The 144,179-nt window shown below is 36.5% G+C and overlaps 1 protein-coding gene across 1 annotated transcript; it reads right to left on the reverse strand.

Moving 5' to 3' along the window:
- Positions 1 to 19,874: 19,874 nt before the first annotated feature.
- Positions 19,875 to 91,142, reverse strand: LOC131857666 (uncharacterized). The gene is made up of 6 exons (XM_059210366.1): positions 91,092 to 91,142; positions 90,876 to 90,966; positions 85,402 to 86,000; positions 47,005 to 47,055; positions 46,841 to 46,897; positions 19,875 to 20,246 (listed from the first exon to the last, which is right to left on the reverse strand). Exons 1-6 carry the CDS (start codon positions 91,140 to 91,142, stop codon positions 19,875 to 19,877), a joined length of 1,221 nt encoding a protein of 406 aa, XP_059066349.1.
- Between the last annotated feature and the right edge of the window lie 53,037 nt (positions 91,143 to 144,179).

The following is a 144,179-nucleotide window of genomic DNA, read 5'->3' on the forward strand; positions in this document are numbered from 1 at the left end:
GAATCAGTTACTGATATATATAAAATTAGTGGTTTACCCTAAATTGGTGGCATCAATATCGGTGGATTTGATAGGTACTCTTTGATTTGTTGAAGATGTTGTTCGCACTGCTGATCACAATTGTATATTATTCCTTTTCTCAATACCTTTGTGAAAGGTTGAGCTTTGTCTGCTAGCTAAGAAATGAATCGTCTAATGGATTGGAGATGTACTTGCAAACTTCTCATTTGACTAATGTCCTTTGGAGGCGGCATTTCCATTATAGCTTGAACCTTCTTAGGATCAACCTCAATTTCCTTCTTTGAAATGATGTAGCCAAGTAGTTTACCAGATGTCACTCTGAATGCACACTTCTTTGGATTTAATCAGAGTTGGAACTTTTCCATTCTGTCTAGTATAGGACCTAACTCTAAAATATGCATTGATCTTTTAATAGTCTTCACTAAGGTGTCATCAACATAGTCTTCCATATTCTTATGCATCATATCATGAAAAATAGTTGTAACTGCTCTTTGATAGGTTGCTCCTACGTTCTTTAGCCCAAACGGCATGACATTCCAGCAAAAGGTTCCCCATGCACAGGTGAAAGTTGTCTTTTCTTGATCTCCCAGAGCTATTTTGATTTGATTGTATCTAGAGAATCCATCCATTAGTGAGTACATTTCATACCCAACAGTCATGTCGACTATCATATCAATATTTGGTAATGGAAAGTCATCCTTTGGACATGCTTTGTTAAGATCTCTGAAGTCTGTGCAAACTCTGATAGACTTGTCTGCCTTTGACACAGGTACTATGTCTGAAATCCATTCGGCATAATCTATAGCTCTGATGAATCTAGCTTTGAGCAGTTTTTCTAGTTCAGCCTTGACTAATAGTGCTACATGTGGGTGCATCTTACAAAGTTTTTGCTTAACTAGTTTTACTCCTGGTGTAATTAAAAGATGGTGCATAATGAGATCTGGATCCAAGCTTGGTATATCAGAGTATGTCCATGTAAATTTTATTTTCTTTTCTAAGAATAGCTGAGTGAACTCCTTCAATTCTTCTACTGATAGTGATTGAGCTACATGAATGATGTGTGGTGTCTCTTGACTCCCAATGTTCACTGACTGAGTTGGCTTGATCAATATGGAGGACCTTTCTTGGAAATGACTTGGCAATATATCATGTATCTCACCTTCAGGTGCCTTAGAGAGGTTTTCACCTTTAGGTACATCCTTTATTTTCTCTCTTTTAGATTCTGACACTGCCACAATGTGGTTTTCGCCATCAGATCTTTTATTTTTATTTTTCTTGTTTTTGTGACTAAGATACTTGATATATTCTTTAGTCATATTTTCACTTTGTTCATTGGTGGAAGAGTCTATAGGTTTGACTGCATTGAGATAATAGGCTAACGTATAGTCATTGGCAAAAGTAGGTATACTCATGGGTTGGTTTTGTAACGTGTAGTCAATCAACTCGGAATGTACTAAGGATATATTTTGGATAGGTTAAGGAGCGTTCATGGTATTGTTATCACAGTTGCAGATCGAAAATTTGAGTTCTAGAATGATACCTTGCACGAGTGTCTCGAGACCAGGAAGAGTTGGATCATGATTATTAAAGTTCACGTTAATATTTAATTGATCTAATCTGATAGACATACTTGTAACTTTGTTCAATACGCCAGACTGGACGTCATATCATGGTTTAACAGTGATAAGACCAATAGACAAATTTTCATTGTTTTTATCAGCTGATTCAGAATTTGAGGCTAAGTAGATATTGTCCTGAATAAGATTGTCATCAGGGTCATTAGAGTCATCGGATGAAGTTTCCGAGCCTTCTTCAGGTGATTTAGTAAGAATATGTATGGTATCAATACCAACATCTTTAATACTGCAAGTTCCTTCATGTTGTGGCTCATTTGTCACTTGTATCTGACACACCTATTGACATGATCTTGATGTTTTTGTGATTTGTTGTCGTCTACTCCATTCAACTTCTTCTGGACTGATAACTGGTTCTTGTTTTGTAGCTTCCAACTCTTCTTGTGTAGTGCTATACCTGATTTGTTTTGTTTTAGGATAGGGCTACATAGATGAGAAGCTTTCTGGTATTCTTCCTTCTTTTAGTCCTTGTTCATAATTTGCTTGTCTCTTTTGTCTAATTTACCATATTTCTTTCTCTAGTTTTATGCGCATCATCTCTTGACTATTATCTATGACACCGCTAGAATCTTCTAGAGTTTTTGTAGTGGATGTGTCTGAGAGGTGGTCAGAACCCCATTCATACTCCTTTGAATCAGTCTCTGAATCGTCTATGTTGGTTCCTTTTTATGCTAAACAACAAAATCAGCAACCAGTGTAATCTACAACCAAATTATTGAAAGGTAGCCAACCTCAACTATGATTTCCAAGGATTAACTGGACCAACTAACAAGGATGTTTTAAATCCTTCTACTCTTTAGGCTCTACAAAACCTAGGCGGGTATACCTCTTGATGCTTAAGATTTAGACCTATGACACACCTTATGACAACATCAATAGAAAGCAGATAAACCATTCCACAAGCTTACCAATTTAAGTAATACGTACAAATGGGCTAGACCTTGTACAAATAGTAGATGAGATAGAGCTTTAGAAGGATAGGACACTAACCCCTAAAACATAAAGGGAAATAGATTTATCTTTTAAAGTATATTGCTCTGAGAACATCCCTAAAACTTGTGAGACCAGTGCCTTATCTAAGGGTAACAGAGTCATATATCAAACTGTAAATGATAACATGTACTGCAAATCCATCCCCATTATTAATATCCCTGCATTAATGCCTTACAAAAATGCATTGCTCAGCTCATTCACAAAACCATCAGATCTGCAAAACTGTATATCCCATTATCTATGATGTATTACAGAATTTAAATTCCTCCTTGAAGAATGCCTGCAAGCAATCACTACAACCTCCTTGAAATTGACAAACTTCAAACCTCCTCAAGGCCTTCAATTTGTAACAACAAGAAATACATCTAGAGACGAATTCTGTGTGAATTTGTGCATGTCTTACATACACAAGAACCTGCAGCAAAACATCTATAGCAAGAAAGAACTCTATTACTCAAAAGGAAAACCCTGCCCTATACAATATTGAAGAGAACTCAGAAATGGAAGCCATCAAATCTGGAGCATTTCTCCAAATTTCTGGAACCCTTACAACTGAGAAGAATTGGGAATAAGAAAGAGAGGGAAAAAAGAAAAGTCTACATCAAAACATGCCAAGTGTCCCTCTTTCTAACTGAATTTCATTCCCGACCAAACTGCTCTCAAAATATCTGATCTTTGTCAAAATTGACTAAATAATTGGATTTCTCACTTCGAGAGCTTTTCGGAAACATATACTACTTCATATTTTGGCCAAAAATTGAGCCCTAAGCGAATTAATTCCTCACATGTGCACATCATTTAAATTTTTCATTTTTTTATATAGTCTACACTATATAATAAACTTATTTTAATTTTGATTTTTGTCCCTTCTGTGCCCTGATGCCTTGCCACGTGGTGGTTTCTGATTGGTTCGCAGGGTCCACTGGGCACCATCTCAACTGACACCTCATCACCTGATGTTATGATCCAAACAAAGGCACCTTCCAATAACAACTGAGCATAACTTTTATAATCAAATCTTACCATCATACTACTAAAATAGCTGGTGTGCATGCCTTTTGTCTAATTCTGAATTTTGTAACCACACAGTAATTCAACAAAAGTAAAATCATGAGACAAAGCACAATAAAGGCTTTCCCACAAGCTACCATAGCTTTCACTATCCCAATCAATTCTACCATTTGCAAAGGCATCATCATGTTGAACTTGAAAAATAAAACACTCATTTTCAACATTGCAATTCCTATCAGCACTCACCTTGCTATCATTTAAATTCATAGAATGAGGGGCATTACTAATCAACTGATGCAAACAAGGAACATGAACATTGCAATCCGGATGTGATACTTCACTATGCTGATCACACCTCATACTATCCTTGCTTATCAAACTGAAAACCTCTGCATTCTCAACATCCCATTCATGGAAAAGAATGCATACCTCTGGCTGAAGCAAATCCTCATCTAATTCTTTCTCTTTCAGGCTTACATCCACCTGAAACACTTTCATTTGTGGTCTGAAGAAGTAATCACATAACCCATGCCCCTTACCTTCATCATGAAGTAATTTTTTACAACCCATGCTATTGCTGTTCGGAATTTCATCAGCATTATGGACTGGTTTACCATTTACAACATCTGGCTGATCAATTATTTCTTCATACAAAGGGTTACAAACAAAATGAAGAATCCCCTTATGAACATTATGACACTGAAGTGATTGGTCCGTATCTGTATCAGCATTGAATAGAACATTAGTAAAATTGCTAAAGACACCATCCATTTGATCATCATAATCATCTTCATCAGACAAAGAAGAAATTGAAACTTGGCTCGAACAATCCTTAGTGTTCCATGTTTCACATCCATAAGATTTCATCCTATGACCATCATTCTGAAAATCAAGATAATCATACTTATCTTGGCACAACTGATCTTCTTCACCAATAGATCACTCGTCATCAGCCAAAGAACAAAGATGGATATCACTGCCATTTACTTCATCTGATGAGTTTTCAGCATGTTCACTAAAATTTTCTATCATAAAACCATCTGTTAGATCATCATGTTGATCAAGTATACAAGCATTCAGTTCACAGTCCTTTTCTGAAGAATCCTCTTCACTATATCGCAAAAGGTCTTCATTAACGGCTCGAAGGCTCTCCAATATTTGAACCTTCTTGTCCACAACCTCAAGAGCTTTTCTAAGTTCTACAATCTTCTGGGCTTGCATTGCACTTTGCTGTTCCATGTGAGATTCCATAAAAAGTTGTTCATCAATGCATGCCATATTTTCATTGCAATCATGTGTACCATTGAAATTTTCTGAATTAACTTTGTGCATAACTTTCAAATTAGAAAGATCATCAACATGATTATAAGAAGTGAAATCTGAAAATAGATTTACTTCATCCTCAACACAATTGAGATTATCAATATCTAAGTGAGGATCAACTATTGTTTGCACTAAACAATTCTGGTTTTCATCATATTGCACATTTTCACTTGCACAAATAGCAACACTTGGTAATCCCTCTGTATTTGGTATTTCAACATCAAATACATCAGCAACATATAAAAATCGATGGTCAGCACCATCATTGTTTTCATCATCATTATCCATGAGAGATGCATGATTCACTTGGTAATTGGCAATCACATAATCAACATAACCAGCATACAAATCAAATGGTACATATCCCTTGTATATATCTACCTCTGTATCAACATTTTCACAACACTTCCCACTGATCATTCTATCATTACTGTGAGAGACAACCGACATTGACAGCAGAGGTTCTTGACTCTCATTTAAATCTGAAACACATGCATCAACAAAACCATTCGGAACTGCAGAGCTTGATGCACCTAGACACAGAATGATTTGTTCAACTTCACATGGTATTTCACCATTGAAGGTGCTTTGACAAGAAACTACAGCAGACACAAATTTCTTGGCTATCCCAAATTTCAAATTATTTTCAATGTCCCTAGTTGTGTTAAAAGCTTCATATGAAGTCTTGGGTTCTTTGTTTCTCAATAAGAAGCTCATCTTCTCATCAAATGCAGTCATGTAAACATCCAGACATACTTTATCATCAAACTTATACTTTCTGGAAATTTTAGACAAAGCTTGTGAAAATCTGATATTAAATGTTGGTACCAATTCATCTTCCCTGATTTGTATATAAGTGAGCTCTTTCATCATATCATAATCACTCATTTTTTCATCAAATTGATCCATGAAATCTGAAATCAATTCGTCCCATGAGGTAATAGAATTCACTGGAAAAAAAGAGAACCAATCCCTTGCATCCTCTTTCAATTACTGGACAAGCAACTTCATGCACACATCTTCTTGACAAATTTCAAACTCTCCTATCAAATTTGAAACTCTTTTCACGTGTTGACATGCTAATTTTGATTTCTTCCCACTGAATATTGGCAAATACTTTCTAATTTCCGTGGGTATGGGATTTGGGTAACTCAGAATATCTCTGAAATTTAGAGCAGCATAGTGCTTCATACTGAAACTCTTCCTATTACATGGTTGTGACACTTCACCAGGCATAGCTCTATGTGGAAATACACAAGGCTGAAAAACTTAACTATTCATTTCTTCTTACTCCCACAAATGATTATTTAACCTTGGATAAAAAACTTCAAGCACACATCCTTATTCAAATCTATTCATTAACATTGCTTGACATAAATTTCTTCCACATTTGCATACTACGGAAGATCATATACACTGGATATTTTAGCATCATAGATATGCAAATTAATTTTGTGAGTCCTCTATTTTCCCTCTTTACTAGTGATGTTCACTTAATGGGAAAACTATTTTACTCATTCAAATTTTCAAAACAAACATCTTGCATTGAAACCTCTGAAAAATAACTGGGTTTTTGCAGTTGTAAACTCTTGTAGATCTGAAGATTAACTTCCACTTTTAGCACTATCTTTTACCTCAGAGTCGCCACCTCTTGCACAAAGGATATTTTGAACAGCAGGATACCATTCAGCACTTATTTAATTCTTTGTTTCCTCCTTCAATCTCGCTGCAATAAACACTCTTTTGGGCTATTTAACACATATGGATTTGGGAAATCAACACAAACTCTATGTGTATCTTTATACTACACCTTATATCAAGTTTTTATGATGAAGAATCCATGTCTGAGCATACAACTGATTTAATCATCAACTAATCCCTCAACCATAAAAGAGACTTTCAACTCTGTGCAATCTCAATAGGTAGACTGACTGTATGAAATTAGGCAATTTCTATTTCAGCTTCCCCAGCAGAGTCGCCATTTTGTTGGTTCCTTTTTATGCTGAACAACAAAATCAGCAACCAGTGTAATCTACAACCAAATTATTGAAAGGTAGCCAACCTCAACTATGATTTCCAAGGATTAATTGAACCAACTAACAAGGATGTTTTAAATCCTTCTACTCTTTAGGCTCTGCAAAACCTAGGCGGGTATACCTCTTGATGCTTAAGATTTAGACCTATGACATACCTTATGACAACATCAATAGAAAGCAGATAAACCATTCCATAAGCTCACCAATTTAAGTAATACATATAGATGGGCTAGACCTTGTACAAATAGTAGATGAGATAGAGCTTTGGAAGGATAGGACACTAACCCCTAAAACATAAAGGGAAATAGATTTATCTTTTAAAGTATATTGCTCTGAGAACATCCCCAGAACTTGTGAGACCAATGCCTTATCTAAGGGCAACAAAGTCATATATCAAACTGTAAATGATAGCATGTACTGCAAATCCATCTTCATTATTAATATCCTTGGATTAATGGCTTACAAAAATGCATTACTCAGCTCATTCACAAAACCATCAGATCTGCAAAAATGTATATCCCATTATCTTTGATGTATTACAGAATTTAAATTCCTCCTTGAAGAATGCCTACAAACAATCACTACAACCTCCTTGAAATTGACAAACTTCAAACCTGCTTAAGGCCTTCAATTTATAACAACAAGAAATACATCCAGAGACGAATTCTGTGTGAATTTGTGCATGCCTTACATACACAAGAACCTATAGCAAAACACCTACAACAAGAAAGAACTCTATTACTCAAACAGAAAACCCTGCCCTATACAATATTAAAGAGAACTTAGAAATGGAAACCATGAAAAATATGGAGCCACTCCCCAAATTTCTGGAACCCTTACAACTGAGAAGAGTTGGGAATAAGAACGAGAGGGAAAAAAGAAAAGTCTGCATCTGAACATGCCAAGTGTCCCTCTTTCTAACTGAATTTCATTCCCAACCAAACTGCTCCCAAAATATCCAATCTTTGTCAAAATGACTGCATAATTGGATTCCTCACTCCGAGAGCTTTCCAGAAACATATAATGCTTCATATTTTGGCAAAAAATTGAGCCCTGAGCGAATTAATTCCTCATGTGTGCACATCATTTAATTTTTTCATTTTTTATATAGTCTGCACTATATAATAAACTGATTTTAATTTTGATTTTTGTCTCTTTTGTGCCCTGACGCCTTGCCACATGGCGGTCTCTAATTGGTTTGCAGGGTCCACTGGGTGCCACCTCAACTGACACCTCATCACCGCCACATGTCCACTTGCTTTTTTGTCCGCATATACACCACGTGTGCACCACATCACTGCCACTTGGCTTTCACCATTTTGCCTTTCGCCATTTCGCAGCCTCTAACCGGTGAGCATCTCCACCCTGCGAAGTCGTGCTGACTGTCAGATCATCTTGAACCTGCTCACTGATTAAGCCGTCCGTTTCTTGCAAAACTTCATCCGTATGCCTCAGGAAGTGTGCCTGTGTGGGGTCCACCTATCGCCATCTATCACCTCCTCCGGTCGCCTTGGGATCTGCACCCACGCATGTGGGGTCTACTTTGGGTGCCAACGGGCACCGTCCATCAAAAGCCTTGATGGCTTTGACATATTAATTGTGTAAGGTTTTGCTTATAAACATTAAAAACGTCCCTTCCACAGAGAATGTGGGATAATGTCATTTAATCTGGGACTACATTTTGCTAGAGGGTTTCAACGTGCTTCCAACATAGGGAGAGAACTGCCACTCCAATTCATTCAAAAAACTTCTCTAGCCTCTCCGTCCACCTTACATTCATTCTACAATAAAGAGCTACTGGTTTTACACTTGTTATAGTGTGCATTCACTGGGAATTCAATCAATGCCCTTCCAACACCATGCAGAGAATCACGACAAAGGGAGGAGAGGAACGAGTTGTTTGAGGTCTCTGCAACTACAAATCTCAACACTCATCCATAGCAAGGAGGATCATGGCCAAGGGGGTTTTCAGATTGCACCAAATGCAAAGTGCGTGGTGAGGAAGGCATGAGTAAATTTTTGGAAAAGGTTTTTAAACAAAGCAACATGAAATCGATGGCAATGTTGGTAGTCTTCAATGCCATTTTCCCCCTCATGTGATACCTCTGGTAAAGCCTTGAAAACTCACAGCCAATGCAAACTTTTGCTTGTCCCTTCCATTGCATGGTTTTTTGGGCATTGAATGCAAATTCTCTTCCTCCTTGCATGGTCAAAGGTGCTGGTGGAGGAATTTTAGATTTTCAATCAAATTTACAACCAAAAATCACCATGAGGAGTCTCAGACAAAATTTCAAAAATGCACTCTCAAGAAAAGGCTTTAATCCCACATTCACTGTGGAGGGGAATGTTTTGATATTTAAGTATAGGGCTCCACACATCTAATATGTCAAAGCCTTTGGGCTTTTGACAGACAGTGGCTATGGGCGCCCAAGGTGGGCCCACGTGTGGGTGTGGATCCCAAGGCAATTGGAGGAGGTGACTGAGCGGTGACTAGGTGGACCCCACGTAGCCACACTTATCAAGGCAAATAGGCAAATTTTGCAGAGAAGGGTCGGCTTAACCAGTGAGCAGGTTGCAGAGGATCTAACGGAGCGCGTGATTTCGGAGCCTGAAGATGCCCGCCAGTTAAACCTTGCGAAATAGAGAAAAGAGGTAAAGATCGTGCATGTTTCAGGAGATCGGATGATCCACGCTGCTTCGTGAAGGAAATTTGCTCGCTGGTTAAGGTCCGTGAAACAGCGAAAACCACATGCGAAAATTGAGATGGTTAAAGACTTTTCATTACACCAGCCACATTGCATCTGTCAAAGCCTCTGCAGTCTTCTCCAACTTCAATGCCATCTGCCAGCACCGTGAGGGAGGATGTTGGGGTTTTGCATGGTTTCTAAAAAAACTTCCAAAATAGCCCTCCACACTCCACATCATCATTTCGAACTGCAGGCTGCCATTAAAATTGTAGAAAGTTAACATGGTAACTGTTGTTCACCAAAAGTGCTAACCCAAGAACTCATGCAAATCTATCTATGAGATAGCCAATCTCAATCAATGAAACACTTCAGGGCTTGGACAACATAACATAGGATCCTAATGATCCTCCTACACTTTAGGTTCTGCTAGACCTAGGGGGGACACCCTTTTGATGCATTGAATACAACAATCACAAACATAAGACTGCATCAACAATGAGCAGACAAACCATTCCACAAGCTCACCAAATTAGGTAACACGTACAGATGGGTTGGATCTTATACAAATAATAGGTGAAATAGAGCTTTGGAAGGATAGAACATTAACCCCTAAACATAAAGGGAAATAGATTTTCTTTTAAAATGTATATCTGATACCATCCCCAAATCTATCAAAGATCGTGCCTTGTTCATTGGGCAACAGAGTCACACACACAAAACTACAAAATGTCAATCATAGCTACAAATTTGTTTTCCTTACAAAATATCCCTGCATTAATACCTTATACTAATGCATTACTCAATCCATTCACAAAATTATCAGATTTGGGACACATTCCATTGTTTATGACTGATTATAAAATTTAAACTCTTCATTGAAGAATGCCTACAAACAATCATACAATCTCCTTGAGATGACAAATTATAATCCTCCTTGAGGATTCAATTCATAACAATGAAATACATACACAGACAATATCATGGGAAATTTACTCATGCCTGACACAAGTAAGACCTGCAATTTAGAAAACAATCTGTCATCCTGTAATGTAGCCTCTATACCTTGAACAGATCCATAGAACTTTACAAGTTTGGGTCAAGAAATTCAGAAAATGGAAGCCATGAACACTAGAGCACTCCTCACAAAATTCTGGAACCCCCACAAAATGAGAAGAATTGGGAATAAGGAGAGGGAAGAAAATCAAATCTATAACTGAAATTGCCAAGTATCTCCTCTCTAACTGAATTTCACTCTCGTGGAAACTGCTCTCGAAATATCCCACATTTGTCAAAATTAACTACCTGATCGGATTCCTCATTCCGAGAGCTTTCCGACAATATATAACACTTTATATTTTGGCCAAAAATACAACCCTGGGCGAATTAATCCTTCCAGTGTGCACATCATTTAAATTTTTCATTTTTAATATAGTTTAAACTATATCATTAATCTGCATTTAACTTTGATTTTTGGCTCCTTTTGTGCCTTGATGCCCTGCCATGTGGCAGTCCTTATTGGTTGATGGGGTCCACTGGGCACCACCTCGAATGACACCTCATCACTCTGCCACGTGTCCAATTGCTTGTCGGCCACATCATCGCCATGTCATCAACACCTAAGCTCCACCTACACACCACCGGACAACCACCTCACTGGGGCCCGCCTACTGGACCGCTAACTGGACCTGCCATCTATGCCCCACCTGGCTTTCGCCATTTCACAATGCTTATCCGGCGAGCATCTTCCTTTTGTGAAGTCGCGTGAGTCGTTGGATCTTTCAAACTTGCAGGGTCTTTAACCATCTCAATTTTCGCATGTGGTTTTCGCTGTTTCACGAACCTTAACTAGCGAGCAACTTTCCTTCACAAAGCAGCGCGGATCATCCGATCTCCTGAAACATGCACGATCTTTACCTCTTTTCTCTATTTCGCAAGGTTTAACTGGCGGGCATCTTCAGGCTCCGAAATCACGCGCTTCGTTAGATCCTCTGCAACCTGCTCATTGGTTAAGCCGACCCTTCTCTGCAAAATTTGCCTATTTGCCTTGATAAGTGTGACTACGTGGGGTCCACCTAGTCACCGCTCAGTCACCTCCTCCAATTGCCTTGGGATCCACACCCACACGTGGGCCCACCTTGGGCGCCCATAGCCACCGTCTGTCAAAAGCCCAAAGGCTTTGACATATTAGATGTGTGGAGCCCTATACTTAAATATCAAAACATTCCCCTCCACAGTGAATGTGGGATTAAAGCCTTTTCTTGAGAGTGCATTTTTGAAATTTTGTCTGAGACTCCTCATGGTGATTTTTGGTTGTAAATCTGATTGAAAATCTAAAATTCCTCCACCAGCACCTTTGACCACGCAAGGAGGAAGAGAATTTGCATTCAATGCCCAAAAAACCAAGCAATGGAAGAGACAAGCAAAAGTTTGCATTGGCTGTGAGTTTTCAAGGCTTTACCAGAGGAATCACATGAGGGGGAAAATGGCATTGAAGACTGCCAACATTGCCATCGATTTCATGTTGCTTTGTTTAAAAACCTTTTCCAAAAATTTACTCATGCCTTCCTCACCACGCACTTTGCATTTGGTGCAATCTGAAAACCCCCACGCAGAGGAGTCGCTAGTTTTGACTTACCAAATTTGCATTGTATTTGTTTGAATGTTTTTGCTGGTCTTTTTTACATGCCATGTGAGACTTTGGCTCTTAACTGCAGGCTCCCTCAAACACTACGTAGGAGGCATGGACCATATAGAGAGGAAAACAAATGCTATTTTCTTAATTTTTAAACATGGCTTCCCAACAACCACTACGCAGGGAGGACACTGGCATTTTACACCTGCCATGATGCATTTACTGATGGTTTCTATGCATAAGGTAAAGATCAATACCTTCCTTCCTCCTCAGAATGTTGTCATTCACACAGCCCTTAGAAATTTCATTTGCTAATTTTTTGTTGCAGCCAACTTCAACGCCTATGTCCAGGTTGGAGGGACATGGGGGCATGTGAGGGAGAATTAACTGGTTTCAATCACCTACTGGAGCTTCGCGTGGGAGGAGGAAGATGTTGTAGTTTCAATGCATTAATGGTTTTTGATTGCTGTTGTTGTCTCCAATTGCCCCTTTCCAGCTACCACGTGCCATAAACAGAGAGGAGTTGTTTCATTTGTTTGATGGTTTTAATTGCTGTTGCTACCAGAAGGAGACCGCGGAGGGGATGGCATTACACTTGCTGCATTTCGTATTTGCCTGAAGGTTTCTGTGCCTCCCTTCACAAACACCACGTCCAATATTGGAAGGATGAAGGAAAAAAAAACATGAGAGAAAGAGGATGCTTTGGGACACCCACGCCACATTCCAAACTTCATGTGGAAAAAGGAATCAACAAAGCCCATGCTGAACATCACTTTGTATTGGCACACTGGCATATAAATCCTTGTGAAGACCGTCATCTACCTTCTCACTTGTTACCAATGGGTTAATATTAAGACCACTCCAATATACCGCTATACTTTTAAAATCAACAACTTCTTTAGAGAGGGACTTCAGTGAACAACATAACTACATGACTAGTTACAAGAGGGGCCATGAAAGAAACAAATCTCTGATCAAGATCGCTTATTGGACTTTGGCAATCACCATCTTTACTTTGTCCAAGTCTAGCCATGGAAAAACATCCTATTACAACAAATCCTCCAGTATCCCGCAACCACTTTTTATGGTGTTTCTTTATACCAAGGAGCCTGATTTGCACCACCCATAAATGAAAATATACACCAAGTTTTACGCTGAATGAATGATCATATACTCCCCAAACACTCATTAACTGTCCTTTTCCTAACTTTCAACTTGGTGATTTGCATCATTATTTGAATATTCTAAAATTCCCCCAGTAAGCAAAAATCGCCAATAAAAACAATGCATGGGCACAGGCTAGGTCAGGCCCCAAAGTGGGTCCGACTAAATTTTTTTTTCGTTTTCATGCCACTGACCTTTGAAAAAGATTCAGGAACTTTACCCATACCTCTGGAAACAATTGGCATCGTTTTTGGATCATAAAATTGAATTTTACAACTTTCAGGCACTTACGCCACATTTTCGCATTTAATCGCGAAGACGTATTTTTCAAACCTGTCAAAACACCTTTCTGGAGCTCACCATCTGGAAGGTGTGTACTCTGATATACAAGCATGAACATTACGAAGCGGTTTCTCAAGACGAGTCTCGAGCGAAGAGATATTAATCGGCGAAAATGGCCAACTGACTTTGTCGACACTGCGGACTTGATGAAGTCAATGTTCTGGCAACACATGACGCCTTTCTCAAAAATATCAAACGACCTCTATAGGCCCTCAAATTTGAAACATAGGTACCTTGAAGTACATATTAAAACTTGGGAATCTCAGTTCAATCACAATACTGACAGGATGCAAATGGTGCACTCACAAAAATGGCTACATTAACTGATACGGCACTGAAAGTACGGATAACTAAAAACGATGGCTAAATGAACCCTTTTGAAAACTAATCAAACGGATTGACAGAGGCTTAAAATTTGAAACCTATCTCATCATTTATACCATTAATAACCTGGAGCAAACATTATGTCATAACACCTACTGAGGCAACTTTTACACTTGTGCAAAACAAGGCTCCGACTAGCTGTTGAAACAGGGACTACTCAAACCACACAAACTGCAAACGGATTTGGCTTTGAAAAATGAGAAAATGGATTCGTTAGGACTTTAAATTTTGCAGAATGACTCAAATTTATTCCTATAATTGAATCCATTTTGAATTTATCCATGACGATCAACAGGGAAAAAGATATAATCGCTCAAAGTAGGCTACTCAATAAAATCTGCATTTGTGCCTAAAATGCACTTTTAGCTCACCCCTCGAAATGGGTACCTGGTAAACTTCTCTAAACTAAATTTTGAAAGTTGCACATCACTGAATAGGCCAAATGAAAGGTGTAGGACATGACTCTCGAACCTTACCCTCTGAAAATCAACTGGCTCCACTTTCCCTCTCTCCAACTAGGCCATTCAAACTGACTTATTTGGAAATGCAAGGCAAAAATTTGAATTGGGCCTCAAATCTTTGACTCAAATTTAATGAGTCCCAATAGTGGCTCTGACTGGGGATGGTTGATTGCAAGATCAACACAGGAACATAGAATCTTTGGTTAAGCAGACCACCCAAAAATGGATCATTGTTCTCTTTTCATCTCATTTCAAAAAATAGGGCTTCCTTATTCTACCCAAACAATAGGGCAATTTATTGAAAACCACACAACTGAAGCAAAGCAACTATACAAGATACACAAACATTCTTAAAACTGAATATAAGCTGCTCAATCAATGCTAGCATTTACCTCTGTCAAAAATCTGATTCTCATCACTTGATACCATGATCCAAACAAAGGCACCTTTCAATAACAACTGAGTATAATTCTTATAATCAACCTCTGTTGTCTCATTACTGTAACAGCTGGTGTGCATTCCTTTGGTTTGATTCTGAACTTTGTAATCACACGCTACTTCAACACAAGTAAAATCATGAGACAAATCACAATAGAGGCCTTCCCACAAGTTGCCATACCTTTCACTATCCCACTCAACTCTATCATTTGCAAGGGCATCATCATGCTGAACTTGAAAAACAAAACACTCATTTTCAACATTACAATTCCTATCAGCACATACCTTATTATCATTTAAATCAATAGAATAAGGGACATTACTAACGGACTGATGTAAACAAGGAACATACATGTTACAATCTGGATGTGACATTTCACTATGCTGATCACACCTCATACTATCCTTTCTTATCAAACCGAAAACCTCTGCATTCTCAACATCCCATTCATGGAAAAGAATGCATACCTCTGGTTGAAGCAAATCCTCAGCTAACTCTTTTTCTTCCAAGCTTACATCCACCTGAAACACTTTCATTTGTGGTTTTAAATGATCATCACATAACCCATGCCTCTTGTCTTTATCATGAAATAAATTTTTACAACCCATGCTATTGCTGTTCAGAATTTCATCAGTATTATGGATTGGTTCATCATTTACAACATTTGGTTGATCATTTATTTCTTCATACAAAGGGTTAGAAACAAAATGAAGAATCCCCTTATGAACATTATGACACTGAAGTGGTTGGTCCGTATCTATATCAACATTGAATAAAGCATTAGTAAAATTGCTAAAGACACCATCCATCCGATCATCATGATCCTCTTCATCAGACAAAGAAGAAAATGAAACTTGGTTGGAACAATCCTCAGTGTTCCATGTTTCACATCCATAAGATTTCATCCTTTGACCATCATTCTAAAAATCAAGATAATCATACTTATCTTGCCACAACTGATCTTCTTCAGCAATAGAACACTCATCATCAGCCAAAGAACAAGATGAATATCGTTGCTATTTACTTCATCTAATAAGTTTTCAGCATGTTCACTAAAATTTTCTGTCATAAAACCATCTGTTAGATCAGCATGTTGTTCATCAAGTGTACAAGCATTCAATTCATAGTCCTTTTCCGAAGAATCCTCTTCACTATACTTCAGAAGGTCTTCATCAATAGCTCGAAGGCTCTCCAATATTTGAACCTTCTTATCCACAACCTCAAGAGCTTTCTTAAGTTCTACAATCTCTGGACTTGCATTGCACTTTGCTGTTCCATGTGAGATTTTGTAGAAATTTGTCCATCTGTGTGTGCTATATTTTCATTGCAATCATGTGCACCCTTGAAATTTTCTGAATTAACATTGTGCATAACTTCCAAAATAGAAAGATCATCATCATGATTACAAGAAGTGAAATCTGAAAATACTTTTACTTCATCCTCAACACAAGTGGCATTATCAGCGTTTAAGTGAGGATCAACTATTGTTTGCACTAAACAATTCTGATTTTCATCATATTGCACATTTTCACTTGCACAAACAACAACACTCGGTAATCCCTCTGTATTTGGTATTTCAACATCAAACACATCATCAACATGTAAAGATTGATGGTCAGCACCATCATTATTTTCATTAATATTATCCTGGAGAGATGCATGATTCACTTGGTAGTTGGCAGCCACATAATCAACATAACCAGCATACAAATCAAATGGTACATATCCCTTGTATATATCTATCTCTGTATCAACATTTTCACAACACTTCCCACTAATCATTTCATCATTACTGCGAGAGACAACCGACATTAACAGCAAAGGTTCTTGACTCTCATTTAAATATGAAACACATGCATCAACAAAAAATTTCGGAACTGCAGAGCTTGATGCACCTAGACAAGGAATGATTTGCTTAGCTTCACATGGTATTTCACCATTGAAGGTATTTTGGCATGAAACAACAATAGACATAAACCTCTTGGCTATCCCAAATTTCAAATTATTTTCCATCTCCCTAGCTGTGTTAAAAGCTTCATGCAAAGTCTTAGGTTCTTTGTTTCTCAGTAAGAAGCTCATCTTCTCATCAAATGCACTCAAATAAACATCCAGACATACTTTATCATCAAGTTTATACTTTCTGGAAATTTTAGACAAAGCTTGTGAAAATCTGATATTGAATGTTGGTACCAATTCATCTTCCCTAATTTGTATATAAGTGAATTCTTTCAACAAGTCATAATCACTCACCTTCTCATCGAATTGGTCTATGAAATATGAAACTAATTCTTCCCATGTGGTAACAAAATTCACTGGCAAAAAAGAGAACCAATCCCTTGCATCCTCTTTTAATGACTGAACAAACAATTTCATGCATACATCTTCTTGACAAATTTTGAATTCTCCTATCAAATCTGAAAATCTTTTCAAATGTTGACATGCTGATTCTGATTTCTTCCCACAAAAAATTGGCAAATACTTTCTAATTTCTGTGGGTGTGGGATTTGGGTAACCCAGAATACCTTCAAAGTTTAGAGCAGCATAATACTTCATACTAAAACTCTTCCTATTACATGGTTGTTCTGGTTTACTAGACATGGTCATATGTGGATAAGATTGGGGCTGAAAAAATTCACTACTCATTTCTTCCTTACTTCCACAAATGATTATGCAACCTTGTATAAAAAACTGAAACTCTTCAAGCACATATCATCATCCAAATCTATTCATAACATTGCTTGACACAAAGTTTTTTCCAAATTTGCATACTACAACAGAATATATATGCTGGACATTTCAGCAGAATGGATATGCAAATTAATTTGTGATTCCTCTATTTTCCCTCTTTATTAGTGCTGCTCACTTAATGGGAAAACTATTTTGCACATTCAAAATTTCAGAACAAACATCTTTGCATTTGAAACCTCTGAAAAATACCTAGAGATTTGTAGTTGTAAAACTTGTAGATCTGAAGATTTACTTCACATTTTAGCACTGTGTTTTACATCTCAGAGTTGCCACCTCTTGCATAGAGGACATTTTGAACAGCAGGATACCATTCAACACTTATTTAATTCTTTGTTTCTCTTTCAATCTTGCTGCAATCAACACTCTTCCAAGCTATTTAACACTGGTATGAACCATAGAGTCGCCACCCAATAAGGAATTGGGGAAAAATTTGCATACATCTGAAAGAATTTCTTACAACTTTCAACCATGCATTCACTGTTACTCTTTCATAAAATATGACATGAAACTCATATCATTCTTGCAGATCAAGAATAAGGAACACTTTCTAACTCATAAAATCACTTTCACACTCTGTGCATACACAATGGACAGACTAACTGGATGAATTTTGACAATTTCCATTCTCATTTCCCCAGCAGAGTCGCCATTTTTGTTGTTCACCAGAAGTGATAACCCAAGAACTCATGCAAATCTATCTATGAGATAGCCAATCTCAATCAATGAAACACTTCAGAGCTTTGACAACATAACATAGGATCCTAATGATCCTCCTACACTTTATGTTCTGCTAGACCTAGGGGGGACACCCTTTTGATGCATTGAATACAACAATCACAAACATAAAATTGCATCAACAATGAGCAAACAAACCATTCCACAAGCTCACCAAATTAGGTAACACGTACAGATGGGTTGGATCTTATACAAATAATAGGTGAAATAGAGCTTTGGAAGGATAGAACATTAACCCCTAAACATAAAGGGAAATAGATTTTCTTTTAAAATGTATATCTGATACCATCCCCAAATCTATCAAAGACCAGTGCCTTGTTCATTGGGCAACATAGTCACACACACAAAACTACAAAATGTCAATCACAGCTGCAAATTTGTTTTCCTTACAAAATATCCCTGCATTAATACCTTATACTAATGCATTACTCAATCCATTCACAAAATTATCAGATCTGGGACACATTCCATTGTTTATGACTGATTATAAAATTTAAACTCTTCATTGAAGAATGCCTACAAACAATCATGCAATCTCCTTGAGATGACAAATTATAAGCCTCCTTGAGGATTCAATTCATAACAATGAAATACATACACAGAGACAATATCATGGGAAATTTACTCATGCCTGACACAAGTAAGACCTGCAATTTAGAAAACAATCTGTCATCCTGTAATGTAGCCTCTATACCTTGAACAGATCCATAGAACTTTACAAGTTTGGGTCAAGAAATTCAGAAAATGGAAGCCATGAACACTGGAGCACTCCTCATAGAATTCTAGAACCCCCACAAAATGAGAAGAATTGGGAATAAGAAGGAGAGGGAAGAAAATCAAATCTGCAACTGAAATTGCCAAGTATCTCCTCTCTAACTGAATTTCACTCCCATGGAAACTGCTCTCGAAATATCCCACGTTTGTAAAAATTAACTACTTGACCAGATTCCTCATTCCGAGAGCTTTCCGATGATATATAACACTTTATATTTTGGCCAAAAATACAGCCCTGGGCGAATTAATCCTTCCAATGTGCACATCATTTAAATTTTTCATTTTTAATATAGTTTAAACTATATCATTAATTTGCATTTAACTTTGATTTTTGGCTCCTTTTGTGCCCTGATGCCCTGCCACATGGCGGTCTCTGATTGGTCGATGGGGTCCACTGGGTGCCACCTCGGATGACACCTCATCACTCCCCCACGTGTCCACTTGCTTGTCGATCACCTCATCGCCACGTCATCGCCACCAGACAACCACCTCACTGGGGCCTGCCTATTGGACTGCTAACTTGACTTGCCACCTGTGCACCACCTGGCTTTCGCCATTTCGCAATGCTTATCTGGCAAGCATCTTCCTTTCGTGAAGTCGAGCGAGCCATTGGATCTTTCAAACTTGCAGAGTCTTTAACCATCTCAATTTTCACATGTGTTTTTCGCTGTTTCACGGACCTTAACCAGCGAGCAACTTTCCTTCGCGAAGTAGTGCAGATCGTCCGATCTCCCAAAACATGCACAATCTTTACCTCTTTTCGGTGTTTCGCAGGGTTTAACTGGCGGGCATCTTCGGGCTCCAAAATCACTCGCTTCGTCGGATCCTCTACAACCTGCTCACTGGTTAAGCCGACCCTTCTCTGCAAAATTTGTCTATTTTCCTCGAGAAGCGTGCATGCGTGGGGTCCACCTAGATGCTGCTCAGTCACCTCCTCCGATCACCTTGGGATCCATGCCCACACGTGGGCCCACCTTGGGCGCCCATAGGCACCGTCCGTCAAAAGCCTAGAGGCTTTGACGTATTAGATGTGTGGAGCCCTATACTTAAATATCAAAACATTCCCCTCTATAGTGAATGTGGGATTAAAGCCTTTTCCTGAGAGTGCATTTTTGAAACTTTGTCTAAGACTCCTCATGGTGATTTTTGGTTGCAGATTTGATTGAAAATCTAAAATGCCTCCACCAGCACCTTTGACCACGCAAGGAGGAAAAAAATTTGCATTCAATGCCCAAAAAACCACGCAATGGAAGAGACCAACAAAAGTTTGCATTGGCTGTGAGTTTTCAACGCTTTACCAAAGGTATCACGTGAGGGGGAAAATGGCATTAAAGACTGCCAACATTGCCATCGATTTCATGTTGCTTTATTTAAAAACCTTTTCCAAAAATTTACTCATGCCTTCCTCACCACGCACTTTGCATTTGGTGCAATTTGAAAACCCCCACGCAAAGGGGTCGCTAGTTTTGACTTACCAAATTAGCATTGCATTTGTTTGAATGTTTTTGCTAGTCTTTTTTACATGCCATGTGAGACTTTGGCTCTTGACTACAGGCTCCCTCAAACACTACGCAGGAGGCATGGACCATACAAAGAGGAAAACAAATGCTATTTTCTTAATTTTTAAACATGGCTTCCCAACAGCCACTATGCAGGGAGGACACTGGCATTTTACACCTACCATGATGCATTTACTGATGGTTTCTATGCATAAGGTAAAGATCAATACCTTCCTTCCTCCTCAGAATATTGTCATTCACACAACCCTTAGCAATTTCATTTGCTAATTTTCTGTTGCAGCCAACTTCAACGCCTATGTCTAGGTTGGAGGGACATGGGGGCACGTGAGGGAGAATTAACTGGTTTCAATCACCTACTAGAGCTTCACGTGGGAGTTGGAAGATGTTGCAGTTTCAATGCATTAATGGTTTTTGATTGCCACTGTTGTCTCCAATTGCCCCTTTCCAGCTACCATGTGCCATAAACAGAGGAGCTGTTTCATTTGTTTGATGGTTTCAATTGTTGTTGCTACCAGAAGGAGACCACGGAGGGGATGGCATTACACTTGCTGCATTTTGTATTTGCTTGAAGGTTTTTGTGCCTCCCTTCACAAACACCACGTCCAACATTGGACGGATGAAGGAAAAAAAAATGTGAGAGAAAGAGGATGCTTTGGGACACCCACACAACATTCCAAACTTCATGTGGAAAAAGGAATCAACAAAGCCCATGTTGAACAACACTTTGTATTGGCACATTGGCATATAAATCCTTGTGAAGACCGTCATCTACCTTCTCACTTGTTACCAATGGGTTAATATTAAGACCACTCCAATATACCGCTATACTTTTAAAATCAACAACTTCTTTAGAGAGGGACTTCAGTGAACACCATTACTACATGGCTAGTTACAAGAGGGGCCATGAAAGAAACAAATCTCTGATCAAGATCACTTATTGGACTTTGGCAATCACCATCTTTATTCTATCCAAGTCTGGCCATGGCAAAATATCCTATTACAACAAATCCTCCAGTATCCTGCAACCACTTTTTATGGTGTTTCTTTATACTAAGGAGCCTGATTTGCACCACCCATAAATGAAAATATACACCAAGTTTTACGCCAAATGAATGATCATATACTCCCCAAACACTCATTAACTGTCCTTTTCCTGACTTTTGACTTGGTGATTTGCATCATTATTTAAATATTCCGAAATTCCCCCAGTAAGCAAAAATCGCCAATAAAAACAATGCACGGGCACAGGCTAGGTCGGGCCCCAAAGTGGGTCCGACTAAAATTTTTTTTTGTTTTTATGCCACTGACCTTTGAAAAAGCTTCAGGAACTTTACCCATACCTCTGGAAACAATCGACATCGTTTTCGGATCATAAAATTGAATTTTACAACTTTTAGGCACTTACGCCACATTTTCGCATTTAATCGCGAAGAAGTATTTTTTAAACTTGTTAAAACACCTTTCTGGAGCTTGCCATCTGACAGACGTGTACTTTGATATACAAGCATGAGCACTGTGAATAATTTTCTCAAGACGAGTCCCGAGTGAAGAGATATTAATCGGCGAAAATGGCCAGCTGGCTTTGTCGACATTGCGGACTTGATGAAGTCAATGTTCTGGCAACACATGACGCCTTTCTCAAAAATATCAAATGACCTCCGTAGGCCCTCAAATTTGAAACATAGGTACCTTGAAGTACATATTAAAACTTGGAAATCTCAGTTCAATCACAAGACTGACAGGATGCAAATGGTACACTCACAAAAATGGCTACATTAACTGATACGACACTGAAAGTACGGATAACTGAAAACGATGGTTAAATGAACCCTTTTGAAAACCAATCAAACAGATTGACAGAGGCTTAAAATTTGAAACATAGCTCATCATTTATATTAGTAATAACCTAGAGCAAACATTATGTCATAACACCTACTGAGGCAACTTTTACACTTGTGCAAAACAGGGCTCTGACTAGCTGTTGAAACAGGGACTAGTCAAACCACACAAACTGCAAATGGATTTGGCTTTGAAAACTGAGCAAATGGAATTTTTAGGGCTTGAAATTTTGCAGACTGACTCACATTTATGCATATAATTGAATCCATTTTTAATTTCTCCATGATGATCAACAAGGAAAAAGATATAATCGCTCAAAGTAGGATACTCAATAAAATCTGCATTTGTGCCTAAAATGCACTTTCAGCTCACCCCTCGAAATGGGTACCTGGTAAACTTCTCTAAACTAAATTCTGAAAGTTTCACATCACTGAATAGGCCAAATGAAAGGTGTAGGACATGACTCCCGAGCCTTACCCTCTGAAAATCAACTGGCTCCACTTTCCCTCTCTCCAACTATGCCATTCAAACTGACTTATTTGGAAATGCAAGGCAAAAATTTGAATTGGGCCTCAAATATTTGACTCAAATTTAATGAGTCCCAACATTAACCACGCCACACACCATTTTCTGCATTTGCTAAAGGAGGGAGCTAGCTTTGGAATGGCCTGAAGGTTCTCATGGCCCACGATTGGATTTGATAGATGTTTTATATGCGATTTCCATCATCCACATTGCATTCTGTGAAGTTTTCATTTGCCAAACACCAGCTATTCCATTGAAATCAAAGAAATCAATAAAAGTCCCATTCATTTGCTATTCTATCTCAAAAAGAAAAGATAGATTGAAGTACTGGAGCCTAGTTAACAAATTTTCATCCTTGTTTACAAATGCCCAGCAGGCCTGGACCAAACCGAGTTCTGGATTGTCTTTGAAATGTGGAATGGTTCTCTTAAGGAAATCAAGATTTGGCTGAAAGTCAGCATCAAAAATTTTCAAAAAACTCATAATCTTAAACAAAATGGCAATTCATTGTAGAATTCAAATTCCCAACTTTATATCCAGTTCGAAGCACTCAGTATCTATACACTATGCCTATTCCTTTTGACCAATAGAATGGTATCTTACTTTCTTGGCAACAACAAATATTTGATTGAAAGAAAGATCTTTATTTTAATCAGTCATCGCTCTATGCTAGGCCCATGATATCCACCTTTTAATAGTCATAAGACTTCTTTAGAGCTTTAGCATTCTTACTTAATAATATATTGGTCAATTCGACATTCTATTTGAATTATTTGAGGTTTGAAACTAGAATGCAAGACACACACTCATCAATCCATAAACAACTACACTGAAATCATCTCTCACCATCCCACTGGCGCATTGCAGTTGAGCTAGGTCAGGCCCCAAAGTGGGTCTGACTAAATTTTTTTTTGTTTTCATACAAATGACCTCTGAAATTCTTCATGGACCTCAAACATACCTCTGGAAACGATCAGCATTGTTTTTGGATCTTCAGACTGCATTTTACAACTTTCAGGTACTTACGAATCGCGAAGACATATTTTTCAAGGTGGTCAAAACACCTTTCTGGACCTCGCCATTTGACAGGCATGTACTCTGAAATACAAGGATGAAATCTACCAAACGGTTTCTCAAGATGAGTTCCGAGTGAAGAGATATTAATCAGCGAAAATGGCCAACTGGCTTTGTCGACACTGCGGACCTGATGAAGTCAATGTTCAGGCAACACATGATGCCTTTCTCAAAAATATCAAACGACCTTCGTAGACCCTCAAATTTGAAACAAAGGTACCTTGAAGTACATATTAAATCTATGAATTCTCATTTTGACCAAAATCCTGACTGGGTACAAATGGTGCGCTCATGAAAATGGCTACATTAACTGATATAACACTGAAAGTGCAGAAGATTGAAAATGATAGTTCAATGAACCCTTTTGCAAACCGACTAAACAGATTGGTAGGAGCCTGAAACTAGAAACATAGCTCATCATTTACACCAACATTAGCCCAGAACAAACATTGTGTCATAACACTTACTGAGGCAACTTTTACACTTATGCGAAACAGGGCTCCGACTAGCTGTCGAAACAGGAACTTGTCAAAACATGCAAACTGCAAACGGATTGATCTTCAAAAACTAAGCAAATGGATTTGTTAAGACTTGAAATTTTGCAAAATAACTCACATTTATGCATAGAATCCAATCCATTTTTAAATTCTTCATGAAAATCAACAGGGAAAAAGATGTAAACACTCAAATTAGGCTATTCAATAAAATCTGCATTTGTGCCTAAAATGTACTTTCAGCTCACCCCTCGAAATGGGTACCTTGTAAACTTATCCAAATTGAATTCTGAAAGTTGCACATCACTGCATAGGCCAAATGAAAGGTGTGTAACAAGTTTCCCAAGCCTTACCCCTTGAAAATCAACTGGCTCCATTTTGCCCTCTCTCTAACTAGGCCATTCAAACTGACTCATTTGAAAATGCAAAGCAAAAATTTGAATTGGGCCTCAAAACTTGACTCAATTTTAATGAGTCCCAACAATCTACTTGTTGCCTGCTAGTATATGTGACCAGAACTTTTATTGGTGCAAACAATTCTCTGATTCTTACTACTTCATCTCTTATATCTTTTGGGACCTCAACTTCTTGTATTATTGTAGCTAATTCCATCAAAGCTTGAGCACTAACAGTTTCTTCTTTCTTGATTGTTGATTCCTCTTTCTCTTTTCTACACTATGCTTTTGTTTGTTGAGTGTCTACTTCCTGTAATATTAAAGACGATATTCTTTTCTGCCACTTAGAGTTAGAAACATGTTTTTGGTCTGATGTTTTTTTCGGATCGTAACCTAGTCCAGCCTTATCATTTGTGGATTTGGTTTGTAGCTGAATTGGTTCAGTAATACCTTCCTTTTGTTTGCCCAGAGGACTAGTACCTAAGTACCCCATGCCTTGAATAATTTTGTAGCTAGGACCATATTGGTTTGAGGAAATCTCACAATGTCGTACCTCCTCATTTTGGCTATCTTCCTTAAAGAGCCAGTTAAGAGTAGCATCTTCTTCGATTTCATCTACCAATGAGGTAGAAGACTATACAAAGAGACCATCATATATGGTATTCAGAGCTGAAGTTTGTGTTCTCATAGCCTCTGATGGCTTTCTCAACTATTTTGGTGATAGAGGGAGAGAAACTAATGAAAGTACCGGTTCTATCTTGTAGCCATCCATGTTGGTATTTGTAATCTTCAATCTCTTTTCTAAGTCTTTCATTAGTTCTTCTGGATCTGCATTTGGAGAGGCTACCCTATTATGAGGCACAAAAGTATCTAAACCTTTTGTTAGTGCATTACAGACGACATTTCTATCAGCGAGAATACTGACTTCAGCTCCGTTATAAGGAAACTTTAAGCATTGATGGTATGTTGACGGTATTGCCTTCATTTCATGAATCCACGGCCTACCCAGTAATATATTATATGACAATGGAATATCAAGAACCTGGAAAAGAACATCTATTTCTACCAGTCCCACTCTAATTGGTAATGACACCAGACCTTTAGAAGTCCTTTCTTCTTCATCATAGGCTTTTATTGTTAGTTTCTTTCCAGGATCAACAACATTTTCAGAGAATCCTAGTTGTGTAAGGAGACTGTAAGTACATATATTCAACCCTGCGCCTCCATCTATCAAAACACATTTGACTCTATGTTTGTGGATCATGGCTTCAATATGCAATGGCTGGTTATGTGGATGATTTAGTGAGTTATCATCTTCTTCAGAGAAGGTCAAATAGTGAGGTGAAGTTAGATGACCCACCATAGACTGAAACCGATTAATGTTTTAGCAATTCAAAGATTGAGATTTGAGCATTTGTCTGTTTCAACTGTTCAATGGCACTATATCCAGAAGATGATGATGAGGTTAGCCTTTTAAATTTATCCAAGGTTGATTCTTTTTGTTTGTTTGGCAAGGCTGATGGGTTTGATGTTGCTTGAGCCGGATTGGAAGAACTAGCTCCTTGGAGAGTGACTTTCTTCTGAGAACGTGTTAGAGCTCTTGCATATCGTGATTCATTTGGTTTATCTTGGACTATAATCACATTGCAATATTCTGAGTGGGAAGGCTCAATCATGTTGATAATGTTGTCTTGACTGACATAAGTATAATTTACCTTGGCACCTCCTTTGGTCTTTGAAGAATCACCTTGTTCATAAATAGGCAAAGGGTCTTTAAATTCTTTATGATCTATATTAGTCAGATGATTCCCAACAACAACTTTACCAGCGTCTATGAGATCTTGAATCTCATGTTTTAGCTTCATACAATTGTTTATGTTATGACCTTTATTCCAATGGAAGTCATAGTATTCATTTTCTCTCCACCATCTTGGTTTAACTTCTGGATCATATGGTCTGGAGTTATCTGGCAGTGTTATCAAGTTGTTTACCAATAGAGTTTTGAAAGCTGATTCATACGATTCTTCGAGAGGAGTAAAATCATGCTTAGGTTTGGAAAGCCAAGGCTTTTCTTTGAACCATTCCTTTATTTTCTTTGGCGGATTTTCTGCTACAACCTCAGCGGCTTTAAGTGCTTGTGTACCACTAGCCAAGTTGAATATTGTGGATTTTGAGTTGGTTTTGATAGTGTCTACTACTCCATCATTAACAACATTCTTGTTATTATCTTTGCCAAAATTCCAATACTTGTTCTTCTCTTTAGAGCTAGATCCTAGTTGTGTTTCTTTCCAAGGTGTGATATCCCCCTTCTTTATGAGCACATCTTCCATTCAAATGGCATTATCTACCATTTTGTTAAATGATGGGTGTACTTGCATTTGTATACTATATTTCAGTTTGGGGACCAAGTTATTGACAAATATATCCATTTTCTCAGAGTCTGGGATAGGTCGTAGATACCTAGAGAACATCTTTCTCCAGCATTGGAGGAAAGTAAGAAGAGGTTTCCCTATTTTATATTGAGTATTACAAAGATCGACCATAGTCATAGGATGTCGAATGTTGTATGAGTACTATTGTAAAAATAGTTGGATTAGTTCTTTAAACGTTTTTATTCCTTTGGGTAGACTTGAGAACCATTCCATTTCTTGACCCCCTAAACTCCTTGGGAAGAGGCGCATGAGGTAAGTTTGATCATGCATGAAATCCATACAGGCAACACAAAAATCTCTGACATGATCTTGAGGATCTGAGGTACCATCATACTTATCAAATTTTGGGATCTCCACTCGTGAAGGAAATGGAGGCATGTATAGATTCTTGTCAAATGGAAAGAGACATATTGTTTCTAGAGAATATTGTTTTGGGGACTTGTCCTTATTCTTTAGTTCTATGACTTCCATCCGTAAGGCTAGTAATTGTTTGTGTACCATGAGTATAGGTGATTCTTTCTTTTTAGTAATGAGCATCTGAACATCATATCCAGTAGGAAGTTTAGCACCTTGTTTTGCTAGTTCTAAGAAATAGTCTTCCTTCTCTCGGGTCATGATAGCTTTCATCATTTTTCTAAAGTCTTTGTCCTTTTGACAGTCAAGGATTTCTTTTTCTGGAGGTTCAATGTCTTCGTCAGCCTCACTTGATGATGAGGAATCATTATCATTTTTTGGAATGTTATTATCGTCCTTGTTTCTGTCATTGTGTTCTGTCTCATATATAGTGGGAGATTTAGGCTCATCAAAAATTGGTTCGCCTGATGACGACGATATGTTAGTGAGTGGATCCTTTTCATAAATTGGATTATCGATGTATGAAAAGGGTATTCCTTTGCCTTTGGCTTCTTTCTTACGAGAAATCTTGGTTTGTGAAGGCATTTTTATGGATTAGTGCGACCTAAAGTTGTTTGTGATGCAGAGGTCAAGATCAATTTTAGAGCTAGTTGTTTGGTTAATGTATTGTTTGGGAGAAACAACTGAGATTCTGTCTGGTTTCAGGAACGATCTATCTTGTATAAGATGTTTATGTAAGTTGATTCTAAGCGTAGCGTAAGATTCAGTCTAGTTTCAAGAATGATCTATCCTATATAAGACGTTATCTAAGTGACTAATATTTGATAGGTAGTTGATTGAACTAGTTGAAAGATGATCGACCAAATCGTGCAACGCAAATGGCAGAGGTACACTGTCTTGATCTATTTATGCTCAGGAAAATTGATAACCAGTATTATGTTCATTGTAAGCTGTTTTTAGGCAAGTTTGACTGTTCTATTCTGATAAAACCAGAGACTCATACGACAGGATTTTTTGAACCAGACGACAATTTAACAGTTACAGGACAAAAAAAGTTTTGTTTCATACGAGTTGCTGCCTCGTACCATATGATAGATGGATATGTTTAGGATGACAAAAGACTCAGAGCAGTTATGTTTTGTACAACATAGGATACAAAACCAGACGACAGATTAAAATGACTCGTACAACACAGGATCAGGTCTAGGATGACAAATCAAAAGACTCGTACAAGACAGGATCAAGTGCAACACGATAAATTATCAGATGCGTATGACTATTCATAGGACAGAGCCTAGAAATTCTATTTTTTTTCGATTGCTGAGTATGACCAATTCTGAGATGGACTGATTTTAGACTAGGATACAGAATTTTGACTTAAGATGGACAAGTTTCTAACACGGACAAAGTTTCGACTTAAGATGGACAAGTTTCTGACATGGACAGAGTTTTGACTTAGGACGGAATAATTTCTGACACGGACAAAGTTTCAACTTAGGATGGAGTAGTTTCTGACATGGACATAGTTTCGACTTAGGATGGACTAGTTTCTGACATGGATAGAGTTTTGACTTAAGAAGGACTAGTTTCTGATACAGATAGAGTTTCAAATCACTGAGTTGTTTCTTATCTTCTCCAATTTTGGTATTTCAATTTTTGTTTCAGGGATGAAAACATAGAAACAAGTAGTATGTATAGTGACTCCAATCACAGCATGCAAACCCTAAGGAATTTGGTGAGGAAAGAAAACCTTTGCTTGTAGACTCAGGTACACACCCAATAGCTAATCAGAATATGGCCGCTGAGTCTCATGCAATGGATTCTCAACACCATATTATCTAACTCCAAATGCTAATGGGGGCACGAAATAACAAGTATCTTGGGAGAGTTACTATCTCTCTTACATAAAGATTATCTCCCTTTCGGAGGTGAACCGGGTAGCTTCTAATTTTGAATTGGATTTAGTCAGGGATCCGTTTGGCACGTCGAGGTATAAACTCAATTAAGAGGTCTCCCAGCCTTGAAAACCAAGGTTTAATATACCTAAAGGTACGAAGGAGAGGTATTCTCGAGCACTGCCATTGACTTGATTTTCATCAAATCACGTTTATTTTATAGTGGGTTGGAGTACTTGGCATCTAGCCGTTCCCACCTAGGTTGATCCCCTCACACCGGCCATAACGGCTTTAAGAGTTTTTCAACCCCTTGGGAGGGCAGACTTGCTAAAGATGTACAAATCTCAAATAGAGAAAAAGCCTCAAGGGTCTAGATTTTTTATTGTTTAGAAAAAGACAAGAGTATACTCTCCTACCTCTCAGAATCTTCTAAAAACACAAAAGATGGATTTGTTCTTTAACCAGATAGCAAGTTAGGTTCCTAAAAATGAATTTAAAGAATGCACGATGTTTATTCGATTCTCCTTAGGCAACCTGCAAAGACAATGAATCAGTAGTCATATCATCTTTGTGCGACAAGCATATTCTTTGACAAGCATTCTACAAAAACTAATTAGGCTATGAAAAATTCTGAGATAGACAGATAAACAGTCAGGGTCAGTCGTCAGAATAATCAAAAAATCATGAAAATTTGCCTCTTTTTTTTTCAAATTTGTTTTTTACCAAAAAATATAGAGTTGTACGACAGTATAAAAACTCATACGAGACATCGTACAACACTTGCAATTTGTCATTTCAGCCTGTTGTAATTGTCGTACAAAATGTACGGACAAAAAATCAAAAAAATTCGAAATCTGGAAAATACCAAAAAAAAAAAAAAAAAGCAGTCTGTCTTGGAGGCCGAAAAATGTAGTCTTCGGCCCCACGGTGGGCACCAGATATGTGTGTGTGAAAAAGTGGTCTATAAGCTGCAAGCACAACACTTCAATTAAGTCATTATATGCATGGTTAATAATCAATAATTAATAAGTAAAAAACCATAACAAAGCGACTAATTGCCTTCTAAAAGATGCGAGTATAAGATTGCTCTCAGATTGTTATAAGCAATACCAATGACTAGACTACACCAAGACGAAGGATTTAATCTATATGATATTTAACTATATGGATGGAAGATTGATGAATAATTCAAGCAATAATGGATGTAAGCAATAATGGATGAGTAAAATGGATGCAAATAATCTAAAAAAGCACAATAATCTTCAATGACTCTAGAGCGAAATTAGCGTGATAATAATCTCCAAGCGTGTTCTCAAAAATCTCTGGGGTAAATTGGAATGAGAGCTAAAGACTGAATTTATAGAGAATTACCAAGGGAAAAGCTCAATTTAGGATTAATTGAAAATAATTGAGAAATCAAGTTTAGTTAACCTTGAGATAGATTCCAATTATAGTTTAATTGAAATGCATTCAAAGTAGAAGTCCAAGTTGCATTGGAAATAATAATAAATTAATTCCATGCATTTGTGATAAAAATAGATAATTCTTTTATTTATTCAAGAAAAGAGTCTTTTCAATGCAACTGAACTTCTTTTTCTGAAAAGCTTTGAGTTCCAATTTTAGAGAATAATTCAATAATTCAATTTAATTGCTTTTTTTATTTCAAGTTCTAAATTTAGAAAAAGAAATAATATCTCAAGTTTGATTTCTTTCTCAATTCAATTCTTTTTGTTTAATTTTCAATTCAACTCTTGTTTAGTAATTAATTCCTTTTGCATGATTAAATGACAATTTATTAATTAATTAAATATGTAAGGATATTTAATAAATTAAAATGGGATAATTGATCAAAATGATATTCTTGGAAATGATTCAATTAATTAAATGAATATTTAATTAATATTGAGTAATTGATTTTCCATGTGATATTTGATGATTAAAGAACTAATAATGTGCTCAAGGTTGATTTAATTGCCTTTGGTTAGGACCCTGGTGATGTTTGTCAAGATTAGGGGCCCATGGTTTAGATGACCATTTTTAGGGTATTACACTTGTTGACTTTGGAGAAAGTGACACTTGGAGAAAAAGACAAAATATCGATTCCTTTTGCTTCTCATCGATTCGAGCACGTTCGGAGGTATCGGAGGCCCGCCATGTATGGACCATTGATAAGTCATCCTTTTTGACCCCTTTTGAGTTTTTGTTTTATCATTTTAGATCATGTTTTTGAATTTTTCCACATGAATTTAACGGTTTAGTGCGTCGGGGTTGAACCGTAGCGCATACGATAGGCTGCATAGCGCATAGAGTTTAATGAAGTAGGGTAGCGTCTGGGTAGATTAGGATAGCGCAGCGGTAGGTTAGGGTAGCGCATAGATATAAATTAGCACATCGGGGGCACAGGGTAGCGCGTAGGGGAAAAGGGATAGCATGTAGGAAAGACCTAGCGCATAGGGTTAGCAGGGCCTCACAAGGGTAGTGTAGGATAGCGCATAGGTCTGACCTAGCATGTAGGGTTATGTTTGCAGCACAGGGACCAAGTAGGATAGCACATATGATAGAAGTGGTGTAAAGGGTAGTTTAGGTGGCATGTTAGGGAAAAGGGATAACGTGTAGGGTTAATGGGGTAGTGCATTGATAGGATAGAGTAGCGCATAGGTAGTAGCTTAGTGCATAGATAAGATTTTTTAGTGCATGAGCGGAAAAATCTGGGTAGTATTATTTTGGATGAAGAAAAATAGGTAGGTTTTTGCCAGTTTTGTTGGGATGGGTGCGAATTGTCATTCTACGTGTCTATTGTCATTGTTTTGATAAGTTGTCCAATATGAGTTTTGATATAACTTGATTTGATTTGCAATATTTCAAGTTGATTTTGATTTGATGTTGATTTGATATGATGTGGATTTTGATATGGATGTTTTGATATGAACTTGATTTGATATGCATTGTTTCAAGTTGATATATATGTGGAACTTGAGTTGTTTTACAAGCTGATATGATTATGGAACTTGAGTTATTTTACAAGCTGATATGATTGTGAAACTTGAGTTGTGTTACTAGTTGATGTAATTGTGGAACTTGAGTTGTGTTACAAGTTGATATGATTGTGGAGCTTGAGTTGTGTTACAAGTTGATATGATTTGATATGGAAATGGATTTGATATGATGTGGAACTTGATTAGATTTTCAAAGTTTCAAGTTGATATGAATTTGACTTTTATATGAATTGATCTAATGAGGAAACTGATATTGGACTTGTTTTGCTTTGTGACAGGAGTGCATTGGATTTGTTCAGTCATGAGAGCGATTTCTAAGACTGTGGTCATTGATACCACAATTGACACAGGCTAATAGGGATATCATTGAGAGGTGTGGCCTCTCCTCTTTGTTAGAGATGCCCTGGTTTATCATTAACCAGGGTTTATTGACAGCGTTGGCCGAGAGGTGGTATAGTGACACTAACACCTTCCATTTGGCGATAGGTGAGATCATAGTGACACCTGAGGATTTCTACTAGATTCTGCGGATTTCTGTAGTAGGTGCACTGTTACCATATGAGTAGATAGAGGAGGGTGAGACAAAGGTACTTCGCTGGATTCTACAGGATGATACGGTTTGCGGATATGAGATCCCCTGGCAAGAGTTCATTGATTTGGATTACGCTCCTCTACCATCAGTGCTGGCAGGATTCATAGGTGGTTTCTTATGTCCCAACCATAGGTCGAAGGGACTGGCAGTAGGATGAGGGTTGGTCCTGGAGGACATGGTGACATAGGGTCACCGATTTGCATGGGGGTCGGCTATGCTGGCCCACTTATACAGGGATCTTCATCAGGTGGTTTACTTGGGGTACAACAGTCTATCTACTGGAGTTACACTGTTACAGGTATGGGTGTGGGAGCATATTCCCACAGCCAGGCCACTAGCGGACAGAGATAGGCCTGCTAGGTGTGCTTATGCATACGGATATCAAGGGATAGTTGTCTAGTGTAAGCTGGGCAAACTAGATCATTGGAGGAGAGTGTTAAATGATATTGATACAATCATCTGGAGACCATACATGGAGTGCGAGGTATGGGAAGAGGATGGGATGGAGATTCCCTATGTCTACATGTCCTGATTCTTGATAGGGTGGATGCCCTTTGTTATTGAGAGATTCTTGCATAGCCGGGTGTTGCGGCAGTATGGTCATCAACAAGGAGTTCCACAGGGAGCATGCTTGTATGCTTGATGGAGATAGGATATACCAGAGTGGGGACCCACTATTGATAGAACAGTGGCAGTTGAGGAGTTCTTTCACTTAGCCGGCCAGATATGGGACTATGCCCATGGGGAAGTGGATGTAGGGATGATAAAGGAGTTCGCCACACTATTTACGGCACATGCAGTGGCCAGGATATTAGATCCAACGAAGATGATTCCTGCTTTTGATGATGATGAGGATGATGAGCAGTCTGAGAGGCTAGGGAGATGGAGAGAGGATGGAGAGGAGCTGGATGTGGGAGGTGGGGATGGTGGAGGAGATGATGGTGTTGATAGTAGAGGAGGTAGCCACGGTCAGCGAGGGGATAGAGGGAGGAGAGGAGATAGGGGTAGTGATGGTGGTGACATAGGGATGTGGGTGGAGAGAGCAGTGCGGTGAGCTATGGTGGATTGAGGGAGAGGAGGTTTAGCTATCAAAGTTGGGGGAGAGGAGCGAGTGGGAGAGGTAATAGCAAAGATGGGAGGGACTGATGAGTTTAGATGACCAGCTCAGAGGAGGAGGTCTGATGTGTTACCCCCACCAGCACTGAGGATAGGGAGAGGGATAGGGGGTACCACTTCACAGGTACCCATCCAGATGCAGACTTTGACGCACCAGGAGGACATGCAGATTAGGTCACTGCAATTATCAGTGCAACACCTACAGACACAGCTACTAGCACATCGGCGATAGATTACACAGCTGACCACTGAGCGGGATACAATTCTAGAGCGGTTGGGTTGATCTGAGGCTCAAGTAGAGGCTTTGGAGAGAGTGACGGTGGGTGGATCGATGAGAGATACCCTGAGGGAGCTAGCTTTGAGAGACAAGGAGGTGGAGTATTACCAGAGGAATTATGAGGATGCGATACCCAGGGAGTGTCGAGTACTGAGTTTTACAGCTTCGAGATCCAGTCGATCCCGAGAGACTAGGTTGAGGACAGAGAGTAGAGGTGTGATAGGACCTCCTAGACAAGATCCACCTGGAGATCCAAGTGCTGGGACATTTGCTGTGAGACCGTCACCCTCGGGAGATAGTCATACCCAAGAGACGTTGTCTCCATTGTATTTTGATCAGTTTGTTGTATTTGGCACAGACATGACATATTTTGTACATTGATCATTTTTTAGATATATATGACATCATTTTCCTTGATCCTCATGTGATGTGTTATGGATGATGCTTTCTATATGATTTTGATGCTTCTATGATGATGATGCAATGCTTAGATGTATGTGATTTGATATGAATATGATGTGTTAATGCATGGTGTGATGAGATGTATCTTTAAAATGAGATGTATGATAATGATATGTTGTGAGATGTATTTTGCAAATGAGATGTATGATAATGATATGCTGTGAGATGTATCTTGAAAATGTATGATAATGATATGTTGTGAGATGTATCTTGAAAATGTATGATAATGATATGCTACTAATTGTAAAATGATAGGCAACTAATTATAAAATAATATGCAACTAATTGTAAAATGATATGCAACTAATTTGAGCATCCTCATTCGGCGTTTGTCATCCCTGTATAGTCACATATTTTTTCTTTCTTTGTAGGTATCATCATTGAGCATTGATTTGTTGGGATATGTTGAAAATTTATACAAGCATAATGGTATAATTGAACCATAATGACCTGAGAAAAATTTACATAATTTTCGATATTGCAAGATAGCACAAGCATCAAGGTATAATTGAACCAGAATGACCTGAGTGCGGATTGCGTATAAACAGACAAGATTAAATCATTTGTATGCACAAAGTGGAATCATGTCTTCAATGATATGCTTTGAGTCACGTCTCGAGACAAGTATTTGCACAGTACAAGTGATTGCCTCACAAACAGAAAACTAAAAAATATTGGAGTCCCCATGACTTTCTCTAGCTTGATGCATTGTTGAGAAAATATAGAGGATCCAATAGTCAAAACTTCATGCAAGATTCAAACATTTGATACTTCAGAAAATCATCCATCATATTTTGTGAATCCTTTTAAGTGATCAATGTTTGCTTTTTTGATTGTTGATTTGTTTGTTGGGTATGATTGTCTGAGTTTGTTGCAAGTTTTTGATGTGCTGAATGTACTGTAAGTTATGATCAATGCTGCCCCTAGCTGAGTTTTCCTCTTAATGCGGATTTGTACAGTGATTATCAAGCCATTGTGAGATGTGGTGAAAGGATATGTGGATAAACCAGGGTAGTGACTACGCTAAGTATGTCTTGGATAATGTGATAAAAATGTCGGGCGGTGGCCGATAGTGCTTGACTGTGGATATAATGGCTTGGTAGTAAAGATAGATAGATAGAGGAGCTGTCCTCTCATAGTAGCACCTGTTGCTAGGTTTTCACCAGTTGCTTTTATTGTACCTTTTTATTTTCTTTTTCTTAATTTTTGATATTTTTTGATTTTTTGATATTTTTGACTTTTTCGTGCATTAGACTGCTCAAGTGTAGTATTTCTTCAGATGGATGTTGTTAGTTGGTTTGTCAAGCACATCTCCCTCTGAAGTTGTTAGCTGATAAGAACCTAATCCATAGGTTGATATGATGACATAGGGACCTAACCAGTTAGGTTCAAATTTCCCTTTCTTTTCCCGATCTTGTTGATTTCTAGGATTTTCCTTGAGTACTAGGTCACCAATTTTAAATTTTTTGGGAATGACCTTATGGTTGTAGCTTCTACACATGCATTGCTGATATGCTTTGAGGTGAGTATAGGCATGTTGGTGTCTTTCATCTAAAAGTTCTAGCTCTTGCAGTCGGTTAACTCGATACTCTTCATCTGGAATTAGGCCTTTCAAAGAGACTCTGAGAGATGGAATTTCTACCTCTAGGGGTAAAATTGCTTCTGATCCATATACCAATGAATATGGTGTAGCTCTCATAAGTGTGCGGATGCTAGTTCTGTATGCCCAAAGTGCTGGATTCAGTTGTATATGACAATCTTTGCCTGCATCATTCACTATTTTCTTTAGGATTTTCAATATTGTCTTATTGGATGCTTCTGCCTGACCATTCCCCTATGGGTAGTAAGGTGTAGAGAAACGATGTTGGATCTTGAATTTTTCACATAGTTCTCACACATCTTGGTTCTTGAAAGTTCATCCATTATCTTTGATGATGGAACTTGGAATGCCATATCTGCAGATTAGATAATTAAGGATAAAAGAGGCTATTTGTTTCTCAGTCACTATGGTCATGGGGATTGCTTCAATCCATTTGGTAAAATATTTTGTTGCAGTTATAATGAACTTGTGTCCATTTGAAGATGAAGGATGAATTTTGCCGACTAAGTCTAGTCCCCATTGGCAAAAGGGCCAGGATGTTGTGAATGGTTGCAATTCCTATGTTGGTGCATGTATAAGATTGCCATGAATTTGGCATTTAGGACACTTCTTTGCAAAATGATAAGAGTCTTTTTCCATTGTCACTAGTAATATCCCATTCTTAGAAGTTTTTTAGCAAGAGTAGGACCACTTGAATGTATGCCACAGATACCTTCGTGAAGCTCTTGTAAAGTGGATTCAGATTCATGATGATCAAGGCAATGAAGAAGAGTACCATCTAGACCTCGATGATACAAAGTATCAGCAGTGAGAGTATAACGAGTGACTTGCCAGATAAAGTTGCATTTTTGGTTTCAGGATAGGTCAATGGGTAGGATATTGCTTTTAAGATAGTCATATATCGGTCTGTATAATGGAGAGTCTGAACCGGTCAAGGCATAGATAACATGGGAATCAGAATGGTCATAGGCTAAGGAGAACAGTTGGTCTACCAGAAACTCGTAACGATTATATTGCTCTGGAATTTGTAGTACTAAAGCGATAGTAACCATTGCATCAGCTACTCTATTGTCCAACCTTGGTATTTGTTTGAAGGTGATGTGTACAAAATATTGTTTGAAATCATCCACCATTCATTTGTAGGGTAGCAGCTTGTCGTCCTTTGTCTGATAATCATTGTTGATTTGATTGATGACTAGTTGTGAATCTCCATAGACTTTTAATTTTGTGATTCTCCATTCCATGGCCATTCTGATGCTTATAACTAGTGCCTCATATTCAACAACGTTATTTATGTATGGAAACATGAGCCTATATGATCTTGGTATGGTGTGCCCGTCAGGAGTGATGAACAGAATGTCAGCACCTGAGCCATGTTGAGTATAGGATCCATCAAAGTATAGTGTCCATTGTTTGGTGGAAATAGCAAGAACATCCCTATCTGGAAATTCAATCTCCATTAGTTGTTTTCTCGGTAGTGGTGCTTCAGCTAGTTGATCTACAATTGCTTTCCCTTTGATAGCTCATCGCTCTGTGTAGTGGCTATCAAATTCATTGAGAATCATGACCCATTTATCCAATCTTCCTGTAAGAGCTGCTTTGCTGAGTAAATATTTGAGAGGATCAATTTTTGCGACTAGCTTAATTGTGTGAGCTAGCATGTAATGTCGAAACTTTTGAGAAGCAAAAACCACTCTTAGACAGGCCTTCTCAATGAATGTATAGTTGAGTTCATATCCATTTAATGTTCTACTGATGTAATATATAGATCGTTCCTTGCCTTGTTGATCTTCTTGTGCCAATAATGCCCCCAGTGATATATTTGTTGTTGAAATGTAGAGAATGAGTGTATTTCCAGCTATTGGTGGTACTAGAATTAGTGGGTTCATTAGATATTGCTTGATTTTATAGAATGATTCTGCACATTTGGCTTCCCATCTGAATGGTACATTTTTATGTAGCAAATGATTGAATGGTAGACTTTTATCTACTAGTTGAGTGATAAATCGTCTGATTGACTAGATTCGTCCTTGTAGAGATCTGAGCTGGCTTATGTTCTTTGGTAGTGGCATCTCCATTATGGCTTGTACCTTTGCTGGATCCACTTCAATGCCCTTTGCTAAAACTATGTAGCCTAGTAACTTGTCTGATGTAACCCTGAAGACACAGTTCTTAGGGTTGAGTATGACTTGGAATTTCTCCAATCTATTAAAAATCTTTTCTAAGATGCTTAGATGTTCTGCCTGGGTAAATGATTTAGCTAGTAAATCATCCACATAGTCCTCCATGAAGGTATGCATCATGTCATGAAAGATTGTTGTCATTTCTCATTGATAAGTTGCCCCTGCATTCTTTAGGCCAAAAGACATGACATTCCAACAATACGTTCCCCAAGAACAGGTAAACGATGTTCTATCTTGATCCTCTAGGGCTATCTTGATTTTTTTATAGCCCAAAAAACCATCCATTAGTGATAGCATTGCATGGCCTGCTCTGAGGTCTACAATTATGTTGATACTGGGCAAAGGAAAGTCATCCTTTGGATAGACTTTGTTGACATTGCAAAAATCGATGCAAATCCTGATACTGCCATCTAGTTTAGATACTGGTACGATGTTGGAAGTCCATTCAGCATAGTTGATAGGTCAAATAAATCCGACATCTAATAGTTTCTTCAGCTTAGCTTTGACCATGAGTGCTACATGTGGATTCATCTTTCTCAATTTTTGCTTGACTGGCTTAGCTCTTGGAGCAATGGACAAGTGATGCATGATTAATTGTGGATCAATCCTGGGCATATCTGCATATGACCAAGTAAAGTTGATTTGCTTTTCTCTAAAAAATTGGATAAACCATGATTTTTCTTCCTCTGTCAAAGACTCTGCAAGGTGTATGTTTTTGGTTGCTTCTGTTGTACCAATGTTGATTGATTGAGTGGGCTCAATCAATATGGGTGATTGCTCCTGATAATGTTCAGGAAGAGTGTCAAGTCTCCCATCTTTAGGTGCCTTAAAAAGGTTTTCACCCTCAGATGCATCCTTTATTTTTACTTTTTTGTGATCTATTGCTGCCATTAACTGGTTTTCAGTAGTAGATCTTTTACTTTGTTCATTTTTGTGACTGAGAGACTTGGCACTCCCCTGATTGCAGATGTCATTACTTTGTTCACTGGTAGAGTCTGTTTCTGGGTTAACAGTACACAAGTAATGGATAATGGATTCATCATTTGGGAAAATTGGTATGTAATGATTTTTCAGGTTCATCCTAGTCTATGAGGTCAGGAAAGATAAGTGGTAAGGAGTCACTAGGTGGATCAAGTTCAGCTGTTGTAAGTGTCAGGATGGAGGTATCATCGTGGTTGGTTGGGTGTTAAAAAAGTTAAGGATTTCGTCGAGGTCTTCGATGGTATCATCTTCTGTGTAGACTTTCTCGTAATGTCGCTGCTCATTTTCTTTGGTGCCATAGATATTTTGTAGACCAAATTCAAGTGGTCTAGGTTCTGTGTCGTGTTCTTCTTGAGAGATGGGTGTATGACTATCAATTGTAGCAATATCTTCAGTAACATTGGAACAGCTACCCCATTCATATTCATTGGAATCAGTTTCAGAGGTATTATCCCAGATTCTAGAAGTGTTGTGGATGGGTATGTTGTAGGGTGAAAATAAGTCTTTGATGATTGATACAAGTCTAATAGTTTTCTCTAATTATGTGTCAAATCCTGCTTCCACTCTTTGCATTTGTTCATATAGTGTCTCTTCTTGGGGAGGAATGATGTTATCAGGAGGTGATTCCTTTTTGTCGCACACTAGTTCTTGAATATGATGTGCTTCTGTAGTAGATGTTTCCTTCTTTTGTTTGATGGGCTTCTCTTGATGTTGCTTTCGTTCTTGATATTCACGTTCTTTGCGTATTGTCTCTGCTGACTCAAATAGTGCCTCCTGCCAGGAGTCCTCTTTGTATTTCTTCTTTGCTTTCCACTGAGGTTTTTGGTATTTAGAGTGTGTTCATATCCCAATCCTGTTTTGTCTTTACTGAATTGTGAAGGAGGATCTAATGGTTCTGTGACGCCTTCCTATCGTTTGTCGATAGGTCCTTTGCCACTGTATCCCATTTGTTGCATGATCAAGTAACCTTTTCCATACAGGTGTGTTGATATAGCTACTTCCATAGTAGTCACTTTGTCTTCTTCATCATCCTTGTATAGCCAACTAAGGATGTCTTTCTCCTCTGATTCATGTGCTAGAGTGCTTAGTTGGATAAATTTGCCATCAAACTTGGTGATGGGATGTGTTGCTTGATGTGTTGATGTTGTAGGTAATCCATGAGATTTAGGCGATGCTGGTAAGTTGGCTAAACACAAAGGTTCCAAAGAGTATTCTCCCATGCCTTGCTCTTTGATTTTCATTTCTGCTTGAAATCTATAGATAGTGATTTAGACTTTTCTTGCTGACGATATGGTTTTGAGGAACTTTGTTTTTCTCTATTATGTGGAACCAAGCTGTCTTGGGCTGCCTCCATAGCATTACAATGATGAAAAGGTTTATGATCTGCTGATATAGAAATCTCCTGTCCATTGTAGGGAAACTTAACACACTGATGATAAGTAGAAGTTACTGCTTGCATTTCATGTATACAAGGTCGACCCAATAAGATATTATATGTGAGATCTATGTCTAAGACTTAGCACATACTATCATTTTGTATTGGTCCTACTTGAAATGACAACGTTACTATTCCTTTGGATGATCTTTCTTCATCATCATATGCTTTGATAGTGATCTTTTTGTGTGGATCAATAGATTGCTCAGAGAAGCCTAATGCACGGATAAGTTTCAAGGTACAGATATTGAGTCCAACTCCTCCATCTATTAATACTCTTTTGACTCGATGCCTATAGATCAAGACTTGAATGTGGAGTGGAGTATTGTGTAGATGGCTCAATGAGATATTATCATGCTTAGAAAAGGTAAGGTTATGAGGCCCTGTCATATGAGCCACCATGATTTGGAATTTGTCATCATCCAGATCTTGAGGTACATTCGTTTCCAATAGTGCTTGTTCCAAGATGTATTTGTATTTTGGTGAAAGTTTTAGCAACTCCAGTATAGATATTTGAGCAGGAGTTTTGCACAGTTGAATGACTAGATCATATTGAATTTTGGGTATGGTGTTTGTTGTTGACGTATGCCCCTTCAAGACATATTTTTGAGCTCTGTTGGTTACATTGACAGAATCATGTTCACGCTTGTCTTTGATTGTGATAATGTTTACTTGATTATCCTCGACTGATATATGATTGATGGTGTTATTGTATATATGATTGATACAAGCTCCACGTGTATCATTTGAGGTTGAAGCTCCATCCTTGTTGTAGTTTGGAAGAGGATTCTTAAAGGCTCCATGGTCACCGTTTGTCTTGAGACCATCAACTGTTAAATCGCCTCTATCAATCATGTCTTGAACAATGTTTTTCAGTCTCATGCAATCATTTGTTTGATGACCTTTGTTTCTATGAAAATCACAAAAGTGTGAGTCATTCCACCAGGGTGGTTTGATTTGTGGTTCAAAGTTATTGATCACTGGTAAGGAGATAATTTTGTTTGCCAAGAGTTCTCTGAATGCTGACTCCAAGGATTTCCCTAGTGGTTTGTAAATGCATTTTGGAAAGTTGTTGGTGTTACCTTGTGAGTTTGTATTAGGTCCTCAATTGGTGTTATTGCTTTGGGCATTGTTGGCGTTGTTTGTGTTGAGTTGATCTTGATTGGTATTTGGTGCATAAGTGTTAGTGCCTTGGTTAGCATCTTTTGGATTTTTTGTAGCTTGAGTATTACCTGATAACACTAGCACTGGTTGCTTGGATTTTGCATCATTTGATTTGTTTCCTCCGTCATTTCCATTATTTTTTTTTCTGGTCCAGAATCTAGATTTGTCTAAGTTGTTGTTGTTTTGGTTCTTGTAGTTGGATGAACTTGTTTCTTCTTTGAAGAATTTCAATGTTCCTTTCTTGACACATGCTTCCTCTACTTGGATGCCATTTTCAATAAATTTGGCAAAAGATGGTATGCATTGAAGCTTGAGTATGTAACTCATCTCACTATTCAAGTTGTCGATGAAAATTTCTATCTTTTCCTTTTCGGGCATATCTCGAGGATATCTCAAAACCATACGTCACCAACGTTGAAGGAATACCATGAATGTTTCATTGTTTTTCTTCTTGGTATTACAAACATCTACCATAGTGATAGCATGTTGAATGTTATAGGAATATTGAGTTATGAATTTGTTGACTAATTCATCGAATGATTTGACATGAGGTGTGATTTTGGATAACCATTCCATTGTTTGTCCTCCCAAGCTTCTTGGGAACAACCTCATCAAATAGGTGTCATCATGGGCAAATTCAAGACTCATGGTACAAAATTCCCGAACATGATCATGAGGATCGCTTTTCCCATCATATTTGTCAAATTTTGGAAAATCTGAGTTTGGGGGAAAAGGCACCATGTTTAACTGTCTATCAAATGGATAAGGACAAATTTCAGTCAAGGAGTACCGTATTGTTGTCCCTTGTTGCATGTCTTGCATTTGTCTCTGCAACATTTGCATTTGCTGAGTGAGAGCAATCGAAGGTGCATTTGCCTGCCGAGGGAAGAGTTCTTCCCTTGCATTATTTCTAAGCTCAAATGGTGTGTGGTGGGGTATGTTTTTCTTAGGGATGTTTTGCTTAGGCAAATTTTGTTCTGGTAGATTTTGTTCAAGTATGTTTTGTTCAGGGTCACGTGCTTCCTCCTCTCTTTGTCATTATTGATAGTCATAATGTCAAGATCCTGTTCTAAATATGTCAGTGTCAAAGTCTTCAAGGAGTTTAAATCCTTTGCTTGTGAGCATGAGTAGATATTTTTCTTTGTTGTTTTCCATGAGTCTTTCCACAAGTTTTTGAAATGAAGCGCTTTCTTGGCACTCTTGGAGGAGTTCCTCAGAAATTTTGGTGTCCTCTAGATTTGGACACTCGAAAGGATTTGGTAATCTTCAATTCATGCTGGACTCTGGTTGCATTTTGCTTTTTTTGTTTCGTTGAGAGTGAGTAACAGCAGACATCTAGTAGAAGCTTTCTATGACAAAAAGAATGAACTCCTCTTTGATGTTTTGTTCAGGGGTTGGTGGTTCAAATCGGGGTATGTTGTAAGTGATGCACTCTTCGAGGAATAAGGTTAGATTGATTTTTCCTCCTTGATTTAGGCGTTGACTGAATGCTGATTTTTGGTAGAATGCTCTACTCCTCAATTTTTCCTTGTCAAATTCGTTGGTTTTGTCTTGAAGATACAAGGGGATATGATGAAGGAATGTTCGATGAGATTTGAAGAGCTGGAGATTGATGTATAAAAATTTATTTCATTTGGCAAGTTTCAGAGAACTAGGTTATTATTTCCTCAACTTAGTGTTATGATAAATACTCTTTCTTCTTAGAATATGAGGATTAGTCATACACAAGCGATCAATGGTTTCCTTTGATTTGTTTTGGATTTAGTTAGCTTCTTTTGGAAATTCAAGTTTTACTTTATCAAATGAAGGTTTAGATGCCCCCTCATGATGAAGTGTGTCAAATGATATGGAATATGAGTTTTTCCGATATGGAAACTCGATTTGACAACTTGGAGTGTTAAAAACAAGTTTGTTTTTGGATAGAAATCCTTTTGATTGAAGGACCTGTTGATACTTGTGATGATGTTTCCTAATTTTGATAGGAGAGATGTGTTTTATCTTGCGACTAGTTTTCAGATTTTGACAAATTTGTTTTACGGAGAACTTGCTTTGGGAATAGTTTTTGATACTCTATTTTGATTTTCTATTTGATGAAGTTCAAGCTGAGGAAGGAAGGCTTCCTGAATTGTTTACAGATTTTTCAAAAATAACCTCTGTTTTGCCCCTTGTTTTCTTTGTTTTTGCTACGTGCTAAGACAGAAACATACTGCGCTACAGAATTTCTTTAATGTGCTAGAAAACAGACTCCATGCATTAAGCTGCCCTCTGTGACGCGCTAATTGGTTTGCTTTGAATTTTTCTTGGTCTAAAAATTTATGCGCTAATATGGGTTGTTAATGCGCTAGCTGCTGGTCTCTACACGCTAAACTCTTGATCCCCACGCACTAAGCTATTGCTTCAAAGCGCTAGAATGTTTTAAAAAAATGCTACTTTTAAATTGCTAGTTTTGGATTTTGATGAAGCGCTAAAGTTCAGACTTAATGCGCTAAGGAAGGTCGAGTGCGCTAAAGGATTGTTTCCGCGCACTAAGAAGTTGCTCTTACATGCTAAACTGCCCTGATAGTTTGACTTGGTTGTTTTTCTGTAATTTTTGAACTTTATTTTCAATGATGATGGATGATTTTTTGAAGTAATAAATGAAAGCATGGCATAAAAGACACAACCATTTTTCTTAGTCTAAACAATGAGTGTATGTTCTATGAGGATGTGTTCAAATCCCCAATTTTTTTACAGGTTTATATACAATAACATACAATTTAGTCAGACTCTTTATTCAAGGGTCATAAGTAATATCATAGCCCACTAGTCTCAATACTCTGTTAACTTAAACAGCCTTGTCACCCCCTAGGGGGTGCCCATTTTTTTGCCTTTTGCCAGAAATTAACCCAAAGTGAATTGCTTCACAATTGAGTAGCTATCTTGGGAGATATATGGTGAGCGATCTTGGGGGAAAATTTTTCCCCACCCTTGCACTATGATATTACAAATGTCTGGATACTGACTCGGCTCAAAGTTTTAATGCTAAAGTTCATAATCAAGCTTCCCGTTCGACCGTCAGTGATGAACTCCCCCAGGAGGCTTCCCAACCTTTAGAACAAAGGCTTTACATATCTCAAGGATACTAGGGGAAGGCTAGTCGTTGTGCACAACCGTTGAAAAGGACTTTCGTCACTTTCCACTTTTGATTATAGTGGGTTGGAACACTTAGCATCAAAGTCATTTCCCACTTAGGTCATTCCCTTCACACCGGCCAAAGAATGGCTTTAAGAGTTTTTCAACCCCTTAGGAAGGTAGGCTTGCTAAAGGATTTAATGCAATAAACACTGAAAGCATAAGAGTGGTCTGGTTTTTTTATCACCTAGTTAAGGGGAGAGCATATTCTTTCTACTTTCGTAGCAAAGCAAACAAGTGTTCTTTGTAACTTTTATTGCAATGATTTGGTAAAATGTATATGAAGATGTTGCTCCACAAAAACATGGTGTTTATTTTATCCCTTCAAAGCAATGATTTTCTGATCTAGGAAAATAGCTTGGTCAACAAAGCAACTTCGATTTTTGGTCAACAAAAGAAATTGATCAAAAGGGGAAGATCTTCCCTCTCTAATTGTGAATGGACTTGGACATGAGTGATTCTTTTACTTTGAAAAAATTGAAGTGGATCCTTTTATGCACCAAAGGATGGTGAAGTTATTTTTAAAGCCCTTTGTTTGCAACAATAAAAAAGATTTGTCTTGTTCTTTTTATAGCCCAAAGTGAAAAAATTTCTCCTACAAAAAGCAAGAAAAATGTTTTTTTGTGGTTCTTTTTATTTGCCCAAAATAAGGTGAGTTCAATTTTATCCAACAAGAATTAAAAGACTTTAAATTTTTACCCAACTTTAACTAAGTTAGTAAAAATTTAAACTGTTGTAATTCTTAGACTAAAACTAAGCTCCACTTGTAAGAAATTGTCAAAAATCCTGCAAAATACCAATCAAAACAGTTAGAAAAACATTTGTTCTTGTGGACTTCTACAAGTCTAGATTTAATCTCGGTTACAAATTAATTTTTGCTTTCTGTCTGTGATGCGCTACAGAAAAGACTATATGCACTATAGGATAACCGGGATGCGCTATCAGACAGACCTGATGTGCTAAAATGTTTTCTGAATGCGCTACTTTGTTAAGTTCCCATGTTGAGACCTACAGCAAAAAATGTTAAAAAGTCTATGTGCTAAGCGATGTTCTGCACACGCAAGGAAATGAGTCCCATGTGCTAAACAATGAGTCAGATGCGTTGGAATGTTAACCAGATGCGCTAAGGGATATTCCCCACACATCGATTCATGTTTCCCACGTACCTGCAAAAGTGATTAAATTTAAAAACTGATTTGATTAATGGGGTTGAGCCCCACGGTGGGTGCCAGAAATGTATGCGGGAAAAGCGGGGCTATGAAACTCAAAATGTGAAAAATGATGTTCAAAGAGCTTTGTCTACACACCCACGGGACTTCTTGGTGCAAGTTATGGAGTCATGAAGAATGACTCAACTTACCAAGGTAGGTTCCATGGTTCTTTATCTCACAAGGTCCCTCAAGCCAATGTCTTTGCTCTCAGATCATTGAGCAAAGTGACTTAGGGATGATGAATGCAAGAACAAGGGATGCTTTAGATTGATATTAATATGAAATGCATCCTATTTATGCATGATTCTACAAATGAGTTTAAACTAGATTATAAGATGACAAGGTTAGTAGCAATACTATCCTAACATGATATATTAGTTAATGATTTAAGCTAATGATAACAGAAATATCCTAAAATGCTTATTAGATTAATTCCTATTATAAAGAGAGATTAGATGTATTGATAAAATTGAGCATAAATGAGATACTAAAACCTTGGATGATGTTTGAAATGGAGGAATGATACCTCTATTTATAGTGAAAATGGGGCAATGGAAGGTCAAGATTGAAGGAATTAATCACGGGCCAGGATTGAAAGTTATCAATCCATGTTTACAATTTCCACTAATGAAATGGTGACAATTGTCAACATAAGACTGCTTGAGAGGAGAGGTAAGAAGCATTAAATGCTTGAGAAGACCTCATGGTTACCTTAGAAGGTAAGGGTTAAGGTTAGGTTAGGGTTATCCAATGGATAAAGCTTTTACCCAAGGGGTAAACTCTTGTGCAAAGGTTAAAGGGATAACCATGGTCAGAGCAATGAATGCTTGATGAGACCCCTGGGTTAGATGAGGGTTAAGTTAGGCAAAAATTCTCTAACCATGCCACTAAGGGTTAGTTAACCATTAATGGTTTGAAGACTTTGGGGACAAATTTGTAAGAGTCCTTCCAAATTTGGGGGTATTCAACAAGTTAGCTTGTTGAAGGCACAAAGGCTTTAATGCCTTTTGAAGACTTTACTCCAAATTTGAGAAGTGACCTCCTCAAATTTAGGGAAAAGGGATAATGGATGGGTTTAGGCTAATTGATTAGGATTAGATGGATTCTAGAAGAAATTAGGAAGAGGGTTAGGATGCAAGTGGGAGATGTAGGAAAATGCAAGTGGGTGGGGAAAATAGAATTTAATTAAAATAAAATTAATTTATTTTAATTTGGTTGCAAGTTGGGAAGTTAAATAAATTAGATTTATTTAATTGGGGTAAACTATTTAATTAAATGTTAATTTAATTAAAAAGTAGAGAGAAGGGATTTAATTAAATAAAATTATTTATTCAATTAAATGACATAAAGGACTTAAGTGAATTTAAATAAATAAATTATATAATTTATTTAATTAAATAGAAGAATGTGGGTGATTTAATTAAATTATATTTAACTAAATAGAGGAATGAGAATAAAATGAACATTAAATATTCATTTAGGAATATGGTCATTTTTATATGTCTACAGTAGTTTTAAAGGGTGGAAAAAGAATAAGCATTTTATTTATTGTCCTAATAGACCATCCATCATAACAATGATTACCAATGATGTGTGTGTTGCAAACAAAGTTCTAGAGGAAGGCTCTTTCTATTGTAATACCAAGTGAGTGTTCATAGACCTTGTGTAGGCTCCTCCAAGCCTAGAGTAAGGAGTTCAAAGCCTAGATACATTGATTTGGCCTTGTGGCCATCAATGAGTGTTGACCCAATAGGAGAAGTCTTGAGACTGACAATTTTGGAAGTGTGGCACTATTGAGAGCCAACACTTAAGTGTGAACCCCGTCTTCACGTATTATGATTAGTTGCCATGATACTTGACCCTATCCTCATGGTGTTGGATCAATTCATATTAGTCTTCCCAAGCCTATAAGCCAAGTAATGTATCCAAGGGTGTCTAGAAGAATGGACCATATGATGATTGACTTTGTATGTTGAAACCATTATACATGCCCCTCCATTGTGGGTATTGAGGAAGATTGGGATCGGAATAGTGTATTTTGTTGAAGAAACATGATGTGAGAAGTTTGATGCAGAGGCAAGGGTAGAACTCACTATTTCATATTATGATAGCAACCACATTGATTAGGCAAGTCAAATAAGGTATCTCCAATGTTTAGGATACACAAGGGAAGCATTAGTCATGTAAGTATGCATGAGCATGGGAATGGACAGTTACTTTCCTTTTAGACTGATTTGAATAGTATTGAGAGCATCCTATAAGGATGACTATCACCATACTCTCGATGACTTCACAACATTGATAATGAATTCACATTAGACACTCATGGATCACCCCAATTAGACATTAGTCAACTTAAGATATGATACAAGGATTACATACCACAAATCCATTAGCATATCACCTACTCTAAATCACCACAAAGCCATTAAATATGTTTTAAGATGAAAAAGAAGAGTTAAATGGTTTTGGTTCAATTTGCATTATTTCTATGTTCAAGTAATTTAATTTGGTATATTATACGGAAACATGATTTCATAACTAACATTTCAACTTCTATATAACTAGTTCTATAGCCCAATTTTTTTGCCTATGAAGAAAGACCATGTCAGACAATATCAACAAGCAACAAAATAAGGAGACAATTGCTAGATTGTGGTCTAACTTGAAAATAAAAGGTGATGGAAAATGTTATTGTCCCTGCAAATTTTCAAGGGGTTAAAGACTAGAAGACTTCTAATCAAAACAACTAAGAAACATTGTAGGTTGCATGGTCACATTGAAGGGAGACATGATTATCATCCATTGGTAGATTTTTTATTATATCATTTTAACAATTTATATACATAAGAAATCACTTGATGATCAGATCATGATCATGGTTTATTTATGTTTATCATTTTTATATAGGTTGAGCACCCCGGAGCACATGATATGGATCAACACAACCTGAAGAATATGGTTTTCAAAGTTGAGGAACATGGAGGTGTGAATATCGAAGCTGAAGATAATGATCCCATGGAAGATGACAATCATGAGACACAAAACACAATTAAAGATGATGGTACAAATACATTGATCCATGACACATTTAGTATTGGTGCAGCTAATCATGATAATGAAGATGACCTTAATGTTGTTCATGATTTACCTCTATTTGAGAAGGCATATGAGGCCCTTTACGAAGGCTCCCAGACAACTCTTCTCTCCATTGTATTGTTGTTGGTGAACTTGAAGGTTATGAATTGTTTATCCAACATAACAATCTCACATATGTTAAGGTATGTCATATATGTTGGTATTATGGATGTGTTGCATTGGTTTTGTCACTGATGTCAACACTTATCAACTCTAATCCTTCTGGAGATCTTTGGTAATGTTCACCAGCAAGTTCAATGACTTATGCACAGTCACTGGTATTTGGTTCACCGACAAATTATATTATACACCAGCACTGAGGATGACTTGTTATCATCTGGAGATCACTTGGTTATGTCGAAGACATAGTTTGGACACTTGGTTTTGGTATTTTTGTTATTGGTCTAATCGGGTTACATATTTTCTATTATCGGCAAATTAGTCTAGGTTATGAACCGACATGCATTATCTATTCCAGATCAGCATGACACGTTGTGGAAATGATTTAATCAATTGGATATTGTTGTAAATGTATTGAGCCGACATGATGCATCACATCTTGACTTATCTGTAATTGATTTAATTGTAATATTCTTAGTAAGCTAGCCTACACATTTGGTCTTAGGTTTTGGTATATATGTAAGATCTCATTTGTGAGATGAAGTAAGGAAGAAAAACATAGAGAGACGATATATGGTTATGCTATTGTAACATGGTATGTGCGAATATTGAAGATCATATGAGTAGACCATAAAGAAGGTGATTATAGGAGCTTAACCGGTACTAAATCCAACATTGGAGATGCTACTTTGAGCAGTAAATTATCATTGGATTTAATCATCCAATTGTAGTCAGTGTGACTCCTATTTTATGATTGAGCAATGAGCTCTAGGTGGTTGGCCTTTCTGCATGTGCAGACCCCATTTGTATACACATACTATCTGCAGTAGTATCATCTGATTGTGGGTAACTTCTCCCACTCTGGTTTTTCCCCTTATAGGGTTTCCACGTACAAATCTCTATGTTATGTGTTGTGGATGTTGTTTCTCTTTATTTTATATGCATTGAGTTCCACCAGTATTAATATTAACTACTAATATGTTAACCGACATTAAGTTTGGTTTACTGGTACTAAGTATCAAGTTTGTTTAAGTTACATTTGGATTGAAATTAATAGACAACTGATTCACCCCCGCCTTCTCAGTTTCCTTTGGGTCCTAACAATTGGTATCAGAGCTAAGTCCTCTTTTTGCAGAAGTTTAACAACTTGAGGAGATTCTATGGCAACTAACTTTTTCAGGAAGGACAGTCCTAAACTTTATGGAACAAACTATGGTATATGGAAGATCAGAATGGAGACACATCTGAATTGCATTGAAAAAGACATATGGGATGTTACAAAGAATGACTGTGTTGGTCCTACACCGAATCAACCTAATCCACCAATATTGGGTAAGGATCAAGAGAATGATTGCGAAGCAAGATAAGTACTCTTGAGCACCTTGTCAGATCAGCAAATCATGGGATTTTAGACCGATCTAGTGCTAAGCTATTTGGGATAAATTGGAGACATTGAATGAAGGAGATACCACTATCAAAATTGCAAAACTGGAATGCTTCCGGGTCAGGTATGAAAATCTGAAAATGGAAGAATATGAAATAATTTTTTCTTTTATGGAAAGGGTTAATGAAATTATTTTGGGAATACAATGCTGTGGAGGTTCCTTGAGTGAAGATGAAATTGTTTCTAAAGTTTTAAGAGCATTGCCACTGGCATACAAAATGAAAGTAACTGCTATTAATCAGTTGAGAACAATGCCTAATACATCAGTATCTAGAGATACCTTGGTTGGAAAACTTTCAGCATTTGAGCTTGAGGAATTTGGTCATGTTGCTACAATTAAGATAGATTTGGCCTTCAAAGAATCATCATCATCATCATCATCTGATAAATCTGATTGGAAAGCACTTTATGCAAGAGAACTTGAAGATATCAAGAAGGAAAATGAAGAACTGGAAGAACTTGAAGCACTATTTGCAAGGAAAATGCCTAAAGGTTCTTTTGGTAGTAAGTATGAAGGTAAAGCACCATTTAAATGTTTTAACTGCAATAAAGTTGGTCATATGGAATCTAGATGTCCAGATAGACATGCAAGATTAAGAGAAGAAGCTAAAAGAACATATAAGCCTAACCCTGAATATCAGAGATACAAAATTAAGAAGAATAGAGATAAATCATGTTACTATACTGATGAAGGAGTTACTGATGATTCTGATGAAGAACCGATAGACAATAGATGGGTTTTTGTTGCAATAAAAGAAGATCAACCAACACCTATTGTTCTACCGGTAGAGAAGGCCTTGGTAGCTAAAATTGAAGAAAAGGATTAATGGATTATAGATTCTGGATGTTCACATCATATGACTGGTGATAAAAGTAAATTCTCATCTTTTTCAGGAATACAATGGAGGTCTAGTAAGATTTGGGGATGACAAAGCTTGCTTGATCAGAGGAAAAGGCACTATATCTTTTGATGGTAAGCACAATACTATCAACGTTTATTATGTTGAAGGTTTGAAGCATAATATTTTGAGTGTTGGTCAATTAGTTGAAAAGGGATTTCAGTTACAATTCAGGAATGGTAAATGCAACATCATGAATAGAAATGGTTTGGATATTGCAACTGGTAATCAGACTAGAGGTAATATCTTTCATTTGAATAATAGTGAAAAGACATGCTTGATTGCATGTATTGATGAAAGTTGGTTATGGCATAAAAGACTCTGTCATGTGAATTTTGATTGCATTATAAATATTAGTTCATCTAAGGTAGTAAGGGATTTACCTAAGATTGTAAAACCTCATAATCTGGTATGTAAGGAATGTCAAATGGGAAAGCAAGTTAGAACAACTTTTAAGAGTATTTCTAAGAAATCCAATAATGTTCCTGATTTAATTCATACTAACTTGTGTGGTTCGGCAAGAACAAGAAGTTTATAGGGAGACAGATACTTTAAGGTAATCATTGATGATTATTCTAGAATGTGTTGGGTTACTTTTCTCAGGGAGAAATCAGAAGCTTTTGGGAAACTCAAATTATTCAAGGCACTGGTAGAGAATGAAACCGGTAAGAAAATCAAATGTTTAAGATCAGATCAAGGAGGTGAATTCACATCTAAGGAGTTCAATACATTTTGTGAAGTGAATGGAATTAGAAGACAACTATTAGCACCCCGGACACCTCAGTAAAATGGAGTTGTGGAAAGGAAGAACATAACTATTCTAGTTGCAGCTAGAAGCATGATATCAAAAGAAAATCTACCTCATGTGTATTGGAGAGAAGCAGTGAATATAGCGGTTTACACTTTCAACAAAGTTCACATCAAAGGTGAAACCGGTAAGACACCTTATGAATTATGGTTTGGTAATATTCCTACTCTTAAATACTTCAGAATATTTGGAAGAAAATGCTACATTAGGAGAGATGAGTATATTGGTAAATTTGATCCTAGAAGTGATGAAGGAAAATTTCCTAGTTATTCATCTAAGAGAAAAACATATAGATGTTTTAATAAAAGATTGCAGAAAATCATTGAGAGTGCAAATGTGAGGATAGATGAATAATTTAGAGGAAATTCAAGGTCTATGGATTTTGAACCAATAGTTGAGATGATCACAAATGAACCTATACAGAGTGCACTGGTACAAAATTTGGATCCAGTCACACCGACATCATCAGAGAATTGCACAGTGACTAAAGAACAACAACAAGTGAACACACCTAGGTATGTAAGACTGGATCACTCTGAAAGTCTGATAATTGGGAATAAGTATCAAGGAGTTATGACAAGAGGAAGACTGGCAAATGAAGAGGTGTGTTTAATTTCTCAAATTGAACCAGCATCTATTATTGAGGCATGTGAAGATAAACATTGGATTAAAGCTATGGAAGATGAATTAGAACAAATTGAAAAGAACAATACATGGACATTGGTTCCTTGGCCTAAAGATAAAAATGTAATTGGGACTAAATGGGTATTCAGAAATAAACTTAATGAAGATTAGTGTGTAAGGGATATTCACTGAAAGAATGAATTGATTACAATGAAACCTTTCCACCAGTAGCTAGAATTGAGGTAGTTAGATTATTTCTTGCATTTGCAGCACACAAGAACTACAAAGTATATCAAATGGATGTAAAATGTGCATTTCTGAATGGTGATCTTGAAGAGGAAGTTTACATTGAATAACCTGATGGATTTTCATTGAACAACCTGATGGATTTTCATTGACAAATGATAAAGATATGGTTTGCAGATTAAGGAAAACTTTATATGGATTGAAGCAAGCTCTTAGAGCTTGGTATGCTAGATTGGACAAATATCTTTTGAAGCTTGGTTACACTAAAGGTAATGCTGACAACAACTTATATTTCAAAGTGACTAATGAAGACATCTTGGTTATTGAACGTTTTGTTGATGATTGGCATCAAACTGGCAGAATTAACAGAGAAACTTTTTTCTAGATTTGATGGAGGAGAGCTACTTCTTAGGGGGAGTAGTTGGTTATAACAATTGGTTATTATAATTGGTTCTATGAATTGGTTTTATCTAGTATTTATATTCTTTGGAATTTGATGTCAAAGGGGGAGAGATATCTATGGAAAAATATACATTATCCTTTGGGGAGAGATTATTCATTAGGGGAGAGATATATACTCTCTGCATTTGTGTTTTGATTTTTGGTATTGATCTATTCTGGAGATTCTTGGTTTTTGGTTTTTGGCATTCTATTTTGGCACTTAGATGTTTTTTCATCTTGTGTTGTCATCAATGCCAAAGGGGGAGATTGCTGGTATTATGGATGTGTTGCATTGGTTTTGTCATTGATGTCAACACTTATCAACACTGATCCTTCTGGAGATCTTTGGTTATGTTCACCAACAAGTTCAATGACTTATGCACAATCACCGGTATTTGGTTCACCGATAGGTTGTATTGTACACCGACACTAAGGATGACTTATTATCATCTAGAGATCACTTGGTTATGTTGAAGACATGGTTTGGACACTTGGTTTTGGTATTTTGGTTATTGGTCTAATCGGGTTAACATATTTGTTGTTATCGGCAAATTGGTCTAGGTTATGGACCGACATGCATTATCTATTCTAGATCAGCACGACACGTTGTGAAAATGATTTAATCAATTGGATACTATTGTAAATGTATTGAGCCGACATGATGCATCACATCTTTAATTATCTACAATTGATTTAATTGTAATATTCTTAGTAAGCTGACCTACACATTTGGTCTTAGGTTTTGGTATATATGTAAGATCTCAATTGTGAGATGAAGGAAGAAAAAGATAGAGAGACGGTATATGGTTATGCTATTGTAACATGGTATGTGTGAATATTGAAGATCATATGAGCAGACCATAGAGAAGGTGATTATCAGAGCTTAACCGGTACTGAATCCAATATTGGAGATGCTAATTTGAGCAGTACATTATCATTGGATTTAATCATCCAATTGTAGTCAGTGCGACTCCTATTTTGTGATTGAGCAGTGAGCTCTAGGTGGTTGGCCTTTCTGCATGTATAGATCCCATTTGTATACACATACTATCTACAGTAGTATCATCTGATTGTGGGTAAGGTTTCCCACCGTGGTTTTTCCCCTTATAGGGTTTTCACATACAAATATTTGTGTTATGTGTTGTGGATGTTGTTTCTCTTTCAGTTATATGTATTGAGGTCCACCGGTATAAATATTAATTGCTAATCTGTCAACCAACATTAAATTTGGTTTACCAATATTAAGTATCAAGTTTGATTAAGTTATATTTGGATTGAAATTAATAGACAATTGATTCACCCCCCCCTCTCAGTTGCCTCTGGGTCCTAACAATATATGTCATTATAGTTAATAAATGGTGAATCGTGTACCATTAATATACTTTATATTAACAAATTATATTTTTTTGTTGTAGATTGATAGGTGAGTTTTTGTTACCATCATCAAATATTCTACCTTGCTCATACCGAGAATTATCTGCCATTATGAAAGATATTGGAATGGAGTATCAAGCAATAGATGCTTGTCCCAATGATAATATTATATATCACAAACAACACAAATTTCAAATTGAATACCCTGAATGTCATATCAGTAGATATCAAATAGATCAAATAACAAAAAAGGTGCCTCGCAAGGTTCTTTGTTATATTCTCATTATTCCACTATGCACTGATTATTCAAGTGCACTAGCTTCACACAATTTATGGATTACCATGCACGCAATAGAATTTGAGATGAAATTATTCGAATGCCTACAGATGGTTCAACATTTATGGACATAGAGGAAAAGTGGCCACACTTTAAAGAAGAACCTCATAATCTCAGGCTTGCATTGGCAGCGGACAGTGTCAATCCATTTGGAGAGCTGAGATATGTTTACTTAGTGTGGCCTGCTTTTGTTATCACAATAACATTCCTCCATGGATGTTAATAAACAGGGAGAAAATAATGTTGGCAATGATTATTCTAGGTATTTTATCATTTAATAGTTGTCTACATTTAATTATAAATATTGCAGTAAAATGGTCATAATAATTATGTAATGTTTTTTGTTCATTCGATTAGGTAAGTACCAAGTTAAAGATATGAATGTATATATTGAGCCTCTTATCAATGAGTTGTTGGAGTTATGGAATGGTGTCACTATGTATGGCATCTCTAGACCAATAGGACAAAGACAATTTTAATTCCAATGGATGCTTCTATGGACAATACACGATGCCCCAGGGCTAACACATTTTTGTGGTATGTTATAGTGTTCAAGTTGCACATGATAATTATAATTAAAAAAATTAGCATATTTAATCCAATTATACATTATCTTGTAGGTCTTCAAACAAAGGGAAAATTTGCATGCCTAGTTTGTGGTCCAAAGATGAAATCTCGTCATTCAAAAAGTTTAGGAAAGCAGGTGTTTGATGAGTATAGGCACTTTCTCTACAAAAATCATAAGTATCGAAATACTGAAAAAACATCTTTTCAATGGGAAAGAAGAGAAGAAATCAAATCCACGAAGAATGACACCTCACCTTTGGAAGTTGGAATATAATAGAATTAATCATCAAGGTAATGCCATTCCATCTAATGGTTTATATCATAAAAAATCTTTTCTATTGTGTTTTGTTTACTGATGATGTGATTAATGACCGTGAAGGTTGTCAAGGCATTAATGACCACCTTCCTAAGGGACTAAAAAGTTATCCCCAATAATTTAGTAGGTTACCCTACTACGAGCAGTTACAAATTGTGCATTTCTTTGATACTATACATATTGGAAAGAATATAACAGAGACATTATGGAAAATATTGGATGGAAGGCGTGACAAAGAAAAATTATCAAAATTTGTAGTGACATTCAAGAATCCAATCATGCAATTAAAAATGTCATTCAATCAAATAGCCATGGAGACCAGATTAATATAAGTGACCTTCCTTGGTTATTAACGGACGAGCAAAGCAATGCTATAAAAAATGTCATACGAAAAATTCGATTTCCCACAGGATTTTCTGTGAACATAAACAATCTCATATCAAAGAAAAGTGAATTTGGGCTAGCGATGAAAATGCATGATTGGCATACCTTCATTAAGGTAATTCATATTCTTGTGTATTTACTATATATTTGTATACAATGCATGTTCTTTTCATTGTATTATGTTAGAAAAAAATGAAAAGATAATTTTATAATTATTGCAGTACGTTCTACCTCTATCTCTCCCAGACCACTTCAACAATAATGTCAAGCAAGTCATATGATCTTGGAAAATACATGAGGTAAGTAGTGATATTTGTTCAGTTCATTGTATAGATATTATATTTGCGATTTGTTTTACTTATTATGTAATATATATTTTCACGTCCTGAATATCTTGTAGGTGGTTGTCATGTAAAGAAATCCTTAAAGAAGATATTAAATATTGGAAGAGAAACATTCCTCATCTAATGTGTGAAATGCAAAAGTGTCTACCTTCAACTTTTTACAATGTACAAGAACACTACCTCATACACCAAGTTGAGGAGATTGAATCATGTGGACCTGTAAACACTAGGTCAATGTGGATGGTTGAGAGGCACTTGAAATTTTTGAAGGCTTTGGTTTGACAAAGAGCACATCCTGAGGGTTCTATGGTGGAGGGATATATGGTATACTATACTATGGTCTACATTTCTGAATATGTTCCTAAGTTTGTAGCAAAGATCCACATGGATTGCATTTAGGATCCCAACCCCATTAACAAATTAAAAGGGGAGTACTTGATGGGGAAAGGTAGATTGAGGAAAGTGAGAGGTAATTATAAGATGTTATTGTAGTTAATTAATTCTTAATATTCAAAATAAATCGGTTGTAAGACTTCTATTTTTTTTTGTACAGTTGGTCGAGAGTGGGATGCACTACATTTGTATATTGAAAACAATGTTGATTGGATGATGGTATGGATTGAACGTTGTCAACATTTTGGTCACACATTAACATGGGAATGTGTGGCTTCATTGGTTAAAGAAGCTCATCATAATGGAGATTCCAATGTTACGCAAAGGGAAATTGATTTAGCATATGGTTTAAGAGATAAACAGGTACGTGTAAATTTATTAATCACCCATATGTTTATCAACTCACGATGCAATAATATTTACATGTTTGACATATTGTAGGTCAAACACCACAACACTATGTGCTGCAATGGTCATAAATTTTGTATCAAAAAGTTGGATGACACAAAGAAAACTTGTGATTCTGGGATAGCTGCAGTCTTTGAGGTGACAATATTTCATCGAGAAATGACATACATCCTCAAGAGTCTCAAAATTGATACTATGGCATTTTGGATGATATACTTGAGTGTGACTTTAATTCCTTCAAATTAGTTTTGTTCATCATCAAATGGTACAGGCTACGATTGAATAAAAATGATCCTGATAGAATTGTTATTGAACATGATAATGGTTTTACAATGGTTAATACAAGGTTGTTTGAACCAGTTGGGGATGAGCCCTATGTTCTTCCAAGCCAATGTGAGTAGGCATTTTACTCAGAGATTCCACACAAACTAGGTTGGTCATTTGCTATTAGACATGATCCAAGAGGAAGTTTGATAAAGTATAATGTGATGGAAGAAGAAGATACTGAAGAAGTAGAAGATGATGTAGATGATGATCACGATTGACAATTACTCGATGATGATGATGAAGAAGAAGTTGATGATGATGATGATGATGATGATGATGATGATGATGATGATGATGGTGATGGTGATGGTGATGGTGATGGTGATGGTGATGGTAGTGGTGGTGGTGGTGATGATGATAATGATGATGATGATGATGATGATGATGATGATGATGATGATGATGATGATGATGATGATGATGGTGATGGTGATGATGATCATGATGGTCATGATGATGAGTTGGATGAAGAAGAAGATCAATGACATGAATGAAATGTATAAGGTATGCGATTAGTATATTATCTATTTAATATTGATTTCTTGATAGAAATTTATTTGACTTATATGGTTACATAATTAATGATGGTGTGATGAAAGAATAAGTATCTGGTAGAATACTAAGAGGGGGGGTCGAATCATTATATTGAAAAACTGATACAAAGTTCTCAAGCTCAAACTCAATCAAACAAAGTAAACATATATCAGTCAAGATCAATATTCTTAGGAATACTTGACATTAACCAGTTTAACTATTATGACAACTTTTAACAGTAAACACCTTCAATCTTGTAAACAAAAAACAATGCTTAATCTTAACTCAACATATTCATCTCTCAATGTTTCTACTTAACATACCTTATTAGAAGTTAACCAAATCAACAAATAAGATCACAACCACAAAAGAATTCACCACTTGACACAAATGTTTATATGTGGAAAACCCAAATAGGTAAAAACCACGGTGAGATGGGACTCACAAGGATAGCTATCTGAACTCTTTCAAAGTTCACCCTATTAGGAGCCAAAGCCTGTTAGAGCTTTACAATAAGTCCTATTAAGAACTAATTCTGGTTAGGAATCACCTGGTTAAGGGATTTACAAATATGCCTTGTTAGAAGCACAATACCTTGTTAGGAGTAACCTCGCTAGAGGATTTAAGAATCCAAGCTAATGGACCACCTTGTTAGAGGATTTAATGAGTAACCAAGCTTGTTAGAGCTTACCTAGTTAAGGGATTTTACTTCTATTATAATTGTTAGAAAATAATTGGTTTTCTTGATCTGTCTGAGTAGCACTACATTTGCTTGATCAGATCCTTCTAAGCTTCAATCTGGCTTCACTCAAAGTGCAGATCCGTTCATTGGTTGGGCAATCACACACTCAATAGGTTTTCTACCAATGTTTCCAACAAACTTTACAAATAACTTCATTGACCTTAAATACAAATCAATTAGGTTGGTAACACAACAAAAACCTAATTCTCATCATTGAGATAACAAACAAGTTGGTTTAATCTTGACCGTTAGAAATCATGACAATCTCTTCACATTCTTCAAGACAATTCCAACCACTCCATGATCACTGCTCCATTGGACTTTGTAACTCATCACATGTTGTGTATTAAATGCTATCCACTTTGCTCCTTCCCTAGACAATAAGTAAACGTACCAAACCAATTTGAATTTATCCTCATACAATGATCACATGTGTCTCCATCATTATCTCTCATCAGATAATAAACCAACAAACTTGATTAGTTAGGGTTTAACAGTTGATAGGGTTTACTGGTTACATTACATAGAAAGGTTTGACCCATTACACCGGTTCACCGGTTCAACTTACAAACTTTACATACTGGTTACAACATCATCTACAACTCTCTTCTTATAGGTTACTAGCCAATATCAAAAACAACAATATCAACAATAACATGAATACCTTTTACCAGTTCAATTGACATCAATGACAACATATCATTAATGCAATCTCTATTCAAAATGACAATAAACTCAAAATTCCAACAATTTCCCCCTTTGGCGTTGATGGCAATACAAATATCAATGCCTCTGATTGCTACTGAGATTGGTGAATAGGAATCATGGTTTATACCAAGTATTCACCTTGCTCTTTGTGTCTTCAGCCTGCCACTGGTGAATAAGAATCCTTGTTACATTACCAAGTATTCACCTTATCAGACACATAATTCTTCACATAATTATTCTCCTCAATTACATAATTCTTCTTCCCCTTTGACAATAATTACAAAGTGAAAGTAAAACATATAATTCTACTCTCACTGTGCATCATCATCATTCTGCAACTTGATGCTCCCCCTATGGAATACACCCACTCCATCATCAATCCATATAAGATTCTACAAGTAATTTAGGGACTGATGCAATCAACATCATGTTCAACTAGCTTCATGAAGATGGACAACCCCCAATTGACTTCTAAGATACTCAAAAAGTGGTCTTAGGTAGAAGTTTGGTAAAGATATCTACAAGCTGCTCCTTGGTAGAAACATGCTCCAAGATAACTTCTTTACTTTGAACTTTTTCCCTCAAGAACTGATATTTCAATTCAATATGCTTAGTCCTTGTGTACCAAACAAGTTTTTTAGAAATATTTATTACACTTGTATTATCACACAAAATCTTTATAGGTTTTGATATTTTCATCTTCAAACCTTCCAAAATGTGCCTCATCCACATAGATTATGTGCAATTCATATAAGCTGCTACATATTCATCTTCAACATTAGATTGTGAAGTGCAACTCTACTTTTTACTACTCCATGAGACTAGCCTTCCTGCTAGAAAGAATGCTCCACTAGTAGTACTTTTCCGGTCATCAATATTTCTTGCCCAATCAACATATGTGTATGCCTGCAAGTCAAAATCTCCACCATATGGATACCATAATTCATAGTCAATAGTACCTTTAAGATATCTAAAGATTCTCTTAGTTGCCATCAGATGTGCCTCCTTTGGATTCTTCTAAAATCTAGCCACAATACCAACTGCATGGGCAATATCTGGTCGACTATGAACAACATAGTGTAGTTTTCCAATCATTTACCTGAAACCATTGGGGTTCCAACTGGTTTACAGTCACCAATACCGAAAGTCTTCAAAACCTCCTTCACATACTTGGATTGAGTAATGAAAATACCATTCTTCATCTGTTGTATCTGTAAGCCTATGAAATTTTTTATTTCCCCTACTAATGACATCTCAAATTCATTCTTCATTTCATCTGCAAAAAAATTACTCATGTCATCATTTCCTCCAAATATAATGTCATCTACAAATACTTCACTGACCAGTATAGATGTCCTTTAGTCTTGAGATAAATGTTGTTGTCATCACTGGTTCTAGCAAAGCCTATCTTCATTAGATGAGTATGAAGTCATTCATACCATGCTTTGGGTGCCTTCTTTGATCCATACAAATCTTTATGTTGTTTGCATACCATGTCTTCCTTATCTGTCAATGCATAACCATCAGGCTACTCTATATAAACTTCTTCTTCCAGTATCCCATTCAAGAATATAGACTTGACATCCATCTCATATACTTTGAACTTCTTATGAGCTGCAAATGCAAGTAGTGTTCCGACACCTTCCAGTCTTGCTACTGGTGCAAAAACTTCTCCATACTCTTCTCCTTCTTCTTGCACATAACCTTTACATACTAATCTTGCCTTATTGCGAACTACAACACCATCTTCATTTAACTTGTTTCTAAATACCCATTTAGTACCTATAACATTCTTGTTTACCGGTCGGGGTACTAGGGTCCAAGTGTTGTTCTTCTCAATTTGTTCCAATTCCTCCTCCATAGCTTTCACCCAATGATCATCACCAAATGCCTCCTTAGCATTTTTGGGTTCAAAGGTGGATATCATGCAAGAGTTCTCTCTTATTCTCCTTCTAGTTAGTACTCCAACATCCTTATCCCCAATTATCTATTCAGGACTGTGATTCAGTCTCACATACCTAGGAATAACATGATCATTCTCTCCAGGTTTACCTTCTTCATTGTCATCTTCCTTTGAATTTATTTGTCCCAGTTGAACAAGTACATCAGGATTTGCTTTACCAATTTCTGATTTAACAATTTCAGGTTCCAAAAGCAAATGCAAGGATCTTCATCCTTCTTCTCAGAATTGGTTCCTTTTGAAATTTCAGGACATTCATCTACAGAAACATCAGCACTCTCAACACTTTTTTGTGTCCGGTTGTTGAAGCATTTATAGGCCTTACTCTTGGTGGAATAGCCAAGAAATATGCCTTCATCACTTTTAGCTTCAAACTTGCTTATGTAGTCACCTCTTTTAATAAAACATTTGCTACCAAATATTTTAAAATAGCCAACATTAGGTGATCTCCCATACCAGTACTCATATGGGGTCTTGTTCTTACCTCTTTTTACCAGAACTTGGTTCATTGTGTAGATAGTTGTACTTACAGCTTCTTTCCAAAAAAATTTTGATACACCTCCTTGTATCAACATAGTTCTAGCAGCTTCAACCATTGACCGGTTGTTTCTCTCTGCTATACCATTTTGTTGCCGTGTCCTTGGTGCAGAAAGCCACCACTTGATACCATTATCATCATAATATTTAGTGAACTCTGCAGAAGTGAATTCACTTCCTTGATCTATTCTTCGGCATTTTATCTTTTTGCCACTCTCTTTCTCAGCTAAGGCTCTGAATGCCTTGAATTTGGCAAAAGCTTCATTCTTATCCTTCAAGAATGTGACCCACATCATCCTTGAACAATCATCAGTGAAGATCATGAAGTATCTATCACCTTGAATGCTTCTTGTTCTTATTGGTCCACATAGGTCTATATGAACCAAATCTAACAAGTGTTCTGCTGAGAAGGACTTTCTCTTGAAAGTTGAAGATGTCATCTTTCCTAGTTGACATTCTATACAAAGAGCATTAACCGGTTTGTCTAGCTGAGGTAGACCTCTTACTATCTTAGACTTGCTTACTTTAATAATATTGTCAAAATTTATATGATAAAATCTCTTATGCAAAAGCCAACTATCATCTATTTTTGCAATCAAATAGTTGCTAACTTTAGGATTGAGATGAAATAGATTACCTCTGGTTTGTTTCCCGGTTGCAATCAATTCACCTCTGTTGTCAAAGATTTTGCATATACCATTTCTAAACTCTAGTGGGTAACCTCTATCATTAAGTTGTACCACACTTAACAGATTGTGCTTTAGGCCTTCAACCCAATAGACATCATCAACACTTCTCTTCCCATTAAGAGAAATAAGTCCCTTACCTTTTACCATACAAGGTGAGTCATTGCCAAATCTGACAACACCACCATCAAATTCCTTCAAGGAAAGAAATTTACTCCGATCACCGGTCATGTGATGTGAACAACCACTATTAATGATCCAATCATTAGAATTATCCATTCTGGATACTAGTGCCTTCTAATCTGATACTTCTTCCTTAATTGCTACAAACACAATATCTTCACTAGCATCATCATCAGATTCATCATCAGTAATATGACCAATCTTGTTGCATGCAAAACATTTTAAAGGTGGCTTACCTCTATATTTACCTGTGCCTCTAGGTAGTCGTTTTGCCAACAATGCTTCAAGTTCCACTAAGTTGTCTTCATCATCAGCATCTCTGCTAGATATAGATTCATAGCCATTACCGATCTCTCTACTTCTTCTCACAAATGGGTTAGAGATAGAAGCTCTGAATGCAAATTCTAATTTCTATACACTACCATCATAGCCATTTAGTTCAAAAGCAGTAAGTTTGTCAATAATATAGTCAAGAGTTACCTTTATCTTGTCAATGGATTTTAGCTCCTGAATAGCTGCAACTTGAATAGCATAGACTGGTAGCAGGGTTCTCAGTACCTTACTGATTACTGTGGCATCTTCCACTTTCCCTCCTACACTCTTTATCTCTCCAACTATCTCTTTGATTCTTTGACCATACTACGGGATGTTCTCACCTTCAGACATTTTCATGTCGTCAAACTTGCCTCTTAAACTCTCTTCTTTAGCAATCTTGACATGCTCATCACCACTATAGATATCTTCAAGTTTCTTCCATACTTCATATGTAGTTTCAAGCCCATGAACATCTACATATTCAGCATCAAACAGGGAACTGATAATAGCTTCTAATGCCTGGTGATTTTCTTGTTGTTCTTTCTTCTGGTCATCAGTCAGGGGTCCAGTAGGTGTAGTATACTTATGTTCTATATGATCCCAATACTGACTACCAAGACTCTTAATGTAAATCTTCATTCTATCACTCCATATTCTATAGTTATCTTTGTTAAACTTTGGACCTTCTTTCTTCATCATGATCTACAAGATATTTTCCTCAAGTTGTTAGGCTTTTAGAATAAGAGGACCTGGATAGCTCTGATACCAGTTGATGGTATGATGAAAGAATAAGTATCTGGTAGAATACTGAGAGGGGGGGTGAGTCAGTATATTGAAAAACTGATACAAATTTCCCAAGCTCAAACTCATTCAAACAAAGTAAACATATCTTAGTCAAGATCAATATTCTTAGGAATACTTGACATTAACTGGTTTAACTATTATGACAACTTTTAATAGTAAACACCTTCAATCTTGTAAGCATCAATAACTTTTAACTCAACATATTCATCTCTCAATGCTTCTACTTAACATGCCTTATCCAAAGTTAACCAAATCAACAAATAAGATCATAGCCACAAAAGCATTCACCACTTGACACAAATGTTTATACATGGAAAACCCAAATACGTAAAAACCACAGTGAGATGGGACTCACAAGGATAGCTATCAAAACTCTTTTGAAGTTTTCCCTGTTAGGAGCCAAAGCCTATTAGAGATTTACAATAAGTCCTGTTAAGAACTAATTTTGGTTAGGATAGAATCCAAGCTAATGGACCACATTGTTAGAAGATTTAATGAGTAACCAAGCTTGTTAGAGCTTACCCGGTTAAGGGATTTTACTTCTGTTGTAATTGTTGGAAAACAATAGGTTTTCTTGATCTGTTTGAGTAGCACTACATTTGCTTGATCAGATCCTTCTAAGCTTCAATCTGCCTTCACTCAAAGTGCAGATCCATTCACTGGTTGGGAAACCACACACTCAACAGGTTTTCTACCAATCTTTCCAAGAACCTTTACAAACAACTTCATCGACCTTGAATACAAATCAATTAGGTTAGTAACAAAACAAAAACCCAATTCTCATAATTGAGATTACAAACAAGTCAGTTCAATCTTGACCGTTAGAAATCATGAAATCTCTTCACATTCTTCAAGACAATTCCAACCGCTCCATTGGAATTTGTAACTCATCACATGTTGTGCATTAAATGCAATCCACTTTGCTCCTTCCCTAGACAATAAGCAAATGCACCAAACCAATATGAATTTATCTTCATACAATAATCACACGTGTCTCCATCATTAGCGTTCATCAAATAATAAACCAACAAACTTGATCAGTTAGGGTTTAATAGCTGATTAGGTTTACCGATTACATTACATAGAAAGGTTTGGCTCTTTACACCGGTTCACCAGTTCAAGTTATAAAATTTACATACTGGTTACAACATCATCTACAACTTTCTTCTTACCGGTTACTAGCCAATATCAAAAACAACAATATCAACAATAACATGAATACCTTTTATCGGTTCAATTGACATCAATGACAACATCATTAATGCAATCTCTATGCAAAATTCCAATAAACTCAAAATGCCAACAATTAATTCATTATGTTTTGAATTCTAATGCCATTACATAATTAATTCATGATGCACCTTTTAATGTTTTTAATTCATGTTCCACCTCTAGTAGGTCCTAATAGTAGAACTATGCCACCCAAGGAGATGGAGATAGGAAGGGTGACTGTTTATGTGACATTTTTAAAACTTTGTGTTTATTTATGGAATTTGGATTGTTTATTAACTATGTGATGGATGTTGATTTAAAATACATATGTGATGGATTACATGTTTATGATGATACATGTGACATTTTTTAAACTTTGTGTTTATTTATAGAATGTGGATTGTTTATTACCTATGTGATAGATGGTGATTTATGATACATATGTGATGGATTACATGTTTATGATGACTCATATGTGATTCTTATGATGCTCAATTACATATATGATGATACATATGTGATGCCTATGATGCTTATGATACATATCTATTTATTGTTTATCAACTTACAAATGTAATGCTTATGATGCTCAATTGATGGTGTTTATTTCATATATATATTTTGTGTGATGTTGTCACCCTTGGTGGGAACAGGTCATTGACTACAGACATCGTCAACCCTTTAGTTGAGGATCTTGCATAGTCTACATAAAGTAAAGGTAAGGAATTAAAAATTTTACAATGATTATGATGACAACATATTTTTTATATTTAATACTCTTTTTGTCTACAAAGTTCATGTTGTTCATGTTGTGTACTATGTAATTTTTAGCTAACATAAGATAATTGAATTACATGTGCAGGAACCTGAACCCCTTTGACAAGGATCCTACACAGTCTCATGGATCGACAGGTGTAAGTCAATACACCCTATAGAAACAATTTATTTTTTAAAAATTACTTGGAAAACAAACTTCCTTAGTTTTTCAAACCTCGACATTAGTAGCAAATCTAATACAGTTATCAACACTTGAGGCCCCAGTTGAACTTATTCAAATTTTAATCTCAACATCAACTTTAGGGTCAACTTTTTCATCAACATTACCCTCATTTTCAAAATATCTCTCTCATTACCAACTAACTCTCTCATTTGATGGAGTGCAGGTACCACCAAATAGGTATTTGTCAGATGTGTCTTCCTCAAGTGAGGGAAATGCAGGAATAGAAAATGAAAGTGAGACATGTAGTAGGTCTACAATAGGGAGATCAACTAGAGGTCAAAAGATTAGAATAAAATTCAATAAACGCATGGAATTTCTCCTTGCTCAAGGGGGCCATGTTCTTATGATGATGAGACCAAAGGCGACATTGAGGTGCCCTTGAGGTACAAACATCTATAGAAACAATGGGTACCCAAGGAACTTCCTCCAATAAACACCGATTTTTGTGTTAACGATAGGATATATCACATAGCACCTTTGTCGTTACATGGTTTGGGCCTATTTTCCATGGATGACATAAAGGTCTATTACAAAAAATTTGTTGAATCAATGGAGTTTGTTGGACCTTGTTACAATTACAATAATTGGATACAGATTGTTCGATATAAAAAAAGTATGCGTAGGTATGCACTGTCAGCAAATTATATACAACAGAAAGATAATATCAAAGTAAATGAGTGGCTGTATACATTGATGGAAGGCCGAAAGCAATAGGGAATATTGCAGGTTTAATAAATAGTACGCGATCTAGGTCAACTAATAAACAATCCAATTGCATATTTGAGGCGCGTGAGGGAAATCATGTATTCGTATGTGTGATAAAATCAATAAGTCTAGGGGAAGAGCTGCTAATCGATTACAATTTGAATCGTATAGATACAAACAAAGTTACTATCATGGGGGTGGTACATACTATATACCATTTAAATTAACCAACCTCCAATATACCATTTTATTATGAAGTTTTTTTGCCAAGTCTATTGGTTTCATTTCGCTAATGTTTTTTATATTTTTTCTTTGTCACAGGGTGACATGGATCCATCACATAGCACAGACAAGGATGTAGGTCATGACACTTCTACCAAGCAGGTAAACCTCATTGTAATTGTACAGATTAGATAGAAGCAAACTGTTACATTATTATGTTCTTTTCTTGAGTGTTTTAGAGTAATTTTGTAATTGTTAATGATATTGTTGTCACAGACGGATGTTCGGAGAAAGGGAACGGGAGCTTCAGTAATTGAGCACCTCTCTAGGGATGTGGACTCAACAAGATTAAGCGATGATGACATCGCAAATTCCACTAACCCTATAGAATTGATAAAAAATGTCTATTAGAAAAATTAGTAGAGAGATTGTTGCTTTGGCATTTGTGGAGCCTCAGACTAATGAGATATGAGAGAGGGTGCAAAAATTGATGCAGATAATAGAAAACTTGCAAGTAAGTAGTAATGAAAGCTTTAATTATAACAAAATTTCAATAATGGTTTATATTTTATACTCTTTTATGTCATTAACTAAAATATGTACCTGTTGTTTTTACAACAATTTATGCATCCTCATCAACCTGGTGGCCATGATTAGGATATTGTAGGTAGTTCAGGTGATGATGATTCTCTTGGCTTATCACTTGCTTGGCTTATTACTTTGAGTACCCAAAATACATCATACTTGATACTATCAATGTTCATAATAAAGGTTCATCCTTGTTTACAATTCTTGCACTTTTCATATATTTAATGTATTATTCTTCAGGTGCTGTAAATTTTCCTGTGCAAATGTCATCGGTGCCTCATCAGAAGTTAGCCCCACCAGTATTGTTGAATGCAATTTCGGTAACATGCAGGATGCAGACATCCTTTATTGCACATCATATTGGCCCGTCCACTGTTGGTAGATCCCTCTTTTGCTTTATCTTCTATTATGTGTTTATTTCCCTTCAAGCGTTCTTTCTTAGGGGCATTTCATAGTGGATTCATTTTCTACATTAGGAGATGCACATGAGGATGCGCCAGAGGTGACTACTGCTGATAACATACCATCATTTCCTTGGTCTTCTCGTATTGCTAGTACAAGAACGTTGTAGGCCACATTGGTGGTGAGCGATGAAGAAATGATTCCCTTAAAGATACAGAAGGTTCCAGGTACTTTAAAATTATTATTGTAAATAGTCTAATTGTAATTTACTTTTTGATCACTCATTTTGGACTAATGATCCCATTAATTTTTTGTAGGAAATGATATTTTTTATAAAAAACTTAATGACATTGCATTGCAGATATTTGGGCCCACCATACGTAAAAGGTGGAACATCATATGTGAACTAACCCTAATCCACTATTTTGATTTCATATCATTGATAGAATACTTTTCCTTTGATCCATTTCTTGAACTATAATAAATGTAGCTTCAGTTCATTTCTAAATCTAACAGGTTTGTTTTTTCTTTAAAAGGTGGAATGACCAAGAAAAAAGGTTAAAAGATGAATTGACAAATCGTACGATTGAGTTGTTTGGAAATGACACATTCGACAAAACCAAACTCCTTGAAAAAGTTGGCACATATCTAAAGTATGTGAGGGACCAATACAAGACCCATTTAGAGAATAACGTAAAGTACGAGTGTCCCCCCATGATTCCAGAGAGGGAGTGGAAGGACCTGATTTTGGATGCCAAGGAGATAATTTAAAGGAAAAAGGGAAATACACCACCAGATGCCAAAAGAAGGTATGGGATACTATTAAGAATGTAATTATGCACTAATTAATTATTCTTTATATTTATATAATCTAACATATTTCAAAATTTTCATAGACTGAGTGACATGTCAAAGGAAACCAAGGCAAGACAAGAAAAGCATGGGCAACACAAACTCATCTCTGGTGGTTATATGAAACTTGTCACACAAATTGTAAGTATCAATAAATGAAATATCACATCAAAATATTTATAAATTGCAAACGATTTTTTTTTATCGAACAATGCAAGAAAAATTCATGATACCAAGAAAAAATGCAGGGCTCTGAATTCAATAGAACGCCCACAGAAAATGACAAGAGAATTGCCTACCAACAAGGCTATATAGTTGTGGCTGAACAACTATGAGAATTGAGTGGGCAAACACAAGATTCTTGTGCATTTGTCACATAGGTAAATAAGCTAAATGAAAATTGTTTCAAATTGAATACTTTACCAATAATCTAATTGATGTTGAGTTCCAACATAAAGTGACTATATTTGTTTTAAATAAGCAGGCAATGATAACAATGTGCATGACATTGGAATGCAACCTGCTAATCATGAAACACCACCTGCACATGAAGGTCCGAATGTGCATCCTAGTAGTGGAGGTATTCATTTGCTATTCAAATTTATTTATGTAATTATTAATACAATTAAACATCTTAATTTGTAATTAGAATAGTAATTAATGTAACCCTTTTGTTAATATTTTAGAGCATTTAGTTGGTGGTGACCAAGTGAAGCATGATCTGGGTACACAACATCAGGAACGTGATGTTCCCCAATCAGGTAAAGAGGACCACTCGTATTCCTTTAAATAAATTTAATTGTAATTGGTGTTCAACATTAATGTAACCTTTAGTATTTCAACTCTAGAGGATCTAGAGGGTTTTCAGCATGTTGAGGTTGAGGCTAGACAAAATGATGTGGCCCCATCAGGTAAAGAGCGCAACAATTATATTCTTTAAATTAATGAATTACTTGTCAATAATAAAAAATGTTTTGAATTTAACCCATTTCTTTGTTATTGCAAAGGACCCCCCTTCTCTTCAGTGTCCTCATCCTCATTATAGGAGTAGGCATACATTGATATCACGAGCAGAGGGAAAAACAACTGAATAGGAGGGAAATGATAAAGAAAATGATGCTCCACTTATTCTTTTCATAGCTTCAAAGAAAAAACAAAAAAAGAAATGATTGTAATCTACCTTATTTAATAATGATTGATTTTTATGTGTTAATGAATGTAATTATGTGCTAATGAATGGTTATGAATGATATGTGGTAATTAATATTGATGAATATTGTGTATTAATTAATGTTATGTGTTAATGAATGTTATGTGATATTAATGAATGAATGTTATATTTTATTAATGGTAGAAAGAATGAATGAATGTTAGATGTTAACGGGGAATTTAGAGTGATGTTAGGGGGGGAGGGGCCAAATGAGATTCCACCTTCACTTTGTTGGCCCTATTAAGTAAAGAATATTAAACTATTCTCGAAACCAAGAGAAGCTCAATAAGATAACACACTTTTCAATATTTCATTATGTTGCATATTTAATCTTATTGAATAATGTATATTGAATCTTAATTGCAGGGTCCAACAAAGCCAACACGAACAACAACACCAGAAGTTGTTGGGTATAATGAACTCCCATATTGTCTTGTATGTACACTAATAGTATGAGTTGCTTCTAGTGTTTATATCCATGGTGGGACTACAAAAGTTATGAATATGCCTCATCCTTGTAAGTTTTTTTATTAGTTGACATTTTCTTTAGCATTTTTAAAATTTCCTTATCATTTTAAGTCTAACCAATTTTATATGGAATTTGTTGTTCTATTTTTTTACTATTTGTTAGACATTATTGATACAAGGACTTGCATTGCATCCATTTTTTCAATTAGGTATTATAAAGGGTAGGTTGTATTTGTAAATGTCTCTCTGAGTTCATCCAAATATTATAACTGTTACCTCACATCTCGTTATTGCTTCATATCTCTATGTTCTATGAGGAGAACACCTATGTTTTTCTTTACCAATCCTCTAAGACAGTTTATGACTGCTAATAACTGTATATTTTGATCATTTTATATTGTCTCAGACCCATGATGTAATGCCCGCCAAAATACCCTAGAGAAATATAGCTAAAAACATGATAATTTAATTTTTTTATTAAACAATACAACACATAAAATCACTTAAAAATGCAGCACGCACACAACAACATTTAAGTGTTATGAACATAGAATAATTCACTCAAGCTATTCAAACAATTACGCAAGTGGAATACAATAAATCATTACTACTGCCTCCCTAGGGTATCTCAACAACATTACTTAATCTACCTACATAAGAAATAAGCATTTAATTTCTTCCAGTTCAACACCTCATAATCTTAATCATTATACACACATAGGTGCAACATAGCAATACCTAACACTCATGATGTGCAACCTTCTTAATCTTTCATTTAATATGAGATTCTATCTTTCAATGCACCACTATTTCCTTTTTCACTTAGATTCATTTTATACATCAAGTCCAAATGTTCCTATTACCATTAACCAACCTCTGACTATAAACATCACCATGCACATACCAAGATTAATCTCTTACATTGCATTAACATGATTTCCATTTAAAATTAACTTCTACATAGTCATTTATAATTCTATGCTCCCAACATACTTATTACTTCATCATGATTCTAAAAGCACATAATGCAATACTCACAAAGTCTCCTTAAACATTTCATCCATAGCCCATTTAATTCTCATAAAATCTCTTATGCTATCAATTAACCAACAATCATCTTATTACAAATTAAGAAACTAGATGCATTCATCTCAACACAAACTAATATACAATATCCTAATTCTATAGCCACCAATAGCATCCACCAAATGGAGATATAATCTTAAACCATAACACATGATACATTCTAATCCTTTCCTAGAGGACAAGCATTCATTTTACCATCTACCCATACACTTACTAGTAGTTCCCATTAATAAGATTAGTAATTCATTCACTAAGAACATCCATATAATATTTCCATGAGGAACTTTCAATTACATCCCAAGCATTATAAGATTCCAATTCAATCATTAGATCGCTGACTATGAAGTATAATACTATAATTTTAAATTCTTTAATCACCAAACATAAACATGTCCTAAGATATCTTCCAATATTACTTATACATCCTATCAAGACATACCATTCCTTCTACCTAAATCATTAGTTAAAGATATCATTTCAAAACTAATACCATTATCATAATATCTACACCATTTCCTTTTAACATGGTTCATCGAGAATACAAGATGCATCATTTAATACCAAACCACAATATTGATCCACATCTCATGCTTCTATTTCCTTTAATACAAATGTGTTACACTATAACTCAAGGTTCAACATTACAATCATCTACCATAATCAAAAGTTATCACTATAACTAGAACAACATAGTCATTCCTCATAGACATGATTTCTTTTACAACCATTATATAATAGTTTCATTACATAAATCACATCATCATTTACATTCTTGCTACAATTATTATCCATGAACAATCTGAAGAAGAATCCTCATCCACGCAAGAAGAATCGACAACTAGGAAAATCCCAATGGTTTAAAAGCACCAACCACCCGACTATGTGGAACCAAAGGATCCACCCCCCATGCTAGGAGATGACACAAGGTCCCAACACACACTCAACATCTAGGCTGACACTTAAAACCAAAGAGCCTAACCAAAATAAGAACACTCAAGCAAGAACCAATCATAAGGTAACAAGAATGAACTCCCAGAGGCATAGAACTCATCAAGACATAAATGCTCCAATAAGCATAATCATAAATCACAAAGGGGGAACACATGTAGGAGTGGAGTGTCATCACATGCCATCCTCATAACATAATAAACACAAGGCACTAGCTTGATGGACATGTGGAGCCATCTCAACCTATGAGAGACCAAGGGAGATTAGCTTAGCGTCTTCACGACCTTCTCATGCTTATCCTAAAACATCCTCCCTAGGATTAAGCCATGAGGCACCAAAACTATTCATTATCTTGTTTAAATTAGTTATAATTTCTCCATCCCAATTAATTCATTATCAACATTATCACTTGTTTACAAATCATGGGAAACTCCAATGTGCCCTAGCGGTCTAGACTTCATGCATCCTTATAAAAAACCTCATGCAAGTCTATCTCTCGTGACCCCGATCATCACAAGGAAGCCCACTCCCCCTAACATGGCCCAATAATAGATCACAAGAGGCTCTAACAACATAAATACATGAAAATAATACTCAACACAACCAATAACTTCCACACATAATCTCACAACATATGCAAGGCTACAACAATATAAATATAACAAAATGAGCCTCTTGGCTAGCAATAAACAAAGGCATAACAAGCCATCAAATGCTACTATCAAATTAATAATAACATCACAACAAGGCCTACTCACTTGTTAATAATCATCTCAATCATCCATGGCCTATCCACATGGAAGAGAGTCTAGAATACCCACAATGGTATAGAGAGATAAATATACATAAACGATCAAAATACATCTAGACTGATAAAACCCAAATCTAGAAAGTATTAACAGACCTCAAAAATAGCCTCTAGTACAATAATCGATTCTGGAAAATACTTCAGAAATGACAAAAAACTCACAAAATACAACACACAAGCAGGTTAGCATTTTTGCCCAGTAGGAAAACGCTTCTGCCAAAAGAACAATGCTTCTGCCAAAAAGACAACGCTTCTGCTGAAAACAAAGATAGAGTTTCTGCCAAAAAAAGACAATGCTTCTGCTCAAAAGAAAGATGACCCTTCTACCAAAAAACAAAAGACAGTGTTTCTGCCAAAAACAAGGACAAAGTTTATGCCAAAAAAGACAGCGCTTCTGTCGAAAAAGAAAGACAACGCTTCTACCGAAAAACAAAAGATAGTGTTTTTGCCAAAAACAAGGACAGAGTTTCTGTCAAAAAAGACAGTGCTTCTGCCGAAAAGAAAGACAGTGTTTCTGCCGAAAACAAAGACAACATTTCTGCCAAAAAAAAGACAACGTTTTTGCCAAAAAACAAAAGACAATGTTTCTGTCAAAAAAAGACAACACTTCTGCCAAAAAAAGACAGTGCTTTTGCCAGACTTATGGAAATCTCAGAAACTTTCGGGTAAAATAATAAAATCCAAACTTTACAAAAAGCCACAAAAAACATATGAATAGAGATGCCTAGAAATAAGGAATACTTGGGTATAAACACAATAAAATATCTCAAACTATAGATCAATTTAATCAAATATCTTCACAAGATTATTCACAGAACCAAAAACGACATACACAAAAAATAGCAAATACTTATTTTCCAGCAACTATACAAAACCAAATAATATAAAGTTCTCCCCAAATATTTCCTTTCAACAATAATAAAACTATAGCATATAATATTATTTCAACCCAATACCCAAAACAATGCAGACACAATGCATACACAGAGAATCCATTGAAACCAAAATATAAAGTGAAGAACTCCAACCTGCAATTTTGAAGTAATGGATTGAAAATGAAGAAGAGTTCCCACAGGCCAAACCAAATCCAATCCAAGCTCCAGCCAAAACCCAAAAAGAAGAAAACCAAAGCCAAGAAGAAAACTTGGTGGAGAAATTCCTAGAGAAGAGCCAACCCCGAAAACTTCATGGGAAAGAAAATAAAAAGACAAACATTAACCAAAAACCCTAGCCTCCATCTCGGCCAATCAAAATATTCCAATCTATAATATATTTTACCAACCCCACCATATAATATGATTTTACATCCTTTTTAAATTCAACTAATAAAAGAAGAGGGTAGGTAAGATAAATATAAATCATGCTTTTACAATTAGGTGGAAATGTTTTATCATTTTATTATAAAGTGTATTTATACAACCCACTTAATATAAAAGTCAACTAATAAATAAAACATGAGCCACAATTAAATAAATCATGTGGGGAATTAAATTAAATAAACCAAAGGCTCATAAATGAATTAAAGAACCAGATAAACATTAAATACCAAATAAATATTAAACCATAGATGATTAAATAAATAAACAATTAAATACCAATAAAAGGTCAAATCATAAATAAATATAAAACCCCAACATAAGCTAAACAATAAATATTAAATAAATATCTAATCATGATTAAAATAAATAAACATTTAAATATCAAATAATCAAATAACCAAAAAGGCAAAAATCCAATAAATTAAATTAAACATTAGATAACCAAATAATCAAATCGCTATTAATAAAAATAATTAAAATAAACATCATTAATTATTTAATCTCGCATCAATAATCAAATAGTCAATCTCAACATAAAAGGAATAATCAGCCAATACTAACATACTCACAACACAAAAGAAACCCGGCTTACTAACTATCATGACGACTTGCGCCAAGACACTAACGACTCACAGTGAACAACTTAGATCTAGAGTATGTGAGGGGAAATTGTGCCAACTCTGAACCACATACCATTGAGATTTAAAAACATGCTCAAACCTGTGGAGCCAGGTGGAGTCAATGTCTAGTACCTGCAAATCCTGCATCTACAAAGAATGATACAACATATATATATATATATATAGACAAGGGTTAGAGAGTCACAACAACACATCCCGCTCACAATGAGTGATGTGGAATTGTCTCTATCCCGAAGACAGTCATACAACAATCAAACACACCATAAGATCAACTCATTATAGATAATCATTAAATATGGTCAGTACATAAAAACATCATCAAGTGCATGATTAGTATAATTCACGATTATAGTAAGGCATGTAAAATCCATCAACAATTATGCTCATCAAAACACATGATCAATATAATCTTTCGATAGTCAATCACATAATAAGCATATAGTGTCTAATAAATCACGCGATCATTAATGATAGTATCAACATCCTATAAATCATCTGAAATAGCCTATACCCAATAGTGTCTATCACGCATGAATTAAAAGTCAACTCTAGTCAAAACAAGTCAAGTCGAGGCTGGACCTTACACATGATAATAGTGATAATGTATCAATAGAATAGACGGATATAAAGTTCTTATCCTTCTATAACTGTACATTGGACAATGTTCTTTGACTCCATGGTTGCTTTGTGTGGGGATTATTATGACTATATGTTTCTATTACTCGGTGATTCATATGGACTATTATTTAGGCATTTTCCTTATCACTGTTGTATGATCTGCATGGTTGCTATCTTATATTTGTCAACCAATCTTAGATTTTCCCTTGATGATCATGTATTTTCTTGCTATTTGTATTCCCCATAATTTGAGTCTTTCTCATACTATTTTTTATATGCTTTCTCATCACCTAGACTAATGCATAAAGTTCTATCATAAGCTAGATAGTCCCTGTTGAAAAGAAAACCTTTGAATAGTAGGATACTATTTTACCATCTTATAACAAGATGGCTCCCATGACATCCTGAGTAGCATTTGTGTAAGGTTAAATGAGAAACAAAGAATTAGGTAAGGTCAACATTGGAGCATTGTGATATAGAGAATCCACCAATCTCAATCAATTAGGGAGATCTTTCTCCCAACTCACCTATTCAATAGGGAACAAACCCCAAGCCTTCACTAGCCTACTAGTCCCTCAAGTTACTTCAACACCCCAAAGACTCACTCCAACTCCCTAGTCCCATACAACCATTGACATACATCACATAGGGAATTCTCACCTTGCCCAAATCTATCTTGAGGTCTTCCAACCCTTGAATCACACCAACTCACACAACCTTACTCCCTCAAGCCCTTCTCCAATTAGGACTCCTAATGGCTTTTGAACACAACTCCTAATGCCAAGTAGGCACACATCAACCAAAGGGTACTCAAAGACATCCCCTCTATTTTGGATTTGGTTTCATCCAATTTGATTTTGTTTTGAAAAAGATATTCCAATTTCTGTAAAGCACTGTCAAAACCCTTCCTAGGGTTAACGATGACCATAAATAATGTAATGCATCATTTGTAGCCATAAGAAAACCACCAAAATTGGTGGGAACTTGTAAAATATCATTCCTTTTCATATTTTGGTGTTTTCAGGGGCTCATGAGTAATTTTGGCATGTGCTAGTTGAATGCAAGGGACTGATTTCTGAGGCACAATTTGAAACATAGCGATTTCATGGAGTTTGAAGTGGTGTGAATGCATCAATGGTTCTTAGGGAGTCTAGTGAAGGGAAAGAGGAATGTGTGAGGGCTCCATTGACAAGGGAAAGGGTCACCAAGTAGAAGAACCAATAACTAAGAAAACCTTTGGCTGTCCCAAGTTAACAGTGACTGTGACTGTCTTAGCAAAACTAGTGAGACAATAATTTATTGTTTGCCAAATAGGGTGTGATGGGAAGTTCAGTTGTTGAAGTTTTGGGAAGGTTAGTATGTCGACCCTATAAAGTCCTAGAAGTCTTTTGGAGGCACTAAGGAGAGGGGAGGAAGGCCATGTTCATTATTGTCCCAAGCCTACATGACTAGAACAAAAGGACAACGGTGTAACAGTAAGACTTCCTTTGTACTTTGGTTGGTTGGTTGATTTTATAATGTATATAATAACTGCCTTATCTAGATTAGAGACTAACTTAGTAAGCCCTTTTCTAACCCATAGAGGTAGGGCCCATCCATTGTAGAGAGTTCTAACTAATTTCATTTACAAGTATTCTTTGTTCTTTGTAATGTTCCTAGTGTGCAGCCTTTTCTTGCAAGTACTACTTATAACTAAGAGAAACATCATGAGACATGCCAAGTTCGCTCTTCTCAAAATCAATGGAGTAAATAAAAAGGGACATTACAAGGGGACATTACAAGTTCTCTCTTCTCAAAATCCATGGATCTTGTCCCTCAATTTCTTCTCTCATATGTCAATGATGGTATTTGGAACCAATATAAGTTTATCCTCATCATCGAAGGGTAGTAGATCAATTAAGGATGCAATATTTTAGCTAGGTACCTTTCTGGGGCAAGACACATGGAAAAAATTGTGAAGGTGACTACTTGTGGTAAACTTTAACTCATAAGCCATTTCATGAACCCTTTTTAAAATTTTATATGGTCCATAAAACAAGCTTTGAGCTTTTCAAATCCACTTTACTTTATAGTAGTTTTCTTATAAGGCTATAGGAGTTGAAAAACCATATCTCCCACATTTAATGATCTCTTAGTATGGTGTTGATCTGTGTACAACTTTTGTTGAATGACTTTAAGTGACCTCAAAATGTCTTGGTTATCTTTTACCAAATCATTCCTGTTGATACCCTACTATTAGTAAAATTAGTAGATGATTTCCTTCATTTATTTTCATGCATTTCTTTGTAAACAATTTAAATATTTTGCACCTAATATTTAAATTGCGAAAGTCACTATTCATTGAATACTCATGATTGTTATTCTGAAATTCAGTGTTTATTCAATAGTTATTTAGTATGGCATTTCACTTCTAATTTACTATTGATGTTCTATTGTGTTTTATAACTTAAAACTTAACAATCACTAAAAGCTTTGTATTGTAGTAGGTTTTAGGTTAATATTTAAAATATCTAATTTATTATTGATGTGTTATTGTGCTTTATGAGTTAAAATTTACAATCAACAAAATCTTTGTATTGTAGTAGGTCTTAGGTTGATAAATGTAGCATTGAATGCAACTATTCTATTTTAACATATAACATTGTGTGTATTTGCTTGAACGTATCCAATTCGTGTGTGCTTGCATTGTTAGGAGTGTTTAATCTTAGGATTTATTTTCAATAAAAAAAGCATAGAATTATTTGTCTCGTGTTGAAAGAGCATCTCAACCTTTTACCTAGGCAAACCCAAAAAGACTCATTTTAAATTTTTTTTAAGTTTATATAGCTTGACATGCGATCCATAGAATGACATTGTAAATTGCAAGTACATATTGTTCATAGCAGGCTAATTTTTTATTGTGCAGGAGCTTCCCTTTCTAATTGGAAGAGTAGTTAACATTAACACCATTGGCTATTCCCCACAAATTCATGTTCATCAATTGTATTTTGTTTTTTACTTTCTAGGTGTGGAAGTTGAGTTCAAAATATTTTTCTAATGGAATTTTCGTTCCTAGACCATAGAAAATAAGGCTCTTCCACAAAAATTAAAATTTCCTAAAAATTTCACACTTTGGAAGATTATTTGAAAGATTCCTTTACAAATTTTGTAGCTCAAAAATAATTATTGAATGTAGTTGTTCTTTAGCATTCGCCCAAACTTTTCTCAAACTATTCTCCTAATAAGACCTGCCAATATAACTTTTAAGATAAACCATAATGAGTGGATTCCCTATGCTTTCTCTCTTTACGATGTGCCTAACTGACCTATTATCCTGGTCCCTACTTCACTACCAACTTCTACCATTTCCTCCACAATTAATGTTTAGACAGTCATTCTAAAGTGAGGTACCAATAGAGTTGTTGATTGTTAAGGCCTCCAAGCTGAATTTATCAAATATGATCTGGATTCCTTGGCCTCCCCTTCGACAAAGATTTTCAACAGAGTTGTTTGTTCAAGGTTTCTCTAATCTTGGTCTCAACATAATTAATTCTATTCATGGCTCTAGGAATCTCTCCAATCCTAGAAACTATAGGACTATAATGATTGGTCATACATTTGTGAAACTTTTTGCCACAATTTTAGACATGCAATTTTTATTACGAGTACCTAGAGAAAGGTAATGTTCGAGCTTGTCAGAAAGATAGATTCAAGGGAGATTATCAAACCATTGACCACATATTTATACTCTAGGCTATTGTTGAGAAGGCTCACTACTGCTCTTCCCTAGTCTTTTGTTGTTTATAGACTTTTCGAAGGACTTTGACTCAATTAGGAGACACTTGCTTTTCCAACAAAAACATGATGTCGGCATTTTGGCTTATCTCATTAGCATTGCTTGTAGGCTTTATGAAATTTACTGGGCAACTTCATGCTTACAATATCTTCAACTTGATGAGGAGATCAATTATGGTCAAACAAGGGTGTCCTATCTTCAACCCTCTCTAACATCTACATTGACAAGTTGGTGGAGCTTCTTTGACTACATACTCATATGGATGATAGTTACAATTTTACATGAGGGGTCATTGCTAATCTACTTGTTGATGATATTGTTCTTCTCTCTCATTCTGCCAAAGGGTTACAACATTACTTTCTTTTTCACTCATCTCTTCATTGGTACTTTATAGTTGTACATGCCATCATCGATCCCTTTTGCCAACCCCTACCTTCAAACCGCATTCCTATCATTTTTTATTACCCCTCTCAACCTACCACCCTTGGCATTATGAATACCATTAATGACTACATTAATTTGTAGTCTTGTCATGCCCCTTCAAATGATTAATGTCCAAAGATAATTTTTGTAGATAGATCATCCACTTCACATGCCACACATTTTCCAATTTACTTTGTGTCTAGTAATTGAAGTGGGTGATGATCAATTGAATGGTAGTCTCTTTGTTAAGAGTATAGTGGCACCATTGTTTGATGACTTGTATGAGGGTGCAAGGCTCCTTTTCATAAGTTGAATAGTGCTACAAGGTATCATTAATAGAGTTTGAGTGATGGGCAATAGGTTGGCTGTGCTAAATTAGCATGATGCCTAGTACATAACTAAATGCATCAATCTAAATATCAAATTATTTTGCAATATTCACTAGAGTAAATGCTAGCACAAAGTAGAGGTGTTGTTTGAGTCCATTAAAGTCATGTTTTTTGTGGATTCCATAGCAATGTTGCCTTGCTGCATATAACCTTGTTGAGTGATCAAGGAACATGGGAAAATCAAAGGACTAACCTTTTATATAAGTTCTCAAGTTTGAGAAGGTTGTGCAATTATTTGAGTTTGCATGGGTATGCTAGTATCATGTCACCTTGATTTTTTCAAGATCAACTTGAATGGGAGAGTGGTTGACAATGTAACTAAATTTGCATGGTGCCAAAATTTCATTTGTTGAGGTTGGTTTGCAACTTATGTTGGCATATCATATGTGGTACATGTGCAATGTGTAACATATGTTCTTCCAATATTGTATGGGATAGGCGAGTATTTAATCACCTTGATTTTCTCTAGATCAACATGAGTGCAAGTGTGGTTGATTATGTAACCAAGGTGTTAATTTTGTGTGGTACCAAAATGCATTTATCAAGGTTAGCTTGCAACTTGTGTTGATGTGATGTATTTAGTACTTGTGCAACATGTAGCATGTATTCTTTTGAAATCTTGTTAAAGATTAGGATTTCATCCATGTAGACAATGATAACATTGTTTATCAAGAACGAGTGTCACAAGAGCATTAGAAACTATCAAAATGCAAAGCCATCCATTCATAGAGTTCTCACATTTTGAATATAGTTTTCCAATTTTTTTTATTGGATCAAAACTTGATGATATGTTGATTTGGTTTAGTGTGCCTAGAGATGACCCAAGTGATTGTTGATTGGTAGAAAGAGATACATATTATTCATTGAGATCTTGTTGAGACATAAGAGTCAATGTAGAGTCACCATATGTTGTCTTTCTTGGGTGCAAGCATAATCAAACTACCACAAGGATGAACTTGACTTGATACTTATTGAATTTACTAATTTTTGGACTTTGTGTTGATTTTGTTCTCCTAAAATGATGTGTTAAAGATATATTTGGAATAAGAGATTTGAGAATCAAGTCAATTTTGTATTGTATGAAGTAGTGCATAGGAAGTCTTATCGATAAAACATCAATGTGGATTCATGTGGGATTCCAACTGGCATTGAAATTTATCCCAGTATACTTGAAATTGAACTACTTGGGTCCATCTAGTAGGACAAGCTAAAAGGGAACCAAAAAGCACCATTATAATTAGCTTGCAAATTATTTTATTTTTTAAAAATAAGTCACCATCAAAATTCTGACATCGTCCCAACTTTGCACTGACGACCAAACCGTTAGACAAACATCATCCTCGTCGGTGCATAGTTCCTGGTAGGCATCAGAATTTTGACGTCAATTGAAGAAACATTTGACGAGGATGCTATATGTTTGACGACACTTTATTGTCGGATGCTCATCATAATCATTGTTGCTGCAAGTTCCTGGTAGGCGCCAGAATTCCAACGTCCATCTAATGAGGATGCTTTACGCCCGACAACATTCTTTGGTCGAATGAGAAATCATGGTCTTCATTAGAAGAGTTCAGGATGTCGTTAGAATTCTGACATTAGACAACACCGTCAAAATTACCGACGACGATTTTTCAACAACTTCATTTGTTGGCAGTCCAACGAAAAATAGTCAAAATTCTGACGATAGGCCATCGGAAATCAGCCCCAAATGCACTAGTGATAGGAACAAGGCTGACGAGGTTATGCTTTTCAAATGGCCATCAGAAGAAGAATATGCTGAGTGGGAAATATGTACTTGAAGGAATGAATGAGGACATCAACTTGCTAGTTAACTAACTATATGGTATGGAAGCCTAGCAGACAGGTTTTGGCTCTATGCAGTGGTTACTTTTTGGGACGTGAGAAACTAAAGAAGTGCCCACCCCCCTCCAATCTTCATCGGTAGTAGTAAAAGGAAAAGGAAAAGCTTAAAGTGCTATGATGAAATCGGTTACAAATATTTTGATCCTAGTAATGACATTTCTTAAATGGAATCTTTTGTAACAAGTTTGTAGGTAACCAATCATTTTCTAAATGATAGATGTCCTTTTGGCCTATAGCTTGTTTTCTCCCTTATTTTTTATAAAAGGGAATTCAAGGCTAGGAGACATGGTTCCAATTTTGATCTCTGTACTTAGTATATTTAAAATCTTTCAGAATCAGGTGGTTCCTATAACAAGTATTAATAGAAAGTGAGCAAGTGTAAGGATTTTCGAACAAAAATAGATAAGAGTCTTAGGTGTATGTTTTCTTGCAGGTGTTTGAAATAATTATATGTATATGATATTTGTGATAGAAAAACACATAATGAATTGAAAAGAAATATAATTCTAATTTATTTCTCTCCGTTGTGCAATTTATTGTCTTTTTAATGAAATGTGGTCAAGGATTTCTTTCATTCAGTACACTGTTTTGATTAAGTAAAAATAGGTTTTTGAAAGGAACCTGAAACCTTAATACATATCAGGAGAAAGATAAAGCATTAAAGAGGAATAAACTGTGCTTGATCACCCAAACAAAAAATAGTTCCCAACCAAACAAAAAGAGAACACAAAACACAGCAAACCACACTAAGACAACCAAAGGATAGAAAAAGGACAACACAAGGACAAAGACAGAGATAGAGACAGCTAAATTTTTTTCATAATATCTTCTACATGAACCACCATTTTCTTAATGTTGTCCACAGAGTTCTTCAATTCATCCAGCTCTCATCCCTTGATGTCACCCTGTTTCCTGGTGTTGGCCCTAGTTCTCTTCTCATGACCCTTTTTCTCCATCTGGTCCTTGTCGCCCTCCTTATCTTTAATGTGATCAAATCAGTTAATCAAGATATTCATATCATCCACAGAGGCCTTAAGAATCTAGAAATTTTGCTCAACAATCCTCTTCACAATTAATTCCATCTTGTTGACTCTATTGGCTAGGTTGTTCCTGGTAGTTTCTAGCCCATTTGCCTCTCTATTCCCTTCCAGCTCCTTCACCTTCTTTTCTATTTCAATAATTTTACCGACCATGGCCTCAATATCTTCAGCATTGTTAATTACAACCACTAATTCTTTAACATTTTCAGAAAGAGGCTTTTCGCCTATCGTAGCATTTTTAATAACATTAAGGTCAGTCTTCAAATTGCTAATATCTTTTTCCATTTTACTGATAGTTTCACAAAATCCCTTGATGCCATCATTATCCTCGTGACAATCGCTTGGATTTCCCATTTTATTCTCTTGACCCTCATTATGCACACCTTGAGTACTCATATCCTCGCCATGATCCTCATCCGGAATCTCATCCTCCTCCTTACCCTTCATATTGTCATTTGTATCCACCTCGGCATCCTCATCGGAAGAAATCAGTATCTGCCTTTTAACCTTGTTAGTACTCTTACGGGTATTCTTGTTCCTTTGGGTTTGTTTTCCCACTCCGTTTCCTTTCTTTCTTTTAATGAATTTCTCATCAAAAGACTCATCTTCAAAGTCTGAGAGGTCAAAATCGACAACAATCCTCTTTCTTTTCCCCTTAGTCTTCTCCTTTTTGCTAAGATCCTTAGAACCACCTTCAATTCCCAATTCGAGGTTGAAACCACTATACTCACTTTCCGTGTCATCATCCCTGGTATTTTTACCTCTAATGGGTTTCTCAATGGATTTCCCTTTCAATAACTTGTAAACTAAAACCATAAGAACCTGATGGAGAGCATGGTCACCTTGAGGGTCTTTCTACATTTCTTTAATGGTATGATTCATAGAACAAGCTAAATAATAAGGCATACTTAGCTTTTTACCATGGCGGAAGTGATTGAGCAACACAAAATGGTGCTCGTATGCCCTTGTGAATCTTCCATCCAAAGTAATGTAGTTGATGGTAGCAAACAACATAAACCTCCATGGCCTACAAATACGCTTAGGGGAGTGGTAGGAGTTATCCACCTTCACCAATTTCCTTTTTTCACCATCCATGATAGGAAATCTATCTGTCGCCTTATCAGAAACACTTCAATCTCTATTAAACTTGATACCATCTTTAAACATCCCTGTAGCTTTAGCAATGATGTCTTCATCCACCATCATCATCTGGGTACCAACCATAACCTTGCCATTCTTCCAATTTTTTTATGAAATGCTTGGTAACTATAGGGTCTTTGTCGTAGAGCCTCTCCATGAAAACACTTAAGCCTCCCTCTTGAAGAATCTCCTAGACATCTTTGTTTTTCTTCTAGTCTGAGCAAGAAGTAAGTTCAAACCTCTTTTTATTACCTCCCATATTTCCCTCGAATTCACTAGTTTTCCTAATCTCAGCTCTGTTATTTTCTCTCTAATATCTATTCTTGTTCTGAAAAACAACCCAGAATCTGTGCCCAGTAAATTTGAAATGACTATTAAATAAATAATCAACACCATCGTGGTGATCAATCATCGAAAAAAGAGGAAAAGGCATTAAGAATTATGATTGGTGATGCCACATTGCTTCATCTGGATACGATCCAGTTCAAACATAGATTTTGCCTCACACGCAAGATTACTCTCACCATAAAGCGTAATGATTTTATCAGAATGACAAACTAGGTTGGTAGCCCAATCAGCACACATGTTGGCTTCCCTATAAACATGTGTAAAAACACACATATCAAAGGTTTCACTAATTTCCTTCATGGATTTGATGGCATTGTGTATAGACCAAGAGGGTGGGAAAACATTATTCAAACAGTTTATAATGTTCAAATAATCACCTTCAAACCATACTCTGGTACAATCGGCTTCCTTAGCAGGAACAACCCATGATAAGCGGCAATGGCCTCAACAACATGATTAGTTTGACTACCAATAGGAATACATTTGATGGTTTTGCATATTACCCATTCATCCCTTAAAACCACACCACACCCCGTATTGCTAGGGTTACCCTTGGAAGCACCATCGAAGTTAATTTTCAGCCATCTATGAGGAGGGCTTTCCCATTTCACATCTTCTCTAGGGTTAGGCTAAAAGATGTCACTTCCCTTTAATCTCCAATTCTTGAAAATGATATGTTCATCTTGATCTTTGGGGTTGGCTATACCACTAGTGATGTAGATATTCTCCACCATATATCTTTTGATTTTTTCAAAAATAATTTGAGCTTTTGAAGCCTTATCTCTGAACACTCTTTCATTTCTCTCTTTCCATATTCCATAGCAAATATGAGGTACCACCAATCTCCATAACAAAATAAAAGACTTATTCCTCGAAGGGTGATGCTACGAATTAAAAACATCTTGGACTGATTTTGGAAAAACCCAACTGATATTGAAGTTATCCAGACATCTAGCCCAGATATCAGTAGAGAAGGGACAATGGATAAACAAGTGATTAATGGTTTCCTCATTCTGCATACAAAGATGAAAAATACTAGGCATACATAATCCTCTAGTTTTGAGATAATCAATAGTCAAAATTTTATTTTGAAGGACAGTCCAGAAAAAAATATTAATTTTGGGAATAAGGCCTCTCACCCAAGCCTTAGCCTAGCAAGAGCTCTCCTGATTAGAGAACTGCTGATTATAGAGAGAGGCAATAGAAAATTTACCATCTATAGTAAGTTTCCAGATTAGCTAGTCATCATCATCCACCACCACCATATAATTCATAATTTTGTTCAGATTTTCAAGGGAAGGATCAATAGAGGATAAATCCTTCCACTGTCCAACATTCCAGTAGTCAGCCACCATAGTACCATATGTTTCCTTACACTGATCTTGAAACTTGCCCCAATCAAGACTGTCACTTAACAGGAAGTCAAACAGCCAAGTGTCTTCCCAGAATTTAATGAAATTGCCCTTCCCCACCTTCCATTTCACACCTTTAGCAATTAGATCTCTAGTTCTAGTAACATTTTTCCAGATGTTAGAACCAATCGGAATATCTTCAGCATTGAGGAAACTTTGAAGGGTAGGGAGCTATCTCTTATACTTATTGTCCCATATCATTTTCTATTCTCCCTCAGTATTATAACCTCTCCATATTTGCTTAGCCATGAGAAACTAATTCATATCTCTGATTCTCCTAAGGCCCAGGCCTCCCTTTCTTATAGGTTTGCAAATCTTGTCCCACACAATCAAATTCATTATCTTCTTTTCCTCAACCCCTGTCCACAGAAAATTTCTTTGAATTTTTTCAATAGCCTCCGCAAACTTAGTAGGGATTCTAAAAATACTGATAGCATAGAGATGAATACTATGAAGAGTAGATTTCAAAATTTGGACCTTTCTCGCTTGGCTGAGCAAAGAGCCTTTCCATCCAGCTAACTTCCTATGAAATTTATCCATAAGAGCCCCCCAGAAAGTATCAAGAGAAACTTGACATAAAGGGAGCTCCAAATAGGAAGCAGGAAGATTCCCAAATGGCATCAGAAAATGTTACTAATCTTTATCTATCTTCTTTACGGAGTGTTTATGAAATAGACAAAACTTTTAGACCAATTTATCAATTGACCAGTTTCTATCCCATATATGTCCAAAGCTTTCTTTAAGCTCCCAAGATATTTCACTAAAGAGTTCCCCATAATAATAGAGTCATCCACAAATTGCTAATGGGAGAAGACTTGGTCCGTCGATGAAGGTTTCAACCCACTAAACTCTCCCTTCTCAACAAGTTTACCTATAAATCTTCCCAAGCATTCCGCCATGATAATGAAAAGAATAGGGGATAGAGGATCCCCCTGTCTGAGACCCCTTGAGGATTTGAAAAAAGGGGAAGGAGACCAATTGATCAAAACAGAAAAATAAGTAGAGGAAATCAGTTGCAAAATAAGACAGATACTTCTAGAGAAGAATCCAAAAGTAGAGATAACATTCATCATAAAGCCCCAATCAACTCTATTGTAGGCTTTAGATAAATCTAGCTTCAAAAGGAAACCTTTTGTTTTAGTACTAGACAGAGAGTGAATGTTTTCATGGACCGTGATTATGGAATCCAAAATTTGTCTCGTAGAGACAAAGCCACTTTGCTTAGGAGATATAATAGAGGGGAGAAAAGTCAAGATTCTAGAGGTCAAAACCTTTGAGATGATCTTGTACAAATAATTGCATAGATTGATAGGTCTAGAAAGATCCATAGTATCGACACCCATCTTTTTGGGAATAAGAGCAATAAAAGTACCATTTAGTTCTTTCAAGATTCTCCTCACACAAAAGAATTCTTTCACAGCACTTGATACATCCCTTCCAACAATATGCCAATACATTTGAAAAAAGAACATAGGGAAACCATCTGGGCCCGGGGTCTTATTACCTTCAAAAGAGTTGACAGTTTTCATAATCTCATCATTACAAGGTATAGCAGTAAGATAGGAATTTTGATCAGCATCCAAGATAGAAGGGATACAGTCCATAAGGTCCTTTTGAGCCTGAAGGTCCAGGTTCTGATCCTTGGTCAAGAGATTAGAGCAGAAATCCAAGGCTATCTTCCTCATAGACTCTTCATCTTCAATAGTTCTATCATTGAATTTAAGCTGAGATATCCTGTTGATGGCCTTGTGTTTCAAAGTGGAGATATGAAAGTATTTGGTGTTTCTATCCCCTTCCTTCAAGCAGATATTTCTCAACCTCTGTTTCTAGAATGTTTCTTCTTTAGCTATAATGTCATGATATTTCATGAGAATCTCATCTTCAACCTCCCTAGAGACCTTGATGTAGCCATTATTCTAAATCTCATCCTGGATATCTTTCAGATCTAAGAGAATGGTAGCTTTGGAAACAAAAATGTTCCCAAAGGACTCCTTATTCCATCTTTTAACATTATCTTTCACAAACTTCAACTTTTTTACCACCTTATACATAGCATTTCCTTCAATTCCAACCTGCCACCATTCCTTGATTTTGCTTTCAAGGTCCGGGTGTTTTGTCCACTTTCTCTCAAATCTATAAGGGAAATATCTTCTTCCCTTCTTGGTATCAGTCATAAAGGATATAGGATAATGATCCGACTCGACCTTGATATGAGAAGATAAATAACAAAAATGAGAATTAAACCAATCAAGAGAAATTAAAGCTCTATCGAGCCTGACCTGAATTAAGTATTCACCATTCCTTCTATTGGTCCAGGTATATTTAATCCACTGCAAATCCAGATCATGGAGAGCATGATTAATGATGAACTCCATCAAATCCAATCTTCCATCCAGATTGGATTGGCTCCCTCCCTTCATCTCATTTTCTCTCAGAGGGGTATTGAAGTCCCCCATAATAATCCAGCTATCTTCAACAAACATACTTCTACGAAAGGATAATCTTTTCTAGAAATCACTTCTACCAGTTTTGGTATTAGGGAATACACATTAGTTAAAACCCATGAAGCTCCCTCTTTCAGATGCTTAAATCTTATGCAAGACAAGTTGTTATCTTGAATCAACACTTCTCCTTTAACATTATTTTTATTCCATAAAGTAGCAATACCCCCAGATGCCCCTTCTGAACTACCACCACTAACTCCACCATTGCTAAATGTTTTCAAACATTCAACCTTATCCTTAGGCATTTTGGTTTCCTGAATCAAAAAAATATCCATATTTTTGTCTCTACTCATACTTTTTATTAAATCTTATTTGTAAGGATTATTCAATCCTCGAATATTCCAAGAGATAATCTTCATGATTTTTTAGAAATACCTACCTCAAAGATGGTTTTTTGAGTACCATCTGCTAAGTTCTTGCTAGTTTCCATGGTCCTCTTCTTTACATTTGAATATCTTCCAGGTGATGTATGTTGAGCCCCCACATCCCCTAGTCTACTTCTAGTATTTCTGGTGGTTGTGTTATTGTTATTGCTATTATTATTTTTTTTGTTCTTGTTCTTTCTTTTATCCTCCATTACTTCTTCCTCCTCCTGCTTTGTCCCACTCTTTCCCAGAGCCTTTTTTAATATCTTCTTCATTTCCCCATATTGGTTCCTTTTCCTCTAGGGAAGTCAACTTGACCTGGGCCGGAGAGGCCAAAGATATCTCCGAGAGCCCTTGCTCAAGGATATTGTCAGGCTAAGCATCTTGGATCCAGCTTACTCCATTTTCTGACCTAGAAGAAATTCCTTCTGAGTTAAAATTGTCTCCCTCTTCCTTATTGTCTTTGGATTGACTATCTCCCTTATCCATCTGCTTACTGTATTGTTGTCTTGTGATTTCCTTTCTCCATCATTAGAATCCCTTCCACTTTTCTCCTGCTCATTTTCCTACTAGGAGATCTTATCTTGCACTCCTTCCTCTGTTTCATTTCCTGATTCCTTGGTTAATACCTCCTCTATTCTTCCAACCTAGGATTGTTTCTCCTGATCCAAACCATTAGAAGGAGAAGCTTTCAAAGAATTTTCCATCTTGGTGTTTGGGTTCTTTTCCACCTTTTTCCAAACTTTAGTTTGGGTTTGAGTTTTGGCAACATTGCTTGGGCATTTTTTAGCCCAATGTCTCTCTTTTACAATGGAAGCAAGAAAAAGGGATAGATTCATAAACAATATTATGCATCCATTTTCCAAGTTTTGAATCTATCTCTATTTCCTCTGGCATATCTATCTCAGGCCCCAACCCTACACAGATTCTAGCATAAATGAGTCTTCTTCTGGATGTCATGACCAGGTCAATGGAAAGAAGCTCCCCAAAAGCATTGGCTATCCCAGAAAACACATCTTCCTCCCAATATTCTTTACGAAGCCCTAGTAGCTTAATCCAGACCGACACTTGAACCACAAACTCATCATCCAAGCCCACATTAGGGTACCATTTTTGGATATACATTATATATTTACCTATTGACCAGGTTCCATTGCAAAGGATTTGTCTATGATCTTCCTCACATGAGAAGGAAAAGGAGAGACAACCTTTATTCATAGAAACCACATCAACTTGTCCTTTCAAATTCTATTTTATCTTAACAAATCCATGAACAACCTCAATGTTAGGTCTTTCCCTAAAGAATTTTCCTATTAGGGTACTTTCCATTTGAGCAATATTTTGATCTATAATTTGATCCGGAATGGAAGTGGCATACTTTCCCTGAGAAATATTTGAAGCATTTTTAACCAAAGGCAAGGACGACTTACCTTTGGGTTTGATGCCAAGCAAAGAGGACCATTTACCGATCTTCTCAAGATTGGGTCCGCTTGATCTGGGGCCCCCCTCTAGGTCTCCCAAATTAAAAGGGGCCTCGAGATCCTTCCCATTTGATTCTTTTCCCTCCATAGGGCTACCTGAACCATTTGTTGCCTGCTATCTTGATACTACTCCAGATCTGTTGCCCAACAAATTTGAATTTTGGGCCTGACCGTTCACCTTGTCTGCTTCAATCCGCTCCCCACGTGATTTGTGACCCCCACCTGGGTCCCCAAAATCCAAAAGGGCATCGGGTTCTTTACCATCTAAACTCTCCCCCTCCAAAGGGCTTCCTAAGTCGCCTTCTACTTGTTGTCCTGCTACTGATCTAGTTCTCTTGCCCAAAAGATTTGAATTTTGGGCCCGACCATTCCCCTTCTCCTCTCCACCTTCGGTTCCCTCCATTTTGGGCAACATAGAATTTCATTCAGTGCACTGTTATGGTGTATGTATTTTCTATTATTTCTTTGATCTAAGGGATCAATTAAAATGCTCGAACAGAATTACAGAACAATAGGACTTGTTCTTGGACTTGATAAGTAGTTTAAATCAAGGTTGTCGAGGGAAAATTTTCTAAGGCAATGTTTTTTCAAAAACTAAATTCTGTTAGACTAAGTTTTGTTACAGTTCATTTAGGTATACCAAAAATTAGTCACCCAACGGGAGGAGGCACTGATCATAGTCTGTTATGAATCCTTATAATCATTTATGTGATCTATTCATCTATATTTGTTGCATAATTAATTACAATAAAAAGGCACAATATCTTATCTATACTATTGTATGTTTTGTCCATCTCAAAGCTCCATCTAGGTTGAGGATCACTAGAAGATTAGCCATCCTTGATAATTCTCCCTATTGTTGAGAATGTGTTTGATATTTTCTGCTTAAATTTGATTAAAGTATAAGTATGGCATAGAGATTATAAATTCATCAAAGGATCACCCTCCAAGGTTTTGCAAAGCCTGAAGTGTAGAAGGATTTTTGAAATCCTTGTCATATGTTGGTCCAAGTCCTTTATGATTTTAAATAGTCGGAGATGGCTCCTCCTTTGATAATTCTTAAGACATGACTTGGTTTCTTCTTGCTTGCGTTGGTATTTTGGTATGGTTTTGTCATTGATGTCAACACCTACTGAAAACAAGCACTTTGAAGATCCAACAACATTCACCGACAAGCAAGTAAACTGTGCAACAACTACTAGTATATGGTTCACTGGAAGGATATAATGTTCATCGGCACCTGGAATGATATGGAAGACACTTGGTAATGTCAAAGACATCATGTGGACACTTTGTTTTGAATAATTAATCATTGGTATATTCATATTTGCATATTTGCTTTTACCGGCAAATAGGTCCAGGTTATCTAGGGTTACACCGGCAGGTTTATCTTTTCCAGATTATCATGGCACACTATGGAAATGATTTATTATTGATGTAAATGCATTAAGCCGACATGTTTAATTGGTTATTGCATCAGATATTATATTATATGTAAAATGATTTTATTGTAATATCTTGTAGAGCCGACCTACTAAAATTGGTCTTAGGGTATGGTATAAATGTAAGATCTTATTTGTAAGATCAAGAGTGGAATGCGAAAAAGAATTGAGTGAAGGTATATGCAAGATCAAGCAGAGGTATACATGAAGACATCATTTGAAGGTGAAGCTAGGTTTTTGTAGAAGCATATCAGCATTACACCGGTACTGAATTCAGCATATGAAGATGCTATTTTGTGCAGTACATTCTTATTGGATTTAACCATCCAACTATAGTCAGTGTGACTCCCATTTTGTGATTGAGCAGTGAGCTCTAGGCTATTGGCCTTTCTGCATGTGCAGAACCCATTATGTACACTTACTATCTGCAGTAGTATCATCTGATTGTGGGTAAGGTTTCCCACCGTGGTTTTTCCCCTTACATGGTTTCCACGTACAAATATTGGTGTTATGTGTTGTGGATGACTTTATGTTTATGTTTCATGCATTAATCCTTACCGGTATAGCAATTTACTGTTAACACTGTCTATCGGCATACTTAACTGGTTTACCGATATTAAGCATTGAGTTGGTTAATTGGTTTTTGGTTTGAATTTATTAGACAACTGATTCACCCCCCCCCTCTCAGTTGTCTCCGGGACCTAACAATTGGTATCAGAGCCTAGTCCTCTTTTGCAAAAGTTTAACAACTTGAGGAGATCCAATGTCTACTAATTATTTCAAGAAGGACAGTCCTAAACTTGATGGAACCAACTATGGGATATGGAAGATCAGAATGGAGACACATCTGAATTGCATTGGTAAAGACATCTAGGAAGTTACTAAGAATGGTTATACTGCTACTATAGCTAGTACTGCTCCAACTACCTTAGCTAAAGATGAAGAGAATGATTGCAAAGCAAGAGAAGCAATTTTAAGTGCTGTGTAGGGGAAAAAGCGAGACTAGGCTAACATGTCCTAATCCTACCTTTTGACACACATTGTGGAATACGAAAGAGCCTAGAGGTATCACACAATTGGCTACTTCTTTTTGTAGAAGAGAGAGCCACGGGCTACCTATTAGGATTTCTATTCCTTTGTTGTAATTGAAAGATAAAATGATGCAAGTTCAATCCCTAACCCCAAAGTGCAAGTATGAACTAATAACAAGATTGCAGAATTGAACTTAAACTATGGAAAGCTATAAACACAAGGACAAGACAAGAATGCAAATGCGTACCCGGAGTCAAAATCTAAGTGAAAATGTTCGGGACGGGGGCGCGGGCGCCACTGTCCTGATTCTGCCCTTGAAACTGCTCCTGAAACTGCTGTCTTACAACCTGGAAAGCTATCCGAACTGCCAAAAACTTGTTGTCTGACAGAGGGACCAGGGCACCCAGCGCCTTTGTCCCAGGGACCAGGGCGCCCAGCGCCCCTGTCCTGGCAGGACCAGAGCACCCCACGCCCCTGTCCTGGTCTTCGGCTCTAAAACTTGGTGTATGGTTCGGTCTCCGTCTGCTTCTTCCGGATCTGCAACTTGCGGCGTCGTCTGAATCCCGAAATCTGCACTTATATCTGAAAAGGTGTTTTGGGTGGATATATAGGGTTTTGCCTTAGTCAAACCCCCGCTTTGGTGATTTCCACCTCCATGAATAGCCAAGTTGTATTGTAAAAGTAATGTGTGTGCAGACCTTGTGTGTGTGCAAGATCCTAAAATGCAAGTAAGCAAACTAGAGCAACCTAGAAAGTAAACCCTAATTTCTTGTAAATGATAATGTGAATGCTCCAAATCAAGATGCAAAGTGATCTAAATCATGAATGCAAATGATATAATGAAGCTCATGCAAAGACATGAAAACAACATGAAATCATACCCAACCCCAAGGGAGGGGTACAAGCCAATCTTCAGTCGGTGATCCCCTATTGCTCTTCAATGTCTTCCAAGCCCTAAGTGGATGAATGAAATTGATGAATGCTTGATGAATGAATGTTGAATTTTTCTCAAGTCTTCAAAGATCTGCTCTTTTGCTGCATATGAGGTTCCTGAAACCAAAATTCGGATCCTTTCAAATGAAGAAAGAGAGCTCTTATGTATGAAACCCTAGGTCTTAATTCCAACTTTTGGCCGACCTAGAGATTGAATCTCCCGCCAATTTCTTGGGGTTAAGCTTTATTTTATGATTGGATTGCGCTCCTAAAATTTTGAGAAAAATGTCCAGGACTATGTGCACTCCGGGTGCCACGGTCTCGACAACTTTTCACCAAATTTTCAGGGCCGTCGGATATGATGATTTTAGAGCGAATCCCAAAGTTATAGGTGATTTTGAGATGTTTTGACCCCTGAAATCAAGCCCCTAAGTTCAAAATAGGACCTAATTAGGGTTTTTGGTTAAATGATGTATTGGAGGAATAAAATGAAAGGGGCACACTTTAATGAAAAGGGCCCGACTTTATGATGTGGAAGATGATGAAATAGAACCTTAGACCTAATTAATTTGATTAATTAAGTGCTAAAGGGGAAATGCAATGCAAAATGCAAAATGCGCCAAGGCGGGTGCTAAACTAGGTGTGAAATTGTACTGCTTTAGCAAGTGTGTAAAATTTACGACATTACAAGTGCATTATCAGATCAACAAATCATGGGATTATCAGATAGGTCTACTGCAAAAGCTATTTGGGATCATTTGGAAACATTGAATGAAGGAGATTCCATAGTCAAAATTGCAAAACTTGAAAGCTTCTGAGTCAGGTATGAACATTTGAAAATGGAAGAAGATGAAAGGATTTCTGCTTTTATGGAAAGAGTAAATGAAATTGTTTTGGGTATTAAATGTTGTGGAGGAACTTTAAGTGACGATGAAATTGTTTCAAAAATATTAAGAGGTTTTCCACTGGCATATAAAATGAAGGTTACTGCTATAAATGAGTTGAGAACAATGTCTAATACATTAGTAACTAGGGATACATTGATTGGAAAACTTTCAGCCTTTGAAATTGAGGAATTTGGTCCTGTTACTACTATAAAAACTGATTTGGCCTTTAAAGTATCAACATCATCTACTCCATCATTTGACAAATTAGACTGGAGAGCCTTTTATGCAAGAGAACTTGAAGAATCCAGAAAGGAGAATGAAGAGCTTGAAGAACTTGAAGCATTATTTGCAAGAAAAATGCCATAAGGTCTAATTGGAAAAAAGTATGAAGGTAAAGCACCCTTTAAATGTTTTAACTGCAATAAGATTGGTCATATGGCTTCAAGATGCCCTGATAGACATGCTAGACTAAGAGAAGAAGCTAGAAGAACATACAAGCCTAATCCTGAATATCAGAGATACAGATTTAATAAGAACAAAGACAAATCTTGTTACATTGCTGATGAAGGTGTTACTGATGATTCTGATGAGGATCCAACAGACAATGGATGGGTTTTTGTTGCTATAACAGATGATCAACCGGCACCTACTGCTCAACCGGTAGAACAAGCCCTAACAACTAAAGTTGAAGCAAAGGATGAATGGATCATTGATTCAGGATGCTCACATCATATGACTGGAGACAAAGATAAATTCTTAAACTTTCAAGAATACAATGGAGGTTTAGTAAGATTTGGAGATGACAAAGCCTGTTCAATCAAAGGTAAGGGTTCAATATCTTTTGATGGTAAGCATAACATTGATAATGTCTACTATGTTGAAGGATTAAAGCATAATCTTTTAAGTGTTGGTCAATTAGTTGAGAAAGGATTTCAGTTACAATTTAAAAATGGAAAATGCAAAATCATGAATAGAACTGGTTTGGAAATTACAATCGGTAATCAGACTAGAGGCAATATCTTTCATTTGAATAACAGTGAAAAGGCATGCTTAATTGCACATATAGATGAAAGTTGGTTATGGCATAAGAGACTATGTCATGTAAACTTTACTTGCATGGTAAAAATCAGTACTTCTAAGGCAGTTAGAGATCTACCTAAAATTGTGAAACCTCAAAATATAATTTGTAAGGAATGTCAATTTGGAAAACAAGTTAGAGCTAGTTTCAAAAGTATTCTAGAAAAATCCAATAATGCTCTTGATTTAATTCACACTGATTTATGTGGTCCAGCCAAAACTAAAGCTTACAAGGTGATAGATATTTCATGCTAATTATTGATGATTATTCTAGAATGTGTTGTGTTACTTTTCTCAGAGAAAAATCAGAAGCACTTTGGAAATTAAAACTATTCAAAGCAATGGTTGAGAATGAAACCGGTAAGAAAATCAAATGTTTAAGGTCAGATCAAGGCGGAGAATTCACATCTAAGGACTTTAATACATTCTGTGAAGTGAATGGAATCAAAAGACAGTTATCAGCACCTCAGACACCACAACAGAATGGAGTTGTTGAAAGGAAAAACAGAACTATCTTGGATGCAACAAGAAGTATGTTATCAGAAGCAAATCTACCACATGTATATTGGAGAGATGCAGTTAGCACTGTTGTCTATACATTCAACAAAGTTCACATCAAAGGTGAAATTGGTAAGACCCCTCATGAATTATGGTTTGGTAATACTCCTACTCTTAAGTATTTCAAAATTTCTGGAAGTCAATGTTATATTAGAAGAGATGAGCATATTGGCAAATTTGATCCTAGAAGTGATGAAGGAATATTTCTTAGTTATTCATCTAAGAGAAAAGCATATAGATGTTTTAATTAAGAGATTGCATAAAATTATTGAGAGTACAAATGTAAAGATTGATGAACAATTCAGAGGAACTTCAAGGTATATAGACTCTGAACTAGCAATAGAAATTGTGAAAAATGAACCTACACTAGATTCACCGGTACAGAATGAACATCCAGTTACCCCGGTATCATCAGAGGATTCCACAGTAATTGAAGAACAACAACAAACTAAGACACCCCAGTATGTAAGATTGAATCATACTGAAGATCAGATAATTGGAAACAAATTTAAAGGAGTTATGACAAGAGGAAGATTGGCAAATGAAGAGGTATGTCTTATTTCTCAAATTGAACCATCATCTATCAATGAGGCATGTGAGGATAAATTTTGGATTAAATCTATGGAAGAAGAATTAGGACAAATTGAGAAAAACAATACTTGGACATTAGTTCCTCGGCCTAAAGATAAAAATGTAATTGGAACCAAATGGGTATTTTGAAACAAACTTAATGAAGATGGTAAGGTTGTCAGAAATAAAGCAAGACTAGTGTGTAAGGGATATTCTCATAAAGAAGGAGTTGATTACAATGAAACCTTTGCACCGGTAGCCATAATTGAGGCAGTCAGATTATTCTTAGCTTTTGCAGCTCACAAAGACTACAAAGTTTATCAAATGGATATTAAATGTGCATTTTTTAATGGAGATCTTGAAGAAGAAGTATATATAGAACAACCTAAAGGGTTTTCCTTGACAGATGACAATGATATGGTTTGCAGGTTAAGAAAAACTCTATATGGATTAAAACAAGCCCCAAGAGCTTGGTATGCAAGGTTGGATAAGTATCTTTTGAAGATTGGTTTTACTAAAGGAAATGCAGATAGAAATTTATATTACAAAATAACTAATGATGACATCTTGATTATTGAAGTATTTGTTGATGATATAATCTTTGGAGGAGAAGATGGATTATGTAAGGAATTTTCTCTTAAAATGCAGCAAGAATTTGAAATGTCTGTGATTGGAGAAATAAAATTCTTTTTAGGTTTGCAAATTTCATAGACTGATAAAGGTATATTTTTGAGTCAATCCAAGTACTTGAAAGAATTACTAAAGAAATTTGGGATGGAGAACTCTAAACTAGTAAGCACACCTATGACTACAAATGACAAATTATCTCAAAGGGATGAATCTACACCTGTTAATCCAACTAGATACAAATCTATGATAGGAGGCTTACTGTATTTGACACAAACCAGGCCTGATATTATGAATGCAGTATATATTGTTTCTAGATTTCAAAGTAATCCTAGGGAAAATCATGAATCACCAGTAAAAAGGATTTTTTGGTACTTACAAGGCACATCAAATCTTGGATTATGGTATCCTAAAGATGAAAATTTTGACCTATGTGCATACATAGATGCAAATTGGGCAGGAGATGTAGATGATAGAAAGAGCACCACTAGAGGAGCATTCTTTCTTGGAAAGAGATTAGTTTCTTGGTTGAGTAAGAAACAAAGTTGTACATCTTTATCAACAGTAGAATCAAAATATGTTGCAGCAGCAACTAACTATACACAGGTATTATGGCTTAAGCAAATGTTGAAAGACATTAAGGTAAAATGCAAGGAACCTATTACTATATATTGTGATAACACTGCAACAATTGATATATCTAAGAATCCGGTATTACATTCTAAAACAAAACATGTTTCTATCAAATTGAATTTTCTAAGGGAAAAAGTTGAAGAAAAGGAGATAAAACTAGTTTATGTAAATACTAAAGAACAGCTTGCAGATATTTTCACAAAACCTCTTCCTAAGGAGACCTTTGAATATCTAAGAGATTAGCTTGGAGTCATACCACCACCGGTAGAGACTTAGACAGTTGATGATTGTCATCAATCGGCAGAATTAAAAGACAAATCTTTTATTCCGGTCTTTGATGAGGAAGCTACTTCTCAAGGGGAGTAGTTGGTATAGTAAAATTGGTTGGTATTTTGTATGTAACAATTGGTATGTTGTAGCTTTGGCATTTGATGTCAAAGGGGGAGAGATATCTATGAAAAACACATTATATTTTGAGGAGAGATTGGTATTAATCTTTGGATAAACACATGTTGCTCCTAGGGGGAGAAATTGTTGTTTAAGAGAGATTGATTGGTTTTTGGTATTTGGCATTTCTGTTTTGGCACTTTGATGGTTTTTCCATCTTGTGTTGCCATCAATGCCAAAGGGGGAGATTGTTGGTATTTTGGTATGGTTTTGTCATTGATGTCAACACCTACTGAAAACAAACACTTTGAAGATCCAGCAACATTCACTGGCAAGCAAGTAAACTGTGCAACAATTACTGGTATATGGTTCACTGGCAGGATATTATGTTCATCGGCACCTGGAATGATATGGAAGACACTTGGTAATGTTGAAGACATCTTGTGGACACTTTGTTTTGAAGAATTAATCATTGGTATATTCATATTTGCATATTTTCTTTTACCGGCAAATAGGTCCAGGTTATCTAGGGTTACACCGGCAGGTTTATCTTTTCCAGATCAACATGGCACACTATGGAGATGAGTTATTATTGATGTAAATGCATTAAGTCGACATGTTTAATCAGTTATTGCATCAGATATTATATTATATGTAAAATGATTTTATTGTAATATCTTGTAGAGCCAAGTGTGGAATGCGAAAAAGAATTGAGTGAAGGTATATGCGAGATCAAGCAGAGGTATACACGAAGACATCATTTGAAGGTGAAGCTAGGTTTTTATAGAAGCATATCAGCATTACACCGGTACTGAATTCAGCATATGAAGATGCTATTTTGTGTAGTACATTCTTATTGGATTTAACCATCCAACTATAGTCAGTGTGACTCCCATTTTGTGATTGAGCAGTGAGCTCTAGGTTGTTGGCCTTTCTGCATGTGCAGAACCCATTATGTACACTTACTATGTGTAGTAGTATCATCTGATTGTGGGTAAGGTTTCCCACCGTGGTTTTTCCCCTTACAGGGTTTCCACGTACAAATATTGGTGTTATGTATTGTGGTTGACTTTATGTTTATGTTTCATGCATTAATCCTTACCGGTATAGCAATTTACTGTTAACACTATCTATCAACATACTTAACTAGTTTACCAGTATTAAGCATCGAGTTGGTTAATTGGTTTTTGGTTTGAATTTATTAGACAACTGATTCACCCCCCCCTCTCAGTTGTCTCCGGGACCTAGCAACTTGCAGTGTAAACCCCATTTTGGGGCACCAACAAAAATGGCGACTCTATTGGGGAGAGTTGTTTGAAATATCTAGTTAGAAAAGACTAATGCATCATATTAGTTGTATTATCTATCTTAAAAGATTTGTATTAGAATATATTGCATTCCTTTGAGTTGAAGGTTGAGTCTATGTTTTGGTTTTCAATTTTGTGTTCTCGATTGGAAAGGTGCTCTATATTTTGTTAAAAGGATTTTCTTATTTGTGAACAAGGTTCATAATTTTTTTTAAAAAGAACAATGAATACTATTCTATTTGGTATCCCAAAGCCAACTCAGGTGGCGAGTCTAAAAAATCTCTGTACCAGTGCATGTGTTTCGAAGATTTCAAGTAGATATTTGAAGGATCTTATTACTATGAGTAAATGAAAGAACACTAGAGGTTACATGTGGTTACATCCTGAAGAAGGATTAGAAGAACTTCCCGCAGTTACATCAAGAATGGCAGCAAGAAGAAACATAGAAAGAAGTAATACTCCCTCATCATGGAAACCTAAGCATCAAAAAGCAAGTAAGTCATCCTTACATTTTGTTTCTGAAGTTCATACCACTTATTCTAAGAGTTTTGAATCAGATAGCATGGGGTATTTTTATATTCTTTGTTTAATACACATGTACAAGAAGAAGTACAACAACAAAATAAAGAGGTTACTTAAGTTCAATATTCAGAAAAGAAGAGGTTAGAGTAGAAGTAGAAGTCACCAAGAATATGTTACTGGTGTACCTCCTCCTCTTGTCTCTAGAACAAAAAAATCCTTATAATGTTGAATCAACTCAGGAATAGGGAGATGCTAACTTAATTGACTTAGATGATACTTCTAGATCCAAAATAATATTGCCAGATCCTGAGGTAGTTTTTGGAGATATAAGTGTAGTAAAGAAAGAACTCCAGCAGCAAATTGATTTAAGAAAAAAAAGAGAAAATGAGGAGTCTGAATTTATAGATGTAGTAATTGAAAGGGACAACCCAATGAGACAATTAGCTACATTTAAGGTTATAAATCATAAGATGGTTAAGTCGGGTGTTGAAGGTCCAGTCTTAAGAGAAATTATAGACAAGAAGTCCAAACATACTATAAAAGGATATTCTAGAAGCCTCCAAAAGAAAGTGATTCCAAATTAGTTAAACCCTCAGATTCCCAAGTTAGGCCAGGGCAAGGGAAAGTAAAAGGTTTCCGGTGTCAAAATAAATGACCAAAAGGTTCCCACTGACCTGGATTTAGGCCACAAATTGTCTCAAATAGACGATGAATTAGAAAGGGCTAGGATAGAAGCTGAGATTATTGCAAAAGAGTTAAAGAGAATTGAGATGGAAGCTTCAATAGAGGAAATGAAAAGAAAAATTGGTTTCCTAAAGATGTCATCATTGAATGATGTTGTAGTGTCATAAAATTGCGACCCTAGCATTTTTTGACTATATTAGGGTCCTCGCGCACACAAGTTTGAATCCTCTAGCTTGATTGGAGACCAGAGATTTCTCATCTTATAGAAACAACTTCTTCCTTGGCCTCTACATCACCCCGTCCACACTCTGCCCTGGAGAAAGGGGTAGGACAGGGGTGTGGCACCCTTTGTTGGTAATATGAAGGAATTTATTATGTGTTGCATTGATGTTTTGTCATTGATGTCAACACTAGCTATTATGATTGGTTATCGACCGAAAGATTTTGGTTACCGGTACAAGAACTAGTGTTACCAATAGAAGGGACTATTAGTTGGATACTATAGACATGTTTGGATCAATGGAATATGTTTGGTTTGATGTTTATTGAGTGTGTTTTGGTTAGTTGGTATTGACTTGATGATCGAATGATATCATACACTCTAGTAAGCCTATACTGGTAAGGGTTTAAGGTTTTACCGGCAGAGCTTTTACTGAGAATCTTTGATAGGATGCATAAGTGGTGTTGGTGCGGCTTCTAGATGGAATTCAAGATGCAGAAAAAGATCCTTAATTGTGCCTTGACTGATTGGAGACATCGCTTTGGCATGGTGGACCCAAATTAGGTCTGGTACCTATCTTGGTTATGGACCGCTATTATGTTAATGTGTTCTCTACATGTTACCGAGATGATTTATGGATTGGTTAATGTTGTTTTGGTCTAAAGCCGACATGGCATATCATTGTAATATGGATGTATGTAATGATTGTATTGTAATATCTTTTAGGTGGCTGACCTAATTGGTTTGGGCCTTAGGGTTTGTATACATTTTTGTAAGAGCTCATTGTAGATCATGGTCGTGGTCATGGAATGAAATATCATATGCGAAGGAGATTTGGTCGATCATAGGTGATCAAATTGGGTTTATGTAAGAGGTCAAAGGCCTTCGGTATTAAGATTAACTGGGACTGTAATTAGGCATGGTAGATGATATCATTGGCATTTCATTCTTCTAGATTATTGTCCAATTATATTGAGGTGGTTATAACCTCTCTGTAGTCAGTGAGACTCCTTTGTAATGAGCAGTACGCTCTAGGCAGTGTGCCTTCCTACATGTGTAGGCCCCTCATTGTATAACATACTTTCTACAGAAGTATCATCTGACTCTGGGTAGGCTTCCCACTGTGGTTTTTCCCTTTACTGGGTTTTCCAAATACAAATATTGGTGTTATGTGGTATGGTTGCATTGTGTTAATTCTCTATTTCATTCTTAAGTTTTATTGCTTACCGGTATATGTTTTTACTATTTCAGTATTCAATGTTTATGTACTCAGGTTAAAGGTTATAAAGTGGTTTGATTAATATAATCTGTTGACAACTGATTCACCCCCCCCCCTCTCATTTTTCCACTGGTTATTCTAACAATTGGTATCAGAGCTTTGGTCCTCTTTTGTAGAATCTTAACCCTTGAGGTAGATCCAATGGGAACTAATACTTCAAATCCACCGACAACTATTTTAAGAAGAGAAATCCCTAAGCTTGATGGAACAAACTATGGGATATGAAAAATCCGAATGGAGACTCATCTTAGATGTCTTGGAAAGGATATTTGGGAGATCACTGAGAAAGGATATACACCTTATGATCCGACATCTGGTAATCCTGCTCCTGTAGACTTAGACAAGAATATTGAAAATGATTGCAGAGCAAGAGAAGCCCTCTTGTGTGCACTCACTAATCAACAAATCATGGGATTGATTGATAAATCATCTGCAAAGGTCATGTGGGATAAATTTCAAACTCTGAATGAAGGTGATCCTACTATCAAAATTGCTAAACTTAATGGTTACCGGGTAAGATATGAGAACTTGAAGATGGAAGATAATGAAATAATTGCTACATTTATGAAAAGAGTAAATGAGATTGTCATGGGAATTCAATGTTATGGAGGATCTCTGAGTGAAGATGAAATAGTTTCTAAAGTCTTGAGGGCCCTACCACTGACTTACAAGATGAAGGCTACTGCAATTAATGAATTGAGAACAATGGCAAACACTTTAGTTAACAAAGACATTCTGATTGGGAAATTACCTGCTTTTGAGCTCGAAGAATTTGGACCCTCTAGAGTTGCAAAGTTTGAACCTACTTTTCATGCATCATCATCTACCAGCAAAAGTGATTGGAAAGCCTTATATGCAAAAGAATTGGAAGATATGAGGAAAGAGGATGAAGAATTTTAGCAACTTGAAGTCTTATTTTTTAGAAGAGTACCTAAAGGACTGACATGAAGTAAGTATGAAGGAAAAGCACCATTTAAATGCTTTGCATGTAATAAGATTGGTCATATTGCATATAGATGTCCTAAAAGGAATGCAAGATTTGAAGAAAGAGTTAAGAAATAATTTAAGCCTAATCAGAACAAATATAGATTCAAGAAAAATAAACTATGCTACATAGCAAATGAGGAAGGAGTAAGTGATGACTCAGAGGATGAACCGACAGGAGACTTTGTTAGTGGATCTAGCAATGGAAAGGAATGGGTGTTCTATGATTTAAAGGAAGATGAACTGGAACCGGCTATCAAGAATGAAGAAAAGGCCCTAGTAGAAAATGTTGAAGACAAGGATGAATGGGTAATTGATAGTGGATGCTCACATTATATGACTAGAGATAAAAGAAAACTTTTGTTCCTGTAAGAATATAATGGTGGCCAAGTCAGATTTAGGGATGACAAAGCATGTATGATCAAAGGTAGAGGTATTATTTCTCTGGATGGAAAGCATAATACTAATAATGTCTATTATGTAGAAGGTTTAAAGCATAATCTTATAAGTGTTGGTCAATTGGTGGATAAGGAATTCCAACTTCAGTGCAAAGATAGAAAATGCAAAATCATTAATAGAATTGGTTTGGAGATTTTAATCGGTACTCAGAATGGAGGTAATATCTTTCAATTGAACATTGGTAATAAGACATGTTTGTTTTATCATATTGATGAGAGTTGGTTATGGCGTAAGAGGTTGTGTCATGTTAATTTTGATTGTATTGTTAAGATCCATTCAACAAAGGCAATTAGAGATATACCTAAGATTATAAAGCCTCATAATCCGGTATGTAAGAAATGTCAATTGGGAAAGCAAGTTAGAACTTCTTTTAAGAGAATACATGATAAATCTAATGATGTGCTTGATTTGATTCATACTAACTTATGTGGTCTAGCAAGGACCAAAAGCTTTCAAGGTGATAGGTACTTCATGCTAATAATTGATGATTATTCTAGAATGATGTGGGTGACTTTTCTAAGGGAGAAGTCTAAAGCTTTTGAGAAATTCAAGATCTTCAAAGAAAAGGTGGAAATAGAAACTAGATTAAAAATCAAATGTCTAAGATCAGATCAAGGAGGTGAGTTCACATCTCATGAATTTAATAGTTTTTGTGAGACAAATGGAATTAGGAGACAATTATCTACACCCCGAACTCCTCAGTAGAATGGAGTAGTGGAAAGGAAGAATAGAACCATTTTGGATGCAGCAAGGACCATGATGATGGAAGCCAAATTGCCTCACATCTACTGGAGAGAAGCAGTGAGTACAATAGTCTACACATTCAACAGAGTTCATAACAAAGGTGAAACCGGTAAGACTCCTTATGAATTAAGGTTTGGACATACACCTACTGTTAAATATATCATAATTTTTGGAAGTAAATGTTATATCAAAAGGGATGATTCAATTGGGAAGTTTGACCCTAGATGTGATGAAGGGATATTTCTTGGATATTCAATTCAGAGAGGGCAAATATGAAAGTGGATGAGAAATACAAAGATCAATCTATATCATATGATAGAGAATCGATAGTGGAAATGATCATAACTGAATCGACAATGCCTCAACCAGGACAAGACACTGAGATAGTTACACCAGTACAATTAGAAAATTCAACTATGACTTATGATTAGAATAGTGAACCTGAAGTTCAAAAGACACCAAGGTATGTAAGGTTAAATCATTCTGAAGATCAAATCATTGGAGATAGCAACAAGGGAGTTATGACAAGAAGAAGACTGACAAATGAAGAGGTATGTGTTATTTTTTAAATTGAACCAACATCTGTTATTGAACCTTATAAAGATAAACATTAATTAAAGGCTATGGAAGATGAATTAGATCAGATAGAGAAGAATAAGACTTTGACTTTAGTTCCTCGGCCTAAAAACAAGAATGTTATTGGAACTAAATGGGCTAATAAAAATAAACTAAATGAGGATGGTCAAGTTGTAAGAAACAAGGCTAGACTGGTTTGTAAAGGATATTCTCAAATGGGAGGAATTGATTATGGTGAGACATTTGCACCAGTAGCTAGAATTGAAGTTGTTAGACTATTTCTTGCCTATGCAACATACAAATACTATAAGGTTTATGAAATGGATGTTAAATATGCATTTTTGAATGGTGAACTTGAGGAAGAAGTATACATTGAGCAACCTGATGCATTTTCACTGACAGATGACAAAGATATGGTTTGTAGGTTAAGGAAAGCATTATATGGATTGAAACAAGCTCCTAGAGCTTGGTATGCAAGGTTGGATAAATATCTTTTGAAGCTTGGTTTTACTAAAGGTAGTGGTGACAGTAATTTATATTACAAAATCGTTGATGATTATATTTTGATTATTGAAGTATTTTTTGATGATATCATTTTTGGAGGTGAAGATAAATTGTGCATGAAATTCTCTAATAATATGAAGAATGAATTTGAAATGTCTATGATTGGTGAGATGAGATTTTTCTTAGGTTTGCAGATTACTCAAACTGACAAAGACATTTTTATCTATCAAACTAAGTATCTAAGGGAATTGTTGAAGAAGTTTGGTATGGATAATTCCAAACCAGCAAGTACTCCTATGGTGACAAGTGAGAAATTATCTATCAAAGACACATCTGCACCGGTAAATCCAACAAGGTATAAGTCTATGATTGGTGGCTTGTTATATCTGACTCAGACTAGACCAAATATTATGAATGCAACAAGTATTGTTCCAAGATATCAAAGTAATCCTAAAGAAAATCATGAATGTGCAGTAAAGAGGATATTCTGGTATTTGCAAAGAACAACAGAATATGGCTTATGGTACTCTAGAGATGATAACTTCACTTTATGTGCATATATAGATGCATATTGGGCAAGAGATACCGATGACAGGAGAGCACTTCTGGTGGAGCTTTCTTTCTTGGAAAGAAATTGGTTTCATGGATCAGCAAAAAATAGTCATGCATTTCTTTATCTACTATAGAAGATGAATATGTTGCACTAGCAATTAATTGCACTCAAGTCTTGTGGATGAAGAAAATGTTGAAGGGTATCATGGTAAATTGTAGTGAACTAGTAGTTATCTATTGTGATAACTCTACAGCTATTTACATATCTAAGAATCTGGTATTTCACTCTAAGACTAAGCACATTTCAATAAAATATCTTTCTGAAGGAAAAGGTGGAAGAAAAGGAAGTCAAATTAGTTTATGTGAACACTAAAGATAATATTGCAGATATATTCACTAAACCGTTGTCTAAGGAATTATTTTAATTTTTGAGAGACGGGTTAGGGGTATCTACCCCTTTGGCAGAAACTTAACTAATGGAGTAGTGCATCAGTCTGGTATGCATCATCAACTTTATCCTTTGCTCCGAGTTGATATAGTAGTGCTACTACTCAAGGGGAGCAGTCAGCTTTGAGGTTCATAGGATTTTAAAATATATGTCATATCTTTCGCATTGATGTCAAAGGGGCAGAGTTATATGTGAAAAATAATGTCGTAATATGTCATATGGGAGAGAGATTCAGATCAGTTTTAGATTGGACTGCACTCCTCAGGGGGAGTTGTTGGGATTTTTAGTTTTTCATTGTTATATCTTCTATGAGAAATGTTTGGCATTTCTTGGCACTTAGATGTTTTATTTTTCACATCTAGTGTTGCAATCAATGCCAAAGGGGGAGATTGTTGGCAATATGAAGGAATTGATTCTGTGTTGCATTTATTTTTTATCATTGATGTCAACACTAGTTGTTATGATTAGTTACTGGCAAACAGATTTTGGTTAGTGGTAGAAGAACTAGTGTTACCAACAGAAGGAACTATCAGTTGGATACTATCGATGTGTTTGGATCAATGGAATATGTTTGGTTTGATGTTTCTGGAGTATTTTTTGGTCAGTTGGCATTGACTTGATGATCGGATGCTATCATACACTCTAGTAAGCCTATACCAGTAAGGGTTTAAGGTTTTACCGATAGAGATTTTACTGAGAATCTTTGACAGGATGCATAAGTGGTGTTGGTACGGCTTCTAGATGGAATTTAGGATGCAGAAGTGATCCTTGATCATGACTCGCTTGATTGGAGACATCTCTTTGGCATGGTGGACCCAAATTAGGTCTGGTACCTATCTAGGTTATAGACCAGTATCATGTTAATGTGTTCTCTACACGTTACCGGGATGATTTATGGATTGGTTAATGTTATTTTGGTCTAAAGCCGACATGGCATATCATTGTAATATGGATGTATATAATGATCTTATTGTAATATCTTTTAGGTGGCCGACCTAATTGCTTTAGGCCTTAGGGTTTGTATAAATTGATGTAAGATCTCATTGTAGATCATGGTCATGGTCGTGGAATGAAATATCATATGTGAAGGAGATTTGATCGATCATAGGTGATCGAATTGGGTTTATGTAAGAGGTCAAAGGCCTCCAGTATTAACCTTAACTAAGACTGTAATTAGGCATGGTAGATGCTATCATTGGTAGTTCATTCTTTTGGATTGTTGTCCAATTATATTCAGGTGGTTATAACCTCTCTGTAATCAGTGAGACTCCTTTTTAATGAGCAGTATGCTCTAGGTAGTGTGCCTTCCTGCATGTACAAGCCCCTCATTGTATCGCATACTTTCTGCAGAAGTATCATCTGACTGTGGGTAGGCTTCCCATCATGGTTTTTCCCTTTGTTGGGTTTTCCATGTACAAATCATGGTGTTATGTGGTATGGTTGCATTGTGTTAATTCTCTGTTTCATTCTTAAGTTTTATTGCTTACCGGTATCCGTTTCTGCTATTTCGGTATTCAATGTTTATGTGCTCTGGTTAAAGGTTATAAAGTGATTTGATTAATATAATATATTGACAAATGATTTACCCCCCTCTTAGTTATCCACTGATTATTCTAACACCCTTGTCCTCCTAGGTTAGGGGTGTGGTGTCCCTGTCCCTGCCCTAATTTGGGGCAGGACCCTTCCTAGGGTTGCATTGTTGGTTGTGCATTAGGCAGGAAACTCCCCTGATGTCAGCTCATGATGAAATTAAAATCCACAAACATGTATTTAAGGGGAATTCATCCTCTCATTTGCATAAGTTCAATAAGTTGAAGTTGGATAAGATAGGAGTGTGCACAAGCAATCAAGCATTCAACCATTCTTTTCCAGCATTGAGCATTCTCAAGTCTCCCTTCAAGGCTAGGTAATACATTCAAGTCAAGGATTCAACCATTGAAGAGAAGATTGATTTCAAAATTCGATTCCACACAAGCATTTCTATCAATAATGCTACAACAACCTCCCTTGAGGTGATTTACAATTCAGTCTTTCATTTACATCTACTTACAAGTACTTTCTTTCATTACTTGATTAATTCCAAAACTGGGTTTGACCTGTTGGGACTATTTAAAATTAAGTCAAGTTTAGAGGCCCAATTCGAATTTTTGCTTTGCATTTCCAAATGAGTCAGTTTGAATGGCCTAGTTTGCGAGAGGGCAAAATGGAGCCGGTTGATTTTCAGAGGGTAAGGCTCGGGATTCATGTCCTACACCTTTCATTTGGCCTATTCAGTGATGTGAAACTTTCAAAATTCAGTTTGGATAAGTTTATGAGCTACCCATTTTGAGGGGGTGAGTTGAAAGTGCATTTTAGGCACAAATGCAGATTTTATTGAGTAGCCTACTTTGGGTGTTTGTATCTTTTTCCCTGTTGATTTTCATGAGGAAATTCAAAATGGATTAAATTATATGCATAAATGTGAGTCAGTCTGCAAAATTTCAAGTCTTGATGAATCAATTTGCTCAGTTTTCCAAGTCAAATCCATTTGCAGTTTGTGTGTTTTGGCAAGTCCCTGTTTTGACAGCTAGTCGGAGCCCTGTTTCGCATAACTGTAAAAGTTGCTTCAGTAAGAAGCATGTCAGAATGTTTGTTTTGGGTTAATGTTGGTATAAATAATGAGCTACGTTTCAAATTTCAAGCCTCTGCCAATCCGTTTGATCGGTTTTCAAAAGGGTTCATTGAGTCATCGTTTTCAGTGATCCGTACTTTCAGTGATCCGTACTTTCAGTGCTATATTAGTTAAAGTTTTTGTTTTCGTGAGTGTGCCATTTGCATCCAGTCAGACTTTTGGTCGAACTGAGATTTCCAAGTTTTAATATGTACTTCAAGGTACCTATGTTTCAAATTTGAGGGCTTACGGAGGTCGTTTGATATTTTTGAGAAAGGCATCATGTGTTGCTAGAACATTGACTTCATCAGGTCCGCAGTGTCAACAAAGCCAGTTGGGAATTTTCAAAAATTAATATCTCTTTGCTCGGGACTCATCTTGAGAAACCATTTGGTATAATTCATCCTTGTATATCAGAGTACATGCTTGTCAGATGGCGAGGTCCAGAAAGGTGTTTTGACAGGTTTGAAAATTACGTCTTCGCGATTAAATGCGAAAATATGGCGTAATTGCTTGAAGGTTGCAAAATTCAGTCTGATGAACTGAAAACGATGCCAATAGTTTTAGAGGTATGGGTAAGGTTCCTGAAGCATTTTAGAGGTCAGTTGCATGAAAACGAAAAAAAATTTAGTTGGACCCACTTTGGGGCCCGACTTGGCTTGACTGCAGTTCGCCAGTAGGATAGTGAAAGGCGACTTCATTTGACTGGTTACATATGGATGAAAGGACATATATCCAAAATGCTATGCTATGTCCTTTGATGACTCATAAGACACAAATTTTATGCACTCACAATACTCAGGCTATTCATATGGCGAATATGGTCATAGTCATGAAGAAAGGGACTATGAAGTGGGCTGGTTGTTCCACAGAGTTTCATTTATCATTTATCCCTCAGTCACGTCATGAAATAAGCAATGCAACTGATATCATTATAAATCCAAATAGTTGAACCTTTCCAGCAATCCTCCCTTCTGCGTGGCATGCTGAAGTTGAATTGGGATTAGACCATGATAATGTTTTAATGCAATGCAAATGGGCAGTGTTGAATGCCATGAAATAAATCTTCAGGTAGATGTAAATGGAAACCAACTAGAGTAGACCAATTGCAATGTTGGCAGTTTTTTATGCCATTCTCCTCCTCCACGTGAAGCATTTGGCAAGGCATAGAATTTTAGTGGGCATCAGAGAGATTTCAAGCCAAATCCATTGGCAACTCCCCCTGGTGTGTAGCGTGGTTTTTGAAGGAGGCTTCTGATTTTTTTTTTAAACAAATGAATGTTGCATCCTCCACAACATGGCCTCCTCCCTTGCTAGGCATCGTCTCCCAATGTGGAAGCCAGTTCAACCCCTCTGTATGGATGGTGGAGGAAAGGAAAGTTTAAACTTCAGCAAATAAACCTCAGCAAATGCTAAGTAGCAGAGACTTTTAAACAAATCGATATGGTGCAAAATGTTCCAACAAATGCAAATTAGCAGGTTCAAAGCCAAACCATCTCTCACGTGATAGGTAAAGTGCAGCACTCCCCAATTTGAAAACGTGGCAGTCATGTTGAAGAGGAGACAATAAACTTTCTGCAAATGTAAAATGAAAGCAGAAAACTTTCGAGCAATGTCCTCCTGGAGTAAAACGTCGCGTTTGGGAGACATTAAAAACTTCATTCAAATGCTTCAAGCAAGTTAAACCAGCTCCATGATCCTTCCTTCACATGGGGTTTGGCAAGAAAGATATTGAAACCTTGAAGAAAATGTCATTAGCAGGTCAAAGACGCCATTAAAACTCAGAAAATTGCTTCAAAATGCAGTTACAGGCAAAATGACATTATCCCACATTCACTGTGGAGAGGAACGTTTTAGTGTTTATAACCAAATTCACATCCAACTATAATGTCAAAGCCTTTGGGCTTTTGACGGACTGTGCCCTTGGGTGCCCAAGGTGGGCCCACGTACGGGCATGAATAACGAGGCAATGGAGGAGGTGATTGAGCAGTGAGCAGGTGGACCCCATGCAGGCATGCTTCTCGAGGAAAATAAGAAAATTTTGTAGAGAAAGGTCGGCTTAACCAGTGAGCAGGTCCGAGATGATCCGACGAAGTGCATTGATTCGCAGGCCGAAGGTGCTCACCAATTAAACCCTGCAAAACAGCGAAAAGAGGTAAAGACCCTGTAGGTTCGAGATGATCGAACGGCTCGCGTGACTTCACGAAGGAAAGTTGCTCGCCGGTTAAGGTCCACGAAACAGCTAAAAGCATCTCCAAAAATGAGAAGGTTAAAGGTCAAGCAAGTTCCAAGCAGATCGACGGTGCACGTGGTTTCGTGAGGCGAAGATGCACGAAACATACCGTCTGCGAAATGGTGAAAGCTAGGTGGCAATGACGTGGTAGGTACAGTTAGATGTCCAGCAGGGAAGTCCCATCCCGGTGGCGATGACGTGGTGCTGAGGTGGTTTACACATGGCGACCAAGTGGCAGTGACAAAGTGGATGACATGGCGGTGATGAGGTGTTATCCCAGGTGGCGTCCAGTCAACCCCATCGACCAATCAAGTCCCACCACGTGGCAAAGCGTCAGGACCAAATGGGAACAAAAATCAAATTTAAAATCAGTAAAAGATATAGTTTCAACTATATTGAATAATTCAAAAAATTAAATGATTGTGCACATTTGAAGGATTAATTCACCCAAGACTGTATTTTTGGCCAAAATATGAAGTATTATATGTTTCCGGAAATCTCTCAGCATGAGGAATTCAATTATGTAGTTAATTTTGACAAACATTAGATATTTTGGGAGAATTTTTGATGGGAATGAAATTCAGTTAGAGAGGAGACACTTGGCAATTTCAGTTGCAGATTTGATTTTCTTCCCTCCTTTTTTTATTCTCAATTCTTCTCAGTTGTAAGGGTTCTAGAATTCTGTGAGAAGCGCTCCAATGTTCATGGCTTCCATTTTCTGAATTTCTTGACCTAAACTTGTAAAGTTCTATGGATCTGTTCAGGGTATAGAGGCTACATTACAAGATGACAGATTGTTTTCTAAGTTGCGGGTCTTACTTGTGTCAGGCATGAGTAAATTTCCCATGATATTGTCTCTGTGCATATATTTCATTGTTATGAATTGAATCCTCAAGGAGGCTTATAATTTGTCATCTCAAGGAGATTGTATGATTGTTTGTAGGCATTCTTCAATGAAGAGTTTAAATTCTATAATCAATCATAAACAATGGAATGTGTCCCAGATTTGATAATTTTGTGAATGGATTGAGTAATGCATTAGTATAAGGTATTAGTGTAGGGATATTTTATAAGGAGAACAAATTTGCAGCTGTGATTGGCTTTTTGTAGTTCTCTGTGTGACTCTGTTGCCCAATGAACAAGGCACTGGTCTTTGACAGATTTGGGGATGGTATCCGATATACAGTTTAAAAGAAAATCTATTTCCCTTTATGTTTAGGGGTTATGCTCTATCCTTCCAAAGCTCTATTTCACCTATTATTTGTATAAGATCCAGCCCATTTGTTCATGTTACCTAATTTGGTGAGCTTGTGGAATGGTTTGTCTACTCATTGTTGATGCAGTCTTATGTTTGTGATTGTTGTATTCAATGCATCAAAAGGGTGTCCCCCCCTAGGTCTAGCAGAACCTGAAGTGCAGGAGGATCATTAGGATCCTATGTTATATTGTCCAAGCCCTGAAGTGTTTCATTGATTGAGATTGGCTATCTCATTGATAGATTTGCAGGTGTTCTTGGGTTATCACTTCTGGTGAACAACAAAAATGGTGACTCTACTGGGGACCTGAAATAGAAATTGCATAATTTCATCCAGTTTGTCAGTCCATTGAGAATGCACAGGGTTGAAAATGTCTTTTATGGTTGAGGGATTTAGTATTATGTTCTGAGGTTGTAATGGTATTGTTTGCTATCAGAGAAAGTTTCTTGTGAAGAATCCGAGAAAATATACATTGTTCAGAGTTGTAAGAGGTTCTTACAGCTGTTTATGAATTCTCCCCAATGTCATAATTGGGTGGCGACTCTAGTCTCTGTACCAGTGCTTGAAGGAAGTTTGTATTCCTAGACTTTCACAAGATTAGTTGATAATCTTATGAATCATATTAAGATGTAGATGGATCTAAGTAGCAGATGCTCAAACATGGTGCTTTCATCATAAAAGTTTTACAAAAGGTGCAGTAAAAGATTTCAGTCACACATAAGTCTGGTGTATTTTCCAGATTTGTGTTAAATAGTCTGGAGTAAATTGGTTTCAGCGAGATTAAAGGAGAAACAAAGAATTAAATAAGTGTTGAATGGTATCCTGCTATTCAAAATATCCTCTGTGCAAGAGGTGGCGACTCTGATGTAAAAGACCATTCTAAAAGTGAAGTAAATCTCCATATCTCAGGTATTTTCAAAGGTTTTAAATGCAAGACATGTCTTCTAAAAATTTGAATGTGTAAATTTGTTTTCCCATTTAGTGAACAACACTAGTCTAGAGGGAAAGAGGAATCACAAAATTAATTTGCATATCTATGATACTAAAATATCCAGTGTATATGATCTGCCGTAGTATGCAAATTTGGAAAACCTTATGTCAAGAAATGTTAATGAAATAGTTTTAGTATAAGGATATGTGCTTGAAGTTTTATCCAATATTTTATAATCATTTGTGGAAGTAAAGAAAGAAATGTGTAGTGAATTTTTTCAGCCCCAATTATTTCCACATAGAGCCATGCCTAGTAAACCAGAACAACCATGTAATAGAAAGAGTTTCAGAATGAAGTATTATGCTGCTCTAAACTTTGAAGGTATTCCAGGTTACCCAAATCCCATACCCAAAGAAATCAGAAAGTATTTTCCCATATTCAATGAAAAAAAATCAGAATAAGCATGTCAACACGTGAAAAGAGTTTCAGACTTGATAGGAGAATTTGAAATTTGTCAGGAAGATATATGCATGAAATTGTTTGTTCAGTCACTGAAAGAGGATGCAAGACATTGGTTTTCTTTTTTGCCATTGAATTCTATTACCTCATGGGAAAAACTAGTTTCAGATTTCATAGACCAATTTGATGAGAAAGTGAGTGATTATGATTTACTGAAAGAGTTCACTTATATACAAATCAGGAAAGATGAATCGGTACCAACATTTAATATGAGGTTTTCACAAACGTTGTCTAAAATTTCCATAAAGTATAATTTTGATGATAAAGTATGTCTGGATATCTATATGAGTGCTTTTGGTAAGAAGATGGGTTTCGTATTGAGAAACAAAGAACCCAAAACCTTGTATGAAGCCTTTAACATAGCTAGGGATATGGAAAATAACTTGAAGTTTGGAATCTCAAAGAGATTTGTGTCTGTTGTAGTTTCTTATTAAAGCACCTTCAATGGTGAAATACCATGTGAGACCCAGCTGTATACACCTAAAAATGGTTTGAAGATAATTAATTAAATAAGCATATTTAATTAATCTCTCCTACCCAATTTAATTGAATTCACTAAGCAATTTGATTAAATCTCTCATTCATATACTTATTAATAAATCTAAGGATTTTATTAAATAGGTTCATTTCATTTTACCCCTTTAATTAATTAATTCAAATTAATTAATTTCCCCCATGCAAATTCATTTCTTCTAAATCCCCTAATTAATTAAAACAAATCATTTATGAGAGTTAAGATTAATTAGTCATTTTCCTAATATTTGAATTTTTAAATTCAAATTCTCCTAACTTCTACCACTCCTAAACCTAACCATTCCTAAACCTAACCCATTCTACCTACCACCTTGTCCCCTTTCATCCAACATCTTCTAGAACCTTTGTGACACTTGTCACTAAGTGTTCCCTTTCATCCTACCTCTTCTAGAAGCCTCTTGACACTTGTCACCATAGAGATGACAGATGTTCCCTTTAATCCAACTCCCTTTGCCATCCTCCTCCAATTTAACCATTGATATCTTCAGATCAATCTCAACCGTTGATTCTTGCCACATCACCCCTAGCCTTGAAAAATCCTATAAATAGACCTCATTTTGGAGCAATATTGGTCCCAATTTCATATCATTCTTGCATATCATTTGATCCCATCTCATTCGTAGCTTAAGCATTGTTATTATAGGCATCTAGCTTATAGTTTATCAGTTTCAGCAATGTTATCATGCTCATTTTAGCTTAACTCTTAGCTTAATCATGCTAGGATAATCATGAATTCATATAGCTTAATCATGCTATTCTTGCTAGATCATGCATTTTCAACCTTCAAATCCTCCATTTAAGTGTAGTCAAGTCACTGGAATTTGCATACTAAGATCTGAGAGCAAAATTCATACTCGCATTTACTAGGAGGCAATAAGTCGATTAGCTATGGTTTTGTCTTTCATTGTTTCAATTTACTAACCATGCTTGCAATGATTTTTTGAGTGCATTGTGTTTGTAGGTACAAGTACAATTCATAGAGCACGACATTTTGGCGCCCATCATGGGGCTGAAATCATCATTTTCAGCCTCCCAAGCTTCCTTAAACTTCATCTCTGTCGGATCAGAATCAGATTGTCGTACGAGTTGCCTTTCTAGCTCGTACGAACTTCCTCTTAGTCTCGAACGACACCTCATCCTGACTCGTACAAGGTATAATCTTGACTCATACAAGATTTTAGACTACAAATTCTTTACTCGTACTAGGCTGATCTTGTGTCATACGAGTTGATTTTCATACTTGTACTAGAGCTAATTTTGTGTTGTACGAATTTTTGGCTGTTAAATCCTATGTCGTACGAGTCAATTTTGGTCCCTGTGCGAAATTTAATCATTTTTCGTTCTGTCTGATAAATCATTTCGTATGAGTTTCTGCATCTATGATTTTTTTGAAAAAACTGCAAATTAGAAATTTCAAATTTGTCTTTACGTCGGTAATCTGCATTTTTGAAGGCTTTCTGGTCATTTTTAGCCCCTGAGAGTGCCCAAAGGTCCTGGCTAAAAGCCATGCCCTTTGAAAATTGCATCTAGAACTCTTGGAGACCTTTCCAACGAGGTAAACGACTTGTAATTTTGAGTCCCGAGCAGAAAGTTATGCCTATCTGAAGTTAGGATAAAATTTCATATAATTTTTCTGAAAATTTCATAGTTTGGATCACTAATGCTAATCTTGTTATGTCTATGAGATGTTTGCATCCTAACTCTTTTCTTGCAGATATGCTTGTCAAAGATATGCTTGTCAAAGACAAATTCAAAACACAATCATGACTACTAATGGATCTATTTTGCAGGTTGCCTAAGGATTCAACAAAAACTTTGTGTATTCTTTAAGATTTTTAGGCACACTTCAATTTGGGCTTAAAAAAATGAACTATCATGTCTTATGTGCTTGTGATGATAGGCAAGTATGCTCTCACCTTCCTTAGGTGATCAGAAAGCTAGACTCATCTTTTTGCTTTCAATATTGCATACCTTTAGCGGGCCTGTCACAGTGGGAAAAAGTAATCACCCTGTGAGAACGACCCAAGTGAGTATAGCTGGACCTGAGCATTCCAACTCACTATAATAAATAGGTCTCTGATGATTAAAGTCTCAGAGGATGGGATTATTTGAGTTTTCTCTTTGAGATCTCTCATATCGGGCATTTTGTAGGGCCTCACGGTCTCAATCACGTTTACGTGACTACAACTTGTTTCGGTACCTTGTCGGGCTATAAGCCTCAATCATGCTTGCATGACTTCAAGGGGTAATTTCAAACGGAATTCCTAACTAAGAACTATAAAAATAGAAGCTACCCGATTCACCTCCGAAAGGGTGATAATCTTTGTGCAAGAGAGATAGTAACTCTCCCAAGACACTTGCCATATCATGCCCCCATTAGCGTTTGGAGTCGGATAATACGGCGTTGATAATCCATTGCGTGAGACTCAGTGGCCATATTTTGATTAGCTATTGGGTGTGTACCTAAGTCAGCAAGCAAAGGTTTTCATTCTCAGCCAACTTCCTTAGGGTTTAGCTTGATTGAGAGTCATGTATCACATCGTGTGTTTGTTGTGTATTCATCCCTAAAATTGAAAAGTCAAACACTTAAAACTGGAAAACCAAGGTAAAACATCAAAATGTAGTGATCCAAACTCAAACAAGCAAACAATTTTTATCACTGTTCAAATACCCGTCGTATGAGTCAGAAGTCTCTATCATATTTTTTGATCCTTTATCGTACGAGTCAGGAGTATCTGTCGTATTGCTTGATCTTCTGTCGTACGAGTCAAGGTTCTATGTCGTACGAAAAACTGTTGTTCACATGAAGTCACTAGTCTATCGTTCTGTCTTGTATCTCTTGTCATCCTATGCTGCATAATCTGTCATACAAAACTCTGCATCTATCAGTCCATAGCTATGTCCTGCATGCCTATTTCAGACTTATCATTTCTGCCTGATCAATTTTCAGTAAGCATAAACACCTGTTATTTGTCAATCCATGCTTAAATTGTCTGCTTGGTTTGCTTGGTCAAGTTATCACTCATCAAAATTAGACTCTAGAAAATATACACCTTAAGATTTTCAAAGTGCTTACCCCCAACAAGTTCAAGATCTAAACATCTCAAAGTGTATTATCACCCTCTTTGATAAACTGATCACTCAAACATAGTTTCTCATTGGGATCAATCATCCTTTATCACGAAACTGAAACATTTGGTCAGGATAATCTTGTCCCACATCGTAGGATATATCATTCCTACTGGACTTGGTTCTTATCAATAATCACCATTGCACTCCTAAACCGAAGATCAGAAAACTTGCAAATCTTTAAACACTTGAATTCTCTTTTAGTGTCATATCACTCTATGGCCTTGAAATTGACTATTGATCACTTATCAAAACAACCTTTAAAACAATCAAATCTTAGCACAATATCAAACACAATGCCCATTTTAACAAGAGAGCAGAGACATAAGATCGCTAAAACATTTGAAATAGCTGAAAAGCATATCAACATGACATATCAAAGCAAAACACAAGAAGAAGACATAACAAGCAGACATATCAGAACAATCAAACAAGTTCAAAATCAAAATCAAACTATGTTAAAAACTCACAAAGATTCAAACACATCTCAAAAGAAAGGTGGCTCTTTTATGCACCTCTTAAAAAGATCCCTAAAGGATTTGGCTAAAGAAGATCAAAATCATGCACCCATGTCTAACAATGATCCATCCATCCATAGGCAAATTGACTCTCCAAAGGCATCTATTCCTACACCTCTCGAAAGCTTGCAAGAACCTTACATAACATCCTTTCCAAACAATACATCCAAAGATGAAGTTTCCCAAGCGATATCCAGGATTGCCATCAAACCTATTTCAGAGGATCCTATTCAAGGCTCATCTACTTCATATACAAACATTAATTCATTGCAAAATCCTCATAACACTTCCTTGCAAATTGAAGTCCTCATTCATAGAATGCTTGTTAAACATGTCCTGATAGATGGGGGAGCTAGCTTGAACATTTGCTCTATGAATCTTGTCTGTGCTCTAGGCTATTTAGAAGATGCAGTTGATCCCTAGAAAAAGATCAAAATCAAATCACATAATGAAGAAGAACATTCATCTAAAGGAATGGTGACATTACCCATCACAGTGGGACCTTTGCAGAAGGACATAGCATGCCAAGTTCTAGATGTGGACCTACCATACAATATACTCTTGGGGAAACCATGGATTTAGGACATACAGGCTATTGCATCAACATGTAATCAATGCTTAAAATTTCCATACAATGGACAAGAAATCACAATATCAACAGAATCAAATCCATTGCAGTGTTTTAGTAATCTGAAATCAGCTCAAGAGATCATAATTTCACATAACAGAGAGGTAGTAGCTCTAAGCACACAATCCAAGGAACAATCATTTGAATCAATCTTGTCAAACATGGAAGAACAAATGTAGCTGAAAGATCAAGGAAACGGAGAATACTTGCTATCATGGAAAAACAAACAAGAGCAACTTCAAATTGAGAGGGATGAAGAAGCAGATATAGTAGTCGATGTAGTTCACACATATGCAGAAGAAACATTAGGAACTAGCCTACTTGAATCTAAATCACATTCGACTAACATGGACTTAACCGAGGACGATCAGGATTTTCTTGCGCAAGGTCATTCTAACGAGAGTACCATTCTAGACATGGAAATACATACTAAAATCTCTGACATCTCTATCATGACCCCTAATATCTTTGAAACTATTCAACCTGAAGATCCTTTATCCTTAAGCTATCCTGAACCTATGGACTGGGGAAATGAAGGACATACTGCTATTAATACCTTACCTAATGACCATGCCATATCCTTATATCTTGATGAAATCAAAACCGCAACAACTTTCACCAGGGATTCCGCTAATGTATCGTTGAGGCAAGTGGATGTCAAATCTCCTAGTCGCAAAATTGAAAATCAATAAAACAATATCAGGTCTAATGCTGAAAACCATTTCTTGGCAACATTAGACCAGGAAAGAGTAAAAATAAAGGACGTATCTAATGGTGAAAACCTCCTTGAGGCACCCAAAGATAGGAGATTTGACACCTTACCTGAATGTTATCAAGAGAAGTTATCTATCATAGTAGCACTAGCAAAGGCAGCTATCATTGGCACAACTGATCTACATCCAACAATCTCTTTATCAGAACTAGCAAGGCAAAAAAAAATTGAACCATTCAAAAGATGGCAAGTCAACTTTACCTGTTCATATACAGACGTTCCAGGGTTCGATCCATATCTTACAATACATCACCCAAATATCAATCCAGGAGTAAGCATCAATAATGGAACACATCATGGATCAAGAACATGCATCAATAATGGAATACATCATGGACCAAGAGCAAGCATCAATAATGGAACACAACATAAATCAGAAGCAAGCATTCTATCTATCAAAATAGTTGTAGAATGGAATATAAAACAACTTCAAGTCTTTGGAGACTCTCAGCTTGTCATTAATCAAATCAATGATGACTATCAAACCAAAGATGACAAACTCATGCCTTACAAAAAGATGGTGGATGATATCAAGAAGTACTTTGTAGAAATAACTTTTGAACAGATTCCAAGAAATGATAACAAAGTAGCAGACGCCATGGCTACACTTGCTTCTCTATTGCAGACACAGGAAAATCAAGAGCATTATGAAGTCCTGGTTGAAGAGTTGTTTCATCCCACCTATAATTGTCCTAATTCCCAAACCATCTGTCAATTTATTGGATATGATTCCTCCCGCTATGGCCAAACTTACACATACTTGAAAGATAATATCTTACCTCCTGACTTATCCAAGAACCAAAAGAGAAATTTTATTCGCCAATCCTCTCATTATACTCTCGTCGTGGATACCCTGTATAAATGAGGTCTAGACAATACTCTCTTAAGATGTCTTGAACAAGAAGAATCTGAGATAGCCTTACATGAAGTCCATAATGGCATTTGTGGCACTCATTCAAATGGTCTTACCCTTTTGAAAAAACTAATACGCTTGGGCTACTATTGGCCGACTATGGAACAAGATTCTTTTAAAATAGCAAGAACATGCAAACAATGTCAAATCCATGAGAATTTGATTCATGCACCAGCACAAGAACTACATGCTTTAGCAACATCTTGGCCTTTTTGTCAGTGGGGACTTGATCTAGTAGGAAAGATAAATCCTTCCTCATCTAATGGACACAAATTCATCCTGGTAGCTACTGAATATTTTACAAAATGGATTGAAGCAGTGCCTCTCATCAACATCACAGGAAAACAAATTGTTGCATTTATCTTGAATTATATCATCTGTCGCTATGGAATACCAATGACCATTATCACTGGTAATGGATGACCATTCAAGAATCAAGATGTACAAGAACTCTGTGAGAAGTTCAAAATCTAGCACAGATTCTCCACACCATATTATCCACAGGGAAATGGGCAGGCAGAAGAATCTAACAAAACTATCCTGAAAATTCTTAAAAAGACAGTGAATGATGCTGGGAAAGATTGGCATATCCAACTAAACCTTGCTCTATGGGCTTACCGCACCAGTATCCGTACACCGACAGGTGCCACACCTTTCTCTCTTGTATATGGATCAGAAGCCATATTGCCAATCAAAGTAGAGATACCCTCTCTACGTGTATCACTAAAAGGTCTCATCCTAGATGAAGAACAAAGAGTATCTAGACTGCAAGAGTTAGAACTAATCCATGAACACAGACACAATGCCTTTGATCATCTAAAGGTATATCAGCAAAGAATGTGCCGGAGCTATAATCATAAGGTTAAACCAAGAATCTTTCAAGTTGGAGAACTAGTGCTAAAGGAAAATCCACACAATCAGGCAGATTGTGAAAAGAAAGGCAAGTTTGAACCAAACTGGTCAGGACCATTTGTAGTCATAGTCGTATTTGGGTTAGGAGCATATCAGCTATCAACATAAGATGGGGGTCAGCTCAAGGAACCCATCAATACCAGGCATCTGCAGAAATTCTATGTTTGGAAAACCAGAAAGAAAAATAAAAAAATCAGAAAAATCAGAAAAAATCAAAAACAGTGAAAAATCAGAAAAAATCAAAAACAGTAAAAAATCAAAAAAATCAAAAATAGTGAAAAATCAGAAAAATCCTAAAAAGTGAAAAAGCAAAAAATCCAAAAAAATCAAATTTTAGAAAAAGTGCAATAAAAACAGACGGTGAAAACCTAGCAAACAGGCGCTATCTGTTGGCTGGCTCTTCCATCTATTAGTTCATGCATTTTTCCACTTGCATTCATTTTTCCATCAGCGTTGATCATCATGAAGCCTTTATACATACGCAAGCATCCCAAGTGGCTTCTTACCATGGTTTGGATCATTGGATATATCATAACGACTTTGTTTCTAGGCTTGGGGCAAAATCCTACACCTACCTGGGGGCAAAACTCTTGATCATTTTGAGCTTAATCAAACAAGTAGAACAAACAGTTAGACAAATCTTATCAAGCGAAAACTGAGACACATCTAACATTGAACACAAGATCAAACTATCAACTATCAAGCTATCATGAAATCAATCTAAGCACATCACACACTTTTCAGTGGAATAATATCTTTTGAATGATTGATTGTAACATGATTGTTCAACTTTTCTATATTGCTTTTCGCTATCATGATTTCTGAGTGACTCCAGGATGTCTTTGACTAGAGGAACAAGGAAGAAACATGATATTTTTCTTGTCTACTATCTAAAAATTAATCATTAATATGTGCAAATTTGTCTCGGGACATGATCATCAGAATATCATTGAAGACATTTCCGATTTGCGTATTGAAATGATTAATACTGCCTATTTTACGTAAACAACACTCAGGTTATCTCGGTTCAATTATACCTTGATGCTTGTGTTAACTTGCTATATCAAAATCCAGGAAAATAGTGCTCAGGTCATCATGGTTTAATTATACCATCAATGTTTGCACTCACTTCCCACATTTCAAAAGCTCAATGATGACAAAAATGCAAAATAATCTAGTGACTGGTCCGGTCGTAGCTTTGCATTCCATTGCATTTCATTTGCATTTTAGTTTGCATTTCATTCTTGCATGGATCTCAAAAGCTCCTTTTATCCAAGGTTAAATATATCACAGCAATCATCAAAGTATCATCAAAAGTGTATACATAATTAGAAGAATAATTCATATCTCTCCAGATATTGTCAACTCAGCAAAAATCTTATGCTATCTTCCTCAACAGAATCAACATTAGCATATCCAAAAAAATTCTGCAACTTGATATCAACAAAATGTCAGTTCTTTATCTAATCAACCTTATCAAATGAAATCAATCAATCAAACCTAATCAATTCTATCACGTCTTATATAGGATGAATCCTTCTTGAAACCAGACGATGTGATTCTGATTCATGTCTTATATAGGATATATCCTTCCTGAAACCAGACGTTCTGATCATGTCTTATACAGGATGAATCCTTCCTGAAACCAAATGCTTTGATCATCGTTGTCTTATACAGGATGAATCCTTCCTGAAACTAGACTGAATTTAATCAATCAATATTTTTCAATCTTACCGATCTAGGAAATCAAGCTAATCAAAGAACTCACACTTTCATCAAACAACAATTGCATAAATCAAATCAAATCTATTGGGATATCAATCTCGCAAAAACTCCAAAGATCAATTATGTCAATTGATCTCCCGAGGGGGCACCATTATACCAGAATTTAGCAATCAAGAGCTAGGGCATCCTATCAAATCAATATCAGCATCAAAATGAGATTATTCTTTGAATCAATGCGTCATCACACCTCGCTTCAAAGAGGGGCAAAATGTATACAGCTAAAAATGGTCTGAAGATAATTAATTAAATAAGCAATTATTTAATTAATCTCTCCTACCCAATTTAATTGAATTCACTAAGCAATTTGATTAAATCTCTCATTCATATACTTATTAATAAATCTAAGGATTTTATTAAATAGGTTCATTTCATTTCACCCCTTTAATTAATTAATTTCCCCCATGCAAATTCATTTCTTCTAAATCCCCTAATTAATTAAAACAAATCATTTATGAGTGTTGAGATTAATTGGTCATTTTCCTAATATTTGAATTTTTAAATTCAAATTCTCCTAACTTCTACCACTCCTAAACCTAACCCATTCTACCTACCACCTTGTCCCCTTTCATCCAACATCTTCTAGAACCTTTGTGACACTTGTCACTAAGTGTTCCCTTTCATCTTACCTCTTCTAGAAGCCTCTTGAAACTTGTCACCATAGAGATAAAAGATGTTCCCTTTAATCCAACTCCCTTTGCCATCCTCCTCCAATTTAACCATTGATATCTTCAGATCAATCTCAACCGTTGATTCTTGCCACATCACCCCTAGCCTTGGAAAATCCTATAAATATACCTCATTTTGGAGCAATATTGGTCCCAATTTCATATCATTCTTGCATATCATTTGATCCCATCTCATTCGTAGCTTAAGCATTGTTATTATAGGCATTTAGCTTATAGTTTATCAGTTTCAGCAATGTTATCATGCTCATTTCAGCTTAACTCTTAGCTTAATCATGCTAGGATAATCATGAATTCACATAGCTTAATCATGCTATTCTTGCTAGATCATGCATTTTCAGCCTTCAAATCCTCCATTTAAGTGTAGTCAAGTCACCGGAATTTGCATACTAACATCTAAGAGCAAAATTCATACTTGCATATACTAGGAAGCAATAAGTCGATTAGCTATGGTTTTGTCTTTCATTGTTTCAATTTACTAACCATGCTTGCAATGATTTATTGAGTGCATTGTGTTTGCAAGTAAAGGTACAATTCACAGAGCACGACACCAGCAAATCATTCCGTGTCTAGGTGCATCAAGTTTTGCAGTCCCAAATGGTTTTGTTGATGCACATGTTTCAGATTTAAATGAGAGTCAAGAACCTCTGCTGTTAATGCCGATTGTCTCTCACGGTAATGATGGAATGATTAGTGGGAAGTGTTGTGAAAATGTTGATACAGAGATAGATGTATACAAGGGATATGTACCGTTTGATTTGTATGCCGATTATGCTAATTATGTGGCTGCCAATTACCAAGTGAATCATGCATTTCCCCAAGATAATATTAATGAAAATAATGATGGTGATGACCATCAATCTTTACATGCTGCTGATGTATTTGATGTTGAAATATCAAATACAGAGGGATTACCAAGAGTTGTTGTTTGTGCAAGTGAAAATGTACAATATGATGAAAACCAGAATTGTTTGGTGCAAACAATAGTTAACCCTCACTTAAACATTAATAATGTCACTTGTGTTGAGGATAAAGTAAATGTATTTTCAGATTTCACTTCTTGTAATCATGTTGATGATCTTTCTATTTTGAAAGTTATGCACATTATTAATTCAGAAAATTTCAAGGGTGCACATGATGGCAATGAAAATATAGCACACAGAGATGGACAAATTTCTACAGAATCTCACATGGAACAACAAAGTGCAATGCAAGTCCAGAAGATTTTAGAACTTAAGAAAGCTCTTGAAGTTGTGGACAAGAAGGTTCAAATGTTGGAGAACCTTCGAGCTGTTAATGAAGACCTTCTGCAATATGGTGAAGAGGATTCTTTGGAAAAAGACTATGAATTGAATGCTTATACACTTGATGAACGTGTTGATCTAACAGATGGTTTTATGATAGAAAATTTTAGTAAATGTGCTGAAAACTCATCTGATGAAGTAAATGGTAGCGATGTTCATTTTCATTCTTTGGCTGATGACGAGTGTTCTATTGGTGAAGAAGATCAATTGTGGCAAGATAAGTATGATTATCTTGATTTTCAAAATGATGGTCAAATGATGAAATCTCATGAATGTGAAACATGGAACATTGAGGATTGTTCCAACCAAGTTTCAATTTCTTCTTTGCATGTTAAAGATGATTATGATGATCAAATGGATGGTGTCTTTAGCAATTTTACTAATGTTCTATTCAATGCTGATATAGATATAGACCAGCCACTTCAGTGTCATTATGTTCATAAGGGGATTCTTCATTTTGTTTCTAACCCTTTGTATGAAGAAATAACTGATCAGCCAGATGTTGTAAATGATGAACCAGTCCATAATACTGATGAAATTTTGAACAACAATAGCATGGGTTGTAAAAATTTATTTCATGATGAAGACAAGAGGCATGCGTTATGTGATGATCATTTAAAACCACAAATGAAAGTGTTTCAGGTGGATGTAAGCCTGAAAGAGAAAGTGTTAGTTGAGGATTTGCTTCAGCTGGAGGTATGCATTCTTTTCCATGAATGGGATGTTGAGAATGCGGAGGTTTTGAGTTTGATAAACAAGGATAGTATGGGGTGTGATCAACATAGTGAAGTGTCACGTCCAGATTGTAACATGTATGTTGCTTGTTTGCATCAATTGACTAGTAGTGTCCCTCGTTCTATTAATTTAAATGGTAAAAAGACATGTGCTGATAGGAATTGCAATGTTGAGAATGAATGTTTTATTTTTGAAGTTCAACATGATGATGCCTTTGCAAACGATGGAATTGATTGGGATAGTGAAATGTATGGTATCTTGTAGGAAGGCCTCTATGATGAATTGTCTCATGTTTTTACTTGTGTTGAAGTAGTGTGTGATTACAAATTTCAAAATCAAACAAATGGAATGCACACCAGTTGTTTCAGCAGTATGATGGTAAGGTTTGATTATAATGATTATGCTCAGTTGTTACTAGAAGGTGCCTTTGTTTGGATCTTGATATCAAGGGATGAAAATCAGATTTTTGACAGAGGTAAATGTTGAGGAAAGTGGAGCAGCTTATACTCAGTTGTCAGTATGTTTGTATATTTTGTATAGTCGCTTTGCTTTCATTTGTGTGGTTTTCAATAAAGTGCCCTTCTGTTTGGGTAGAGTTAGGAAGCCCTTTGCTTTTGAGAAGAAATGAGAACAATCCGTTTTTAGGTGGTCTGCTTAACCAAAGATATCTGGACTCTTGTGTTGATATTGCAATAAACCATCCCTTGTCAGAGCCACTATTGGGACTATTTAAAATTGAGTCAAGTTTAGAGGTCCAATTCGAATTTTTGCTTTGCATTTCCAAATGAGTTAGTTTGAATGGCCTAGTTTGTGAGAGGGCAAAATGGAGCCGATTGATTTTTAGAGGGTAAGGCTCGGGATTCATGTCCTACACCTTTTATTTGGCCTATTCAGTGATGTGAAACTTTCAAAATTCAGTTTGGATAAGTTTATGAGGTACCCATTTTGAGGGGTGCGCTGAAAGTGCATATTAGGCACAAATGCAGATTTTATTGAGTAGCCTACTTTGGGTGTTTGTATCTTTTTCCCCGTTGATTGTCATAAGGAAATTCAAAATGGATTCAATTATATGCATAAATGTGAGTCAGTCTGCAAAATTTCAAGTCTTGATTAATCAATTTGCTCAGTTTTCCAAGTCAAATCCATTTGCAGTTTGTGTGTTTTGGCAAGTCCCTGTTTCGACAGCTAGTTGGAGCCCTGTTTCGCATAAGTGTAAAAGTTGCTTCAGTGAGAAGCATGTCAGAATGTTTGTTTTGGGTTAATGTTGGTATAAATGATGAGCTACGTTTCAAATTTCAAGCCTCTACCAAACTTTTTGATCGGTTTTCAAAAGGGTTCATTGAGTCGTCATTTTCAGTGATCCATACTTTCAATGCTATATCAGTTAAAGTAGCTGTATTCGTGAGTGCGCCATTTGCATCTAGTCAGACTTTTGGTCGAACTAATATTTCCAAGTTTAAATATGAACTTCAAGGTACCTATGTTTCAAATTTGAGGGCTTACGGAGGTCGTTTCATATTTTTGAGAAAGGCATCATGTGTTGCTAGAACATTGACTTCATCAGGTCCGCAGTATCAACAAAGCCAGTTGGGCATTTTCAAAAATTAATATCTCTTTACTCGGGGCTCACCTTAAGAAACCGTTCAGTAGAATTCATCCTTGTATATCAGAGTACACGCCTATCAGATGGCGAGGTCCAGAAAGGTGTTTTGACAGGTTTGAAAATTACATCTTCGCGATTAAATGCGAAAATGTGGCGTAATTGCTTGAAGGTTGCAAAATTCAGTCTGATGATCTGAAAATGATGTCAATCATTTCCAGAGGTATGGGTAAGGTTCCTAAAGCATTTCAAAGGTCAGTTGCATGAAAACAAAATTTTTTTTAGTTAGACCCACTTTGGGGCCCGACTTGGTTCGACTGCAGTTTGCCAGTAAGATGGTGAAAGGCGACTTCATTTGACTGGTTACATATGGATGAAAGGACATATATCCAAAATTCTATGCTATGTCCTTTGATGACTCATAAGACACAAATTTTATGCACTCACAATATTCAGGCTATTCATATGGCGAATATGGTAATAGTCATGAAGAAAGGGACTATGAAGTGGGCCGGTTGTTCCACAAAGTTTCATTTATCATTTATCCCTCAGTCACGTCATGAAATAAGAAATGCAACTGATATCATTATAAATCCAAATAGCCGAACCTTGCCAGCAATCCTCCCTTCTGTGTGGCATGCTGAAGTTGAATTGGGATTACACCATGATAATGTTTTAATGCAATGCAAATGGGCAGTGTTGAATGCCATGAAATAAATCTTCAAGCAGATGTAAATGGAAACCAATGGGAGCAGACCAATTGCAATGTTGGCAGTTTTTTATGCCATTCTCCTCCCCCACGTGAAGCATTTGGCAAGGCGTAGAATTTTGGTGGGCAGCAGAGAGATTTCAAGCCAAATCCATTGGCAGCTCCCTCTAGTGTGTAGAGTGGTTTTTGAAAGAGGCTTCAGATTTGTTTTTTAAACAAATGAATAATGCATCCTCCACAATGTGGCCTCCTCCCTTGCCAGGCATCCTCTCCCAATGTGGAAGCTAGTTCAACCCCTCTGCGTGGATGGTGGAGGAAAGGAAAGTTTAAACTTCAGCAAATAAACCTCAGCAAATGCTAAGTACCAGAGACTTTTAAACAAATTGAAATGGTGCGAAATCTTCCAGCAAATGCAAATTAGCAGGTTCAAAGCCAAACCATCTCTCATGTGACAGGTAAAGTGCATCACTCCCCAGTTTGAAAATGTGGCAGTCATGTTGAAGAGGAAACAATAAACTTTCTACAAATGTAAAATGAAAGCAAAAAAATTTCGAGCAATGTCCTCCTGGAGTAAAAAGTGGTGTTTGGGAGACATTAAAAACTTCATTCAAATGCTTCAGGCAAGTTAAACCAACTCCACGATCCTTCCTTCACATGGGGTTTGGCAGGAAAGATATTGAAATCTTGAAGAAAATGTCATTAGCAGGTCAAAGGCGCCATTAAAACTCAGAAAATTGCTTCAAAATGCAGTTACAGGCAAAATGACATTATCCCACATTCACTGTGGAGAGGAATGTTTTGGTGTTTATAACCAAATTCACACCCAACTATAATCTCAAAGCCTTTGGGATTTTGACAGACGGTGTCATTGGGTGCCCAAGGTGGGCCCACGCATGGGCATGAATCTCGAGGTGACTGAGGAGGTGACTGAGCAGCGACCAGGTGGACCCCACGTAGGCACACTTCTCGAGGCAAACATGCAGGTTTTGTAGAGAAAGGTTTGCTTAACCAGTGAGCAGGTCCGAAATGATCCGACGAAGCGCGTTGATTCACAAGCCGAAGGTGCTCGCCAGTTAAACCCCACGAAACAGTGAAAAGAGGTAAAGACCCTGCAGGTTCGAGATGATCGGATGGCTCGCGCGACTTCGCGAAGGAAAGTTGCTCGCCAGTTAAGGTTCGCGAAATAGCAAAAAGCATCTCCGAAAATGAGAAGGTTAAAGGTCGACCAAGTTCCAAGCAGATCGACGGTGCGCGTGGTTTCGTGAGGCAAAGATGCACGAAACATACCGTCTGCGAAATGGCGAAAGCTAGGTGGCGATGATGTGGCAGGTACAGTCAGATGTCCAGTAGGCAGGTCCCATCCCGATGGTGATGATGTGGCACTGAGGTGGTGTACACGTGGCAGGCAAGTGGCAGTGCCAAAGCGGATGACATGGCGGTGATGAGGTGTTATCCCAAGTGGCGTCCAGTCAACCCCATCGACCAATCAGGTCCCGCCACGCGGAAAAGCGTCAGGACCAAATGGGAGCAAAAATCAAATTTAAAATCAGTAAAAGATATAGTTTCAACTATATTGAATAATTCAAAAAATTAAATGATTGTGCACATTTGAAGGATTAATTCGCCCAAGACTGTATTTTTGGCCAAAATATGAAGTATTATATGATTCTGAAAATCTCTCAGTGTGAGGAATCCGATTATGCAGTCAATTTTGACAAAGATTAGATATTTTGGGAGTAGTTTTGACGAGAATGAAATTCAGTTAGAGAGGAGACACTTGGCAATTTCAGTTGCAGATTTGATTTTCTTCCCTCCTCTTTTTATTCTCAATTCTTCTTAGTTGTAAGGGTTCCAGAATACTATGAGAAGCACTCCAGTGTTCATGGCTTCCATTTTCTAAATTTCTTGACCCAAACTTGTAAAGTTCTATGGATCTGTTCAGGGTATAGAGGCTACATTACAGGATGACAGATTATTTTCTAAGTTGCAGGTCTTACTTGTGTCAGGCATGAGTAAATTTCCCATGATATTGTCTCTATGCATATATTTCATTGTTATGAATTGAATCCTCAAGGAGGCTTATAATTTGTCATCTCAAGGAGATTGTATTATTATTTGTAGGCATTCTTCAATGAAGAGTTTAAATTCTATAATCAGTCATAAACAATGGAATGTGTCCCAGATCTGATAATTTTGTGAGTGGATTGAGTAATGCATTAGTATAAGGTATTAGTGCAGGGATATTTTGTAAGGAGAGCAAATTTGCAGCTGTGATTGGCATTTTGTAGTTCTATGTGTGACTCTATTGCCCAATGAACAAGGCACTGGTCTTTGACAGATTTGGGGATGGTATCAGATATACATTTTAAAAGAAAATCTATTTCCCTTTATGTTTAGGGGTTAATGTTCTATCCTTCCAAAGCTCTATTTCACCTTTTATTTGTATAAGATTAAGCCCATCTATACATGTTACCTAATTTGGTGAGCTTGTGGAATGGTTTGTCTACTCATTGTTGATGTAGTCTTACGTTTGTGATTGTTGTATTCAATGTATCAAAAGGGTGTCCCCGCCTAGGTCTAGCAGAACCTGAAGTGCAGGAGGATCATTAGGATCCTATGTTATGTTGTCCAAGCCCTGAAGTGTTCATTGATTGAGATTGGCTATCTCATAGATAGATTTGCAGGTGTTCTTGGGTTATCACTTTTGGTGAACAACAAAAATGGCGACTCTGCTGGGGACCTGAAATAGAAATTGCATAATTTCATCCAGTTTGTCAGTCCATTGAGAATGCACAGGGTTGAAAATGTCTTTTATGGTTGAGGGATTATTATTATGTTCTGAGGTTGTAATGGTATTGTCTGCTATCAGAGAAAGTTTCTTGTGAAGAATCAGAGAAAATATACATTGTTCAGAGTTGTAAGAGGTTCTTACAGCTATTTATGAATTCTCCCCAATGTCATAATTGGGTGGCAACTCTAGTCTTTGTACCAGTTCTTGAAGGAAGTTTGTATTCCTAGAATTTCACAAGATTAGTTGATAATCTTATGAATCATATTAAGATGCAGATGGATCTAAGTAGCAGATGCTTAGACATGGTGCTTTCATCATAAAAGTTTTACAAAAGGTGCAGTAAAAGATTTCAGTCACACATAAGTCTGGTGTATTTTCTAGATTTGTGTTAAATAGCCTGGAGTAAATTGGTTGTAGCGAGATTGAAGTTGAAACAAAGAATTAAATAAGTGTTGAATGGTATCCTGCTGTTCAAAATATCCTCTGTGCAAGAGGTGGCAACTCTGATGTAAAAGATTGTGCTAAAAGTGAAGTAAATCTCCATATCTACAAGTCTTACAGCTGCAAATCTCTAGGTATTTTAAGAGGTTTTAAATGCAAGACATCTCTTCTGAAAATTTGAATGTGTAAAGTTGTTTTCCCATTTAGTGAATAGCACTAGTCTAGAGGGAAAGAGGAATCACAAAATTAATTTGCATATCTATGATGCTAAAATATCCAGTGTATACGATTTGCCGTAGTATGCAAATTTGGAAAACCTTATGTCAAGCAATGTTAATGAAATAGTTTCAGTATAAGGATATGTGCTTGAAATTTTATCCAATATTGTATAATCATTTGTGGAAGTAAAGAAAGAAATGTGTAGTGAATTTTTTCAGCCCCAATTATTTCCACATAGAGCCATGCCTAGTAAACCAGAACAACCATGTAATAGAAAAAGTTTCAGTATGAAGTATTATGCTACTCTAAACTTTGAAGGTATTTCGGGTTACCCAAATCCCATACCCACAGAAATCAGAAAGTATTTGCCCATATTCAGTGAAAAAAAATCAGAATTAGCATGTCAACACGTGAAAAGAGTTTTAGACTTGATAGGAGAATTTGAAATTTGTCAGGAAGATATATGCATGAAATTGTTTGTTCAGTCACTGAAAGAGGATGCAAGAGATTGGTTTTTGTTTTTTCCATTGAATTCTATTACCTCATGGGAAGAACTAGTTTCAGATTTCATAGACCAATTTGATGAGAAAGTGAGTGATTATGATTTACTGAAAGAGTTCACTTATATACAAATCAAGAAAGATGAATTGGTACCAACATTTAATATGAGGTTTTCAAAAACGTTGTCTAAAATTTCCATAAAGTATAAGTTTGATGATAAAGTATGTCTGGATATCTATATGAGTGCTTTTGGTAAGAAGATGGGTTTCCTATTGAGAAACAAAGAACCCAAAAACTTGTATGAAGCCTTTAACATAGCTAGGGATATGGAAAATAACTTGAAGCTTGGAATCTCGAAGAGATTTGTGTCTATTGTAGTTTCTTATCAAAGCACCTTCAATGGTGAAATACCATGTGAGACCCAGCAAATCATTTCATGTCTAGGTGCATCAAGTTTTGCAGTTCCAAATGGTTTTGTTGATGCATATGTTTCAGATTTAAATGAGAGTCAAGAACCTCTGCTGTTAATGCCGATTGTCTCTCACAATAATGATGGAATGATTAGTGCTAAGTGTTGTGAAAATGTTGATACAGAGATAGATGTATACAAGGGATATGTACCATTTGATTTGTATGTCGATTATGCTGATTATGTGGCTGCCAAATACCAAGTGAATCATTCGTTTCCCCAAGATAATATTAATGAAAATAATGATGGTGATGACCATCAATATTTACATGTTGCTGATGTATTTGATGTTGAAATACCAAATACAGAGGGATTACCAAGTGTTGTTGTTTGTACAAGTGAAAATGTACAATATGATGAAAACCTGAATTGTTTGGTGGAAACAATAGTTAACCCTCACTTAAACATTAATAATGTCACTTGTGTTGAGGATGAAGTAAATGTATTTTCAGATTTCACTTCAGATTTCACTTCTTGTAATCATGTTGATGATCTTTCTATTTTGAAATTTATGCACATTATTAATTCAGAAAATTTAAAGGGTGCACATGATGGCAATGAAAATATAGCACACACAGATGGACAAATTTCTACGGAATCTCACATGGAACAACAAAGTGCAATGCAAGTCCAGAAGATTTTAGAACTTAAGAAAGCTCTTGAAGTTGTGGACAAGAAGGTTCAAATGTTGGAGAACCTTCGAGCTGTTAATGAAGACCTTCTACAATATGGTGAAGAGGATTCTTCAGAAAGAGACTGTGAATTGAATGCTTATACACTTGATGAACGTGCTGATCTAACAGATGGTTTTATGACAGAAAATTTTAGTAAATGTGCTGAAAACTCATTTGATGAAGTAAATGGCAGCGATGTTCATTTTCATTCTTTGGTTGATGACGAGTGTTCTATTGGTGAAGAAGATCAATTGTGGCAAGATAAGTATGATTATCTTGATTTTCAGAATGATGGTCAAATGATGAAATCTCATGAATGTGAAACATGGAACACTGAGGATTGTTCCAGCCAAGTTTCAATTTCTTCTTTGCATGTTAAAGATGATTATGATGATCGAATGGATGGTGTCTTTAGTAATTTTACTAATGTTCTATTCAATGCTGATATATATACGGACCAGCCACTTCAGTTTCATTATGTTCATAAGGGGATTCTTCATTTTGTTTCTAACCCTTTGTATGAAGAAATAACTGATCAGCCAGATGTTGTAAATGATGATCCAGTCCATAATACTGATGAAATTCTGAACAGCAATAGCATGGGGTGTAAAAATTTATTTCATCATGAAGACAAGAGGCATGGGTTATGTGATGATCATTTAAAACCACAAATGAAAGTGTTTCAGGTGGATGTAAGCTTGAAAGAGAAAGAGTTAGCTGAGGATATGCTTCAGCCGGAGGTATGCATTCTTTTCCATGAAGGGGATGTTGAGAATGCAGAGTTTTTGAGTTTGATAAACAAGGATAGTATGGGGTGTGATCAGCATAGTGAAGTGTCATGTCCAGATTGTAACATGTATGTTCCTTGTTTGCATCAGTTGACTAGTAGTGTCCCTCGTTCTATTAATTTAAATGGTAAAAAGACATGTGCTGATAGGAATTGCAATGTTGAGAATGAATGTTTTATTTTTGAAGTTCAGCATGATGATGCCTTTGCAAATGATGGACTTGATTGGGATAGTGAAATGTATGGTATCTTGTGGGAAGGCCTCTATGATGAATTGTCTCATGTTTTTACTTGTGTTGAAGTAGTGTGTGATTACAAATTTCAAAATCAGACAAATGGCATGCACACTAGTTGTTTCAGCAGTATGATGGTAAGGTTTGATTATAATGATTATGCTCAGTTGTTACTAGAAGGTGCCTTTGTTTGGATCTTGATATCAAGGGATGAAAATCAGATTTTTGACAGAGGTAAATGTTGAGGAAAGTGGAGCAGCTTATATTCAGTTGTCAGTATGTTTGTATATTTTGTACAGTCGCTTTGCTTTCATTTGTGTGTTTTTCAATAAAGTGCCCTACTGTTTGGGTAGAGTTAGGAAGCCCTTTGCTTTTGAGAAGAAATGAGAATGATCCGTTTTTGGGTGGTCTGCTTAACCAAAGATATCTGGACTCTTGTGTTGATCTTGCAATCAACCATCCCCAGTCAGAGCCACTATTGGGACTATTTAAAATTGAGTCAAGTTTAGAGGCCCAATTTGAATTTTTGCTTTGCATTTCCAAATGAGTCAGTTTGAATGGCCTAGTTTGCGAGAGGGCAAAATGGAGCCGGTTGATTTTCAGAGGATAAGGCTCGGGATTCATGTCCTACACCTTTCATTTGGCCTATTCAGTGATGTGGAACTTTCAAAATTCAGTTTGGATAAGTTTATGAGGTACCCTTTTTGAGGGGTGAGCTGAAAGTGCATTTTAGGCACAAATGCAGATTTTATTGAGTAGCCTACTTTGGGTGTTTGTATCTTTTTCCCTGTTGATTGTCATAAGGAAATTCAAAATGGATTCAATTATATACATAAATGTGAGTTAGTCTGCAAAATTTCAAGTCTTGATGAATCCTTTTTCTCAGTTTTCCAAGTCAAATCCATTTGCAGTTTGTGTGTTTTGGCAAGTCCATGTTTCGACAGCTAGTCGGAGCCCTATTTCACATAAGTGTAAAAGTTGCTTCAATGAGCGGCATGTCAGAATTTTTATTTAGAGTTAATGTTGGTATAAATGATGAGCTAAGTTTCAAATTTCAAGCCTCTTCCAATCCGTTTGATCGGTTTTCAAAAGGGTTCATTGAGTCATCGTTTTCAGTGATCCGTACTTCCAATGCTATATCAGTTAAAGTAGCTATTTTTGTGAGTGCGCCATTTGCATCCAGTCAGACTTTTGGTCAAACTGAGATTTCCAAGTTTTAATATGTACTTCAAGTTACCTATGTTTCAAATTTGAGGGCTTATGGAGGTCGTTTGATATTTTTGAGAAGGGCATCATGTGTTTCCAGAACATTGACTACATCAGGTCCGCAGTGTCAACAAAGCCAGTTGGGCATTTTCAAAAATTAATATCTCTTTGCTCGGGACTTGCCTTGAGAAACCGTTTGGTAGAATTCATCCTTTTATATCAGAGTACACGGCTATTAGATGGCGAGGTCCAGAAAGGTGTTTTGACAGGTTTGAAAATTACGTCTTTGCAATTAAATGCGAAAATGTGGCGTAATTGCTTGAAGGTTGCAAAATTCAGTCTGATGATCCGAAAATGATGCCGATCATTTCCAGAGGTATGGGTAAGGTTCCTGAAGCATTTCAGAGGTCAGTTGCATGAAAAAAAAAAAAAAATTAGTCGGACCCACTTTGGGGCCCGACTTGCCTCAACTGTAGTTTGCCAGTAGGATGGTGAAAGGCGACTTCATTTGACTGGTTACATATGGATGAATGGACATATATACAAAATGTTATGCTATGTCCTTTGATGACTCATAAGACACAAATTTTATGCACTCACAATACTCAGGCTATTCATATGGCGAATATGGTCATAGTCATGAAGAAAGGGACTATGAAGTGGGCTGGTTGTTCCACAGAGTTTCATTTATCATTTATCCCTCAGTCACGTCATGAAATAAGCAATGAAACTGATATCATTATAAATCCAAATAGTCGAACCTTTCCAGCAATCCTCCCTTCTGCGTGGCATGCTGAAGTTGAATTGGGATTAGACCATGATAATGTTTTAATGCAATGCAAATGGGCAGTGTTGAATGCCATGAAATAAATCTTCAAGCATATGTAAATGGAAACCAATGAGAGCAAACCAATTGCAATGTTTTCAGTTTTTTATGCCATTCTCCTCCCCCACATGAAGCATTTGGCAAGGCGTAGAAGTTTGGTGGGCAGCAAAGAGATTTCAAGCCAAATCCATTGGCAGCTCCCCCTGGTGTCTAGCGTGGTTTTTGAAGGAGGCTTCAGATTTTTTTTTAAACACATGAATGTTGCAACCTCCACAATGTGGCCTCCTCCCTTGCCAGGCATCCTCTCCCAATGTGGAAGCTAGTTCAACCCCTCTGCATGGATGGTGGAGGAAAGGAAAGTTTAAACTTCAGCAAATAAACCTTAGCAAATGCTAAGTAGTAGAGACTTTTAAACAAACTGAAATGGTGTGAAATGTTCCAGAAAATGCAAATTAGCAAGTTCAAAGCCAAACCATCTCTCATGTGACAGGTAAAGTGCAACACTCCCCAGTTTGAAAATGTGGCAGTCATGTTGAAGAGGAGACAATAAACTTTCTGCAAATGTAAAATGAAAGTAGAAAACTTTCGAGCAATGTCCTCATGGAGTAAAACGTGGTGTTTGGGAGAATTAAAAACTTCATTCAAATGCTTCAGGCAAGTTAAACCAGCTCCATGATCCTTCCTTCACATGGGGTTTGGCAAGAAAGATATTGAAATCTTGAAGAAAATGTCATTAGCAGGTCAAAGGCGCCATTAAAACTCAGAAAATTGCTTCAAAATGCAGTTACAGGCAAAACGACATTATCCCACATTCACTGTGGAGAGGAATGTTTTGGTGTTTATAACCAAATTCACACCCAACTATAATGTCAAAGCCTTTGGGCTTTTGACAGACGGTGTCGTTGGGCGCCCAAGGTGGGCCCACGTGCGGGTGCTTATCCAGTGGCGATGGATGAGGTGACTGAGCAGCGACCAGGTGGACCCCACGCAAGCTTGCTTCCCGAGGCAAATAGGCAAATTTTGCAGAGAAAGGTCAGCTTAACCAGTGAGCAGGTCTGAGATGATCCGACGAAGCGCGTTGATTCGTAGGCTGAAGGTGCTTTCTAGTTAAACCCTGTGAAACAGCGAGAAGAGGTAAAGACCCTGCAGGTTCGAGATGATCGGATGGCTCGCGTGACTTCATGAAGGAAAGTTGCTCCCCGGTTAAGGTCCGCAAAACAACGAAAAGCATCTCCGAAAATGAGAAGGTTAAAGGTCGAGCAAGTTCCAAGCAGATCGACGGTGCACGTGGTTTCGTGAGGTGAAGATGCACGAAACATACCATCTGTGAAATGGCGAAAGCCAGGTGGCGAGGACATGGTAGGTATAGTGAGATGTCCATCAGGCAGGTCCCATCTCGGTGGTGATGACGTGGTGCTGAGGTGTACACATGGCAGCCAAGTGGCAGTGACAAAGCAGATGACATGGCGGTGATGAGGTGTTATCCCAGGTGGTGTCCAGTCAACCCCATCGACCAATCAGGTCCCGCCACGTGGCAAAGCGTCATGACCAAATGGGAGCAAAAATCAAATTTAAAATCAGTAAAAGATATAGTTTCAACTATATTGAATAATTCAAAAATTTAAATGATTGTGCACATTTGAAGGATTAATTCGCCCAGGACTGTATTTTTGGCCAAAATATAAAGTATTATATGTTTCCGGAAAGCTCTCAGCGTGAGGAATCCAATTATGTAGTCAATTTTGACAATGAGTAGATATTTTGGGAGTAGTTTCAACGGGAATGAAATTCAGTTAGAGAGGAGACACTTGGCAATTTCAGTTGCAGATTTGATTTTCTTCCCTCCTCTTTTTATTCTCAATTCTTCTCAGTTGTAAGGGTTCTAGAATTCTGTGAGAAGCGCTCTAGTGTTCATGGCTTCCATTTTCTGAATTTCTTGACCCAAACTTGTAAAGTTCTATGGATCTGTTCAAGGTATAGAGGCTACATTATATGATGACAGATTGTTTTCTAAGTTGCAGGTCTTACTTGTGTCAGGCATGAGTAAATTTCCCATGATATTGTCTCTGTGCATATATTTCATTGTTATGAATTGAATCCTCAAGGAGGCTTATAATTTGTCATCTCAAGGAGATTGCATGATTGTTTGTAGGTATTCTTCAATGAAGAGTTTAAATTCTATAATCAGTCATAAACAATGGAATGTGTCCCATATCTAATAATTTTGTGAATGGATTGAGTAATGCATTAGTATAAGGTATTAGTGCAGGGATATTTTATAAGGAGAACAAATTTGTAGCCGTGATTGGCATTTTGTAGTTCTATGTGTGACTCTGTTGCCCAATGAACAAGGCACTCATCTTTGATAGATTTGGTGATGGTATCAAATATACATTTTAAAAGAAAATATATTTCCCTTTATGTTTAGGGGTTAATGTTCTATCCTTCTGAAGCTCTATTTCACCTATTATTTGTATAAGATCCAGCCCATCTGTACGTGTTACCTAATTTGGTGAGCTTGTGGAATGGTTTGTCTGCTTGTTGTTGATGCAGTCTTATGTTTGTGATTGTTGTATTCAATGCATAAATAGGGTGTCCCCCCCTAGGTCTAGCAGAACCTGAAGTGCAAGAGGATCATTAGGATCCTATGTTATGTTGTCCAAGCCCTGAAGTGTTTCATTGATTGAGATTGGCTATCTCATAGATAGATTTGTAGGTGTTCTTGGGTTATCACTTTTGGTGAACAACATGACCTAAAGGCAAACCCCTAATCCCAACCCATTTTCCTCTCTTTTCTATGTGTAGGTTGCTGGTGTAATGTCGTATTTGGGCTTCATTTGCAGAGGCGGAAAAACCCTTTTCGTTTCATGGATTTTTTGAACAACCTGTACTTTCCCACCATGGTCCAGGAAAATTTTCCTCAAATTTGTGGGGCAACTTTGCATTGACATTTTATTGCTAGATCCAGGTGCACAGCTTCATGCCATATTCTGATCTCAAGTTATAATCAGTTCTTTGTCACTTTTGCACTACATTATTCAATCAATTTCCTTTCCAAATGAAATAAGAAAGAGGGGATCAACTTAGCATTTCCAATTCATTCAGAATTGAATCTACCATCTTTGTGTGGAGAGATTGAATCTAGTGAATTATCCTCTCCTCTTTCTAATGTAACATGGTGAAAAGTGCTTGAATGGTAATCGATAGTGAAGCTCTCATCTCTCTTTAAGGGAAAGGGTAGTTTTCTTTTTGATTTATCATTCACCGTTTTCCCACCATTACATTTTGGTGAACCCAACATCTTGCATGCTTTCCTTTGAACAAAATTGCATATTTTTCATTTACAAGTTTGAAATTTCTGCAAATTTAGTGGTTAAATCATTAAAAACCCTAGTTTTTAAATTTAAAATTGAACTTGTGATTTGTAAAAATTGCTTGTGGTTATCTTAGATCTTAAAAATTGCTTTGTTTGTCAAATTCAATTTCATCTTTGTCTTGTTCAATTTGCAATTAAAATTTACAAAATTAATAGGTTACTTGTTAAAACCCTAATTTTCAAAAATCATCTTGACCTTGTGCAAAAATTGGATTTCCATTTAATTTTCAGATTTTTTATTGTTCTCAGATTTGTCTTCAATCCTACAATTCAAATTTTCAATTTCCCCCCTTCTTCCCAAAATTCAAATTTCAAAATTAAGTGTTTAGGTCATCAAACCCTAATTTTTAGAATTAATTGGATTTTGTGGGAATTTCAAATCAATTTTATTTACATTTAGATTTATAAATATTTTCCAAGGTGTTCCTATCTATTAGGTTTCACCCTTTTCAAAATTACAATTCAATTCCTCTTTTTCTTCAAAACCCTAATAGGGTCCTATTTTCACATTTGCGCCTTCATTTCGCCCATCTAGAGATTGTAAAATTCACCAATTTTTGGGTGTTAGCTTTAAAATCATCGTAATATCCATCCCTGAAAATTTTAGAAAAAGTTGGTCAGACCATGTGCGTTCCCGCCACGGTCCTCAATTTTTTTTCCTAAAATTTCGGGAGACTGTTATGACTGTATTTACTAGCCCAAATCCAAAAGATTGGCTGATTTTAATGATTTTTGATCCCTCTAGAATCTAAAATACCTTCAAAATTCAACATTTCAATTTTCAAGAAAATTTTTAAAATTAAAAGGTTAATTATAGTCTGCCGTGATTTTAAAATTGAGTTGTATTCCCTTGGTCCTAATTTTAAAATTCCAATTTCCTTTCATTTTAATATACACTTGTCTCATCCCCTTCCTCAAACAAAGTTCAAATTGTGTAATCGTTATTTTATTGAATTTTGCATTACCCAATTTTGTAAGCTTTGTTCCACAATTCAAAGTTCAATTTTTCCCTCTAGTGCATGAGTTTTACCACTATTAGTCCTACCTATCCTATCCCCATTAGACGAAGCATTAGAATTAATGCTTCCCAAGGTTTAATTATCGAGGAGATGGAGCCTAATTTGAGTAACTTCTTTAATAAGGATCATGCTAATTCTTCCCATCCTAATCATGTGCCTATTCACCCCATTAATGGATCCCATGAAGAAGAAGAAGCTTTAACTAGGGTCTCTTTAGATCAACTTTCCACATTGGACAATTAATTTGATAGCTTTCAACAATGGATCTCGCAAGAATACCCTAATAGTGAAGCTCTTCCATTAATTCAAGGTCTTAAGTGCATGCTTCAAAGTGATAAGAATGAAATTGATATATTGTGTGCCATTGCACATATTGTTGATTCTAATGTCATGCCTATCAAGAGTTGTTCCAAAACCCTAGGTTATTCATAACCTTCAACACAAGTCAATTCCTCTATTCCTTTGACTAATCCTATGACTAGTATTCCTACTTTCACATCTAACATCATGGCTACTTTAACTCAAAATGTCATTCCTACAACCATTGGTCAAGGGGTCAATCCCTCATCTTCATTCAATCCTCCATCTTTACCTATGTCTTCTATGAATATTCCTATTATTCCTCAACCAATTAGTGTGACACAAGGGGGCAATTCCTTCAACAAATTTAATCCTCCTTTAAGTGTTTCTTTTCCTACCCAATCATCACCTATACCTACTTACCATAATGTCCCACTACCTTATTCTCAGTCCATACCTTCTTTCAATAACATCACACCACCTTCTCAATCACCTATGTATAACATCAATTCTTCCACCGAAATGACAATTAATAATCTTGCT

This window comes from Cryptomeria japonica, chromosome 8 (assembly GCF_030272615.1).
Source record: "Cryptomeria japonica chromosome 8, Sugi_1.0, whole genome shotgun sequence".
NCBI lineage: Eukaryota > Viridiplantae > Streptophyta > Pinopsida > Cupressales > Cupressaceae > Cryptomeria > Cryptomeria japonica.

Bases quoted from the DNA above. Each gene is read 5' to 3' on its own strand.
- LOC131857666 (XM_059210366.1), bottom strand. From the start codon at position 91,142: ATGGAAACTAGCAAGAACTTAGCAGATGGTACTCAAAAAACCATCTTT. The intron at 90,967-91,091 runs GTAGGTATTTCT...TTTTTGATTCAG, and splicing joins CTCAAAAAACCATCTTTGAG to GAAACCAAAATGCCTAAGGA. The intron at 47,056-85,401 runs GCAAATGGGCTA...TCACTTTTGCAG, and splicing joins AGCTGGAAGGGAATAGAGAG to GTACGTGGGAAACATGAATC.